Source organism: Solanum dulcamara, chromosome 5 (assembly GCF_947179165.1).
Source record: "Solanum dulcamara chromosome 5, daSolDulc1.2, whole genome shotgun sequence".
Lineage (NCBI taxonomy): Eukaryota > Viridiplantae > Streptophyta > Magnoliopsida > Solanales > Solanaceae > Solanum > Solanum dulcamara.
In genome coordinates, this window is record NC_077241.1 from 70,993,920 (window position 1) to 71,138,098 (window position 144,179).

Genomic DNA, 144,179 nt, shown 5'->3' on the forward strand with positions numbered 1-144,179 from the left:
CTGAAAGGACACACTCCTTTTAGAATATGGATAACCCAAATTTTCATAATTTCACATCCAATTAGGATTTGAAGAGAATAAATTTGTATCATTTTACTAGAGTTCTACCAAAAAGTAATTACAATTACTTTAGAAGAAGGACTCTCTCACCATCACTATTTGTCTATAAATAGACTATCTCTTTCTATTTATTTTCATCATTGGTATTGACAGTTTTGATACTCCTTTTTACATATCCTCTTGAGTTCATCAACATATGAGGTACATTTTTTTAATACATATATATATATATATATATATATATATTTTATTATTATTATTTTTTCAAATGAAAATATTACTTCATATGCAATAAACTTTTATTCTATTGGTCCAAGTCAAAGACTTTACACCGTCTGAGACAAAGACTTTACATAATTTGTGGCAAGGAAAAGGCAATCCATAGTCCGAGCTAAAGACTTTACACCGTTTAAGGCAAAGACTTTACATGATTTGTAGCAAAGACTTTACACCGTCTGAGTCAGAGACATTCCATAGTCCAAGCTAAAGACTTTACACCGTCTGAGGTAAAGACTTTACATGATTTGTGGCAAAGAAAAGGCATTCCATAGTCCGAACTAAAGACTTTACACCGTCTAAGGCAAAGACTTTACATGATTTGTGGCAAAGACTTTACACCGTCTGAGTCAAAAGCATTCCATAGTCCAAGCTAAAGACTTTACACCGTCTAAAGCAAAGACTTCACATGATTTGTGACAAAGAAAAGGCATTTCATGGTCCGAGCTAAAGACTTTACACCGTCTAAGGCAAAGACTTTACATGATTTGTGGCAAAGACTTTACACTGTCTGAGTCAGAGGCATTCCATAGTCCGAGCTAAAGACTTTACACCATCTAAGGCAAAGACTTTACATGATTTGTGGCAAAGACTTTACACCATCTGAGTCAGAGACACTCCATAGTCAAAGCTAAAGACTTTACATGATTTATGGCAAAGACTTTACACCATCTGAGTCAGAGGCATTTCATAGTCCGAGCTAAAGACTTTACACCATCTGAGGCAAAGACTTTACATGATTTGTGGCAAAGAAAAGACATTCCATAGTCTGAGCTAAAGACTTTACACCGTCTAAGGCAAAGACTTTACATGATTTGTGGCAAAGACTTTACACCGTCTGAGTCAGAGGCATTACATAGTTCAAGCTAAAGACTTTACACCGTCTAAGGCAAAGACTTTACATGATTTGTGGCAAAGACTTTACACCGTCTGAGTCAGAGGCATTCCATAGTCCAAGCTAAAGACTTTACACCGTCTGAGGCAAAGACTTTACATGATTTGTGGCAAAGAAAAGGCATTCCATAGTCCGAGCTAAAGACTTTACACTGTCTAAGGCAAAGACTTTACATGATTTGTGGCAAAGACTTTACACCGTCTGAGTCAGACATAGGTTTTGCTCAAAGAATATAATAGTTCATTATTGAGATTCATTACCATGATTATTGAATTACCAATTTAAGCGCTAACACTTTTTTTTTTACAGATTGAATCATGGTTTACCTTAGAGACTTGACTTCCTCTTCTTCAGAGTTGCGATACATTTTGTGTTTCGATAGTACAAGAGATATATCATTGTATGAGAGCACCAAATCCAGGAGAGGTTCAATTTATCAGAAACCAAACTTCTTAATATATCCAAAATTTATAGTTTAAGTCTGGCAAGATAGTTCTAAGCAAACTTCAAAAATGAATTTCACATACAGAAAAGCTGATAGATTCACATTCGCATGAAGAAAATATTCGTATCTTAGCGTAGAGAATCCAAAAAACTATAACATGTACAATAATCACAGCTAATAGCTTTATGGATTTGTACGAATATTTTTTTGAAGTCAATTCAAATTCTGTCTTGATTGGCCCTCTTTAATTCACATGTCATATATGACAATATACAAGAACATTGTGATGCTCAAATAACAGTGTGCTCCATTTCTTTTGAACTTATGAGACTAAAATTTAGGATGTAACTCATGAATTATGGTGGAGAGGGTCAAGAGAGACTATGAGTTCTTTGGATACTCATGCGACTGAACTCAGAATGTAATTCTAAGCGCCTACGTACCTCAGTGAAGAGGATCAAGTCATAACGTAGTTCTGAGAGAATGATGTTTTTTTTTGGTCCTCACTTTTGCCTAGGCCGCCTCTTTCGAGATTTTCAACCTAGCGGACATTTTTTTTATGGGGTGCCTGCACAGTTTATACTCTTGCGGGCCAGGAGTAACATGCAGTTTATACTCGTACCTTAAGGAGTGAGTTTCTTTTCTTCAAGGATAGTATCTCTTTATGAACTTTTCGTTAATGGGGCCAATGCGCAATCCTTCTGAGTCAACCAGTTTGTAAGAGCCACTTGAGTATACTTCTTGTACCACATATGGTCCATCCCATTTAGCGGAGAACTTGCTTCCAGACCGACGAGAAATAATAATGGGCCTTCTTACAACAAGAACTTGATCACCCACTTGGAAGTATCTAAGACGAACCTTCTTATTAAAAGATCGAGCTAGACAAGCTTGATAACATTGCAGACTTTGTTGGGCCTCTAGTCTTTTTTCATCAAGAGCCTCCAATTCTTCAAGGCGCAACCGAGCATTTTCTTCATCAGTGAGCCCTTCTTGAATGGCAAGGCGCAATGACGGGATTTAACGTTCAAGTGGAAGAACTGCTTCAACTCCATAAACAATAGAGTATGGAGTCGCTTGTGTTGGCGTGCGATACGTAGTCCTATATGCCCAAAAAGCCTCTTCCATTTTTTCATGTCAATCTCTCTTAGACTTGGAAACAACTTTTTTCAACAAGTTGCAGAGTGTCTGTTAAATGCTTCAGCGAGACCATTAGCAGTCACATAATACATAGAGGAATTGTGTTGCATGAAGCCAAAAAGATCACATATCTTCGTCATTAACTTGTTATCAAATGGCTTGCCATTATCTGTCAATATGTATCGAGGAATACCAAAACGGTAGATAATATTAACTCGAATGAAGTTGGCGACATTCTCTTTCTTTACTTCTCTAAGAGAAACAGCTTCTGCCCATTTTGAGAAGTAGTCAGTTGCAGCCAGGATGTACAGATGTCCACCAGAGGACTTAGGCAATGGTCCAACAACATCCAAACCCCAAGCTTCAAATGGCCATGAGGCAATAGTTGGGTGCAATACTTCTGGGGGTTGATGTATAAAATTCGCATGGAATTGGCAAGCTTTACATCTTCGGACGTAATCCAAGCAATCTTTCGCCATGATTTGCCAGTAATATCCCATCTTTTTTATGTGAAAATGAAGTTTTGGTCCAGACTGATGCGCTCCACATACTCCAGAATGCGCTTCTTGCATAGCTTGAATAGATTCATCTGCCCCCAAACATCGTAACAGAACTCCATCGAACGACCGCCTGTAAAGTGTATTTTTATAATAAAAATAACGAGGGGCTCGTCGTTGTATTTCTGTTTTTCTTCGAAGGTTTTCTGGCAATATTCCATAACACAAATAATCTATTATTGGTTGTCGCCAATCGTCAATTTTAGCTTCCGAAGTGGCGATAACTTGTCGAAATTCTTTTTCATGCTTATTTGGAGGCGGAGTTATCCATCTTTGGCAAACCACAACTTGTATTTCATCAGGAGATACCAATGCAGAAGCTAAAGCTGCCAATGCATCAGCCTTTTTATTTTCCTTTCTTGGGACATGTTGAATAGTCACCTCTCCAAGCCACCCTATCATCTTTTGAGCGTAATTACAGTATGGGATTAACTCAGGCTTCTTTACTTCATAATTACCCAAGACTTGATTGATCACCAACTTGGAATTCCTAAAAACTTGTAGTTGCAATTGTTTCATATCAATGGTCATCTCAAGCCCAAGTAAGAGTGCTTGATATTCAGCAACATTATTGGAGCAGTTTTGTGTTAGAGTGAAGGAGTATGGCAAAACTTCTCCATGGGAAGTGACAAATACCACTCTAGCACCGGCCCCTTCACGATGTGCAGCACCATCAAAATACATCTTCCAAGGTGGCTGAATTTCCACTAGCATTGCGTCTTCATCAGGTAATTCATCAGATAACTCCCAATCATTCGGAATTGGATGATTGGCCAAGAAAGCTGCTAGCACTTGTCCTTTTACTGCCTTCTAAGATATATACACAATCTCAAATTGTTGAAACTGGAGGTACCACCTTGCTAGCCTATCACTTAAGACAGGCTTGGACATGACAAACTTGATATGATTCGCTTTAGAGACAAGTTGTACAATATGGGCCTGGAAGTAATGCTTCATCTTCTGAATTGAGAACATGAGTGCCAGACATAACTTCTCAATAGGTGAATACTTGATCTCGTTTTGTGTCATCATCCTACTCAAGTAATATAGGGCATTTTCTTTCCCTTCATCATTTTCTTGTGCGAAAAGTGCTCCTACTGACCTTTCTTGTGCTGCAATGTATAAAATCAATGGTTTTCCAAGTATAGGAGCTACAAGTACTGGAGGTTTCATCAGATAAGACTTTATGTTCTCAAAAGCATTGGTACAAGCTTGGTCCCATTCAAAAGGAACATCTTTCTTCATAAGGCGACTAAATGGTTGACATCTCCCAGCCAGATTTGAGATAAACCTCCTAAGATATGCTAATTTTCCTTGTAAGCTTTTCAACTCATGAATATTTTTTAGCTCAGGCATCTTCAAAATAGCATCTATCTTATCTTGATCAATCTCGATTCCTCGATGTCGAACAATAAAACTGAGAAACTTTTCCGAAGTAACTCCAAAGGCACATTTTAAAGGATTCATTATGAGTTGGTATCTTCGAAGCTGTTCAAACACCACTCTCAAATCTTTTAAGTGGTCATCACTCTTCTTTGATTTTACTACTAAGTCATCGATATAACACTCAACATTTTTATGAAGCATGTCATCAAAAATATTCTGCATGGCTCGTTGATAAGTGGCTCCAGCATTTTTTAAACCAAAAGGCATCACTTTGTAGCAATATATACCTTTAGGAGAGCGAAATGCAGTAAGTTCTTTATCCTTTGGTGCCATGCGAATTTGATTGTATCCAGATGAACCATCCATGAAGAACATTGCCTCGTATCCAGTTGTAGCATCAATCATAAGCTCAGGGATTAGAAGAGGAAATTCATCCTTAGGGCATGCATTATTAAGGTCTCTAAAGTCAACACAAACTCGTATTTGGCCATTCTTCTTTCTTACAGGTACAATGCTTGAAATCCATGTAGGATATTTGACTTCACGAATAAAACCTGCTTCAATGAGCTTGTTAACCTCAGTTTCGATCAAAGGAACCAATTCAGGTCTAAAGTAACGTTGCGCTTGTTTAACAAGACGAGTACCTCATTTTACAGCAAGATGATGAACTGCAACTTTAGGGTCTAACCCTGGCATCTCTTTGTAACTCCAAGCAAATACATCTCTAAATTCCATAAGCAGCTCAATATATTTCTTCTCTTCATCGTCATCCAGCGAAACACTCACATATATAGGCCTTATATCATCATCAACTCCAATATTTACTTCCTTCAATGTATCAACAATATTCTTTATCCCTTCTTCGAGTTTAGGTGGCGCATCGTCAGCATCCTCATCTTCTTGAGGATCACCATCATTAAAAGATATGTGATGGCATGCATGAATATCAATAAACCCATCATCAATTTTTGCATATAGTGGAGTACTTTCTTCGTCACAAATTGTGATGTGATTTGATGATCCCACACTTTCTTCATCTTCATCTCGCTTCCTAGTATAAACTATGGTATGAGTTTTTGCTCTCAGAACATCTCCACATGAAACTACAAGTTTTGTTTCTCGCCTCATTCTAGAAGGGATCAAACTGGGCCAATTCTTGGGTGAATTATGCTCCCGGGCATATACCCGTTCTTCCACTGTTCTATAATCTCCTTGGTGCTTGTATTTCTTCTTCATTGGTCCCAATCGATCAAATACTGAAATTTTTGGAGTTGATTCTATTAGTCGATCAGATGCAGAAATCTTAGGAGTCATGCCACTAAGTCGATCAAACACAGAAGGCTTTTTGTTGAACATCATCGATTCTTCCACATGGGTAATATAGTTGATGCTCATCCTTTTTATAGAGATTCGGATTGGTGACGGTTGTTTGTAACCCAGGCCTTCGCGCGATTGCTTGACATCATACCCTTTCTCTATCATCATCCTTTGAGTTGGATTTAGGCCATGATTTTCCCTTTCAATAACTTCATTTGGAAGCTTCCCTACTTTAGAAGCTTCATTGGGATTGTATCCTACTTTCACCAACAACTTATATGCATTCGGGTCAAAACCCTCATTTTTACAATTTTTAGGGAGTGATTCATATGAATCATGATTCGATGGTCTGACAAATTCTTGTATCATTTTTGAAGGTGATTTGATCGCATCAATTTGCTTGATAGGGAATGTCAACTTACTACTCTGCAACTCAGAGGGTGGGATCTTGACTTTGTTTGTCTTTGGGACATAGTGAGAAACAGGAATCATTCTCTTACTTGAAGATGCCTCACTTATCTTAGGTACTTTACTCATATCTGAAAGCGTTTTATCCTTTTCAATCATGACCCTCGCATTAGCAGGTGCTACATCAACCCTTTTTGTGATATCAGCAGGTATCACGTTATCAACTTTAACTTCTTTTGAAACATAATTCTTTAAGTAGAATTTTGCATCAACAAAGTGCACTTCCGTCTCGATGAAAGGTCCATTATCAACAACTACCTTCTTTTGAACCCCATCTTCAAAGTATTTGAAACATTGATGGTAGGTGGACGGTACTACTTTGTTCTTATGTATCCATGGTCTTCCTAACAAGATGTTATACGAGGTCTTTGAGTCAATAACATGCATCCATGCACTCGAACGCATATCCCCCATCGTTATATCTAATTTGACGGCACCAATGGCTCTCTGCCCCCCTTGGTTAAAACCTTCAATCATCAGACGACTTTCAGACAGTTCATTTATCGGTATTCCAAGTTCTTTCACAGTACGAATAGGGAGAATATTGACCCCAGATCCATCATCCACCATGATCCTATTTACTTTATGTCCACGCACAAAACCTACTATATATAAAGGATGATTATGCAACACTTCACCCAATAAAAGATCATCATTAGTGAATGTAAACTTCGCATCACAAGTGTCCACTTCTTCAGAGTGAGGCTTTATAGGGCCTTCATGTAATGGAGGTAATGATGGTGATGAGCTTTCTGCCATCGTCTCTTCTCTATCAATGTTACAACACGAGGCCTTGGTGTCACGATGAGAAATCTTTTCACGAAACCAACTTGGCAAGAATTCCTCTAATGTCACCGGAGGACGTTGCTTTTGATAGTAATTTCCCTCGACTCTTGACTTCTTCACATTCTTCTTTACCCTTTGAGTTTTAGGGGTAGGTGGATGGCACCACTTTGCTCTCATCTTCGCTCTAGTCACTTGCTTATTTGGTTCTCTTTGCAAGCTCATTTTACGATGTCTTCGTCGTATCACTAAAATCCATCTTTCATCATCAGTATAAGCACCGGAAGATTGGTTTTCCTCTAGAGGTTTATCTTCCCATATTACTTCATTCATCAAAGGAATAAGCGATGATACGTTAACATCTATTGGTTTGAAGTCACCAAATTTAATCATCTTTGATGGTGATGTGGCTAGGTCATCACCACTATCATGTATTTCGACAAAGTTGCAAAGAACTATGGGGTCGAGTGAACCAAAAGTGACAGAGACTTGATTTGAACTCTCCTTCTCATCTTCAAGCAATATCTTTCCTTCACGGGCCAAGTCCATAATCTTTTCCTTAAAGATAAAACACTTTTCAATAGGATGGCCCATCAAACGGTGATAATTGCAGTAATTTGGATCATTAGTCCTCCCAGCCTCATCTGGACGCTTTATTTCAGGTAGCTCAAAGAGTTTTAACGCCAAAAGCTCTTCGAAAATTGCTGGAACATCTGAGTCCAAGAAAGGATACTCTTTTGCCTGCATTTCCTTCAAAGTCAGCTTTCTACCAGCGTTATTCTGAAAAGTTGTGGTCTTCACCCTTTGATTCTTGCTTAGATTTGTAGCCACTTTTAAAGGTACGGCATTAACACTCATCGACTCCTTGTTTCCAAACTTAGATGCCGATTTTCCCCCTTTCTTTACCTCCATTTTGTCTTTTCCCTTGCGAGGCCCATAAATAATTGGTCCTTCAATCCCGCTTGCAGACATGATCAACTCCATATCATGAGCACGTGTGGCTAGTTCCTCAAATGATTTGGGTTTAATACCCTGTAGGATACAACGAAGTCCCCAATACATTCCTTGAATACACATTTCTATTTCGGAAGTTTCACTAAGCCTATCCTTATAATTGAGGCTTGCATTTCTCCATCGGTTGATGAACTCAATGACGGGTTCATCTTCCCATTGACGTGTATTTGTGAGTTCAACCATGCTCACAGTACATCTTGTGCTATAGAAGCGATTAAGAAATTCATGCTCAAGTTGTTCCCAACTAACAATAGAGCCTGCCTCGAGATCTGTATACCAGTCAAAGGCATTTCCTTGTAAGGAGAGCACAAATTGCTTGACCAGATAATCTCCATATGTTCCAGCGTTATTGCAGGTTTCAACAAAATGGGCAATGTGTTGTTTTGGATTTCCCTTTCCATCAAATTATTGCAATTTTGGAGGTTGATAACCTGCAGGCATCTTCAAAACATCGATTCTTGAAGTGTATGGCTTTGCATACGTGAATGATGACTTTGAAGACACGTCATACTTATCTTTGATAGTTCCCATAATGAAGTCCTTCAGTTGATGAATGGGAATTCCTCCTTCAGCAGATACTTGCAGCTTATCACCCACATTTATTTGCTTTGTAACTGAATCTCCCTTTTCTTGTATCATCGGACGTTTTCCAGGTGCATGACTTGAGTCTCCCTCCATAACATTCTCAACTCTGTCCGTCAACTTGACAATTCGATTATCCTGATCTTGCACATATTTTGTTAGACCTTCAATTGCCTTCGTCAAACTCACCAGTTGTTCTTCAACAGTTGAGGTGTTAGTCATCATCGCTTGGATGGCCGTTATGGATGATGGAGCAAAGCATGGATTTTCCCTCAAACTAAAATCTGTCTGAAATAAGTTACGTGGAGTGACTGAGGCATATCTAGTGATCAAGACATCATCTTCATCTTGAATAGTGCAATTCCTCGTGTTAAAATGACTAAGTCGAGCCAACGTCTTTTCAACAATATCAGCTATATTCTCTCCTTCTTCCAATTCATTCGGAAAGAATCTTGCCCCTTTGAAGATGGAAGACCAAAAATAGGAACTGATGCGGACGGCACTTGAAGTGTTTGTTGTCCTAGCAAGTTTGCTCTGTTCCTAGTGATGGGTCCCAAACTTCCCATAGTAGCATCCAATATGTTCTCCACCTCAGAGGAAAACTTGAAATCAGTAGCCTTAGCAATAATAGTCCTGGAGTCAAACTTCTTAGATGTCATTTAAGTGTTCTTGAAGTTTGATGATCGATGTGAAGAGATGAGAGGTAGAGATGGTCCCACTGGGCGTGCCAAAATTTGTAAACAACAAATTTTCGAGCTGAGAAAAATAAATAATCAAGACCGGAAAATTGGAGTAACAAAGTGTAATATTTGATTTCAAAATGTAATGCGGTTACAATCTCTATAATAATCCTCTGATTCTTCAAATAATATGAAACACGTTGAACTTGAATTTGAATTTGATTTAGAGTCAAAGGCTTGAATAGCTTGATCTTGAATCTTCGTCTTCGAATTTGGATTTGAATTATTTGTCACGAACACTTGTATGGTTATGACGAACGATAAATATGAACAAGTAACTTGATCTCGAACTTTTTGATATTTATCTTCGTTCTTGATCTTGAACTTGAGCTTGAATTTGATTGCTTGAACTTTGTAGCTTTGTAGAGAATTTGCGGCATTTGATCCACGAGCTCTCTTCTTGCTTCTTGTTCTTCAAAAAACCTCCCTCTCAGAATAATGAGGACCCATATTTATAGTTGTAGGGAGTGGTATGATGGTGTGATTTGATTGGTTGGTTTGAACTGACCAATCAGATTTCTTTGTTGAAGAGTTTTAATTTGATTGGTCAGAACATGTCACACAGACACGTGGCATTATTCTAGTGACTCATTTAATTTGACTTAGATTGCCACATAACTTTGACATGTGGCATGATTTTAGTGGCTTATTTAATTTGACTTGGATTGCCACCTAATTTTGACATGTGGCATAATTTTAGTGGTTTATTTAATTTGACTTGGATTGCCACCTAATTTTTACATGTGGCATGATTTTAGTGGTTTATTTAATTTGACTTGAATTGACACTTAACTTTGACACGTGGCATGAAAATGGGCCTCTAGGATGAGATGATATTGAGTTTAACAAAGTGGAGTCATCTTTATAGCCCAAATCAATGGATTTAGGTTTTTAATTAAATCCACATTTATTGGGCTTAAATAATTGACCCAATTTTAATATAAATTGAACCATTCTACAAATTTATATTTAATAAATTGTAAATGATTACTTTCGGTTTTGAAAATGAGTTTGAAAATCTTTCGAGCAGGTTTTCTACAATCCAAGCGGTGCTTGAAGATGCTCAGAAGCAGCAACTCAAGGACCAGGCAATTAAAAACTGGTTACAGAAACTCAATGCTGCTGCGTATAAAGTTGACGACATATTGGATGAATGTAAATATGAGGCAGCAAGACTCAAGCAGTATCGGCTAGGACGTCGTCATCCAAAGGCTATCGCTTTCCGTCACAAGATTGGGAAAAGGATGAAAGAGATGATGGAGAAACTAGATGCAATTGCTAAGGAAAGAAGGGATTTTCATTTGCAAGAAAAGATTATAGAGGGACAAACTGCTACACGGGAAACAGGTTGCTATCTTAAATAAGTTTTACACAAATTAGTATTAAAACAATTTAATTAGTTTATATCATATTCTTTTTTTGACGATTATCAAATTCATGAATATTTTTGGGCAGAGGGGAAGTTCCAAAGATTTTCTCTAATCTAAATGTTTGTCTCAAGTCTAAACAGAGGTGGATCCAAATTCAGATTCTTAATTCTACCACTTCCATCTAATTTATTGGGCTCAGAAAAATCCATAAATTACTCATAGGATACAAAAGAAGCCTGAGTTGTTTTATACTGTACTTAACTTGAATGTCGTTTTCTCAAAGCATTTTTCACTTTGAAAATAATTGTAGAAAAAATGGAGAAAACTTCAAATATATATTTTCTGAATCATGTTCTTCAACTCTCCCATTCTCATGTCTGCTGCTCATCAAGCTTAGCCTTGTCTCTTTATAGTGCAAAAATCTTCTCTGTTTTTCGCTGATTCCTACCGAGCTTGAGTATAACAATATTCTCGTGTGGACATTGCTTGGAACAGGTTTTGTTTTAACTGAATCACAAGTTTATGGAAGGGACAAAGAGGAAGATGAGATAGTGAAAATCCTGATAAACAATATTAGTGATGCCCAAGAACTTTCAGTCCTCCCAATACTTGGAATGGGGGAGCTAGGAAAGACGACTCTTGCCCAAATGGTCTTCAATGATCAGAGAGTAACTGAGCATTTCCATCCCAAAATATGGATTTGTGTCTCGGAAGATTTTGATGTGAAGAAGTTGATAAAGGCAATTGTAGAATCTATTGAAGGAAGGCCACTACTTGGTGACATGGACTTGGCTCCATTTCAAAAGAAGCTTCAGGATTTGTTGAATGGAAAAAGATACTTTCTTGTTCTGGATGATGTTTGGAATGAAGAACCAGATAAGTGGGCTAATTTAAGAGAAGTCTTGAAGGTTGGAGCAAGTGGTGCTTCTGTTCTAACCACTACTCGTCTTGAAAAGGTTGGATCAATTATGGGAACTTTGCAATCATATGAATTGTCAAATCTGTCTCAAGAAGATTGTTGGTTGTTGTTCATGCAACGTGCATTTGGGCACCAAGAAGAAATAAATCTCACAAATGGTTTTTTTCTAGAAAAACTGTTCTTAAGAGCTAAAAGGCGACCCAGGGCACTTTTCCATCGATTTTCCACGAATTCTCGTGCTAAAGGTAAGATAATTACTCCCATAATTCGTATTTCGATTCCTAGAACCTATAATCATGGTTGGTAATCATTGGGGGGGGGGGGATTTTGACCTGAAATGAATGGTGGAAAAAACCCTAGTTAGACATTAGAATCATGGGTTTGGCCAAGGGATGTAATGTTGTTATAATTCAAGTGAGTTAGTCCATTTTATTGATCCTTTGCATTATGTGTGACTGTTTTTAGATCAAGAACAAGCCGAATGAACTCGGAAAGGAAAAGCTCCAGCATTTAGGGTTTCGAAAGTTTGGTTTCGAGGTAGGTGATGGTTTTGTCCTCCCATATATGTTATATGTGCTTGAAAATTGCTTCACTGTATGCATATATGTATATGATTAGGGAAAGATGAAATGAACCATGCAAAATGACTATGTATTGTTTCTAGCTTGCAATGAACTTGTTCTTGCTAGAAAGTATTGTTGAACTATTCGCTGTAATTGTGATTGGCTGTGTATGGTTAAATCGGGTGTCACGTTCCGACACATAATTGGATCGGGTGTCACGTTTTGAGACAACCTTAGATCGAATGTCACGTTTTGACACACTAATAGGTGTTTGTAGGTTCCATGAGAAAACCCTTCCTTGAAATTGCATGATAATTGGGACTGTTAATCTTTGTGAATGCTTATGTATTGGATATGAAATAATAAGAGGTAAGATACTCTTAATTTTATTAGTTTACTGTGTTGTAGTTACTTGTTCATGTCTCACTTACTGGCTAGCCGCGTGATTCTACTAGTACACCCTTGTTTTTGTGTACTGATATTGCACTTGTTCTGTCTTTGTTAAGTATAGGGCATCTTTCGGCAGCTGTTGAGAGACCTTGCATAGAAGATCCTTGATCTGTTCGAGTTCAAGGGTGAGTCAGTTCTTTCAGGCTACTATGAGCTATTCTATATCTTGGTCCTTCATTCAGGACTTAGACTTTCAAACACTTATTGATGATTTTGGGGTTGCATCCCCCGTTCTTTAGACTTGTTATTTCATTAGAGTTTTGGTAAAATAACTTTCAAGTCCTAGGTGTTGATTTCTGCATAATTGGGTTGATTGACTAGATTTTCTGAGTTTATGGGAACTCAGTCTTATTTCATCATTTAAAACTTGTTTCCACAACTTTAATTTGCTCATCTCTTGTTGTTAGTTGGGCTGTAATAGTGGTTCTCCCACCGGAAGGTTAGTGTGGATACCAATCACAGTGTGTTAGGATCGTGACGATAAAATTCTGAAAAATTCAAGTTAAAGTTAAATTTCAAAATTTTAAAGAATTTATATTAATTACTCACAGAAAATCTAAAACAATTCTAATTTATATTCATGGTCAAACATATTATAATTTTCAAATATAATTTTCCACTTTGAAAACAAAGTTATTTTATTAAAATCTTACAATAAAATATGATCAAAAAAATCAATTGATGCTGCGTAAAATGGAAAGGAGGAAGTAATACATTTTCTTAATTAGTTAAAATGAATCAGTTAGAATATATATATAGTTAATATGGTTGGATTAAAAGCATACTCTCTGTTTTCCTCCATTTCATATTAATTGATCATTATATTAAAAATAATTGTATCATATTAGTTGTTAATTTTACTAAATCAATAAAACATTAATTAAATTTTTCAATATTACCCTTATAATTAATTTTTTTTAAATGTTCACATTTATTTATAAAATTCCCAAAAAATTTATTAAGAAGTTTATTAGTAAAAGTATCTTTTATGTATGATTTTTTAAGTATAGTAATTTTGATGTTAAAACAGTTTATTTTATCCATTAGCAATGAATTTTGATGTATTAAATGTATTTGTATTTATAAATTAAAAAGTGATCAACTAATTTTGAACTAAATAAATATATATCTGTCAGGAGTAAAAAACTAAGACAGCGTTAAAATATTAAATTAATATAGAGTCAATAATACGTCCATAATTGCCGTCACCTCTGTCTTGTCTAATGTGACCCCATCTCAACTTTCTCCGATCCCCACTTTCTTTATCACTTGACACTTTTCTACCTCGTTTTTCTTGCATCCCAAACAACAATAAGATAAACTAATCTTTATTTGGCATTCACAAAAACAAACTACTATTACTACTATAACAAAGGTGCGTTACATTTACCTGTAAATACCCTTTTCTGTTCTTTTCTTGGTTTTAGCATTACCCTTTTTTTGTAGGATGTTTACTTATTTGGGGCTGCCTTTGAATAATAAATTATAGATCTGAAATTGGGTTCTGAAAATCTTGTTAACTATGACCATGGAAATGTGGAGTTTTTTAATTTCTTTGTTTTCAAGTTGTTGTTTAGTGACTTAGTTAAATAGTGTTTGGGGCGGAGCCTGTAAGAATACAGAGGTTCATCTAGATATATGGAAACTTATTTCAAGATGCATGATTTGGCTACATCTATGTTTTCAGCAAGTGCATCAAGCAGCAGTGTCCCCCAAATAAATGTAAAAGATGATGAAGATATGATGCTCATTGTAAAAGATTATAAAGATATGATGTCCATTGGTTTCTCCAAAGTGGTGTCTTCTTACTCTCCTTCGCTCTTTAAAAGATTTGTCTCGTTAAGAGTGCTTAATCTAAGTAACTCAGAATTTAAACAGTTATCGTCTTCCATTGGAGATCTAGTACATTTAAGATACCTGGACCTGTCTGGCAATAAAATTTGTAGTCTTCCAAAGAGGTTGTGCAAGCTTCAAAATCTGCAGACTCTTGATCTATATAATTATCAGTCGCTTTCTTGCTTGCCAAAACAAACAAGTAAGCTTGGTAGTCTCCAAAATCTTGTACTTGATCACTGTCCATTGACTTCTATGCCACCGAGAATAGGATTGTTGACATGCCTTAAGACACTAAGTTACTTTCTTGTGGGCGAGAGGAAAGGTTATCAACTTGGTGAACTACGAAACTTAAACCTCCGTGGTGCAATTTCAATCATCCGCCTTGAAAGAGTGAAGAACAATACGGAGGCAAAAGAAGCCAATTTATCTGCAAAAGCAAAGCTGCACTCTTTAAGCATGAGTTGGGAAGGACCACACAGAAATGAATCAGAAGTTAAAGTGCTTGAAGCCCTCAAACCACATCCCAATCTGAAATATTTAGAAATCATTGGCTTCAGTGGATTCTGTCTCCCAGACTGGATGAATCACTCAGTTTTGATAAATGTTGTCTCTATTCTAATAAACAGTTGCGAAAACTGCTCGCGCTTACCACCCTTTGGTGAGCTGCCTTGTCTAGAAAGTCTAGAGTTACAAGACGGGTCTGTGGAGGTGGAGTATGTTGAGGATTATGTTATTCATTCTGGATTCCCTCCAAAAGGAAGGTTTCCATCCCTGAGAAAACTTCATATTGGTGGCTTTTGTAATCTGAAAGGATTGCTGAGAACGGAAGAAGAAGAGCAATTCCCCATGCTTGACGAGATGAAGATTTCGGATTGCCCTATGTTTGTTTTTCCAACCCTTTCTTCTGTCAAGAAATTAGAAATTTGGGGGGAGGCAGATGCAAGAGGTTTGAACTCCATATCTAATCTTAGCACTCTTACATCCCTCAAGATTTTCAGTAACCACAAAGTGACTTCACTGCTAGAAGAGATGTTCAAAAGCCTTGAAAATCTCAAATACTTGAGTGTCTCTTACTTAGAGAATCTCAAAGAGCTGCCTACCAGCCTGGCTAGCCTCAATGATTTGAAAAGTCTGAATATTCGTTATTGTTATGCACTAGAGAGTCTCCCCGAGGAAGGACTGGAAGGTTTAACTTCACTCACTGAGTTATTTGTTGAACACTGTAACATGCTAAACTTTTTACCCCAGGCATTGCAGCACCTAACAGCCCTCACAAGTTTAAGAGTTATTGGTTGTCCAGAAGTGGCAAAGCGGTGTGAGAGGGGAATTGGAGAAGACTGGCACAAAATTGCTCACATACCAAATGTGTATATTGGTTAGTCTTGATCTGGTTTTTTTTTGCTTTCTGAGGTTCTTTGTTTATGAGTTTCCAACAAAGGTTATGCTCCTGCCATTGGATGTAGTTTTGTAATTTCTTTTGGAAACAAATCAACTATTAAGATCTATTATGTGAAATCCATTCTCTCTGTACTTGTTGCTTGATGTTTTATTCGATATGCATTAGTTCAATATTTTACACTGCTACAGAGAGTCTAACAGGGTAGCGAATATCCTCGCTAATATTGGCTCTAGCAGAGACAAGGTTAAATTGTATCAAACTTTACATGAATTGCCCAATCAAGCCATAGGATTGAGCCTTATGGATAAACAGTACCAATTTGTGAACTTCAGGGTAAGGCAAATAAAAAACAATTCCATTTCTGAGGAAAATGAATAGACAGAACTATTATTTTTATTTCTGAGGGAAATGGATAGATAGCGCTATTATTTTTATTTGTTACTTTCAGTGTTGATAATGGTCGATGTTGGTTGGTTTTGATGTTTTGACAAACTTAGGGAACAGGTAAGGGACCTGATTCCTTTGAGGACATTTGATTGATAATGACAACAGACAAATAGTATAAAACAAATCATGCCAAGTCTGCAGGTCTGTGTGTGCACGATCGAGTCCCTGAGGGACAGTTGTCTACCCAATAGAATTCGTCCAACACAATGTATGTCATTTATATATACATTCTTTACAACATTTCTCACTTGGCTTTTTGGAATCATTGAAAAGAAAATTGCAATGAAGCTCATAATCTCAAAAATCTGAAATTTGCTCTTGAAAAAGACCAAAAACCTGATAGAGTTATCAATCACTTTGTTCTTATTTTAGAGTAGTAATTTCTTGGTCTTAATCTTGTAAGGTCTTTTCCTAATCTATAAAGGAAATTAGATCATTTCACTATTTTGGTTTTGTTCATCTTGTCTAAATAACTAGAGTTAGTTATGGAGAATACATTGAAGTCTAAGTCAGCTAGGAGTCTAGTGATTTAGCAAGCAATAGAGTTATTGCTTCAAATCTGAGTGTAGCAAAGTTGTTACACAGGAGAGGGAAAGGATTGTGAGTGCAATTCCTAAATTGCAAGAGCTTGTAATCTAAATCTTTGGCTCAATTATTTAGTAAAGTTTTGAGCTGAAATCCTGTAGGACATGTCATGATTTTTCTCACTTGAGCAAGGAGTTTTCACGTAAAATCTTGTATCTGATTTTACATTTCTGTTATTTAGTTTTCTGCACTAATTTCTAATAAAGGACCTGATCCCAACTGTTTGGTGAAAGCGTACATTCTAACAAGTGTGCTATCAAGCTACATGGAGAGGAATTCTCTCACTCATCTTTGATTACTCGTGGAATATTATAAATTTCCTGAGCAGTAAAGATATGGACATGTCAACCTAAGTTTTTTGACGAGGTTAGGTTTTATTTCCCCTACTTGAATGTATTAGTTAAGTTTTTTGAGGAGGTTAAGTTTTATTTCCCCTTCTTGAATGTATTCAGTTTTTGGATATTAATTTACAAAGTAGGGGTTAGCCAAACCCACCGCCACTACAAGAGGGCATTAAATTAAAAATAATAATAATAAGGAAAAAGTCTCAAATATGTCATTAAACTTGAGAAAAAGACTCATTTATATCATCGGTTAAAAGTTTGGCTCATATATGTTATTATCGTTTGAGAAAAGATTCATTTATGCCATTATTTTTTAATTCCGATTTTGCAAAACCAATCAAACAACTTTTAACACTTTTCAATTGGAGTTTTGAATTAAATGTACTCTTTTTGTTCCTTTTTTTCAAGAACACCAAGAACACGTGAAGAATACCAACAATTCCAAAAATTCAACTTTTTAAATTTTTAACGAAATCACCTCAAATTTCAATAGTAGCATCCCTTCTAGCTAGATATTAAAACTCAATATCTTTTGAGCTCGGATTCAACCTAACCCAACAAGATACACTTAAAATTTCTTCAAAGTTTCAAAACTTTGACCTCTTTAAATGCTAGAATTTTCGTCACAACTCCAAATTACTTAAACTTTGAACATGGACATAGTGTTTTCTGAATCTATGCTCTAAATTTCGAGTAATTTGGAGCTATGGCAAAACTTCTGTCATTAAAGGAGTTAAAGTTTTGAAATTTTAAGTGTGCCTTCTTGGGTTAAGTTGAATTCGAGATCAAAAGATATTAGATTATGATATTTAGCTCTGAGGGATGCTACTATTGAAATTTGAGATGATTTTGTGAAAAATTGAAGAAGTTGAAAATTTGGAGTTTTTAGTGTTTTTCATGTGGTATTGAAGAAGAAGAAGAAGCAAAAAGAGTAAATTTGATTCAAAACTCTAATAGAAAAGTGTTAAAAATTGTTTGAGTGGTTTTGAAAAATCGGAGTTAAAAAATAATGGCATATATGAGTCTTTTTTCAAACGACAATGGCATAGACGAGTCAAACTTTTAATGAATGGTATAAATGAGTTATTTCTCAAAGTTCGATGATATATTTGAGCTTTTCCCATGATATTAATAAAGTGAAAACAAATTTGCAAGTAAAATTATAAAGGGATTCCTTTCCAATCAAAGATGCAAAGAGCTTTTCCAAATTTGCCTTGTAATATTCTTCCTTTCTGAGGCTTAACCCATTTGCACACCAGGTATAGATCCCATATCTATTTGCAAAGCAAGAAGCTGCGTAGAGTAGTTGCTTATTGATAAGGATAAAATAGAAATAAATAAATAAATCTATATTGATTTGCTAAAATTGATAAGTAAAAGGAATGGAGTGGTGATCTCACAAACCAAATAAATAGCAATTCAAAACTCTATATATAAAAGATAATTTTTTTAACAAACATATTCAAATACATATATGCTAGCTACCACTTTCCATGAATATGCATACCAATTTCCAAGCTAAACCATTTATTAAAGGTTTAAGTTATACATGCCATTTAACTATATGTTAAAATTGATTAGTTAAGATGCCTAAATAAAATATGGGACAATTTTAAGTGATCATCGATGACTTAAATTTTTATTAAAAACATACCTAACTTATCCTGTTTTTAAAATTTTATATCTAGATTATCACGTGTGCTAATTTTCTATCGAAAAAATTATTAAATATTTATCAAAACACATTTCAACGTCTTTTTACTGTATAGCCCAATCAGCCCAATGTTTATTCTACGTACTTTGTCTCAAAATCATATATTCATTATTTACCCATTGAACTTGTGCTACAATTCCAACCGCTAGCATGCTTTCCATTTTAAAACAAAAAAAAAAACTAACAGATATTGAATTAAAAAACAAGTTTGATTCTCAAAAATCAAATAATTATGGAGTACATACTTGAGAAAACTGTGCCTTGTGGATCTGTTGTGTGTAAGGAAAAGTCAAATTAGGGCAACTAGAGACCAATAATTGAGATTCCATATGTGAAATTTCCATGAAATAATTGGATTTGTAATTATTACAAGTCCCACAATTTCAAAATTACAGATTCATTGTTTACATTTCCCACACTAGCTAGACTCCCTCCACATATCTAATATTCTTAATAGTGAATTCAACGTATGGCTGAAGCTTTCATTCAAGTTGTGCTAGACAATCTCACTTCTTTCCTTAAAGGGGAACTTGTATTGCTTTTCGGTTTTGAAAATGAGTTCCAAAGGCTTTCAAGCATCTTCTCCACAATCCAAGCCGTCCTTGAAGATGCTCAGGAGAAGCAACTCAAGGACAAGCCACTAGAAAATTGGTTGCACAAACTCAATGCTGCTACATATGAAGTGGATGACATCTTGGATGAATATAAAACTAAGGCCACACGATTCTTGCAGTCTGAATATGGTCGTTATCATCCGAAAGCTATCCCGTTCCGTCATAAGGTCGGGAAAAGGATGGACCAAGTGATGAAAAAACTAGATGCAATTGCTGAGGAAAGAAAGAAGTTTCATTTGCAAGAAAAGATTATAGAGAGACAAGCTGCTAGACGAGAAACAGGTGCTCATCTTAAATTAGTATCACAACAACTTTGTTTATATTCATTTTATTGGCAATTATCAAATTCGAAAAAGAGTCAAGTATACTCATGTTTTATGGGAAATAGTTTAAATATATTATATTTTTTTTGACAGCGGTAACTGTTTTTGTATCTATCATAAAACAAAACAGTGCATAGGTTCCACTGAAACAATATTAACAGGAGTATTCTATGTACTGTCCTGTGACTATAGAGAATCTAAAACATCAATGATAGAGAAAATAGCATTGAGTACAACTGCTTACACCAAAAACATAGCATCTAAGGTTCCTCTCCTTCCAAATTTTCCACTAGACACTAGCTGGGCCAATTCTCCATCTGATCCTATACATTGCATGTGTACCTGCTTCCCAGCTCAGGAGAGCCTATGTCCTATCCCAGGCTTAAACTATTTCCGATGGCACATGGGTATATTTGATCCTTTTCCATATCAAATTCATGTGTATTTTTGGGGTGAGGGGAAGTTTAAAAGATTTTCAACCTGCACCTCAGCTCATCCATACCTCTTTATTGTGCAAAAATATTCACTATTTTCTGCTGACTCCTAATAAGCTTGAATGTAATAATATTCTCATGTGGACATTGTTTGTACCAGGTTCTATATTAACTGAACAACAAGTTTATGGAAGGGGCAAAGAAGAAGATGAGGTAGTGAAAATCCTGATAAACAATGTTAGTGATACCCAAGAACTTTCCGTCCTCCCAATACTTGGTATGGGGGGACTAGGAAAGACAACACTTGCCCAAATGGTCTTCAATAATCAGAGAGTGACAGAGCATTTCAAGCTAAAGATATGGGTTTGTGTCTCAGATGATTTTGATGAGAAGAGGTTGATTAAGGCAATTGTAGAATCTATTGAAGGAAAGGCCCTGGGTGACATGGACTTGGCTCCACTTCAAAAGAAACTTCAGAAGTTGTTGAACGGCAAAAGATACTTGCTTGTCTTAGATGATGTTTGGAATGAAGATCAAGAGAAGTGGGCTAATTTAAGAGCAGTATTGAAGGTTGGAGCAAGTGGTGCTTCTGTTCTAACCACTACTCGTCTTGAAAAGGTTGGATCAATTATGGGAACTTTGCAATCATATGAATTGTCAAATCTGTCTCAAGAAGATTGTTGGTGGTTGTTCATGCAACGTGCATTTGGGCACCAAACGGAAACAAATCCTGAACTTATGGCAATTGGAAAGGAGATTGTGAAGAAATGTGGGGGTGTGCCTCTAGCAGCCAAGACTCTTGGAGGTCTTTTACGCTTCAAGAGGGAAGAAAGTGAATGGAAACATGTGAGAGATAGTGAGATTTGGAATTTACCTCAAGATGAAAATTCTGTTTTGCCTTCTCTGAAGCTGAGTTATCATCATCTTCCACTTGATTTGAGACAATGTTTTGCATATTGCGCGGTATTTCCAAAGGACACCGAAATGGAAAAGGGATATCTCATCACTCTCTGGATGGCACACGGTTTTCTTTTATCAAAAGGAAACATGGAGCTAGAGGATGTGGGTAATGAAGTATGGAAAGAATTATACTTGAGGTCTTTCTTCCAAGAGATTGAAGTTAAATCTGGTAAAACTTATTTCAAGATACATGATCTCATCCATGATTTGGCTACATCTCTGTTTTCAGCAAGCGCATCAAGCAGCAATATCCGCGAAATAAATGTAAAAGATTACTCACATAAAATGTCCATTGGTTTCGCTGAATGGGTGCCTTCTTACTCTCCTTCACTCTTGAAAAAGTTTGTCTCTTTAAGAGTGCTTAATTTAAATCACTCAAACCTTGAGCAGTTACCATCTTCCATTGGAGATCTTATACATTTAAGATACTTGAACCTGTCTGGCATTTTTATGCGTAGTCTTCCAAAGCAATTATGCAAGCTTCAAAATCTGCAGACTCTTGATCTACGTAATTGCCAGTCACTTTCTTGTTTGCCAAAACAAACAAGTAAACTTGGTAGTCTCCGAAATCTTTTAATTGTTCATTGTTATCAATTGACTTGTATGCCACCAAGGATTGGATCCTTGACATGCCTTAAGACTCTAGATCGCTTTGTTGTGGGAAGGAGGAAAGGTTCTCAACTTGGTGAACTACGAAATCTGAATCTTTATGGCTCAATTTCAATCAAACACCTTGAGAGAGTGAAGAATGATATGGATGCAAAAGAAGCCAATTTATCTGCCAAAGCAAATCTGCACTCTTTAAGCTTGAGTTGGGATGAACCACATAGATATAATGAAGCCCTCAAACCACGTAGATATGAATCAGAAGAAGTTAAAGTGCTTCAAGCCCTCAAACCACACCCCAATATTCTGAAATTTTTAGAGATCAGTGGCTTCATAGGATTCCGTCTCCCAGACTGGATTAATCACTCAGTTTTGGAAAATGTCGTATCTATTACAATTGATGGTTGCAAAAACTGCTCGTGCTTACCAGCCTTTGGTGAGCTGCCTTGTCTAGAAAGTCTAACTTTATACGAGGGGTCTATGGAGGTGGAGTATATTGAAGAGGATGATGTTTATTCTGGAAGAATAAGGTTTCCATCTCTGAGAAAACTTTCTATAGCCGATTTTTTAAATCTGAAAGGATTGGTGAAAAAGGAAGGAGAAGAGCAGTTCCCTATGCTTGAAGAGATGAGTATTTCCTGGTGCCCTATGTTTGTTTTTCCGACCCATTCTTCTGTCAAGAAATTGAATGTTTGGGGGGATGCAACAGGTTTGAGCTCCATATCTAATCTTAGCACTCTTACGAAACTCTGCATTAGGAATAACTTGGACGCTTCACTCCCAGAAGAGATGTTCAAAAGCCTTACAAATCTCGAATACTTGGAAATCTCTAATATCCCGAATATCAAAGAGCTTCCAGCCAGCCTGGCTAGTCTCAATGCTTTGAAGTATCTGGAAATTCAACATTGTGAGTCATTAGAGAGTCTCCCCGAGGAAGGGGTGAAAGGTTTAACTTCACTCACGACGTTGACTATTAATAACTGTAAGATGCTAAAATGTTTACCCGACGGATTGCAGCACCTAACAGCCCTCACAAGTTTAACAATTAGGGAATGTCCAGAAGTGGAAAAGCGGTGTGAGAAGGGAATAGGAGAAGACTGGCACAAAATTGCTCACATTCCTAATCTGTATATAGAGTGAGTTTCTCTGCTTGTGTCTCTCATTGGATGTAATTTTCTCATTTTCTTTTGGAAACATCTCAACGATTTCTAAGATCCTTTTGTATTATAAGTACTTGTTAATGCTGTAATTATTGGCTAACAGTTGTTGATTACTACTTTCTGGATCATGGAAAAGACATCAAATAGAACTATTCATGTTGTTTATATATTTTTTCTAGGGGGGCTCAATTTGATTGATGTTATCTAAATTAAGGAACAACCATCAAACAACACTAATATATCACTTTTTCTTAATGTGGATTTTATTTTATTTTTAGTATTTATCACATTGAAAGAAAAATTAGGGTGAGTAATTTGGCTCAACCCAAATTATTTATTCAAATTAGACTCAATCCAAACTATTTATTCTTAATTGACACATGACCCAAATTATTTACCCGAGGAATTGCTGCACCTAACAGGCCCTCACAAGTTTAAAAGTTTGGAGATGTCCAGAAGTGGAAAAGCGGTGTGAGAAGGGAATACGAGAAACTGGCATAAAATTGCTCACATTCCTAATCTGAATATTGTTAACTGTTTATCTGCAAGTGTGATTTCCAATTCAAGTCCTTCATGCCATTGGATGTAATTTTCTAATTTTCTTTCGGAAACAAATCAACTATTTCTAAGATCCATTTGTATTATACTTGTTAATGTTGTAATTATGGAAAGATTATCTAAATACAACTTTTTTTATCATATTCTCTAAAAATTTCTATCATTCGAAAAAATTACAAAAATTCTTACTCTTTCGTATTCTATGACGTGATGTATGAGGACATCAAATCCATCACTTTATGCGATGTATTATTCGGATACATCATTTATGTGATGTATCAGGACGTTGGATACATCACTTTAAGCGATGAATCGATCGGATATATCACTTTACGTGATGTATTAGGACGTACGTGATGCATTCGAATTCCACCGAATTTCGGGTGATTTTTAAAAAAAGTAGGGATAGAGTGTGATTGGAAAGAATCACTATGGGATTTAAGTAAAATTTACTGTAATTATTGGCTAATAATTGTTCATTATCACCTTCTGAATGAATTCTGTGGCAGTTGGTATGAATCTTTAGGGATTTGATGATGCAAATGAGAACTAAATTTGGTGTTGCTAGCTTCAGCTTCGAGAACAATTTGATGAAATAAATGCTATAAGGCAAAAACATGGTGAGAAGTAAAACTTGGAAAAAAAATGTTGTTATTATATATCTTGAAGCAGCATGAATTATACAGGTGTGCAAAAGCTACCATTTATAGGTTACAAATATAAAGCATCAGGCAATAGAAAGGCTCCACTCAAGCCCTAAAATACTAAGTTGTCCACGTGAAAATGCCGTTAGTGGTGCCAGCAATATACCTCTATCGTGCTCAGGCTCCTCATACAATAATATTTGTCTTATACATCTGACCCTCTTTGCTCCATGAGCAAAACTTCAAGTTTAACATTTTTTTATTTGTAACCTTGAACGTTTGCCTATGAACTAGCAGGGCTCAAAAGTTCAAGACCACTCATTTTAAGGTCATTATAATTATAGTGTAAGCCTTTGGCTTTGGTTCTCCAGTGGTCATTTCCTTTGGAGTTTCAAGATTCCTTGTGTATGCATTAGCAGTAGATTTTACTTCCATTGCTATTAAATAGAATCTGTAGTAAAAAAAAAAAAAACATAGGTACACAGATTTGCCACTCCAGATAAGTTTTTCTTGAATTTCTCTGGTACAAAATGAAACTTCAATATGTACAACTTGGAAACCCTTTCTATGCTTAATGTCTCAGTTTTTTCCACTTCGGGATACAAAAATGGAGTAACAATGGCAATTGTGCACGATTCTAAATGGCAAAAAAATAATGCCAATATAACTATGGTAATTATGTACAGATATAACTAACTATAAAACTTAAATCGTACACCCAAGTACAGTGGCATATGAGCAGAGCCTTCCGTATCATCAAGAAAGTAAATTTTGACTGATTCTGGCAGTTTATGGAGTACTATAAGCTTTGGTCAATTTGAACTGATCACACAGCATGTAACTGATTTCGAAAATTCAGTTTTATTCTATCAGCATCACCAACTTCTTTCTTCCCAGAAGAACTAGCAGCTGCTTGTTCCTTCAATGCTTCCTTCTCCAGTTTCTTCCTTTCAGCATCAGCTGCTTGTTCGTTCTCATCACGTGATTTTTTAAACATCTTCATGAACACCACCAGAATCTGTGTCACTGCATCCAGAAAGTAAGGAAATGAAGACCGGCAAAGTTTGTCACAAAAATCAAAACAAGATTTAAAGAAATGCCCGGTTAAAGAGTTGGTGAGGAAAAATCTGTTGAAGCAATTTTCACATCGGTTAAAAAAGATCCTCCGGAAAAATGCAATTCGAGAAATCCAGCCAATGGCAATATGCACTCAACAACAGCTACAAAGGCCATAAATGGTGCATCCCATAATCTTCACATTAAAGACAGACAACTAAAAAGATTGTATCACTGATTATCGCTACTGGAATAGCTATATTACCAAGAGTGATGTAAAACAGCCAAGCGACTCTAGTTTTTTCTTTTCCAGAAATCTTACCAGATGACTGATAGGTGATAATACAGCAAGAAAAATTATAACATATATATCTCTAACCTTGCTCAAAGGGGCATCGAGCTGGATCCTCGCCAAAATACAAGGATAGGGAGTCTGCACTCCTTCCCTGCAGATTTCCAAGATAGAAACAATCAGCAAACTTGGCATGGCTTTAACTTCCAGGATGATTTAAAATATGACATAATGAATGCAAGATAACTCACCACTTCAATATAAAGAGTAGTGAGAGACTTGACTTCAGCCTCAGCAGTATCAAGGAAATTCTTTAACACCTGAGAAGGATGTACAAGTCATTAACCGCATATTTCAATGTTCAACAAAATTAGGTGTACACCAAATCGAGGACATCACAATCAAGTTTGACTGCATCACCAGTCAGACTCCACTCTAAAACCATGCCCAATACAAACCAAATGGGGGTCTTCCCGGCACAAGCCTTTTTCACATGATTTTTAGAACAACACAAATGTCATCCATTGGGGACACATATCACTCTTCTAAATCAGCGGTACCTGCTTCCTTACTTTGTCTTCTCAAACTATCCAGAATAAAGCTTTTTAATAGTAAATAGGGATCCTTGTATAATGAAGGAAACCTGGGGAAAGAGGAATCCACACAATGCCATTCATTTCATTTTTGGCGTAAGAAAATCTAGAGAATTTGATAATACACTTAGACATTGCAATTTATGATCTTTTCAACGTATAAACAAAACTTAGGATCACTTTTGGTCAAATAGACTGAATCATGTGCAATACCAGAATCCGCTTTCTACAAAATACATCAGCATATGACCTTCAAAATTTAAACTTTAAAGCTAAAAAGAAACATAAACTTGGAAGTACATGCAATAACGTATTGGGTAAGTAGGAATAATTCACATGTTACTATACTCTTTTCTCACCTTCTGAAAGCCTGAAGATATTATACCATCACTGTCGGACGCAGTAAGTTCTTGTTCAACTTTCTCAAGACCTTTACTCACTGCTTGCATTTCTTCAGCCAAAGACTTCAGTTGGATCTAACCATATAATATGACGTAAACAAACATTTCACTTCACCTTTATACTAGTAGTACTCCAAATGAAGACCATAATAAATAGCAAGGGTACCTTAGAAGCAGCTTCCAAGTGAACAAGATCCTTGTCAAAATCAAGCAACTCTGGCATTTTCTCAGCAAGGAGCTGACAAAAAAACAGATTTACATATTTGGCATCACATTGGAAAGTGCACACATATATATGTAGAAGAGTTAAGACACAAGAGAACTCCAGGCTGGCTAAAGGCAGGGCAACCCCAGCTTTGCTCTCCGTTATAGAATCCACATCCCCAATCCCAAAATTCTTATGCTTGATTCCCTATTGCAACTGTTAAAAACCATCTCCTATTTCCACCTGTGTGGCAAGTGATCTATCAGTCTATATCATCTTTTGAAATCTCTCTCACCTTTGTCATTAAAGAGGGAAAAACTCAGATGATACAAGCTACAGAAGAGACATGAAAATAGAGTAACCTCTCTCTTGCCGCTTTCATAGTTATAACCACTTCAGCAGAGCAATATTTATCCAGACTTGCAATCTACATCATCCACCCAGCACCCCCACTCTCTCCAACCCTGTCCTCGTCAGTTCTCTGCTTTCACCATTGTTTATGCTGTAATTTAATCTCATCACTGGTGTGTGTCTAAAGTTGTTTCTAACTTGATATTTTCATCATTGATAACTAAATTCCGAAATCTCCCCCCGGTCAAGACTTCACTTTGTTGCTGTGAATTTTCAGCATCTATTTTCCTTCTTTTTTTAATTTTCTCACTTTTTCCAGCAGGGCTAGCAAAGCAAATGCACTATCTCTCTCCAAATTCCATGAGAAACATCAAACATTAATAAGAGAGTTAGGAGTAGCTTGTATTTATATCTTCAAACTACTTGTTTTTGCTATTTGATTATTTGTACATGAACAAATTAGTAACAAATTTAAGCTGTCATCAATTGTCTGCAAAACACCAAAAATATAACTGTTAAGTGGTTGTAACTTGGAAATGATGTAGAACTGGTATGCATGGTAAAGCGCCCGTTTCTAAGAGCTCTCAAACTGGCAATATGATGCTGTTTCAAATTCTTATTCGAATATTTCCTTTTCTTCCTAATTTTTTCAGCATGTCAAAACAATGGCCACTACTATTATTATGCCTTAATCACAGAATAATTGAAGTCAGCTATATGAATCCTCACATGCATAGCACAACATTTCATTTGGACCCATTTCATACTAATAACCACATCATTTGGCTTTCCAAACAAATTAGTGGTTCTTTTAGTACTAAAGGTTCTCTGCATTTTTTGGATAAAGTAGTAAAATTTTATTGATAGTTGAGCAAAACAATGGCATACACGTAGTATACTGAAAGTAGAAAATATATACAAAAACATATAGTTCTCTACAAACGACACTCAACCTTCTATAATACAGGAACCTCATGGGTGCACCAAAAAGCAATAAGGGGCAAGAGGCTATTCCTTAACTGTACAAAATTACACTCTACTCTTTCAAAAGCTCTCCTACTAATTCTCACTCTCCACAAAACCCATAGTGCAAGTGGAGCATACCTTCCACACCTTGTGTCTCCTCCTTCATCTTCCGCCATTTCAGTTGAACAACATTACTTATACAGTGAGGGGCATCACTCAAAATGTACCAAACGAACACCACATTTCCCACCATATCCGAGAAGTTGTCACACAATCTAGAAGACGATTTGCGTCTTCACCCGATCCCTTACACATAAAACACCAGCCAACATAAGTAATTCTCCTCTTCATTATATTATCATCCATCAAGATCACCCCTCTTGTTGCTAACCAAGTGAAAAAACACACCTTTCTCAGTACCTTAGGAATCCAAATCGAAAAATATGGAAGGCTATCTCCTCATTGATCAAAAATTTGTACAAATAAGGACTTTCGCAAATTTATCCTTAGGCGGCCAAAATGAGACTTAGATAGCAATCAAACTTTAACAAAGACACGGACCAGACTATACAGTCTAACTAAAAAGAATCTGGGCTTGCTTTTTCAATTCAAATTTGTGAGCGAGGATTCCTCTATCTCTTCTCTAAAACAAAGATTTGAAGTGGTTTATAATTTACGAAGTATTAGGTAATATCTCCAGCATTCTTGTACAAGCCTGTGCAGATGAAATAACATGAATATTTCCTGCAGTCAATCTATTTGCACCAGCTGACCAGTGGAAGCGAGAATTTTAAGATATAAACATCATATAACCTTCCCTTTAGCCTATTCCCACTTGAGTGTACTTCACAGCTGATAGGCCCGTAAATACTTGACACCCCGAAATAATGAACAGGGACGGATTTGGAATTACAAATTTAAGAAAATGAACCTTAGGCACTCTAATATAAGAGAAGAAGGGAGAAGTAGAACGAAACAAAGAACAATGCAACTGAAAAATATTGAAAATAAATTGAACAATATAAGATGGATTAGTTTGCAGATTTTATTTTTAAAAGCTGACTTTCCTCGCCTTGAGTTCTCTTATTGCAATTCGGTCTCCTTAATAATGAATAAACCCTTCTCTCAAAGATCTGCTACACCGACTTCTTCTTGTTTGAGTGGTCAACAGAAGCACCTATACACACTTGGACTTTCCTTTGGGTGATTTAATAGGTTCTTTTTGTGTATTTTATTTCCAATTGTTTCATTTGGCAAGATACTCTAAGATTGAAATTTTTAATTTCTATTAGATAGTCTTGTATGCCTAATTTCATGTTTGATCTTCTATTTCATTTTAGAGTATTGGAGTTAATATTGGACCTAAAATTATCCCCAATGATAGACGCTAGGTTTAGTTTCCCATGGGTGTGGCTCGACACAAGCAAGCCTCTACACTTAGACAAAGTATGAATCAAGAAGTTTTAAAGTGTTAATGGCATGTGTGGCATTTAGACATGCTTAACCTCTTTTGCTGGAGTAATCTCTCCTTTGTAAATAATATGGATCAAGCAACCCATCAATAGTTCTAGTAATTCCCAAACTACTAAGTGTACTACCAAGCATTCTAAAGCCTCGCGCATGTTCCTTGATTTTGTGTAGAACCATGCCATACTTATGTTGTGAGCCTTGTTTGTGCACTATGGTTCCCACTTGTGCTTCACCATGCCTCGTGCATGCTACATCATCGGACCATCCTCTCGTGCTAACACTATCATCCATACCAGCCATGCCTCCATGCAACGGTTCCCAATTTCTTTTCCGTTATTATTAAACTAAAATAACGAATCGTTTGACCTTGAAAGCGCTCGCCTCCTCTCTGTTAGCCTCGTCCATGGCTTTGTCGGGCATCATGCCACACTTATGTTTGTGAACCTTGCTTGTACACTATGGCTCCCACTAGTGCTGCTTCACCACGCCTCATGCATGCTTCATCTTCGTAGCATCCCCTTGTGCCAAAACTACCACACCTACCAGTCATGCCTTACATAACGATTACCCAATTTCCTAACTTTCTTATTAAAACATAAACAAAAAATCATTTGACTTTGAGTGTTGAAACCTTCAAACTGCTCGCCTCCTCTAAATCAGCCGTTCATGGTTACCTTATGGCCCTTGTATCATGAGTGAAACTGTGGTAGTTATAGATGGGTTAAGACATAGACCTCAAATTAACTTGGCACTTTTTCAACCCAATCTTGAGCTACTCGCCAATCATCATTGAGCCAAACTAATCTAATTCAACTTATGCTTAAGTCACCTTTGATTCTTCTCAATTTGGAGCTAATTGATCAATACTAGTATATACAGGTAAAAACAGAAAGGCATCATAATGCAGTAGTTCTACCTTGCACAGATAATGCATCAAGGTCATTTTGTTGTTTCTAGCACGAGTGTCGGAAAGCTTAAGAAGACTGTCCAACTTGAACCCTACAGCAGATCCTGCAATGTAATTATGAAAACAAAGATGTTAGTCACAGTGCCTCCATCCAAGAACTGATTGTTTTCTCATAGAGATTTAGATCTTAGAAAATTGTACCTCGTGCTGTACCCTGATTCAGTGCATTTCCCAATGTTAGAATGGTCTGCATTATCTGACGTAATTTGGCAGATTCTTTCACCTGCTCAACCAGGAAATGCAGTTAGAATCTAGTTAAATCAGAATGTGCCCAATCAAACTTCATAAGGTATTAAAAATACCTCTCTAGTAGCATCATTAATTATACTCAGATTACTTCTCAAGTCATTCACCTGAACAATTCAACATATTATAGTCAACGAAAAATGAATGGCAGAATGCATAGACATTAGCTCACTAACAAGTACAAGAGCAAATACCTGATTAGAAAAAGTGATAGTAAATGAAAACACTCGTAACTTGGACTCAACTCGTGGGACCTTCATCAGCTCCAGGAAAAACTGAAACAGGTATTACTAATCCGGTTAATTACTCATAACTTAGAGGATAGAGAAATTTGTACACTTCCCCACATATATGGTCAAATTGGAGAAGACCTGCTCACACTTTCCAAGCATTCCCTTGTCCCCATTATAGTTCTGGAAAATAGAACATAACCAGTAAGATCAAATTTTCAAATCAAAAAATTACAATTAAATATCAAATGGCAAGAATAGACTGTCAAGAAACTAGCACAACTAAGTTTACAAAGAGGGGGGAAAATCAAGCAGAAACAAGTATGGATCTACATACACAAAAGACTGATATATGCCTATTTTTATACACATCCACACCCACCAGGAAAGGGAGTCATCAGAAATAGGTATCTGTGTAATTAGATATTGAAACAGACATATGAGCATGCACGCACGGCATAGATACAAGTACATACTGTATAAGCATGAAACGGCCAAATGGGTCATTGAAGTATGGTCATCAATCTGCACAGCTACTTACAACGAATGGCACATCATCAAAATTATAGGCTACTTCTGTTCCGATGACTCACTTAACTAGCATTCAAACGTTAAATGCAATTGCAAAATGTAAAGGTTGACTCTTGTTACCAAATACTACTGGCAAAAAACTTCAATATGGAGTATTTTCCCTTAAAAAGAAGAGTTAAATGAAGAATCGAAGCAAATTTCAGAAGATACCTCTAATATTACTTATGAACTCAAAATAAATGACTAGACTAGACACATATTAAAAAAAATATTATCATAGTTAAAACTTTGCCATGGTATGCAAGCACTGTAGAATGAGAAAGGGATCATACCCTCAATGTCTCCATTTCTTCTTTTGTCGGGCAAAATTTTATCAGATTTTCAACCTGATCAATGTCCAAAGCTGATGAATCCAAAGCCAAAATAGCATTCTGTAAGACATGCAGACAAATATAATTTGTAAGAAATCCAGGGTAAATTTTCCTCCAGTAAAAAGAAATTTTATTTATATTTGCATAATATTGGCATGAGATGAGTTCAAATTGATGAACATGAACATGGCCGCAAGTACTCATATAGAGGACCCCAACTTGTTTGGAACTAAGGCGCAATTCTTGTTGTAATATTAGTAAAAACAAATCCATGGCAAATATTTCATTCATTTCAATGTTCCTCCATTAAAACTCAAAATAAAGAAAAAAAGAACTTCCAAAGAAACCATGCATGAGGCTCCTAAAGAAATGCTCACCACACATACTGAACACACACATGAATCAGCATATTGATACTGTGCATTATGAAAATATGATTTTGACCACAAAGCCAAAGGATAGAATATTTTATACAATTTGTATCGTCATTCTTTTGAATTTCAGCAGAAAAATATCCATAGAGTTTAACAGTTAATTTTGATCTCTTCAAGTTTTCAACTCAATAAATTTATCATTTATCAAAAATATAAAAGAATAAAAATATCTTTTGGATTAATAGTTCTACAGCTAGCTCTTTTTACAATAACTTCTATTTCCATACAAAGCTCATTTTCTCCTTGTATCAAAATAAAGGTCTCTTTATTCATTTCATTGAACTCCGGCTAAAAAAAAAATCAATAACGCTAGTGTCCGGTCCTACTTGTGCACGTATCTTGACTAATTTATAGGGTACCTGACACCTCCTACCAACATAGGTACAGGGAACTATACCTTCCATAAAGCAATCAGATGAGGAAAACCACCTAGTCTTTGTTTTGGTCTCTACTAGAAAAACCACTTGACCACACTCTAAAGTGCTCATTAAACTCCACCAATACTAGAAATGCATAACTAACTCGAAACTGAATTACGAGTAGAATTGTAATAGGTTAACAGCTATCATATAATAGTCAAACTACCAAACTCCTCTGAGTATGACCTAAACGTAATGTGTAGTTAACCGATATATTCGTTCTTCATTCCGTTGTTGAGAAAAAGTATAGATAGTTAATCCATATATTGTACTTTTATCAAGCAGAAATGAAGATATTTCAATTTAGAGTTCAATACATACTATAATCTTTTTGATCAAGTATAAAGATTATAGTATGTAGAGTTCAATACATACAACAATCTTTTCCTTTTTTTGTTGAGAATTGACTTTTAGTCAAACCCATGAAGCTAATTCAATAATTTTGCATATCTATTTGATTCATCAGATACTTCAATAGTTTTAGCAAATGTACAAAGGGAAAAAAAGAACTAAATTGTAATCTTTTGGAAAATAAAGTCATATAACAAATACATTCAATTGTCTATGTCATTTGTTACTTGATTTTCAATTGATAAACACGTTGTGAGTCATTAATTTTATTGGATGTTTAGTTTGTGTTACTTTTTAAATTATAAGCAGCTCAATTTCTAAAATCTCTGATTGTCCTAAAGCCCAAGTAAAGATCAGATAATCTAATAGTTTCTTCTGATAAACAATAAAAGGCTATTATAAAAAGACCCGCCTGTTGGCTAGGATACATGAACTAGTGAAATAGATAAAAGTATTGAAGCTGATAGTAGAAACAAGAAGACACAAAAAGAACTCACAAGCATATCAGGCAGGGGAATCTTGATTTTTGTAAGCATGATTTCGCAATTGTATGCCCTGCGCAAATCAATCTGGAAAAAACATATATTAAGAAATAATATCCCGATCTTTTAACAGTTGGACCAAAATGTAACACTTCCAGTCTTTCGGTATAAATAATGGGAGTTCTGTAAAATAAACCTCCAATACCTCAGGAAGAAAAAGAAGCCAACACCTATAGACTGTTCACCAACCATTCCATAGTGATCTCATATTATATAGTGAAAGCTTTGAAAACTAGAAGTTTCTTTCTATAGAAGTGTTCTATCTCTTCCCAATTTAGCACTAACGGATGAATTAAGAAGCAAGTGAACTGCAATTCATTCATGGTCAATGGCCATCCCCATGGGATGCAGTGCCCATCATGAGCACAGCCTCCGCAACCCTTTCATTCTAATTCATCTAGACATGTATCGCAGTCTAACAAAATTACTCTGTTACATGAGTTTACATCTCAAAGTATTTAAGAATTTTTCAAAGGCAACCGTTATTTTTTTATATAATTGACCCCATCCGATAAACCCTCTGCCTAGGAGGCTCAAGAGTGGTTTTCCCCCTTTATCCCTTGGTTAATTGAATCCCAACCTTATCATTGGAGATGAAGGACCTTACCCTAGGATATCCCTCTAATCAAAGATAACTAACTTAACTTCCATGAAAAAGAAATGGTGTTACCTACGGGATGGAGAAAGTAGGACTTTTCCACCCAAAGTTAATTAAATCATCCACATCCGGGTTGAAAAACCACAAGTTCTTCTCTTTATGGGCATGCTTGTTTCGAAACTTCACCTATGTTAAACCCATTTAAGCCTTTCTGTCCACTTCTTTTCTTCCACCTTGTTAGCCACAAGTTACCACTAAAAGCCCTCTTTTAAACATATCCAATATTAATTGTTTAATTAACCTAGTGAAGGAAAGAGATACATACTCATCCTACAACACTCACTTTACTACATGAAAGACTTGCTTGATAATGCCTATCTGGAGAATGAGTCCATGAGATGTCCCTAACCTTCCAATTTGGCCTCTAACTGAGGACTTGAGCATAACTCCAATAGTAACTTCACTTACTATTCATTTCTTAAGGAGAGAAAAAGATATATACTAATATACATGAAGAAGGTCATAGAAAGTCCAAATTGGAGGTAACACAGCTGCCAAGGAAACAAGAAGCAAGGGAACTTGTGAATTTAGTCCAATACTAGGTGTGTTGAAAGTGAAGGTCACGGGGCAGTCCAATAGTCTCTGGATCAGATTTACTACTGACCAATAGTCTCTGGATCAGATTTACTACTGATATTGACTTACGAAAGTATTAGTTGGCTTACTCATTTGAAATATGCAGATGACACCTTGATATTCTGTGATACTGATGAAGGGCAACTCAAAATCCTCAAATTGATTTTGGTTCTGTTTGAAGGTATTTCTGGTTTACATGTCAACCGGAGGAAGAACTACTTGTACCCTGTGAATTAATTACCATACATGGAAGCGTTGAAATCAATTCTAAGTGGTGAGGTTGGTACTCTATCAGCCACTTATCTAGGAATGCCTTAATCTGTTGAAATCTGGAATGATGTAGTGGAGGAGAGTGAAAAGAAACTGGCAAGGTGGAAATCCCAATATCTATCACTAGGTGGCAGACTGACTTTGATTAACTCTGTGCTTGATGCACTCCCAACTTATATGATATCTCTGTATGCAATTCCAAAAGGGATCATCAATAGGTTAGTTAGCATCAGGAGGAATTTTCTTTGGCAAGGAAATAAGGAGAGAAAAGGCTACCATCTAGTCAAGTGAAAATCAGTACACAAAGCAAAAAAAATGTGTGTGTGGGGGGGGGGGGGGAGGGATCAAGAACTTCAAATTACAAAACAAGGCTCTGAGAATGAAGTGGTTGTGAAAGTATTCCAATGATCATCAGACTTATGGAGCAAAGTAATCGAAGTAAAATATGAGAGTGACAGTTGGATGACCAAAGAGGGTACTACACCTTATGGTGTGAGCTTATGGAGATCTACCAGAGTGTTATGGAATGAGTTCAAACCAAACACAAAGATCAAAGTGGTAAATGGTGGAAGAACTGATTTTTGGAAGGATAAATAGCATGACGCAGGCATCATGGAACTTCTTTTCCCAGATATTCACAATCTAGTGCTCCACAACCACAGAACAATTGCATACTTATGATCTCCTCAAGGTTGGAATATTACTTTCAGAAGGCATTTGAATGATTGAGAAATTCAAAGGGTGACTGATTTTTACAGTACAATTGAGAACTTTGGAGGTTTGGAGACTGGACAAAACTTCCTAATTTGGAGGTGTACTAAAGAAGGTGCTTACAAAGTAGGAACTGCATACAGAAGATTAAACCAACCCAGTCAAATGCCAAGGAATTGGCCTAGGAAGAATATCTGGAAAGCTAAGACACCTCTCAAGATTGCTTGTTTGTGCGGTTGTTGGCTAGAGAAGCAGTTCTTACACAAGATAATTTAATGAAGAGAGGAATTCAGCTAGGCCCCGGATGCTTCTTTTATGGTGAAGCTGTTGAGACAATTAACCATCTCTTCCCGCACTGCAAGGTTATAAATCAGCTTTGGAGACTATTCCTGAATCTCAAGAACATCTCATGGACTATGCCCAGGAGAGTCGCAGAAGCTCTCCTGAGCTGGGAAGAAACAGGTACACAGGCAAAGGATAGGATTAGATAGAGAATTGTCCCAGCTAGTATCTGGTGGACAATGCCCAGGAGAGTCGCAGAAGCTCTCCTGAGCTGGGAAGAAACAGGTACACAGGCAAAGGATAGGATTAGATAGAGAATTGTCCCAGCTAGTATCTGGTGGACAATTTGGAAGGAGAGGAACCTTAGATGCTATGAATGTATAGTAAAAAGTATGGAGAAAGTCAAATTGAATTGTATTTTGACCTTATGTTTTTTGTGTAACCAGTTGTATTCCCATGATACTGTCTCTATCATTGATGTTTTAGATTATCTATAGTCACAGGACAGTAGATCATAGAATACTCTTGTAAATATGGTTTCAGTGCAACCTATGCACTGTTTCGGTTTATAATAGATTCAGAAACTGCAACCATTGTCAAAAAAAAGTACAGTCCCACCAAGTACTCTGGTCAAGAATATCTTGGTCATTTGGAACTACCTGTAATTTAGTCCATTTCTCATTTCAAAAAATTTATGTGGTCCAAGCCTCCAAGGTGTGTGTTTACTTGCAAAACCCCCTGAGTTACGATCATTAAAGTAATCACCTTATATGTACTAACCATGGAAGACAATTCACACTTTAAACTGTCTTTTGACCCTATAAATGTGCAAATTCCAGGTCAGGTAAGGTTGTGTACACACCACCCTCCCCAGACACCACTTATGGGATTACACTAGGTATGTTGTTGTTGTTGTTGTAAATGTGCAAATTCAACATTATCCGCATATGCTCATCGATTCCAAATGATTTGCCGCAATGTCAAGTATTTTATTTGGGCACGGAGAGAAAGCATAATTGTGTGGTATTTGAAGACAGATTACATTGGCACAAGTCTGAGAACTCTAGTGCCATGTATAAATGTAACTTCTACACTCAATTACAAATTAGTGAAGTGCAGCAAGCCTCACTAGGAACCACTGTGCCTATTTGGCTAAGAGGGAAAGTAAGGAGTATCAGTAGGAGAAGTACTAGCTAACAAGATAAGATTCAGTTTCCTAGTCCCAGACATGGAAGAAAGAGGAAGGCGAAGAAAGTGAGTGACCTAGATTATAGAGTCCTCCATGGTATAGAAGGAGTTGAAGGTTTGATTTGAGCCTAAAAGATCAAAATGTCCATACATGTTGCTACAAGCCAAAGTGTTGCCAACACACAAAGCACTCTAAAGTGAGATTGAGTGGCAGAAGAAGGGAATTCAGACAAATGAATTATTATCTTCAATAAAAGACAAGGTAGTGAGCAACATAAACAAAGGAAACAGGCATTTTCATCTTATGAGTCCATTATGTGTCTTGCTCAGAAATTTAAGAAAAATTAAATAAAATTGTTTAACAGCAAATCATCGGCAAAATAACAGTTGCAGAGACTGGAAACAAGATACGGCATATATAACTTGCCAATTGCACTTTTTCTGGTTTGTTGATTTTGGAACCACGTCGGCCTCCACCTTTGCTAGTTCCATCAGTAGCTGAAGCCACGGAAAACAAATTTTCAAGCTCCGTGATATCAATTTCAGGTGCTCTGTCATGTACATTAATAAAATCTGATCAGAACTACCCATAACAGACAGATAAAGAACAAAATTGCAGTACCCAACACAAACTAGGTTAAGCTCAAAGTGCTCAGAACTAGTATATCTGCATTCTATTAAGCATTAGAAGTTGAGAACCATAAGAATGATAGTGCTTATGACGACCTGTAGAGGAGTTTCATGAGACACAAGAAATAGGAAAAAATTTAGCTCTAAATATTAACTTGAAATGACACAGAATGTTATAATTGTAATTTTTCATCCCCCAAAATAAAATATTCATACCTGGAAGTATTTTCCTTGTTTGGCGTATCAGCCCATAAACTCCCTTGCATAGCTCGTGTAACTTTCGACCAATGTAAGGGCTTCAATGAAGCTTTTTTAGGAGGAATTGAAGTACCTCCTGCACCTCGCCCTTTCCCTAGAGCAGTTGCGCCTACAGAGGCTCTTACACGCCCAGTAGATGGAGGTGGTGGCACTGGCACATTAAGGCCCTTTCCACCAGGCGGGGGAGGTGGAGCGGGTGTCAAACCCCGCCTAGGAGGTGGTGGAGCAGTAGGAGCCTTTGGTGCTGGTGGAGGTGCTGGTGGAGTGGAACCTTGCCTAGGAACTCCCATAGGGGGTGGAGGAGGTGCAGGTGGCCTTTTAGAATTGCTTGACGGTGGAGGTGGTGGCAGTGGCGGTGCCAACGGAGTTGGCCTATTTGATGTAGAGGATGGAGGTTGAGGTGGAGGTGGAGGCGGTGCCGGTGGAGGTGCCAACAGAGTTGGCCTATTTGACGTAGAGGATGAAGATAGAGGCGGTGGTGGTGGCGGTGGAGGTGCCAACGGAGTTGGCCTATTTGAAGTAGAGGATGGAGGTGGAGGTGGAGGTGGTGCGGGGGGTGGAGGGCCTTTGAAAAGGGCAGAAGGGGTAGGCGGGGGAGGTGGGGGAGGCAGAGGAGTTACACAAGGCAAGGGTGAACACTTAGATGACATGGAAGGTGGAGGAGACGAAGAGATAAAAGGAGGGGGAGGTGGAGGAAGGGGAGCTGATAAATTACAGTTAGATGGCCCCCGAGGAGGAGGAGGTGGTGGTGGTGGTGGAGGTGGAGGCAATGCACTTCTAGAAGTAGAAAATGTAGGGACAGGAGGTGGATGTGGAGGAGCAGAAGTGCATAAAAAGCTCTTATTAGGAAGTGGTGGAGGTGGTGGAGGTGGCTTAGGAGTTGATAAAATACTTTTAAAAGGAGATGATGGAGGTGGTGGAGGTGGCGGAGGTCCTCTAGAAAAGCTATCGGGGGAAGTTGAAGAAGTAGGTTGTCTTGGCGGTGACTGTTCTCTATTACTACCAATTGAAGGCGGTGGTGGTGGTGGCGGTGGTGGTGGTAGAGGTGATCTATTAGAACTTGAAAGTATTGAAAGTGGAGGAGTACGTGGGACAGAAGAAGGGCCACCAATTATAGGAGGAGGAGGTGGAGGAGGTAATGACACCTCCTTGCTAGGAGAACCAAACAGAGAGGGTGGTGAAGGGGGAGATGGAGCTGATGATTGAGGGACTTTTATACTAGAAATCACAGGGGCAGGTGACGGAGGTGGTGAAGGTAGCGGAGAAGAAGAGGAAGTCCTTGTATCGCAAACTCGAACTCCCTTTGAATGTTCAGGAGCAATGGCAGTATCCAATTGACTGTTATTTTCAGAAAGAGACTGAACAGGACCAATATCTAACATTGAAAGCTTCATTTGACCCTCAGAAATCTTTGGATCAGAAGTTCCATCAGAAGCTGAATCCTGTTCATCTAAAAAATTGACATCTGTTGTATTAGCATAAGTAAGACTACTAGCTTTCTCTGAGTCCAGAAAGTCCAAACTGTCAGCAATGCTCGATGCATTATTTTCTTCTTCAGAATCAAATGGGGACGAATAGCCACTCATCCTACTTTGCAAAATTGACAAATCTTTCATATCATTCAGCACTGATAGCTGTTTAAACAACCACAACGCAGCATCATCACCAGTATCAACCCAATCAGCACCACTAAAAAGGTCTTGTACCCTTGAAAAAGCTTCAATAGGAAGTCCACCAGTCTCCTCACCATTTAGAGCTGCAGTGGGAGCTTTTAGAGGAGATATGCTCTCAACATCACCAAATAAAACCTGCAAAGCAGGAAATATAAATTAGAGGAGAAATATGATGAACACAGGTGATCCAATTAAACAACACTAATCAGACAGTTTGTAAGAAAGTATTCACCTCAGCTCGAAAGCCTTTCGGATAGCGTGCCTTTGAATCCCATAGAATATCCAGGTTATCGCAGTTTAACATCAAAATGTTGGACCGAATAAACGCTGTGTTAAACATAATACGGAACATCATGACTTCCCTTTCAGGATCCAGGTCTAAGTGGACACACTCCAAAACTACATCTCCTTGCACCAAACACTGAATATCGATCTTGATGACATCACTGTCCTTCTGCAAAAAGATAACAATCATGTTGCCACACAGAAGAATTGAAGAAGACAATAAACAAGATGCAGTGATAGCAATTTTTCACCTGGCGATAATGTCGAAGGCTTCTACCTTTCTTCGGCATGGAGTACAACATATGAGCTGATAATCCATCCTTGCTGAGAAGGTTCCTTCCAAAAATGCGCAAAATTGGCCTACACCCTTTTTGATTGTCGAATCTTGGAATGGCACGAAGAATGAGGCAATCCAAAGAAAGAGCTTGTTCAGGAGGAGGCCACTCGGGAGATATATTTCTTCTTGATATATATTGCAGGTAACGAAGCTGAGAAGGGAATGGGTTCAAAGGTGACAATAATTGCGATAAACCTTTAGGTGCCTCACGATAAACCATCTCAAGAGTTTTTCTCTCTCCACTTTGTAACTTTCTGAAAATCAAGAAACTAGCCAAAATGAAGGCTAGCAGGGGCCAACCACCTCTCTCACAGTGTAACAAAATTACATTATTGTGATTTCGAAGAGAAAGCCAACTCTCACAGATACATAGAAAATGATGTATCAAAGACAATGGCAGTACAGGACAGCCTTCATATTGCCTTGGGTAATCCATTACAGTTACATCATACTCGCATAAAATCTCCGCAAACTGGCTCCTTTTCTCGCCTTCTCTGAAATTGAAAGCAAGAAAGGAGGAATCTGGAAATTCTTCATGCAGTTCATTTATAATTTCGTGCAAGTAAAGCTGATAAATTCCCTCAGGCAGTACTTCAGTCGAAAAACAAGAATCAAAAACTGCAAATATTCAACACAAGATAATAAGATGTTGAGAAAAATACAATGCACTTTCAATGTTCAATAAAAAATATATTATAAAGTCAAAGCTGGTTCCTTTACCATATACTCTATCATCAAGTTCCAGCAACCCATCTGGGGGCCTTCTATAGAAAAATCTACTTAACAGCGACATAATACTTAGCCAATATATCACCTAAATTTACCTGTCATCAAAGAAATTTTGTTCAATCATTGGATAGGAGGGAAAGACAAGTAGTCAAATTATTCCTCGTCTAGAAATAGGGCGGAGGGAAACCTAACGATTGTACCAATCGAGTTTGAACCCATTTTCATTCATATAATATCCCAAGATCAAAAGGGTCAAAGAATCAGCTCATACAAATTCAAGAAAATGTGAAATTCAGAAGAAGAACTCAAAACTAGTCTCAAATTCAGAATACCCACAAAGCTAAAAAGGGATTAAACTATATTTCTGGAGAAAAAATTGGAACCAAACACCAAATAAACAGCAAGAACACTGAAAGATAACACACAAAACTCACATAAATGTATATATTTAGAAGAAGACCCAGAAAAGGAAATCTTTGAACTGAAGCAAACCGACAGAAGCCGTTGATGAAGGATTCGAGATGTGAGGTGAAGAACCGACAGTGTTGCAAGTAAAGTTTTCACCTGCGCTTTCCGATTTTAGTATGAATTTTTTTCTGATATCGGATTTGAACTCTTTGGAGTTCAAAATTTTGAGAATGGAAAAAAAGGGGGCTGATCTTTTTTATTTTAACATATGGTCGTTGTCAATTTTTGAAATTACAGAACCAACCCAATATTTTTATGGATAACTTTTACTTATGCTTTTTTAAAAATTGCCTTAAATGCAAGTTACATGATTTGGGGATTTTTCATAAATATTTTATTTAGCTTTATGATTTAGTAATAAGTTTTCCGTACACTTTTAGACCACATTTATGAAACTATATATGTGTATGTTGTTGTTATTGCCCTGGTGGCATGTAACCAATATTTTAATCTGATAATTGTAGGAGTGTGTATCTGTTCGGTTCGGTTTTAAGTATTATCTATTCGATTTATCTATTTTTGATTTTTAAATACGCTAAACCAATAACCAAACTAATAAGATATTTGTTATCGATTTTTGCTTTATCAGTTTTTTGTCATTAACGGTTCGATTTTTGGTTTAATCAATAAGAAAATTATTTCAAAATAAACATACGACTTCTCCAACAATTTGACGCGATATAGGCATACATCGAAACAAGCAAATCGGACGTTCTTGTTGTGAATACTCACAATTCACAACTCTAATCATCGCTTAACCCTTGATGTTGTCGTTGCAAATCGTAGCCGCCGCCATTCTTAGTTCTTTAGATTTTGACATTATGAACCTAAAATAATACTAAAGTCTAAAGGGTAAATACAGTATGAACTATGAATACAATGCCCTTTTTAATAAATCTTTGAAAAAGTATTGAAAACGCTCATGAACTTGGCATAAATTATTAGTTCAATTTCCGAACTATTGACAACCTTAATAACACCCATGTACTTGACTAATCAAACTTAGATACACCCCCGATCTGCCGCATGACATAGCAAGTGGTCTCAAACTCTTGTAGGAGCATGTGACTTTTAATAAAAAGTCAAGAGAAGTGTTGAAAGCAATCCTAAACTTGACAAGAGTTTAAAGGTGTATTTTACTCATGTTGCAAGACGAGGGTGTATTTAAGTTCAATTAGCCAAATAAAAGGATGTTTTGAGATTGTTAATAATTCGAGGATGAAACTAATAATTCACACCAAATTTAGAGGTATTTTCAGTACTTCTCTCTGAATCTTTTGTTGGTTCAAATTTTATACAAATATTACCAAAAAGCATTTGTTTTCTAGTAGTAACTATTGATTTAAGCAAAAAAAAAAAAAAAAAAAAAGGGGGGGGGGGGGGACCATAATCACCCCATGCAACTCCAAATCCGATAAAATGAATTCTGAAGCATATGTAAAAAGGAATTAATATGATTTAGTCAATCACTCTGATCATGTCCTTCAAGTTAGTGAAATTATGAAGCTTCGATTTCAAAGGTTTAAGCTTGTCGATTTCTTTTTGAAAATTGAAGTCGGAAGCTCATATATCAGATACACTCTAAAATACATATACATAGGAAGAAAGGCGGGTGAGAGAGAAGGAAAGCGAGCAAGAGACTGATACAGATACATGTGAATTACACTAAAAACATATATTTGTCGTGGGATCGAAATCTGACACGAATGATAATTTTGAAAATTCGCAAAAAAATAGGTAAGCAGACCCTAAATTAGTGAAATTTATGTTGTTTACCCTAAATAATAATGTAAACTAATTTCCGGGTGAAATTTTTACTATGCTAATCGCAAGTGAGAGGCAGATAAGATAGTTATAAATCATTTATAATATAACTTTTTGTTTGGTCAAAAATAGTTAATGACATTCTATGGCTAAACTCTGTTTCCCTTCGTATTATACCAATTTTTCAGGCTTAGTTGATGGACCAATGTGAGTGGCCTTATTGGGCTACTAGCTCAGTTAAATTTAGGGCCCAATGACCCATATCCTATCAGGAACAACAAGTATTGTTGGTAACTTGAAAAATTAGAGAGAATTGTGGGAAGTAAAAATTTTAAGAGTCACATAGTCCAAGGAGCTAATTACTATTTGTCCCTATCCTTTTTAATATTACATAAATCCCTTCAAAAAAAGTCCATCCGCATACATAATGTGGTACCCGGATACATTAGTTTGGATACATTAATTTGGATACATTAATTAACAAATCAGTTGGGCTAAAAAAGGAATTATGTATCCGGATACATCCTGTGGTATACAGATACATTAATTCGGATACATTAATTAACAAATCAGTTGAGCTAAAAAAGAAGAAGAGAGTAGCAATTATCCAGATACATTAATTCGGAAAAATAGTCCATCCGTATACATTATGTGGTATCCGGATACATTATTTCGAATACATTAATTAACATATTAGTTGAGCTAAACAAGGAAAAGAGAGTAGCAATTATGTATCCCGGAAAATGGGTTTTGGGTGTAAAAGAAGGAATTTTTGAAATATTTTAAAATGGTAGAAAATATTTGAAGATATGGTAAATAAAATAGTGTATATAGGTAATTTTTCTCTAGAATGTCATTCAACCATTTTTGGCCAACAAAAAATATAAATGATGAAGAATATTAAAAATATAAACTAGAAAAAAATAATATTTTTTCTCAATGAGTATGATTGAAAACACAGAGACGAGGCAATATACAAATATTGAAAAAGATTGGATCCGTTATTTGAATTTGGTTTGGCGTCAAAATTCGTAGATGAATCATCAAGTTGAAAAAAATTGTTGTGACATATGTTTCTTACATACTAGAGGCAGATAATATAAACTTTGATCAATATTTTAAGATGTATTTTTTTCATTATATTGATATAAGATAAATTGCGATTTATAGTAATTTTCATATAATTTTTGAATATTAAGTTTAAAATCATCTAATCAGATTTAGTTTTAAAAGCCGTTCAAATTAACTCTCAAAAAATAAAAAATGACAACTATTTTGAAACCAGTAGAGTATTTATTATTGTGCTATCTCACCTGTTTGGGGATATACTTTTAGAAATTATGCAAACAATCTTATCGTTACTCATTGAGTGACATACGTAATTATAAGAAGATTTTTTTAATTGTAATTATAAGAAGATTAATATTGAAATTATGAGAAAAAAGATAGTTGGAAGGAGAATAGAAAGTTATAATACCAAGGATCGTTATTTGGATAAGATAACAAGCAAATGCAACTTCAATTTCAATTTTCCATTTATTAGGGTACAATAAATTACATTAAAGAATTTCATTTTAAAAGTAAAAATGCTTCTATAAATTAGTCTCAAAATTCGAATATGAAATTTCAAGATTAATAACACATGCAACAATAAAACAAAACAAAATCAACGAGGATACATCTCCCAATAATTAAATTGGTGGTCAATAAATTGTAGCATAGTTGTGAATTGTAGTTGGCAATAATAAATATGCATGTGTGGTCTGTATCGACTAGTCAATGGAACATTTATGAATATGTCTGCACCAAAATAACATGGATCAATGTTCTCTACTTGCACCAAAGATTTTGTGGATGATAAACACTTTGAGAAAAATTATAAAATTATAAATTCATTGAATTAAGTGGATTGTACATTTAATTTATTCATGAATTACTATATTTATGTACGTGTATTTTTTAGGTGATATGAATTTTTTTGTGATAATAATGTATCTACTAATTTGGCATTCACATGGTGATCTTTGGAGTGATTTCTCAACCTATAAATAGAGAAATCATTCACAATTGTAAGAGACACTTGAATAAAAGAAAAGTTCTCTCCTTCTTGCCTTCTTCTCTTTATACTTATATTGTTGAGCTTAATTTTACAACACGTTATCAACACGAGATTCTAGTCAATTGAGATTGAGTTTTAGTTTTTCTTCAACTCATGTTCTGGTTGATCTCGTTATGAGAATCGAGAAGAAAAAAATAATAATTAAAAAAAATAATTATTGCAATCAAGAATATTTTAGGCATAAAATCAGGTATGTATTTTTCAAGAATCTTTTTCTGATTTAGAAATGAGTTTCAATCGATACTCGAAAAAACAATAGCGTTCGGTCACTAACATTAACCAGGAACCAAAGGCATATACTCCTACTGGTTGAATATTTTCTGCTCCACAAAATTTCTTAAATGGAAGAAGGTATAAAGTATTGGTAGCATGAGTTTGAGTATTATTTTTATTACGCTAATCTTGAGGGTAAGTTTTATATTTTTCTTATTTCACTTACTTATATTGCTGAAGGCATTATTTCATAGAATTGATTATATTTTATAAATTCTGTTTAAATATTTTGAAAGACTTAAAGGATGAGTAATGTTGTACTTCGATCGATTATACCATTGGTTGAAGGTAAGATGGCGGATTCAAGTCATATTGCACCTAAAGGGTAAGACATCAAGTTAAAGTATGGATGCACCATAATGAAAAATATTTGAGGGTAAGATGGTAGATTCAAGTTCTCTCGCACCAAGAGGGTAAAACATCAATTTGAATTTTGATGCACCATGATGATAAGATATTGGGTATGAGTCCAATAGAATTGTGGCATAACACGCCTTATATGGATAAGACATTAAATTTGAGTCTCAATGCACCATAGTATTGATAAAATAATGACTAAGGTAAAAATAATATATTCTTAATGAAAAGTCATGAAATTCATCCAATTGAATTTACTCCATTTCCTGAAGTGAATGTGGTAGCAATACATATAAGTTTGAAATTTGCCCAATTAATTTGCTTCATTCTATCGTATGATTGTGGTAGCAATGAATAATAAGTTTGAAAAAAGACAAGTGATTGAATGTATGAATAAGGGCGTGGAGGGACAAAATTATAATAGTCATCATCGTGGTGATAATTATAAAAGGAAAAACAATATGGGTTCTCCAAATAGTCCTTCAAAATGTGAAGGTAATTTTTATCATCATAATGGTATGAAAGGTAATTGGACCCGTAGTTGTTGTGCGGCCTAATAATTTGATAAATTTATAAATCTCCATCAAAAGCAAGGAAGATAAAGTGGTGATACACTTGACCTTTCAGAACATTTTTTTAAATGCATGATAATGAGCTTATAATGCAAATTTATGAAGCATATACATATGATTAGCTCATTTCCTAAAGAGAATGTGACTTGTGATACACATCATAAATGCTCGGTCATTCTGAAAGTAAATGAGTCAAGATGTGATAAAAATATTGTGGGTTGGATATATGTCACAACTCACCTTTACAACAGGTTTGAGAGAAAGAAATAAAAATATTATGGGTTGGATATATACAATAACTCACCTTTACAGGAGGTTTGAGAGAAATAAATAAATTTTATTTTGACATAAATGATCGTTGGTTATGTACCTATGATACGACAAAGTAAAGCAAGAAACATGTCATGTTTGTAATGATTTTGACCATGATAATAATAATATAATTTTCTCCTTAAAAAAAATATTCACCATTCATATGGTGTCATGAGATAGTACACGAAATTAATTGTGAACTTTAAAAGAGCTATTTTACTATTGGAGGAATATATTGGGGTTGTAGTAAGTTTAAAAGAAGTATTTTAAGTTTTAGAGGAACTGGAAATAAAAAAAATTATTATAATTGAGACTATAAATTATGAGAATATTTAATATTTTTAGATTATTACAACCGAAGCGGGTTATAAATAATTATGTAAAAGGTTAATCGCTTTTTCCTCTTGTTTGTTGTATACAAACATGGACATGATGATGGAATCACATGCAAAAGTAAATTAGAAGTTTACTAAAATAAAGATCAGTTGGCATGACCATTTCGGTTCAAATGTGATGTAAAAGTAATTGAGAATTCACGTGCCTATATGATAAAGAAATAAAAGATTATTCAAGAATTCTCTTGTATTGCTTGTTCTCATAATAAAATGATCATTGTACCATTTAAGGTTGTGATTGTATTTTCTGAGATTTTAGAACTTATAAAAGGGTGATTATGGACACGTTTACCTACCATGTGGATCGTTTGCAACTATATGATAGTTACATTTATGAAATGGTCATATGTGCTTTGTTGTCAATTTATAAATTGATTTTTGTAAGACTGTTTGCTCGAATTATTAAATTACAAACACAGTCCAAACTATGAAAGTATGTTGATAATGCTGGTTGTTTTAGTAGCAATTGTATGCCTCCAATTATAGTTAAACCACAGGTATGAGAATAAAACTATCAATTAAGATTTGGTATGAGATGAGTTTATTTAACATGTAGCAATATATGTACGCATCAAGACAATGATGTTTTCCCATCATAAATTGGTTAAGGGCTAGGAACCAAATAATTTCTATCTAAAGGTTAAATGTGTGATATTTGATTTAATTGTTCCACCTCGCACAAAGATGAATCCCCAAATGAGGTTGAGGTGAATGTTAGATTTTCTAATATTAGGGGGAGAGATGATTGACAGCTGAAAATTATGAGTGAGATGAATTATCTAGATCTTCATTTAAAAAAATGTGAACTTGAAAATCAAGAGATAATTTATTTGCATAATGTTGCAAATTAATTGCCAGATGAATTTACTGACCCTATGTTATAATTCAACTACAAATGCTCCAATGAAAAGTCCTTGAACAACAGAGTCTATGGTAGCATGTAGCGTGATAGACCAATCGATTATAACTATAAAATTCCTTGACAAAGGAGAGGAGAAAATGATCAAGATGATTAAAATAACGAGGCAAGTGCTTCAAAGGAGCACGACGACATAATACTTCATAAAATTTTGGCAAAAGTTCAGATATCTGAAATGATGTGAAAATGAAGAGATCTCGATAAGTTATGTCATATTAGAATTGAGTCAAATGACCATCGACGGTATTTTTGATATCAAGTAGCGCTTAATGCTATAGATGGTGACGAGAATCTTGAATTCAAATTTGTCATATAGTCTGGACAGATAAATTATTGACAAATAAAATGGACTATTTAAGTATATTTTATTTCACTTAGAAAGGAGATGTTTTTTGAACTTATCTTTCATAGATCAACATATAATGTCAATGAGGATACAAATGAATCATTATGCGAAAGTATAACTGTAGGATATAAAGTATGGCTTGTGCCTCGGGGCATAAAGAATTTTTCACAGAAATCCTAACATTATTAAATGGAGATATATTCTCCAGTGGTGTGGTGGATGTAATGAGACTTGTTTAAGTCTGACAATAGATGAAATACTTGAATATGTGTAATGGATGATTGTCATATCTAGCTAGACGGTGAATGTTTTATGAAAATACTTGAAGCATTTAAAGTGTTTGATGCATATAAAAGTTCAAAAGAAACTTGTTCATAAAAGCTTCAAAAATTCTTATATGGATTGAAACAATTAGGGAAGAAAGGGTACAAAAATAACCCTATTTATCCTTGCATTTTTATAAGAAGGTCGGATCTAAATTTGTTAGGATAGTTGTGTATATTGATGATTTGACCATCACTGACACTCTTAAAGATCTTTCAAAAGTTGTTGAGTGTTTGAAAAGGGAATTTGAAATGAAAGACTTTGGTAAGACAAAATTTGTCTTGGCCAACATCCATATAAAAATTTTGAAGTGATTTTACGTGGATAAATCACATTTATTGAGTACCCCAATAATTGTGAGATCGCTTGACATAAATAAAAATGCATTTCAAAATAAGGATGAAGAGTTTCTTGGTGATGAAACTCCATATATTAGTCCATTGGGGCACTGATGAACTTTGCTATACATGATCAAATATTTTATAGTGAGTTTATTGGCAAGATTCAGCTCCTCCTCAATAAAAAGATATTGAAATGGCATCAAGGACATATCTTCGGAGAATCATGGACATAAGTTTATTTTATTCCAATGAATCCAAGGCAAAAATGATTGGTTAAGCAGATATAGGATATTTATCTAATCTGCGATAAGTTCGATCATAAATAAGTTATTTGTTTACATGTGAAGGCACAATAATATCTTAGCGTTCAATGAAGCAAAACACTTCTAGGCACTTCGTCAAATCAAACAGAACTAATAGTTATCTATGAAGCAAGTCGGGAGTGCGTTTGGTTGAGATCAATCACTGTTAGGATCCTGATCCGTTGTGATTGGCACCCACACTAACCCTCCGCTAGGAGAACCACTATTAGAGCCCAAACTAACAACAATCGCAAGAGAGTAAGCAATTTAAGGTACGACACAGATCAAATATAAGAAAAGGGGTGTTGAGTCCCCAAAAACTCAGCCAATTCAACTAAACATGCGAAAATACCCCCAGAATCTAAAAATCGGTATACCAAAACTCTAAGAAACAACAAGTCTAAAAGAAGGGGATGCAATCCCAAAAGTCATAAATTAAATCAGTGTATGAAGGTTTAGGTCCTGAATGAAGGACCAAGATATAAAAGAGCTCATGGTAGCCTGAAAGAACTGGTTCACCCTTTGAACTTTGATAGACCAACAATCTTCTAAGCGAGGTCTCTCAACAACTGGCAGAAGATTCTTTCTACTCAACAAATATGAGCAAGTGCAGTATCAGCACACAAAGACAACGGTGTACTAGTAGGATCACGCGACTAGACAGTATGTGAGACATGAGCAACTAATTACAGCACAGTAAACATATATATAAAGAACATCTTATTACTTATCATCTCATAACTAATGTTTAAACATACTCACAGATTAACAGTCCCAATTACCCTACAATTTTAATAAAGGGTCCTTTCATGGGACATACAAATACCTGTTAGTATGTCAAAATGTGACACACTGTCCAAGGTTATGTCGGAATGTGACACCCAATTCAACGTGACACCCGATCCAGTTGTGTGTCAGAATGTGACACTCGATCCAAGCATACATAATCAACTACAAATACAATGAATAATTCAATAGTCATATCTATCAAGAATAGTTCATTACAAGCCATAGACATTAAATAGTCAATTTGCCTGGTTCATTACATGTCTCTCTAATCATATACATACATGCACACGGTGTAGCAATTAGCAAGAACATATAATTTCTACGAGAATACAAAAAACCATCACCTACCTCGAAACTAAGCGTTTAACAACTCTAAACTACTGGAGCTCTCCCTTTACGGATTCGTTCTCTTGTTTTTGGTTTAAAAACAATCACATACACACAAATGATCAATATAATAACCTAATTCATATGAACTATAACATAATTTCTCACTTAGGCTTAACCCATGATCCTAACCCCCATCTAGGACTACTTTTCACCATAGTTTCAGACCAAAACCCTCCCCCAATGATCACCAACCATAATTCTAGGTTCTAAGAATTGAAAAATGAATTAAGGGAGTGATTTACTTACCTTTAGCACAAAATATGGTGAAAATTTGTAAGAAATTACCCTAGGTCGCTTCTGGTCTCTTAAGAATGAAGTGGGGATGACTAAAATAATTTTGAGACTTTTTATCGTCTTTTGTCGCGACTGTCCCGCCATAACGGGACCATCCCACTCTGGCGGCCCTGCCTTGGCGGGATTAATCCGGCTTTGACGGGACATGCAGAGACAGAGAGTTCGTAAAGAGTCTCTAAGTCTCCCATATCACAACGTACCCTAATCCCATGGTATCTTACCATATACCCTTCACGTCAAGTTCAATTCCGAGAGTTTTATTCATCCGAATAGATTCCGTAAAGTCCCCAAACCCCATGTTGTGGGATTTCACTGGGTTGTTGTTGTTGTTGTTGTTGTTGAATAGATTCCGTAAAGTATTATAGGCTCCGTATCATCTTAGCTATCAAATAAATCGATCAAACTATAAGTTCAAACCCTCATCCATTTTGGGATCTCCCTAGACCTCACCTGACTCAAAATTCGTCCAAATCTGGTGTAGGTTCAAAATATTTCCAAGTCACTATTCAAAGTTTTCTGTTCCGGATTCCTTCCCCATTGGCTTATCCATAACGATGGGGACAGATCGTTACAATGATTCATCATATTCAAAAAATGTGTGGCTTTCTTTTGAAAAAAGAATATACCGACCACAATATACTAATATAATGATACATGTATAGCTTAATTGAAGGGAGGATATATCAAAGGAGATCGGACAAAGCATATTTCACTAAAGTATTTTCCCACACATGATCTTCAACAAAATGGTGAGATAGAAGTTCAACAGATCCGTTCAAGTGATAGTTTTACTGATTTATTCACTAAGGCATCGCCAACATCAACATTTAAGAAGTTGAGATATAAAATTAAAATGTGTCGTCTCCGAGATATCAAGTGAAGCTTTTACCAAAGGGAGTGTAATACGTGTTGTACTCTTTTTCTTAATCATGATTTTGTCCTAGTTGAGTTTTGCTGATAAGGTTTTTAATGAGGCAACACTTAAAACTTATTATGAGATGTGTACTCTTTTTTCTTTATTAGGCTTTTACCCACTTAATTTTTCCTACTAAGGTTTTAACGAAACACATTATCTATGGACATCCAAGGGGGAGTGTTATAAATCCATTGAACTAAGTGGATTGTCCATTTAGTTTATTCATGAACTATTGCATTCATGTATGTGTATTTCCTAGGTGATATGAACCTTTTTTCTGATAACAATGTATCTACTAATTTGGCATTCACATGGTGATCTTTGGAGTGATTTATCAAATTACAAATAGAGAGATCATTCACCATTGTAAGAGACACTTGAATAAAAGAAAAGTTTTGTCCTTCATCTACATTTCTTGCCTTCTTTTCTTTATACTTATATTGTTCTAAGCTTAATTTTACAACACCTTCAACGATATGAAGTTTAAATTTTGTTTCTGAACCTTGCAAAATTATATAAATTTTATTTTTCTCAATAAACTTCCAACATCTTTCCAAAGCAATCATTACCATAACAATTGATTCTAGACCATCATTCTCAAAAACACCACATGAAAATAATTCATTCCATCAGTTCACCGCAATAACGACACTCACTGTAAAAACACACAAAAACCACCTAATTCAAATGATCTTTCTCACCTTAAATTTTATAATTTTTTTATCACCATTTTACCTCTATTATAAGACTACTGATCCTCGATTACTATAATTCTACATTGATTCATGTACTATTGTTGCAAATAGTTTATAAGGTAAATTTTGTGTACCTAAGTTTGTTTTAACATAAGGAGGTTGATGAGGGAGTTTGAAATCAATTTTGATGATTTGAGAAGGATTGGCGATGGAATTCCAACAGATATGAAAATCTAATTTGGTAGTACAACTATGCATTGTTTTAATTTTTTTGGAGATGATTTTACACTTAATGGTGGTTAATTTAATCTTGAGGAATAGAAACAACATCGTTGAAGGGTTTTGTGTGTTTCTAACGCCAGAACAATGACCTCTTCTTCAAAGTTTAGGTTCCTTTTGAACTTGCAAAAATCTCACACTTTAATTTTAAGGGATAAAATATGTATTAAGCCTAATGAGACTTAAAATACACAAATGATAGGTACCCCTCAGAAATTGATTCTCCTTTATCACGAGTCTAGAGCCAACATGGTAAAAAAAAAAATTGCCAAAATTTCAAAAGGACAATCTATTTGAAGATGAAACCAAAAAGGCAAAAACGCATACCACCATGCGACTTGTCCCTTTTCAATTAACAGTGTTAGTCAACAGTTAAGGGGTAAGTCGCAGACTGCCAAAAGACTTACCTTTAAGTTGTGGGCCCTGCTGCCTCTTCCCACCCCCACTCCCACCCCACTCTATTGCCCAACCCCCAACCCAAAACATTTTTTTATAAATTAGCTTTTACATTTTCTTTATAAATTTTATGAATTAATAGTTTTTCTACTATTTATACGTTGATTACTCCTCAACAACTCCAAACCGCACTTATTTTCGGAGCCCGTGGAGCCCCGACTAAATTCGAATCGCGCACTGCAAGGTTCATTCGGGGGTGGCGCTCCCAACAGAATTTTTTTCATTCTCAAGGCTCTAACCTGAGATCTTTAATTTAGGGTGAAGCAGTCCCACCACTGCACCACAACCATGTTGGTTATTTACCTAAAATTAATTCCCCGTCCTAATAATTAAACTTTCTTTTTAGTTACTCTTATAAATTCTAAATAAAATAAAGTTTAAATTTCAACTAGACATTTGATACTTTGAACCATTATGTTTAACACCTTTGACCTTTGTAAGGAAGTAATCTAGTATGTCTACTTTACAATTTGAATAGAGGAAAATGAATTTTATAAAGATCTCTTGCAACTTTTCAAATATAAAATTCTTATGAAAAATAAATCTTTCAAACTTTCTAACTTAATATACTCATGTAGTTTCGAATAATTGTTCTATTAGTATGGATTGTTTCAAGAAGTAGGATTATTTTCTTGAATCAAAGTATTTAATAATGCCTCTAATAACATTTACTTATCATGTCTGTAAGAAATAATTATACTTAAAAACATGTCATTTTAGAAAAATAAAGAAGTACTATAGTTAAAGAAGTTACAGACTTAGAAGTTGTTGCTACATTGTCACTGTTACTAATTATTACAGATAGGTTGTTAAAATATGCTAACTTAATATAAATAGTCCTTAAAACCAATTTAGTAGAAGTCACTCCTTATTGATTTGTAATAATTAAGTAGGCAAATATTGAAAGTTTAGTCCTAATTATACATGATTAAATAAAATTTAGACTTATATTTAGGAGAAATCAATTCATTTCTTTAATCATTGTGGTACATTGTACAAATAAAAGTTTAGGACATGAAAAAAAAAGGACTAAACGTCTATACATTAATGATAGAGATCATCGTCTGCCTCGACGCGGTTGTTGTTGTTTATGTATATCTATACCACACATGATTGGTACATGTGACCTTGTAGTTCTTTGCGGATTGTTAATATCCTGCAAAATTCATTATTATTTTTTTTAATAATTTAAAAATGTTAATATTGAAGCTTTGTAAATTAATTTATAAAAAATGTAAAAATTAATTTATAAAAAATGTTTTGGATTTGGAGTGAGGTTGGAAATAGAGTGTGGGGAGGGGGTGGAAAGATGTGGGTAGCATGACAGCCTGTAACTTGTAAATCGCATGACAACATGCGATTTATCTTAATAATTGACTAACACCATTTACTGAAAAAGGCTAAGGCACATAGCTAAAAAAGAGAAAGTCACATGGTAACATGCGTTTTTAATCTTTTGATTTCATCCTCAAATTGATTGTTCTTTTAAAATTTTTCCCTTTATCACACATGAAGTTGTCAGAGGCCAATATTGTCATTATATGTCCAAAATAAATGAGTACGATTTTTTTTGTTAAGAAGAAACAAAAACAATGAGATTACAGATTTTGGCAATTTATACCTTTTCGAATTGAAATGATTACACACCTTTTTCACTTTGTCAGTTTATTTTCTTTTTCTGACGAACATTTTCTTTTTGGATTTAGAATAATTAAAATAAAAAAATGTTTATTTTGTTTAGAATTTTTGAATTTCAAAATTCAGATAAGTTTATTTTTGATAGTAAATTTTTCATATATATTTTAAATATTTTAAATTATCAATTATTATGATTTATATTATTTTTTACATAATTTACAAATATATAAATTTTATTTCAAAAAATTTGAAAATTCCATTTATAAATTCTCGATCAAAAATGAGAATGCATAAATGTGCAACTTTTCCTTGTTTAATGTTTGGACAATCCTGCCCTCACCATTAACAAATGGACATACTAGCCTACTCAACTAATAAAATTATTACAAAAATAAAATAAATATGTATATATGAAAGCGAAAAAAAGAGAGCCTAGAATTGCTTTCATGTCTGCTTAATTTACTTATACCAATTGTTTAATAATCTGGATTAATCACTAACAATTTCATTTTTGAACCTCAATTTATACCTATTAAAATCGCAAAATGTCATTTAGTTATTATTTAACTCCCACTCATAAGTATAGATGAGTAAGTAAATAATGATAAAAATTTCTCTCTCATAAGTATTATTTACCAACCTCTTCAATCCTAATTTCTTTAGGTACATTCATTTCTTTTTCGTATTTTTGACGATTTCACTTTCTATATTCTAATTTAGGTACCGTTTGGCTCTAAATAATTTCGGAAAAAATTGAAAAAAAATATGGAAATTAGTGTTGGGCAATATAACTTGTCATTACTTGACAAATATATTTGGCAAACATCTCAAGTTTTCAAGTTCTAAAAAAAACTAGTATTTGAGCCAAGTTCTAATATTTGAAATTTTAAATAATTAAAAATTACCTAAAATTTTTATATTTTATAAAAAAGTCACCCATCATTATTTATTTCAACTAATATTTAACTACATCCTCCGAAAAAGTTTGAGTTATAATTTGAGTGACAAGATTGAGAAAAATGAACAATTTATTTTTAAAGGATTATAATTTCAACTGAATCAGTGACAAGTTTGAATATGCGATTAATGTATTATTCTTGCTCATATTATTATTTTGTTGTCGTTGATTATTATCAATTATGTTATAATGTTACTTTTTAACTGAACATGTTCACAAAATAATAATACAAACATACGGGTAGTTTTAATTTTTTTAAAAACTTTGAGATATAAATCATATCTTTTGAAATAATCAAATATTATTAAAATAATTTATGGTCAAACACACTTATATTATTTATAAAGATATTTTTTAAAACTTTAATTGAGAAAGCATCTAAAATTGATGTGTCAGTAAAGAGAAATGGGAAAAAATTGCATGAATATGGAGTAGAATTATATCTAATGAACAGGGAACAAAGAAATGATGCCATGCAGAAAAGGATGGATGATAGAAAATGGAAAAGGTGTGGAAATATTGCACAATTCCCAATGAAATTATATTAAATGTAGTATGTCATAACTATATAGTATAGGCTTTCCCAAACTATAGATAGAGTTTTCCCTGCCCAATAGGCTAGACTTCTTGTTTTGCCCCAAATTCTAAAGTAAAACAAAAAATATATATCTATCTTTTTGCAGTATTTAGTCCCTTTCACTCTTGGTAGCAAATTTTATATAATTTGTATTATATTTGATAGTCTTTGTTTTGTTAGGAATAAAATTCAATAAATTCATTACGATATTTGATCAATAATTTAGAATTATATTTAATTGATACATGTATAAGTTATAAGAGAACATATATAATATTATTTTATGCAAACGACATTTAATCAATAATTTAGAATTATATCTAATTGATACATGTATAAGTTATAAAAAAATACAAAGTAGAAAATAAAATAACATATATGAATAACTAAACTCTTCATTACATTATTAATAGTTGCATAACTTTAACCAACAACCAAATGACCCATGATTATTTAGTAATGAAAAGTTAAGTAGGTGTTCAAACATAAATTGAGTGATATTTGAAAAAAATTAATACTCCTACTTGAATTTTAAGAAGATAATATATTTTTTTTAAAAAAGTTATATTTCGATATATATTTCACTTTTAAGAAAGTTGATTATTTAGTATTGAAAAGTTAAGTAGGTATTCAAACATAAATTGAGTGATATTTGAAAAAATTAATACTCCTACTTGAATTTTAAGAAGGTAATATTTAAAAATAAAAGTTATATTTCGATCTATATTTCACTTTTTAAAAAGTTGAAGTTTTGCGAGTGTTCTTTTTAAATAGAAATTATCTTTAAATTTTTATCACTATCTACAAAAATTAATTAAAAACCATTGCAATGCATAATAACAATAATAACATATCTAATATAATTTTATAAGTGGAGTCGGAAAAGGGCGAGGTGTACATAAATTTTACTCTTATCTTTGTAGGATAGAAAAGTTATTTTCGATAGACCCCCGACTTAAAAAAATATTTTTTAGGACAATTTAAAATAAATAAAGCAGTAAAAAGCTATGATAAAAATATTGAAGAAAGGAAAAGTACTGTCGATAAAATAGTAAAGATAACCAAAGTAAAAATGAAATAACAACGGTGATAAAATCAAAGAATAAGATAATGCGAACATAATAATATTAGTAATAATAATATTAAGGAAACAAATAGGTGCTCCAAACTAAAACTTTGATCTACCGCTATTGCTAAGAAGAGAGACAACGCTCGACTACCTACTAATTGTTTATACTAATGCTAGGCCTTCATGTTCTCTTATCTAGAGTCATGTTTTCAATGATTCAATTTTTTCTCGGTCTACCTCTACCTCTCCTCAATCTCATCACTCTTAACCTCTCACACCTCTTCATCACTATGGTATCTATGATCATCCTCTTTGCATTCCTGCATCATTTGAGTCTCGCTTTCGCATTTTGTCTGCCGCTGAAGATACTCCCAACTTGTCAATATATCTTCGTTCCTAATCTTGTCACTTTTAATATGCTCACATATCTATCTAACCATCATCATTTTTGCTAGCTTCATCTTCTGAATGTGCGAGTTCTTAACTAGCCAATATTTCACCTCATATAACATAGTTGGACTAACAATCACTTCATAGAACTCACCTTTATGTATCAATGACACCTTCTTATCACATTTGATCCATCATGCACAATACGATGTGTGACATCCTTGTGATCCTCCCATTTACTTCAATTATATATAGACCCACGATACTTGAAGCTCCCCTCTTGGGGATAACCCGTGTATCAATACTCACTTTCTATCTGCCTTATGTGAGCGAAATTGAACTTGCATTTCACGGACTTTGTTTTAGTCCTCCTCAACCCGAAGCCTCTAGACTCTAGGATTTGTCTCCAAATCTCTAAGTTATCATTAACTCCACAACGTGTTTCATCGATAAAATACTGTGTCATCTATAAATAAAATACACCATAGTACATCCTCTTGAATATGTGTGTCAAATCATTGATTACCAAGATAAATAAAAGGGAAAAAACTCAAATATACCATCCAATTTTGAGAAAAGGTTTATCTATGTTATCCGCTAAAAGTTTAGCTTATTTATGTCATTTCCGTCTGAGAAAAGACTCATCCATGTCATTATTTGTAAACTAAAAAAACATTCTGTTTTGCAAAACTATTGTGTATACTTGGTCAATTATGATTTGGTCACGTCATTAACTAAATTATTATTTAAAATGAAAAAGGTTCAAATATGCCATTGAGCTTTAAAAAAAGTCTCATCTATGTCATCCATTAAAATTTTGGCTCATCTATGCCATTTTAGTTAACATATAATGGCATGGATGAGTCATTTTTCAAACGAAAATGACATAAATAAGCCAAACTTTTAACGAATGACATAAATGAGTCTTTTCTCAAAATTCGATGACATATTTAAATTTTTTTCCTAAATAAAAATGGGTTGAGAACTGATTCCTGATGAAGCCCATCTCGACTTAGAATCTTGATTCCATTGAACCACATGTAAGTCACATCATCTCCATAAAAATCATTTCAAAGCACAATCCTTAAAATTTTCAATGCTTTTTCAGTTGGATCTTAAACTCATAACACTATATTTTAAATTGTGATTTCATACAATACGACTTAGAGTCGTTTATATAACTCATTCTAATATAAAATTAGGCATAAGGTAATATAATATTTGATTAATAATTTAAAATCATACCATATTAAATTATATCAGAACTTTATATTATCATATATATTAATCTTTTCATTATTAATCACCATAATAGATAAAAGGTTAATCAAATCAAACTGCCCCTATATATTAAGAGTTGTTTGGTTGAAATTCCATCAGTTAAAGATCTGAAAAAGGCCTTACATAAAAGTGGTCCTCTGCACAGTCTGTTGATTCTGATTCCAAATTGTTTATACCTAAAACAAACATGATCTAATATTTAATTGAAATCTCTTTACTTCAATCAAGATCCATTTTGTAGTCAAAATGTATACTCCTTTGGTGAAAGTTTGGATATAAGAATTATGGAGCACACAAAAAATGGTCCCCTACATTTAGGATTGGTTCAAGGTAGTCCATTAAATATAATTTTGAACAATTTTGGCTTTATTTAAGAAATTTTATTGGTTAGATTGGACGAAAATGGGGAAAAGAAAAAAATTTAATAGGAGTTTACACTATTGGAGCTACAATAGTGGCAATGTCTACTATTTTAGTTTATATTTTATGAAGGTTGGTGTATTTTTTTGTTAACGAAAAAGTGTAAGAAAAATATTCTTAAAGTATGCAAAATTCATAACATTTGCCCTACATTAATAATCCGGTTCAATTACGTTCATGTCGTTATTTAATTGAACAAAAATATCCTTATTTCACATTAAACTTAACGAAAAGACTAATAAAAACATATTTATACCTAAACACATACATAGTTGATCCAATTTAGTTCATGATTGCAATTTGCAATAACTTGTGAAGTTGCGTCTATGAATCAATTTGGTTAAATTATAGTGAATTATTTCATCAATTTAAGGCATAACATAGAAATATTATGAGTCATTTTAAGCGACTTAACATGCCATTTTATACGATAAACACAATGTCACAAACAAGAAGTTTTTGAAGTATATTCTGATTTTCTACTCTAGAGACGGTGTACATTTTGGAATATTTATGTAAATTTTTATCTCATCGACCAACTAAAAGTTGAATAGTCAATCAACTGGGCCACTGAAATTACTAACGAAGCTTGGGAACAAACTACTCAACTTTCTTTAAAGGTTCTTGAAGAAGTTCTAACTACGGTTGCATATCGATCAGTTCGGTTCAATTTTGAAGTTTATCGGTTTGACTTATCGAATTCATTATAGAACCATTAAGATATTGAATTATCGGTTATCGATTATTGATCATTATAAGTTCGGTTATTCGTTTAACCGTTAAGATTTTCCACAAAAAAAAACTATTGAAAATCACTTAGAAGCAAGCTGACAAACCAAATAAACCATGCATATGAGTTGATAAATTGTATCTTGCTCAAAAGCAAATGTAAAACATGGTATAATAACCAAGAGTGTGAGACAACAAGAAATAAAAGTATGAATACTAAACCCTAACTAAAGGAATTTATATATCGAATAGTAATAAATATAAATTATTAAATTACTATCGAGTTATCGGTTAATCCGTTAAGAAAATTTTTTAAACCGTTAAAAACTGATAACCCGATAATTAAAAAAAATTACAATTATTATCGAAACCACTAAATCAACAACTCATTATCAATAAATCAATAAAAAAAATTTGATTTAATTTATCGATTTCGATTTCATTTCAAAAGTACGCTACTTCTAACATCCATTTTCCTCTTTTCACTTCAATCCCAAAAAAATTTCTTACAAATTTGCAAAAAAACAAGGAAAAGGACTCATTAGCAAAAGATACCACAAGATAAAGGTCACATGGGGTGGAGCTCAGGTCTAAAGGGACTTTTTGAGAAGAAATCTCAAAAAAAAAAAAAAAAACAGAAAAGGTGACCCCAAAAAGCTTCCCCACACACTGAAGACAACTTTCCAGTAATGGCGGCACATGGAGAAGAAGAACAACACCATGAGCAAGAACAAGAACAAGAAAACCCCATTTCCTCTTTCTCCTTAAAACCCAACAATAAACACTTGGAGAAGATTTTCTCCTCATATTTGGGTCTCAGTTTCGCTATCTTTCTTGGGTCTTTACCAAGAAATGCAGTTTCTTTGGTTGGAAGACTTCAGAACCGCAACAAGGAGCTAACTTTTCAGCTCATTGACACAGAGGAGCAGCTAAAACAGTTACTTTTTCGTAGAAAAGAGGATTCAAAGGCAAATGCAAGAGTTGTGGAAATCTTTGCAAGTCATAGACATGCCTGGCAGCAAGAAGAGAAGAGACTGTTACATCAGATCGATGAGTGTGATGAAGAAATTGCAGAGTTAAGAGGGAGAGCTGAGCAGTTTGAGAAAGTGGAAAGTGAGTTAAGGGCTAATATTGAGGACCTGAAAAGGGAGATCAGTGAAAGAGATGAAATGTTGAACTTTATGAGTAGAAGGGGTTGTGAGATGGAAAATAGTACAAGTGGGGATGGTGATTGTGGTGGGAGTGATGGTGTTGGGGATTGCTATGCTGAAATGGGTTTGAGGTTTGGGAAAGTTGGGATATCAGAAGGGATGGATTTGGGGGTAGGGATGGAAGAGTGTTACTTGGCTAATGGGATCCAAAATGCTGAACAAATGAGTGGTGTTTATGGACAGAGTAATGGGTTCAACTCAGAATACTTGAATTCTGCTTCTAAGTTTTGGGCTGAAAAAGCTAGTCCTTGGCAGGTATGATCCATTCATTCTTTCTTTTTGGGGACTTTTTTGTTCTTTATACTTGTTGTTATTTGGGGTTTTAGTGAGTGTTGTCATAATGTGGTACAAAAAAAAACAGTCTTTGCCAGGATCTTCATATGTAGGAAGAACTTGGACTAAAGTTTGTCTCCTTTATGTTTGTCTTATATTTGGTTTTCCATGGTGGAACTTAGGAAAAACATGCTTCTTTTATTTAACCATGGGATTGTACTTTAAGTACTACCTGATATACTTTCTTCTTTTATTGTTTATCTGTTTGTTCATCTTGGGGCTATGGAAGTTGATTATTGTATATGCTATCTGATGAACCAAATGAGCCAGAGCAATTGAGGATGAACAAAATTAAGCCAAATAATAAATTTGGCTGAAGTAATATTGCCCAATGTTGCAGTAAGATAGAGTTCTTGGTGAAGTACAGACCTTCATGACCTTTGTTCACATACCTGAAAATTTCCCAGGAATATCCAGTTCTAATAGTTTCTGATAAAGCTGAAATGAACGTGTTAATCCAGGAGTAATTCAGGGCCAAATTCAAATTGAATTGTATAATGATTACATTCTGAGATGCTTATTAATGAAATCTGTAGTTTAGTGTGTACTCAGTTACCTTCTACTTGTCTTGTGCTTTGTCTTTATTGTTGAGACTCCTGTCTCCGTTATCCAAAATTTTGAATGGTTTGATCTTCTTGGTGGCTACTGAAAGTTCAAACTACCCAGGATATGGTTCTGTTTACTGAAAGATAATACTCACCTCAACTGTTCATTTTTACCCTATACTGGTGTGTTGGACCACTGCTTGAAAACCAGGTCATCGTTTCATACTTTTCTTCTTTTCACCTTTTTCGTCCTATTAGAAGTTTGCAATTCTTGCTTCAAGAATGGTCCCCTTTGGTTGAATACTTTGCATGAAGGTTGGTGTCCTGGTTATGAAGGAAGCTCAAAAAAACGTATTTGGATTAACTCTAGAAATCCGTTTAAAATGGACCGTTTTGTTGGCATAGAACACTGAACCTCCACCAAGTAATGACATCCAACTATATATCACCTTTGGTTGGGAAGTCCAATGATGATCTGGTTAAATTGGATCCTTATATCAGCAAAGGATGGGCTGTTATCAGTCAACATCTAGTCGATCTGTTATATTTCTGTTTAAGATTCACCAACCTCAATGGAAAGATGTCCCTTCCCTTTCTTGTTGCAAGCTGTATCTTGTCCTTGTCTGTGTCTGTATCTTATATTTCCAATTACAATGTTATCTTTGATAATGCTTTATATATTATAAAATTAAGCAAGTTCCTCCATGAAACTTGAGCTCCCTAAAGCCGCCTCTAAACCAGGCACTTATCTTTTCCATTCAAAAGGATCACTGAAACATTTTCCCTATACTTGGTGGATGTGTCAAGTTCGGACTAGGAAGAGATCACACATTCAATTTGTGGCTGTGTTTTTTATAGACAATGAAATGGTTTGATAGATTTGGATTTTCTGTCATTTTTCTCGTTATTATAAAAAAAACATAAAATTGGATTTCCTTAACCTTGGTACAGACATCCTTTTCATTTATTTGGATCCAGAGGTAATTGGAGCATCTCACTATGTCATCTTCAACTTAAATAGAAAGCATAAAGAAAACAAATGAGAACCTGAAAAATAAACCTAACTGTTAGTTGATCTATGACTTTTGAGCTGGTAAGGGATAAAGTCAGATTTTCGAGTGTTAGAGCACAAAGAGAAATAAAAGCCAAGTTCAAATGCTTGGATTCTAGTTTCACGCTTGGATGGTAGGAGGAGACATGAGGTTCTTTTGACTCTTATTCAGCTTCTTCTTTTTATGTGAGGTGCCATACCTATCGTAGTAAATACCAGCTTGGTAGTTATGATGCAAATATCTTTGGTTCTTATGAAAATGTATTTTCTTTAATGCAGGATATGCAGTATGATTCTGGCGATTCACTTCACCATTTAAAGCATTTTGTAGCAAGGTAAACATTCTGTGATTAGAGAAATGCTTAGATGTGTGCATTTTGACGTTGTAGCAACTAACTAGGGTGATCCCTTTCGCTTTCTCAGAAGGGAGGCCCCTTGGAAGATAGATGGTGAATCAACAGGAGTCTCCTCCAAACTAAAGTTACTTGAGCAGGAGCTACTGAATTTAGAAAAAATTGGGAAGACTGATTTATCTAAGGTACCATCATCAACGCGGAAGCAAGTGAAGAGATACCAAGCTCTCGCTGGCAAGATCGATGATCTATGCAGAAGAATGGTAATTCCTGCAAGCTTATTGATTAAAATATTAGTACATGGATTTCAAAGCTTGTTGCATGCATGCTTAGGTTTCTCTAAGAATGGACAAAATGTTGTATTTCTCCAAAGAAATCGAGATCAAGAAATATGTACAACTCATCTTTTTTTGTGTGAAATGGATTACCTCATGCATCTATAAGGCTAGGTAATGACTACTTTATCTATTGAACTCGTTCGGAGAAGGTAATAAACTAGTCTTGATTACATCTGCTGACATAAATATTTAGATATTGGGTATACTCTTCGCTTGCATGTTATAATTAGTTTTTTACCATAACATAAACATACTGCTGATAATGATCTCCCTCCTCTTAGCAGCAGGCCAGTGATCCATGTGAACCCAACCTGAGTCCTGAGTTCCGGACACAAAGGCAGACAGAGTTTTTGCTTGAAGCATTTCGACTTCAGCAGCGTGCATCTGAAACTGCACAGAAGCTGATGGTACTACAAACTGACAGCGGAAAAAGTTATTACGGGGATGAATTTGAAGGTCAAGCCCAACTAGCCACTAAACGATCCTTTGACTCCATCCGGAACAACTTAAAAGAAATCCAACGGAATTTAGAGATATGGCTTGCCAGAATTATTGGGGATCTCGAGGGAATCCTTTCCCGAGATGGTGCTTCTCGTGTAAGGGATTATTACATATCTAGATATCCTTTTGTTCAATAGTTATGTGTTAACATGCTCAGTAAAATCTTATGATTAAAAGTATAGTCTCTTTTGATGAGTTTGTCCTCCCATGCTATTGAAAATGATGTATAGCTCCTTTCTGTTATGTTAACAAGATATATCAAGATGGGCAATGACTTCTTTCCAACTGAATGAACAATATGAGGTTGATGAGCCCATTATGCACATAAATTTGCTTCACAGAAGCAAATTATTTAATGCTAACTAGTACTAAGGGTATAAAGATTTTTGACAGAATTATTGCTGGATGTCACTATTACTGATCTGGATGCTTGTCACTTACTAGTTTACTTGGTCCTGGTATTTCTGCATTAAAATTTTGAAAGGATGGTATGGTCCTAAGCAACTGGATAAATGTCTACTCAAATCTGGTAAATATATATTTGTGGACCAGGCTTTACTGCCTGTTTGATTAGATATCAGGCTTTAAGGCCTGTTTGAAATTTTGTTTGAATATGTTATATGTGATTTTGATTTTTAAGTTGTATTTTTTCTGATAAACATGAAAATCTCTTAATTTGTGAAAATTATTAAAAATTTTCCGACTTATACATGAACTGTGATGAGCAAATCATAGTTCATAAATAAGGTATCGGAATATCTTAAGATGCCAAATTAATAAATCACATATTTTTTATGTTTTATTTATAAACAAATATTTGTGATTATGTGTTATTACAAACTTACAAATAATTTTACAAAGAATAGCTGGTGCAATAAATCAATAATAATAGTAATTACTATTCTTTGATAAAATTTTCCGCTTATGTTACAAAGAATTTCTTTATGTCGAGCATGAATTTTATTTTATTTTACAAAATTGAAAATTATGTATAAAACATAAATTTATGGGTCAAGTTTTTATTTTTTTAAAAATGAAATCACAATTAATTCCAAATCTACCTTTTGGAGCATTCATGAAGTTGAAATTTTAAGAAGATTTCATAATCAAATGTTGTTGAAATCAAAACCTCAGGCTCCCAAATTCTATGACCGAATGTCTTATCAACTTTGAATGAATTTGAATTTTTCTTCCTTAGCATAGGAATTCCTTAAGAGTTATCCAAAGACAGCGTTGTCTCACAAATGAAATTTGAGCGGGGTGAGTTGTATGCAAATTATCTTTTACTTTGTGGGTAAAGAAGTTATTTTCGATGGACCCTCGGCTTTAAAAAACTTTTCTTTCTTTATATAGAAATTTCTTGGAATTATCGACAACAATAATAACAATATACCTAATCTAGTCCATAAAATGAGATCTGATAAGTATGAGATTTACGCAAATCTTACCTTCTCTGCCTAGTCTTGGTAGACAAATTACTCATGCCAGACACCATTATTATAAAACAAATAGAAAAAAAAAGTAGATAAAGTTAAAACTCAAGAGGTGATGGATATGAGTTCAAGACTTATAATAAGTTAATCAAACATAGCTTATAAGTACTTTTTGACTTATATATGTATTGTTAACATTTGTTTACGAGACAAATGTCATGAGTTAATCATTCTTAACTTACGATTTTTATCGCTTATAAACATTTTTAATTTGACTAAACCTTTAACAATTTATTCTCAATACTTTTGTAATCTCTGAGATATTCTTCTTAAAATATAACTTTTAATTTTTCTTTTACCTCTATATTTTTCTAATAGCTTTAAGAATATCTTTGTCATTTTAAGAGAAAAACCGCTAATCAACACATTTTTACCACACATACTTAACTATTTAATACCAATTTCAAAAACACGTAACTACTTACTTATAAAATTAGATTCAGCACCTAAAAATGCTTTTTCAACACCTAAGAGGGCTCTAAACAAGTAGCATTAATGGATTAGCCTCATCTATCAAACAAAGGGTTCATAGATAGCTCCTCTGAAAATCAAGCAATGCAAATCATGTTTTAACCAAGTAGTTGTCAATCACTCAATATAAAGAAACAAAATTCAAACTTTTTTTTGGATTTATTATTGATAGAAAAGGTTCAAACATACTTATAGCAGTAATCTTTTTTCCCAGCCAGGAAAAGTATACACCTGCTGTAACACTAAGAATCAGACAAGCAATTGGGAAATATGATTACATAGTCCAATTAAAATTTAACATAGATGGCAGAGCCTTATGCTGAAGCAGCACTTTCTTCCAGCAACTGTTTCACCTTGGTGATGTAGTCGTTCATAGCTTCATCAGTGGATTTTCCTGCCATAGATGCACACAGTGCAGTTAGTTGTGTTTCTCATACAACCAAGAAAAGGGAAGTCAATCTAAACGCTGTTAGATCACATACCTTCAACAGCCTTCCATGCATCCCACTTTGCTCTGTCCCTCATGTTGAACATGCCAGGACGGCCTGCCCATAAAATAAGAATGGACGTAAGAACAAATTGTAGCTAGTTTGAGGCAACAAGTACATATGCATAAGACATTTCAAGCATAATACTCACTTGTGTTGACATTGCCAACAGTGGCTTGTTTGAAAAGCCCGTAAAGAATAAGCTTGTTCTCATTGGAGGTACTCTCGGGCAATGTCTTAGCTTTCTCAGCGTGCTCTTCAAATTCTTCCTGAAACCCAAATACTTCAGTAAAAAGATGTGGTAGCAGTAAATGCAAACTTAAACTTCCAGGTATACTTTCCTAGTGATAACATAAGGATGCGACACTAACTTAATAGTGGAGATGAACAGAGTTTGTGGATCAGCCATTGACAGGGAAACTAAAGTTGTGGAAATCTATGATACAAATTGAGTGTGCCTTCATGAGGTTAATGAAAAGTTTGCAATTCAGGATATCTAATACAAATGTTAGACAAGAAAAGCACGATAATACATTCCTCAACATTGTAAAAGATTCTGCTGGCCAACATTTTGCTTTCATCATGTTAAGAAGAGCAAATTTTAGAGACACTTATGTGTTGTCATAAGGTTCTTCTACATAGCCCTGACTTGTGAGATTATTTTTGAGGAATTCCAGGTGGAGCTGTACGGATCACTTTTTCCTTTTCCTCTTCTACAAATGCTACTATATAAACATCACAGTGAAGCACAAAACATCCCCAGATCCCTGTCTGTTACCCTATGATTCAACCATAATCCAGCTCTAAAAATTCATGCTTTCACCACCGAATTTTTGGCTAGTGTACCTCTCAGTAGCCTATATACTTAGGCGACTGGCCAACGAACAATTCTTCTAGTCACTTAACAATAATCAGACTAAATTACAGCCACTAGGTTATGAACAGCAGAGAGAATTCAAAGCCAGGCTGAATACAAAGTGGGCATTTCTTTCAATTTCTTCCATTTCCCAATAAAAGAAACATGGAAGGGCGATGATAGGTTTTTGACCAGGGAATGTAACTAGTCCTAGACTAGGCAATGAGGGATAGGTAAGAGAAAAAAGTTGTTGCTATCTCATCTTCAATTTTTGTTAGACTATTTACACAGAAGTTGGTCAATGTAGCATCATATAAATTTGAGAAGCAGCGATTTGTTCACCACTATCATTTTGATGGCCCTAACTGCACATAAACTAATAGTCATTCTGATTCTAATGTCTCATTCCCTGGATTTAGTCATCGACTTAAGCTTCAAAGGATACACCATATTTATAACCAATAATATCAACAATCTCAAAAAACGAACTCCCATAAGATGAAATCTTCAAAACATTGTTGAAATGGTAGACTACTTCTGAGCCAGAAACAATACATCTTTGAATAATATATGCCTTTTAATAAGGCCAAAACTGTCATGTACAAATTCCTATTGACGAGTGATCAAAGTACGACTCATCTGCCATTGCATCCGAATTTTTAAAATCTAATTCGGTGCTTAAATCGCCATCATTACCATAAATCTAGGCCAAAAACGCACAGCACAAATTACTAATAACGATAGATGAAAGCATTGCTCATCTGCTAATGAATCGAATTAGTAATTTCAATCTACCCCGGCGCTTAAACCGTGATCATAAGCATAAATATTTTAAGAAGGCCACAAATGTACTGCATCCGAACCACAGTATGAACTGCTAGACAAGAACTCTTAAACAACAATTACGCCAAAACAGATCAGATCAACCCAATCACCAAGTCTTCACACTATGTAATAACCAAACAATCCTTCCATTTGGGTCTCTAAATCTGCATTCACGTAACACAGAATCCACAAAAGCCACTCGAAGAAAGATCAAAACCAGGTACTTATAATACAACACAACCGACAAAGAAAACTAACAGATCCGTAAAACCAATTAAACAATACTAATATAACACAAAACCCAGAATTAAAACCGAAAATTAATCACAGAAAAATCATTTCCACCGTCAAAAGTGATCCACTTCAACCAAAATCAATATATCCTGGAAGGAAAAAAAGAAGAAAAAAACAGAAATCTAAAGGGTTTTTAGACAATTTACCTTCAAACCCATGTTGAAAATCTGATCTACTTAGCTTGGTAACAACGCGAGAAAACTGGAGAAGAAGAGCTATGTGATTGTGGTGTGGATTGAAGAAGAAGGGTAGCTCTGTTTCTATATAGTGGAGTATTAGCATAGAAAATAACGTAAATATTCGATTATGATAATAATCTAAACAAGTTGGCGTGTAAAGCTGAAGTTGGATTACTTACTTATGGTAGTGGGCCCAAAAATATGGTGTACACTGTGGACCTATATGCCATGTGAGGTCCATAACATTTTTAAATTTTGGGCTTTCTACGTAAATCTACCAAATGGATGCATGTATATATAAGTTACTCTCGATATTTTGAATTTTTTGATATATTATTCGCTTAAAATTATTTATGTTTGGTGCAGGTTGAATTCTAAAATTTGAGTTTGAAAATTCTTCAATGACGGATTTCAATTGATATCCGCTCAAATTTTAGCAACGAGCTCTTCTCGGCTTCTTGATTTTGTAAATATATTATTCAATAAAAACTATTCACATCTACAATATTGTTAAATTTTAAAATTTGAATTTCAAAACTCTTCTAAGGCAAGATTAATTAATCTGCAATCTCAATCTCAATCTCTTCTCCACCTTCCATTGTCTCTATTCGAATGCATCCAAAATTCGAAGTTGTCAAAGTCTAAACTACCCAAAATAAAGGGGGAAGCAAGAAAAATAAAAGGATTTTAAAGCTTCGATTCAGTGCAGAAATTATGACCAAATGGTCAGTTCTTTAATTAAGGGAAAATTAAGCTCATGCCCCATAAAAGTAAAATAATCACAGCTAAATATTCCTTTATAATTCATACCGGGCAAAGCATGAAATTTGCGAACAAGATATCGTCGCAATATCATATACTTACATGATATTAATGAGGTTGTTTCAGTTCTTAATAATACCACCATAGTATATCTATATATTATCATGGTACCATTAATGTCTACTTCAATCCTCCTGCTACATCTCCACAAAATCATCACATATTGGCATGGTATCATTAATAATCATTTCATATAATCATTAAGGATCGTTTCATACAAATGTTGAATGATATATATAATGTGATGGTATCATACAGGTTTTCTAAGTAATTCGATATTACATGAATGATACTACCACAGTATATTCATATATTATCATGATATTGAAAATCCTTAATGAGACACTTTTAAAATCCTCAATGATACCATAACAATATATTGATACCTTATCGGTATCATATATGAGTGAGCTTTCTTTTTAAGAAATAAAAATAAAACAATTAGGAGAAAATGATTAAAATCATAATCTTATTTATTAAACTAATTAAAAAATAAATTCTTTGTGATACTCCGTCAGTATATTGATACCACATCGGTATCATATAGGACTGAACTTAATCCTCTGTGATACTTCATTGATATATGATACCCTATCAGTATCATGTAAGGTGGACGCTAACGTCAGCATGACGTGCGAATTTAAAAATAATTAAAGGAGGTACAGGGGTAATTAGTTTGGCCGAGTGGGTACTGAAAGAAATTATTTTAGGATGGAGTATGTGGTGATAAATAGTTTGTTTAAAAGGTCTATTTTGTGTAGTTTTTCCTTTAATTAACCCTTAATTGTTTATGGGTTTCTCATATGCCTAATCTTATACTTATTTGTTAATATATCGGGGAATTTATTCATTAACACATTCCAATTATGATTTATTTCAATTTAGGATCTAAACGTATGATAAAATGTTCTTATTAAATATTTAAGGTTCAAAATTCAAAAATAAATAAATTACATCTATTCTGAATTACACACATCAACCTTAACTGAGCAGTTTTGAGGAACAACTTTGCTTGACATACTTATTCATATCGGATGTTTATATTAAGTCGATATAATCAATATTATGTGCTTGAATACAGAAATTTTACCTATTCATTGATCTAATAACATATATTTTTATTTATTAATCTTGACAATAATAAGTTAGGAGCATTAATTTGATGCAAATAAAATATCACGATGCAGCGGTAAGGAAACCAACATGCACCACTGGCATATTTTACTAATAATGTGCCCTAAATATTGAAAGCTTTCTTGTTCTTGTTGCCACTTATATCAATTAGAGAACATGATGCTTTATAAGATAGCAAATCACAATTCAAAAAGACCTGACACTTCCACTAAGCTAGATGTCAAAGCATGCACAACAGAGAAATAGGTTTAAGCTAATCAAAAGATTTGCATAATTTCACAAACAAAACAAAATCCTTCAACAAAATGAAAAACATAAGTTCCTCAAAATGATTGTATGATAAACTTTTCACCACAACGTCTACCAGAAAATTGATAATGCTTAACAGACTACAGGTCGATTCTTAATTGCTTATTTCTTCTCTTCCTTTTCTGCTTCAGCTGCCCTCTTCAACCTGACTCCCACATGTCGAGCATTTGTGCGCTCAATACGCAGCTTGCCATAGGCCTTGAATGACTTCATCTCATCCGTGACCTTCACAAAGTCAACAGCAGGCTGCTCCCTAGTAATGGGCAGGTATGGACCCTGGACCTGGGTAGCAGTAGCAAGTTCCTCTGCACTAGAATCACCAGCCTGGAAGAGAGGAGTTCAATGTGAATTTAATGCATGAAGAATTTAGATACCATAACAGGAACCCAGGCTAGCACAGAAAAGAACGACAATTTTTGAATTTACCTTGACTTTCTTAGCACGCCTTGGGAAGATAACTAGCTTAGCCTTGTAAGTCTTAAGCCTCTGGACATTGGTTTGGAGACCTTCCAAGGATCTGTTCCTACGGCGATGATCAACAGCAATGCCTATGGTTGGTGCTAGTTTTTTGGGAATACCAGCTGCCTGAAAACCAAAGCTAATCATCAATGACAAGATCAAAAGTACATGCGCTCTAAATTAATAGGCAATTTAAAACAAAAGAATCTGAAAAGTATGGAACTTGACCCAGGTAGCATTAACAGAAGAATTTCCTTTTTTACACAATGGAATGGTTTTGGTTGATTGTGCTGTTACTAGGAGCAAGTTATATAGCAAATGACATACAAGTAACTAGAATTGTACCTTCAGTTCTTCAAGAGAAAATCCCCTGCCAGCACGGACTTTCATGTTGTATTTAAGTGTTTGTCCATGAACAATAGGTCGAAGTGATCCAGCAGTTGGCCTAGGGAAGATCTTCACAGCCTTCTGCTGCCTAGCTGTTGACAACATAATAAAAGAGAGGTAAAAAATTTTAGTATTGTTCAACCAAATTTGAATTTCAAAATGAAAATAATCATGCCAGCAATTCAGTAAGCACAGGTAGCTTACCAGCACGTCTCCTTGTTTTCCTAGCAGGCTGGTTGAACCATGTCCTTACATAGTTCTGCCAATGCTTCTTGAAATGCCCATTGGGAATAACATTGTTGTGCTTCATGACTTACCTGCATTTGCAATGAAATAACATATGTCAAGCAAGCATCCATCACAATGCTAGCTGCTTTCATGAGCAAAATAGAATACAACTATTCAATTTCCAGTATTTAGTTTCCTAGACATCGATTTTGTTATTTTCAAAGAAAATTCAACTTCAATCAAAAACTTTAAGATAAGCAGAAAAGCAAACCAAGGAAACTATTTTTAAAAAATCAAAATACACAATAGTAAAAATATTCAAACCTATGTTCTTTATATACACTAAATACTATCCATCTAGCATTGCAAATCTCTTAAAAGTCTCTCTAGCAAGTTTAGGTAAGTCACATATAGTTGAGCTTTAAAACATTACTTTGCATTTTCTTCATGAAATAATCAGGTTCACTTTGGAAATAGTTAATTTTTACCAAGAATTGAGTATTAATATCCAGAAACACAATCATCCAGCTGCTATAAATAGTTAAACATACAAAAAATAATATGAAGGCCATATTTATACCAATTTCAGGTCATACAGAGAGAGATTTGACAAGGCTTCCTGAGAGTAAACAAAATCTGAAATCCAATGCAAATTCCCTTCAACAATTGAACCAACACTACCCTACTCGCACTGATTTGAACAAGTATCCTACATTGCAAGCTTATCAAGGTATAGCAATATGCGAATCTAGTACATCATAACGCATAAACACACAAAAAGTTCCAAAAATTATCAGTTAAGTCGTAGGTATATCAACCTAAACACACATTTTCAAATCAAATATATTTGCATATACAAATTCAATTACACGTAGCTTACACAATCAACTGAGAAAAAGCACTAACATAAACAAGATGGAAAGTGAAAGATTATTAATTGGGTAATTTCTAGGTGAAAGACTGTAACATACCTGGGAGTTTGGGGGGCTAGGGTTCTGCAGGTAATGGAAGAACAAGTCACAGCAAATTGCTTTGTACTTCGCTTTTATAGGGCAGAACGAAAACCCTAGATTTTAAAAGGCCTAATAATGGATTTCCCAATGGGCTGTTGATTGGGCCGGTGCAGTTATTTTTTCTTTTTTTTCAGTGGCCTGTTCACTCTATGGGCCACAAAGTGTATCCCAGTCTTTAGAAAATGTAAATTGGCCCAGTCCACTTTATTGGACGAGGACTAGCCCATAAGACCCCTTCAATTGAGTGCACAAATATACAATTCTTAGGATCCTTATTACTCTTTATAGTGGTACTTTGAAAAAATTACGTAACATAGCAAGACTCTGTAACTTTTATAGGATATATACATATATTTATATATGTATTTGTGTATCTTAAACCCCTTGCCGACACTATTGTCCCCAATCTCACTTCTCAAAGGCGCAGGTTGCTCTCTCGTTGAGGCTGCATTCATTTATTCATATTCAATTTGACACGTGGAAAAATTCGTTGTTGCTAGAGTTTGTTGGCGTTTTAATTGGCCGCTAAAAATCAACGTTGCTTAGCTGAATTTTGTAGGAGTTATGTTGTGCACATACATTCGAAAACATAATCTATTGGCGGAACCCATCGGTGGCCCCCTAAAGTTGGCATCAACTTTCACTTAGATACCTCAACTAGGCTTTGTTCATTTTAGACACCTCAAGTAAGACCCCGATGTGTCATTTTGACACTTTGTGCTAACTTGGCATATTACGAGTGTTGCACCCATTTTAAGCGCGTGAAGAGCGTATTTTTCTTAAAAAATATTATTATTTTTTTGTTGTTCTTCTTCTTCTTCATTTTTAGCTACCATTATAATATATTTCTGCCATCATAGCTCTACCTACCCCTCCTTTTTATACCCATTTTCATCAGCACCATATCTGTCATTTCTCCGATTTCAACACCATAAAATTCCAATGAAGTTAGAACATATTTAGCGTGCTTCTCGTAGATACATTTTGAGAAGAAATTTCTTTAAACTCATCCAAGTGCCGCCGCCATCATCAATACTTCCACCACTTCAATAATCATTTTCTTCACCTATTTTAGATCTGAAAACTATCAACATTATTTTCGTTTTTTTTTTCATTTTAAAATTCAATATCGTCATCATTACTACCTTGCTCGTCTAAAATAATGGTGAATACCACCACTCTTCTTCCTGCCTCCCTTTCTCATCCCAGAAACACATAAAGTTATGCCACAAAATGTTTTGTTCTATAAAATAAATAAAATTTTATTTATAACAAAAAAAAAAGATGCCGAAGTTTGAAGAATGGCAGACATTGCTAGCCAAGGTTGGGGTGGGTGGGGTTGGAGAAGACGACGGAGGGGTGGGTGGTATTGGAGAGACCAATGATAGAGAGTGGGGGTTAATAGAAGTTGTTAATTTTTCTTTTTTAAAAAAATTATTATTTGGATTTAAAAAATGTCACGTGTCATCAAATTATTGGTCATTTTTTTCTATTCAAAAGTCATTATTTAATAATTATTTTTGATATATATATATATATATATATGCCACGTGTTTTTATTTAATTCGCTGTTTTTGACACGTCATTGGCGAGTGCATTACACACACTTAATATATTTTGGTGATTGTCAAAAAAGTGTCAAAATGACACATCAGGGACTTACTTGAGGTGTCTAAAATGAACAAAGCCTAGTTAAGGTGTCTAAGTGAAAGTTGGTGCCAATTTTAGGGGGTCACCGATGGATTCCGCCTAATATATTAGATCCAATTAGTGACACATACAATTGATCTGGTGTCTTTACATACATCAAACTTCTGCTTTGAAAACACATATATATACACATATAATTGGACACATATATACTTATTCCGATCATGCAATAGAACAGATAAATCAAAAAAATAATTTTTTATTCAAGAATAAAATCATCAAATCTTAAGTAGCATTAAAAAAATTGTATCCATTTTTTCTAATATTATCCAAGTCTCTTTTTTTTGTACACTTACGCTTGGCAGCATCCATGATTTCTCCCAAAAGTAAGTAGGAGTGTTGTTCCTTTCAAACTTTTCCGTCTCTCTCTCTCATATATATATATATATCCCCGTCCTACCTTGGTAGGAGTAAGATCTGCGTACATTTTATCCTCCTCAGATCCCACGTTGTGGGATTTCACTGAATTGTTATTGTTGTATATATATAACACCATTTGATCTTTTATGTTCTGACTTAATTTACCTCGATGGCTAAGCCACCATACTCTTAAAGTCTATACATGATGACCTTACCTCACCAATCTAGGTATATTTAACAGTCATCTCAAAATACTTCAGGACCTACAAATAATACCGACAAAAATCAAGGAAAGCAACCTTATTGGATATTAGTGGATATGGCATTTGAATTTTAATGATTTGTATTTTTATTTTCTGCCAAAACATTTTCAATCAGTTAACTGTTTTATGTATAATTATTGAGGATAGATGGCTTAAATTGCATCAAATATTTCATTATACGTAGAGGACCCATGATGGAAAATATTCGATCACATACGTTTTCTTAACGGTACTATACGTTAATCAACATGGATTGTGACCAGAGGTCTACGGTTTGAACTCTTGAAATGGAAAAAATTATGTTGGGAGCGTCACTACTGAATGGGTCCTGCAGTGCACGATTCAAATTTAGTCGGGGCTTCGCGAGTTTCGATTACCGAGTGAAAAAACAAAAAAAAAAAAGAAAGAAAGGGTACTATAGGTTAGATTTGTGATGTGACTAGTTATATTGACTAATTTGATTTGTTGCTTTAGTCTAAAATTAGCTTAAATGTGAACATAATCAAAGGAGCTGTCGTTGCATGGACCAATTCAAATTGAATTCTCCCATCCAATGACATTAATCCTTAATTAGGAAAACTACAAATACTTAATAAAGTAGAGACCAAAGTCATAAAAACGATTAACATCTGAGAAAAGCAAATTCATTAGGGTAGAATAGTGATTTGCATGAAGTAAACGAGATTTGACATGAGATCGTAGTAAGATATTTATATATAGGGTTGTCAAATTGGGGATGAGGGTATCGTTTTTCCATCATGTCTTTGAAAAGTAATTACTATCATAGAGTCTCAAATATCACCGATCCATGCAATATACAAGGTTTTTTTTATGTGGTATTTAAATTTTTTATTACAATAATTATTAAGTGTACGAACAAAGTTTTATAATAATGTACAAAAAAAAAGATGTATATAAGATGCAATTGATACTCTTAATAATGTGAGACATTTTAGAAAATATTCTTCGAATTTGGCTTATAACGAACAATATCACACCATATTAAAATTATCTTTCTAATAATTTAGTTCAAACTGAAAAACCAAACAAAACTGATCAAATAAACCGATTTTTTATTTGGTTTGGTTTTACATTTTTTTAAAATCGATAATATTTGGTTTGATTTTGATTTTGTTCAAAAAAATTAAAGAAATAAACGAATCGAACTGACAAATTATATACATATTTTTTATAATTATATATACATAATATATTATTTTTTATGAACACTTTTTAATGCAAACAATACAGCATACTAATTTAAAATAGCAAGGTATAATAAGTCTTTTATTTGTACAACCATATCATTAGCTTATGCATTATTCAGTAAGTTTATATTGTTTAATACATTGGATTAAATAACAATATAAGCAGAAAGTTAAACATAATTAAAGTTTTGATATAAGAATTATAAGATCCAAAATGGTACGGAGACATTTTTTTTTTGAATGAATTGTTTTTTTCTTTTCTTTTGAATGAATTGTTTCTTTTATTTTTGTGTATAGTTAATAATCAAATAACCGAACCAAATCAAATCGAAACCGAACAACCAAACCAATGGATGTATATTTATTAATTGATTTGGTTTAGTTTTGATTTTGATCAATAACCGACCCAAACTAACCCGTAAACACCCTTATTTACATGACATAAAAAGAACAAAAGTAAAGGAGAAATGTTGTCGATACTCGATCGGCGATTATCCTAAATCGTATCAACTTATCATATTTTAATTATTTAATAAGGTAATAATATAAATAAATCACCGTAATTAAGTAATAAAAGTTTATATATAAATACACATAATAATTTAGTATAAATACCAAGCACAAACAAATTATTTGTATCAAAATATTTGAGACATGCTCTTCTTCTTCTTTTTTTTTTAAACAAGAAGGTGAATTCGTAACTGCTATCCTTTGGTGCATTATGGGTGAACTCCGCTCTAGCACTGTAACAACCCACAAATTATATAAAATATATAAATCGCACTAGACAAGTTCCATGCAACAAGCTCGACAACAAAACGCATGTAGATAATATCAAATCTCAGACTCTCTATTTGAAAGATTTCCTGCTCAATCAACTCGGCTACCAATATTTAACAAAGGACCTTTAAATTAAGCTCACATTACTTGAATTGCTATATAGATCTCCAAATCTTCTTTCTTCTTATTCTTCTTATGTTGTCTTCTAACTTTTGGACAAAATTATACTCATAGCTTTTTTACCCAAAGGAGTTTGGCTTTATAGACTATGGAATGCGTGGGCTCTTTTTAAAGGCATTAAAATATGGTCAAGCGTGCAATGTATGAAATAATAACTAACTCTAAAGTGAACGTCTTTGTCCGACTCCAATTCTTTCATGTTAGAATGGACTTTATCCGGGGCGAATTCAATTAATCAGGATTTCAATATAAATTCTAGACATTATGTGGGGAAAAAAAACTTATTTTTTAAAAATAAAAAAATAACTGAAATTTAGGAAATGTCCAACTAGTGGTTACTAGTTTAGAAAACTTTTACGAACCCTAACCTGTTAATTATTGGATGATCTATTTTGAGAAATAAAAAAATATGGTTAAAGATAATTTAACATTACTTTTCTCTATAAATGAACCCTTCTTTGTAGTTAGTTTAACTTGTCATAATATTCCTCTTATTTATAGACTTTGAAGAATCGTTACGCTTCTTAATTACTGCCACTAAAAGCGTAGTTCAAAGTCAAGGGCGGTTCAACTAATTTGATGGACTAAAATTAGAATATATTAAAAGTCCATTAAACTCTTTTCATAAGTTTAAATTCGATTAATTGGTCTACATATCGATATAATAATGAAACACAAAAGAAACTCACATGTCTTTAATCTACTGATAAGAGCACAGCACATAATGTGTGAACTTGGTGCATGTGATCACGATATTAATTTAATATATATTTAAATTTCACTTATCCAATTAATTTAAATTTACATTAAATAACTTTATCAAGAAGAGTATGTAAGTCACTCCATATCAAAAAGAGAGTTGCTTAATCATACGCTTAAACTAATTATTATTTTTTTGGAATCAAGTGATAGAGAGATTTTATTTATTCCACTACGACTTTAGTGATGCATGAGTTTTTATTTAGAAGACAATTTGGTGATAGTCAGTGGTAAAGTCAGAAATTTTATAAAGGGTATTCAAGATTTAATAGACATGTATGAAAAATAATTTTTGATTGATATATTCCGTATAATTTTTTATATATATAATATAATTTTTCGACGAAGGATGTTCGATTGGCTACCTAGATTATGTGTGGCTATGCCTGTGGTGATGGCAATAGAGGACACTCTTCAATAGGAAATTATATTGTGTAAATATAATATATTATATTTTTAATTTTCTTGATATCTTAATGTGTTTACTTATTTATACTTTGATTCCTTTAGTTGCACTTTTAGCTCTGCCACTTGGTGATGGTATTTACGTTCTTTATTTAATTAGTATCACATGAAATTGTCTCAAATTATAAAAATACACCCAAATTGGAAACATATGAGAAGTGTACAAGGAAATAGAGCCAAAGTGGTGAAATTTGAGAGATCTTTGATGAGCTAAGGAAAGGTGATCGTGTGACATGTTTATTAGGTATATATAAAAGTTGGATTATGAATTTATTTTTCTTTAGTGGGTAAATAGGATAATGTCATCGATGAGATTTATTTAGCAAGAAAATGTTCACTTATAATATTATATATCATCATGATAATTTTAATAAAGTAACACAAAATAATTTGTAAGTGTCACGGGAGATTCAAAAGGTAAAAAGATAATAATCTAACTTTGGTTGGTGAAGTGCTAATTTGCTTGAATTCTTTCAAAGAGGAAAGGAGGGGAACAAAAATCACACACACAAAAAAAAAAGAGTGAAAGGAGTGCAAGAAACCATGCTAACTTTTGCCAACATCTGTTAGGGTGCCTATGGGTGTTAATTAAATGGACGGATTGAATTAAATTTGAATGAATTAATTTGAGTTGAATAAAATAAATGAACAAGTTATTAATTCGTATCTAAAAATTACTTGAACTGAATGGGTAAACTGAAAATGGCTAAAAACTGAATCAGAATTCAATTACTCGTCCAATTTTAATCAAGTTTTAAATTAATCTTCTGTTTATTTTCTTATAATTTATTTAAGTGTCTAATAGAATATATTTTTGTTATATTAAAGTTATATATAACATATCAAATAAATGTATTTTTAAAAATATTTGGACAAAAAAAAATTCAGGATCAATTTAAATTGTATACCAACCTAGTTTTTAAATGAGATGAATCAAGTGGGTTAAATGGTTGAGTTGATAAAATAAACAAATCATTAACTCATCCAAACCTATGCAGGTTGGACAAACAATGAATTTATGAACTGATTTTACCATCACTTCATTTAATTTTGGGAAAATGATCAAAAATGTTCTTAAATTATTTGAAATAAATAAAAATGTCATTCATTTATATTTTGGTCCAAAAATGTCCTTATCGTCAATACTTTGATCTAGAAATGCTCTTATTGTTATTTAATGAGTCAAAAATATTATTTTTCAAATAAATATATTATTTATTTTCTTTTTGAAAATACATTTTTTTCTAATTATATTTCTTTTATTAGCAAATGTTTATTCTACTTCAATTAGAAAAAAATTAAAAAATTAAAAGTATTTCTTATTTTAGTATAATTATCTTTTATCGTTATTTGAATAAAAATTAATGGTGGATTTATTATGATCTTATATATATGACATATATTATCCATTAAAACTTAGAGTATATGAAATTATTCTTTTTTAATTGATAAAATGAGATTACGAAGAATAAAATAATTTTCTACATTTTTATTACTTAAAGTGGTTTAAAAGTAATGTTTTTATAAGGAATAAGGATTTTTTAAAAAAATAAAAAAATTTATTCAGAAAAGGGTATTTTTGACCTATTTTGTAACAATAGGGGCATTTTTAACCCATTAAATAATAATAAGGACATTTCTGGACCAAAGTATTGACAGCAAGAACATTTTTGAACCAAACTATATATTTATGTAATATATATATATATATATATATATATATATATATATATATATATATAATTCGAAAAGTGCTATGATGAATTAAAAATCTAAACTTTATGAACGAAAACATGATTTGGGTAGTTAATTGCAGTTTTGTGATTTGATGTTTGTCATTCTATTCTCCTCTTTTAATTGATCTATCTAATTATATTATATATTCAAATTATCATTGCATGGAAATATAATTATATATATACACTCTCCAATCATCCCACCTTACACCCACAACTGGGGGCACAAATAGACAAGCATTCAGCTTGCTTACATGATGGGATTGGCTCAATTTCAGTTCACATATAAATTATTATATTCTAATATCTTATAAAATATACAAAAGAGATATTACATAAATTATTGCATTTTGAGTACCCTACATCAATAATTATCTTATAATATTTAAGTTATATATATATAACTTGTTAGATTTACTTATTATCATGAATTAACTTAAATTGGATAGTTCTTGTTTGGATGATTATGATATGTTGTTTCATAATGTATAATAGTATTATATTATATTTTATTATTTTGATTAATATAACGTTTAAATAGATTGTATTTTTTTTATCGTTAATTACTTAATATCACGCATCAAAAATTTTAAGAATACACCTACAAAGAAAAAAAGTACAAAATAGAGCTATTATATAAAATGCAAGATAAAAGTTTAAATAGGATTATTAGATACACAATACGTAAAGAAAAAAATGAGGGGCGAAATAAAGTAATGACGCAATCACATCAAATCAATTTTTACATAAATAAAACTTTTCATCATTACATAACGATGAATTTAACGATACAATACAATAAAATTTAAGTACAATCAAAATAAAAAATATTATATTTAAACTAATAACATAATATAAACAATAATTAACAACCATCCAAACAAGTTGAAAAATATGTATTTTGACTTAACACTCAGTTTAAAAAATTAAATAAGATTTTTAAATTTTGTAATATAAAATTAAAGATATGTTAAATATATCAAAATATTCTTTAATTTTATAATTTTAAACATATTATGTGGAAAAATAAAATTAAAAAATTACTAAAAATAAAAATACTCATTCTTTTTAAAATAAACTATATAAAAAAATACCACAAACAAATTCAAACGACGAAAGTTTTATACACTAATGATGATGTACAAAAACTTAAACTCCTTTTTATCTTATAAGAACAATGTCTACCTTTGACTTTGTACACTTGTTTTCTAACTTCTCTCTCTCACTTCATTCATGTACTTAGCCACAAATAACACTTCCCCTCTAAACACCCCCCACCCCGTCAACTCTATTCACAAGTCTTAATTTTCTTGATGAAGTAAATCAAAGAGAAACTATATACCACAAAATCCATTTTGTTGATTTAAATCTCTGATTAATCTACAAATTAAATGGTGCCAACAAAAACAACAACATCATCAGAAACTCTTCAAAATTCAGTAGCAGACAAGAAAACTTCTCAGCAGAATGGTGATAATAGCAATCAGGTAATTTAATTACAATATTAAACTTTTTTTTCTTTTTGTGTACGTTCCATCGGTTTATTCATTTGTTTAATTAGTTTATGAGCATGGCGGCTTAATTAAAAGGAGTAAAACAGTGATTTTTTCTGATTAACTCTAGATAGCTAGCTGTGTTTATTAATTAATTAATTAATGGCCGCGGGAATCATCCTAATTAAATAAGTAATCAAGTAGTAATGAGGATGACGTTTTCTTAAGAAAAAACTATGAATTAATCTCAAACTATGGGCACTACTTGATGTAGGCGAAATAATCAAATGAAAAAAGATAAAATTATATTATTTACTTATCATCTGAGAAAATCATATGCTAGAATTTTTTAAAAAGTTTTTCCATTCATTTCATGTTAAACACAACTAATACTTGTTTAATACTTATGCATTTCCTTCATTTTTTAATTTTAATTTTATGAAATAGACATGTTTAAAGCAATAAAACAGTGAAATATGTCGGCCGGTAATTCTCATTTTTTTTTTCCCGGTATATTACTAGCATGCTTGCTGAAACTTCCAAAATCTTCATTATTATTTTTTATCAAAAGTGCATTTAAAGAAAAAAAACATCATCTGCAAGCTATTCAAAAACATTAAATTTATATAGTTTAATTAAATATCACAATTCTCTAAAATAAATATTTTTGACTTTTCAAAACTTTCGCCGTAAATTAATACACTTTTTCCTTGTACTATCAAACAAGTTTCGTGTCATATTTAATTTAAAAGACAATTAACTGGTTTGGAGTGCATTTTCCTTTTGCATTGTCTAAAAAGTGTTACTTAAGACTTAATAAGAGCTCAGACATGTAATTATAAAACAGTAAGATATGTTCAAATATTTTCGTACATTAATTCATGGGGTTTTCTTTATCGTAATTTATATGACTAAGTTATAATTTTAAGAGCTAAATAATAATAAAAAAGTATCATGCTTTATTCGTATAGCTTTTAAATATTTTTAATTATTAATTTCTATAATTTATAATATTTTTTATATAATTTCTAAATATATAACTTACTTTTTAAAAATATTATTAAAAAATAAAATAATAATGTGTGACTTTCAAAATTTAAATTTATTATGAGACGAAAAATATATAATCTTTCAACAAATTGGTTGGGGTGGGGGGACGGAGATTAATGCATGTGGGGTTTGTATGTTGGGTAATGAAGAAAAAAAACACTGCACGCCTAGAATGAGTGCAGTGTATCTGAAAATTATAAAAACTAGTATTTAATATTTTTAAGTGAAAAAGTAAATGGAGACATAAAATATTATTGCCACATGGTTGACTTGGCTTGCTTTGTTAATAATGATGATTATATTCAATCTAAACTTTGAGCGTGTACTTTCTACAGCAATACTCATAATTTATCATAATAATAATAATATTAATTTTATTAATTTATGCAACCTTGATTATTCACTAGGTACTTGTTACTTTGGTGTAGTACTATCTTAGAAATACATTTTTTATCCATTGTGAATCAATGAAAAATGAGTATTATAAAATATAATTTTTTCACTGAATCAACTTATTAAAAAAATGCATAATGAAAAATAGATTTTTACTGAAATATCGGAGAGTTTTTTTTTATTGTATGAAAACACTTTCTACCTTTTTTTTCCTATTGATTCAATTAAAATATTTATGAAAATAATCATTGAATAATTTTTCATTGAAAAGATTTAATAATAAAATAGTGATTTTTTTTAGTAATGAGAGTGACAACCTATGTCTTATAAGATGGAGAGAATATTATCATCATGTTACCATAAAGTAATTATTGTCTTGTAATCAGTAACTTAAAAACACTAGGACTTTCACTTTTCATAAAAAAATAAAAGAAAGTCAACCTATTCCTGAAATTGCTATCCGGGAGTAGGTTTTGGAATTTATTCAGAGTTGCCACTCCTCAATCTTCGAAATCTAGTCCGAGGAACCGTTATTGGGAGTGGACAGAGAGCTGCCAAAGAGCCTTTGAAGAGAAATGTGAGTTCTTCAATATCTCGGCTGCTCGAGGAATAAACTGCCTTGGAGCCTTCCTAAACGATGCCATCTACTTCAGGAATAGGTCGCTTAGGGTGTTGATTTGACATCTTTAGCCATGGTGTTCATATCCTCCCTAAGGAGACTGAAATATTTGCTTGGTTGTTAACCAACAGACTCAAGAAAGAAAGCAACAGGTCTTTTTTCGACTGAAAGTTGCTATGAGCCCCTCTCCAGCCACACTAAGTCCAGAATAAGCATTCTAAGCTAAATCACGAGGTCCGAATGAACTTGAATACCAGACCATTCTTATCTTATGCTCTTATGCTGAAGCAAGCGACTGTCTCAGATAGTATTTGAGAAGACTGACTTCGAATGGTAAAACACTGAAAAGGGTTTGGGGATGAGAACAAAGTCATAGAGAAGGTAATAGCCAAAATAGGCTCGATTCGGGATGTCGGAACATCAATCAGATCGGAAATCGCATCCTCAAGTGACTTCGGAATAGGTTCAAGAGCTTCGACGAGGCTCTGCCCTTCCCCTAGAATCCACTCTGGGTCGGCGTGAACTCATTCTCAAGCACTTGCAGCGATTGCTGGGCAAGCGGGGGAATCGAATCAACCCGAAATGGGCTTACGAGAATAGAAGCGAATCGCTTTTGGCCTGTCTTTTTTTCAATGAGTTTGCTTTAAAAGTCAGACTTGGAATAGATTATTTATCTGGCCAGTGTAGGCTTGCTCCGCACAGGTTACATTTTGGCGTTATATTGATATTCTTTTCAATTCATTTGGAAATTTCTTCAATCTGGGGTACCACAATTGTTATATTATAAAGGACAGCCCGGTGCACTAAAGCTCCAACTATGCGCAGGGTTCGGGGAAGGGTCCGACCACAAGGGTCTATTGTAAGCAGCCTTATCTTGCATTTCTGTCAGAGATTGTTTTCAAGGCTTGAACCCGTGACCTATATGATCTTTAAATGTTTTAAAATACTTTAGTATTTTATCTATATTTGTGACAATATTATCCGGAAAGAAATCTCGCAAAAATAATTTATTTAAATTTTCAATAATTATTATAAAAAATATGATTAAACACAGCTGCAACTTCAACCTTCAAAAGTTTAATTAAAGTAACTCTTTTTTTATGGTCAAACATCCACTAAAGAAGTGGATATACTCTGAAAACAAAAAACAAAGTTCCCGGTTCAGGTTCCCTTAGTTGGGGGGCAATTGATCTAAGCCTATGGGCCTATAATGGCCCAATTATTTGGATTGATTAAAGTCTCCCTAAAATAAATCCGATCCAATCTTTTAGTGGCCAGCAAGGCCACATGCCATGTCTGTTTACGTTTATTCCTCCATCTCAATTTATGTGAGTATTTGATAGGATATGGAATTTAAAATAAAAGAAAGCTAGCATTTAGTTATAAATTTAGTTGAATTTCGATAGAATATATGAATTTTTGAAGTTTGTTGAAAAATAATTTTTAAAAATTGAAGTAGCCTAGTGATTAATGAAGTTGTTGAAAACTATAAAGTTTTAGGTTCAATTTTTAGCGGAGACAAAAAAAAAGTAAGTCTTCTCATCTGTCCTATAAGTCTTCTCATCTGTCCTAGATTCGATGGATAAAATTACCTGTTATTAATGGGAGGTGGTACGTGATTTTTCATATATTTGGAAACAGTTGGGTATGAAGTAAGAACCCTCATAGTAACTTCTATGATTTATAGTTCTTCTATACATAATTATTACTTTTCAGATGATGCCCATCTAGTTTAGACTTTCAACCGATTTATATAAGCAATAAAAAAAAAACTATATAGTTTAGACGCATTATATATATAATAAATATAATTTATTAAAAAAAGAAAGATCTTCTTAATTCAAATAATATTGGATTTTCTAACTTAAGGAGATTCACATGGATCACCCATATCCTCGTACTATTTCAGCCTTTCATATATACATCTTCCAGAAAATGACCTTTTAAAAATTATTTTTTCGTCTCAAATTATATGATATTATTGAAAAAAAAATATTTATGATCTAAAATAAATATTAGATATTTTTGTAATTATAAATTATATAATTAAGGATAAAATGAGAATTTTCTTAATTATAAAAATAAAAGTTTTTTTAGAATAAATTTTGAAATAATTGTGTCTAGGGGTGTGTATCGATCGGTTTGGTTTATTGATTTTCAATTTTTAAATACGTTAAACCGATAAAAATCCAATAAGATATCTGTCATCAATTTTTGGTTTATCATTTTTTGGTCTTTAATGATTTAGTTTCGGTTTAACCAATAAAAAAATATTTTCAAAACAAATATACGACTTCTCCAACAATTTGATGCGATATAGGCATACAACAAAACAAGTAAATCAGACGTTTTTGTTGTGAATACTCACAATTCACAACCCTACCCATGCTTAACCCTTGCCGATGTAGTTACAAAACGTAGCCTCCACCGTTCTAAGTTCTTTAAATTTTGACATTGTGAAACTAAAGTAATACTAACGCCTAAAGGGTAAATATAGTATAAACTGTGAATTATGTAGGGTACTAATAATCTGATATAGTGATTATATTAATATCTTTTGTTTGATACTTTGATATTTATGTATTAATAAAAATTAAAATAGTAAATTATTATAATTTTAATGGCTATCGATTTAATCAATAACCCAATATTAAAAAAACCAATACCAAATTGATAATCTAATATTTTTTTTATAAACCATTAAATAATTATTAACCCAATATAAATCAATAATTTTTTTATTCAATTTATTGATCGGTTGGACACCTAGCAAAAATAGTACTTTATTTGGTCCACAATATTAGGCCCCATCAACATCTTGCACATTTATTTCACTATTATATATGTGTGGCTAGAAGCACCATGGACGATGTGTGTGCTTTCTAGTCATTTATATTTCATTAACGGAAAAGGGTTTAAAATATCTTTGAATTATTGAAAATGGTATAAAAATGTCTATTATTCATCTATTGGGCCTAAAATACCTTTGACATCCATCTTTAGATTCAAAAATGATCTTTTCTTTAATAGAAAAGGACACGAGAGATATTTTTGTACCATTTTCAATAGTTCGAGAGCAGTTTAGGCTCTTTTTCCATTTTATTACAGGTCCATTTTTTGATTATTCCTCCTTCTTTATTGGAGGAGGAAGGGCCTCTTTTCCCATCATTCCGGCCTATCAATAATAGGAATTTTATCGATACTGAAGATAATTTGCTTATCAGTCTGCTTATCTTTTTTTATTAATCCAGCCTCTTCCTTATAGAAATTCCTGTTTAGGGGGAATTCAAGTAAAAATCTAGTAGATGAGCTACTTTATTCCTCAGCAAAGTGTTCTCTCTTTTTTCGCTAGATTTCATTCGATTTGTTGTGGATTGAATGATGGATTTTTTGCTTTCACCAGGAAAACTTCTCATTAGGAATTGATAGGACTATTCTCTTTACCAAATATATGCGGATCCAATAATGATCTTATATATAAGAAGAATAAAAGATCTTTTTTTATCAATCCCTTTGCTCTCTCATTCTTCAAGAATAAGGTAATTTGGTTATTTTGATATTACATTATTAAATTTTTTAATAATTTATATATTTAAAAATTATGTAAAAAATATTATAAATCATAGTAATAATTATAATTAACAAGTTAGAATATCTAAAAAATATTAAAAATTTAATTGACTCTCAAAATTCTATCTATATCACATAAATTAAAATAAAGAGATTAACATATATTATGTGAAAATTACTTAAAACTATTATAAATCTGAATAATTTACAATTTAAATATCTAAAAAACAATAAAAAATTCGATTACACTTAAAACTCCATGTGTACCACATAAATTAGTGTGGTAATACCTTTACTTACTATGTTTATTTTTATTCATTATGTATGAATTTTATGCCCTTTTAAAAAAAAATGGACATAAATATTTTATTATTATATCTATAATAATTAATATTTTTAATTTTAAATTTAAAAAATTATTTGAGTAAATATATAAAAAAATATTTAAATTAGATCTTTGACTTTGGGAATCGTACCATTAGGGGCATTGAAATGTTAAATCTGTTGTGTGCCACGCAACAGAAACTTTCTTGCACTCCCTCCCTCACCACCATCTTTAATCCCTCACTGAACTGTCAATTCTCAGGAACAAAAATAGGGTTGATCTATCAAAATCTCTGGGTACTACATTTCTGCTTGAGAAATCTTGCGCTTTGCAATATTTTTTGAGGGCTATAAATGGTTGAACTTCACAAATTGATTTACCTTTCTTCGTGGTCATTATTCTCTTTACCCTATTTCTATCTTCTTTTTTTTTTAAAAATAGTTCTTTTATTATACATTTTGACTGAGATCTGATGCATGACAATTGGTTGAAGGGCAGAAAGTTTTATTTTCAGGGATTGTTCAAGATTGAGTTTTTGATATAAAAAATCGACGACCCATTATTTAATTTTGTCATGATCGATTGTTTTGTTATTGTTTTTGTAATTTAACTGCTTTCTTGTACAACCCCATGTTATCAATTGTTAAAAAAATTGTTTCTTTTTGATGAAGATGTTTACTGTAAAATGCAGAAATTGAGGGTTTCAGCTCAAAGAGAAGCTGCAATTCCTATGGGAGATTACAATGGTGCTGAGTACATAGGGATTAACGAGGTTCCATCTCCTAGAGCAAATAATTCCAAGAAAGTTTCACTCTTGCCACTAATATTCCTCATTTTCTATGAGGTTTCTGGTGGACCTTTTGGTGTTGAGGACACTGTGCAAGCAGCTGGTCCTCTTTTTGCTCTTCTTGGATTCTTGATTTTCCCATTAATATGGAGTGTCCCTGAGGCACTAATTACTGCTGAAATGGGCACTATGTTCCCGGAGAATGGTGGTTATGTTGTGTGGGTTTCATCTGCTTTAGGTCCATATTGGGGGTTTCAACAAGGTTGGATGAAATGGCTTAGTGGAGTCATTGACAATGCACTTTACCCTGTTATGTTCCTAGATTACCTTAAATCAGCTATCCCTGCATTAAGTGGTGGGCTTCCTAGGATTATAGCTGTTTTAGCACTTACTATGGTTCTCACTTATATGAACTATAGAGGTTTAACGATTGTTGGATGGGTAGCTGTCTCGCTTGGTATATTGTCCATGCTACCTTTCGTGGTTATGGGGCTCATTTCTATTCCCAAAATTAGGCCTGGGAGATGGTTGGTAGCAGATGTACATAGTATTGATTGGAACTTGTATCTGAATACTCTTTTTTGGAATCTGAACTATTGGGATTCGATAAGTACTCTTGCTGGAGAAGTACGTAACCCGAAAAAGACTCTGCCTAAGGCTTTGTTTTATGCTGTGATTTTAGTTGTGCTGTCTTATCTTTTCCCTTTGATGATTGGTACTGGAGCTGTTCCCCTCGAGCGTGAATTGTGGACTGATGGCTATTTCTCAGACGTTGCGAAGATACTTGGTGGAGTTTGGCTGAGATGTTGGGTTCAAGGGGCTGCTGCAGTATCTAACATGGGGATGTTTGTAGCTGAAATGAGCAGTGACTCTTTTCAGTTACTTGGTATGGCTGAGAGGGGAATGCTCCCTGAGTTCTTCGCAAAGAGATCTCGCCATGGAACTCCACTACTTGGGATTCTCTTCTCGGCTTCTGGTGTGATTTTACTTTCATGGTTGAGCTTTCAGGAGATAGTAGCAGCAGAAAATTTCTTGTATTGTTTCGGAATGATCTTGGAATTTATAGCATTTGTATGGTTGAGGATTAAGTATCCGAATGCACCACGCCCATTCAGGATACCCGGGGGAACAATTGGAGCCGTTTTGTTGTGTATGCCTCCAGCCATTCTTATCGGTGTTGTATTGGCCTTCTCTACAATCAAAGTTATGCTTGTAAGCCTCGCTGCTGTTGCAATCGGGTTGGTGTTGCAACCATGCATTAAGCTTATCGAGAGGAAGAGATGGCTGAAGTTCTCAACTAGTTCAGATCTTCCTGATATCGCATCACAAGGTCCATTAATTCGTTGATTCTCTATTGAGTTTTGACGATATGAAGTTTAACTGTTTCACTTGCATAACAGCTATGACAACTGTGTTCAGTGCAGAGTTATCGTGGGAGTCCACGGAAAACAGGCAATGCCAACAGAATTGGTGGTTGCGGTTTGTACTGTCCTTTTCTCTTTAAGGATCTTATGGTAGGTTCTAATCTCGTACACAGTGTTTGCCATGTTTTTCTCCATACGTGCTAAGTAGCTACAGTTTCCAGAGTAACTCCAGCATAAGTGGTTCGTCAACTGTTAGTTGATCTGTTTATCTTAAAGGATGTTACGGTAATTTCTAATCTTGTAGTTGTATTTGCCCTGCTCTTGAGATTTTTAAAGTTAAGTAGCTACCGATGATAGTTTAGGGAATTGTGTTAGTACCAGATGGTGATTGTTTTTTCCTGGATTGATCATGTTACTTATGTGTAATGCAGTGTGCTAGTAAGACTAATAACTGTAGAGGTGTAAATGAACACATATGTTCATAATTGAAACCCAATTCAGCTCATGTAAGTTTGAACTCAGGCTATTTCATTTACTGTGTTTTGTGTATGCTTGGTATGCAACGTCTATTCAATATCTTGACGAATTGGATTAGGTTTCACAAGAGCAATATGCATTGTCAACAGATGAAGGATAACAATTTAATGACTTACTGCAATATGCATCGTTAACAGAACAGTGTGTCATAAAATAATTTGCATAGGCAAAAGTGCAGCACTGAAATAAAGTCCCTTGCCGTTAAAGGATGAAGAGGAAGCCTGGTACAATAATCACCAAGCTAACTGCACCCAGGGCAAATGCCAGAAATTGTGATTTACATGTCATCATCGTCATCGCATGTCTCCGATCAAACTTGTACCTTTAACAAGTCAGCCTCACAAGATCATAAATGGTCGTACAAAACACCAGACTAGGAATGGGAATGAATCTACTTTTAATATATAGTGAGCTGGTGGTATGTTGTTGTTGTAAATAGTTGGCTTGTTAATCTTGTAAGTAGAATTTATTCAGATGCCCTGCAAATGCTATACCCTCCACCATCGCTCTAAGCAGCCAAGCTCATCATTCCTCCTATGAGTGTGATCCTCGGCGTATTATTTTTTTCTTTTCTTTAATTTCATTTCATGATGGAGTATCAGAAAATTGATTCAACTAAGCTAGTTGAAGAACCACATCAATATTGTTTTAGCAAATTAAACTGCCAATAAGGACTCATGTACATAACTCATCATCACCCCTACTCCTTTCTCTCTGTTGGGATTTAGACTTTGGTTTGATTAAAAAGAAACCAAACCAATTACATCATCATGTTATTGAGAGGAATCATAACCTTTTCCTTATCTACGTAGATTTGACAATGCCATAAGCTAAACGGGCGGTCCATGACTTGACATCGATAAAATGCTACCTTCAATTCTCTGTATGTTCGATAGAACCAAAGATTCCCCCCACTGATCGGAATACAGCCTTGAAAATCGAAGTATTGATAGGAATACTGGGGGTTCGAATCCCTGGCATATCCACCAGCAGCGCCTTTGGCATGATAGGCAGGCATCACATCTTGATCCGTTCCTTTGTCGTTGGGGAAAAAAAAGAAAGAGATATTTTTGAGAAAAGAAATTCTTCCTTTGGCTATATAAAATCAAATCAAACCAAATAGAATGCATCTTTTCCCACACAAAATACAAAATTCGAATACCAGGAGACATGGACAAATTATTTAGATCCGAAAAAGTTATTGGGTTCTAGATAAATTATTTATATTTGTCTCTGTACAAAGCTATGTGAGAGATTATACCAGGAGACATGGACAATTATTCAACCTAATGCAATCGCGGAGCTAGCATGCCGATTATGGGTTCAGCACAACAAGTAGCTTTGGTACAAAGACAAATATAAATAGTTTATTTAGAACTCAATAACTTTTTCTTTTTAGAATAAAACCCTCCAGTGACTTTAGATGTTGAGTCATTAGGATTTTGGGGTTCAAATTCATAACTCTAGTGTGGGAAAGCGTTTTAATGGTTCCTTCCTTACCATTGAACCATTAGTTTTTTGTTAGGGGTTCACAAGTTAATACACACACGCATATATATATATATATATATTTAATTTTCAAATACAAATACAGAGTCCAAAAAAAAGCTACTGAATTCGTGAACCTCCACTTAGCTCTGCTTGAGCACGTAGATACTTGCAAACTTACCTAAACTTAATGATTAGACAAACAAATCATCGCTAAATAACTTTAATATAGACGAATAGAGAACTCAAGCAAACATCGTGAACATGTCTAAAAAACATATGAACTTTTCAAAAAATCTCTACATCAATAAAAAAAAAACATGGTCATAAAAATAAAAAATTGACACACATTTTGTTTATTTTATTGTTTTAAATACCAAACAAAACCCTACGGTAAGTGACAAAAACGACTCTTTGGTTTTCAGGCTCCAAGGAAATTCAGGACTTTTGGACATTATTTTAAATGGAATCGATTTGTTTGAAGTTAGAAATTTTATTTGGACATTTAATTTAGATTTTTAAAGATATTTTTCTTTCTATAAACATAAAAATTCTACAATTATAAAAATTACAATTCTTATATAATGTTACTAAATGAGCAAATTATAATTCATAAATAAGTATAATTTTTGTAATGTGATTGTTAGACCAATTATGTTATATGAGATGAGCGTTAGCCAGCTAAAAAATTATACGTTGAGAAAACGAAAGTAGCGAAAATGAGGATATTGAGATGAATATGTGGCATACTAGGAGAGATAAGATTAGTATCAATGAAGATATTCGGGACATGGTGGGAGTGGCTTCCGTGGTAGATAAGTTGACGGAGGCGAGTCTCAAATGGTTCGAACATGTAAAGAAAAGAATGTGCAGATATCTTGGTGAGTAGGTGTGAGAGATTGACTAAATTGCGTCAAGAGAGGTAGAGGTAGGCTGAAGAAATATAGAGGAAATGTGATTAGGAAAAATATGACACGCATGCAACTTACCAAAGACATGAATATGAGGGTATGAAGGGCAAGAATTAGGATACAAGGTTAGTAGATATTTCAGCGTTGTTTAGTTTTCTATGCTATTATGTTATTCTTCGATTTTATTACCTGTTTTTTCATTTGCTTTGATTACGTCTTGTTTGTCGTTTTGCTATTGTTCTTTTCCTTTATCTTTAATTAGCATGATTTCTTCATTACTGTATTTTCTTTCCATACTTGAGTTTAATATGTTTTATTTGCGCCGAAGGTTTATTGAAAATAAACCTCTCTAGCTTCATAAGATAGAGATAGAATTACATACACACCACCCTCTCTATACCTCAACTGTGAAATTATACTAAATTTTTTGTTGTTTTTTTTTTTTGTATAATACATATTCCGAAGGGGAGCCTTGGAGTAACTGGTAAAGTTGCTGCCATGTGACCAGGAGGTCACGGGTTCAAGCCTTGGAAACAGCCTCTGGCAGAAATGCAAGGCAAGGCTGCGTACAATAGATCCTTGTGGTCAGGCCCTTCCCCGGACCCCGCGCATAGCGGGAGCTTTAGTGCACCGGGCTGCCCCTTTTGTATAATACATATTCCCACTATTGTTTTTGGTGAACAATTATTCATGTTAATTAGGGGGTCAGTTATTTCTAAAAAGCCGATTGAATCAAACTGTATCAAATTGATCTTTATTTTTTTTTTTAAAAAAATAAAATCCAAGGTTTTAATATATATATTTATAACTGTACCAAATATTTAGGGTGAATTTTTTTATTTTATTAGAACTACCAAAATTTCTCGAACCGATATACATATATTATATGTTAAATTTAAAATAGCAAGTATTAAAAGATTTGTCTCTGGTGCTTGAGCATTGGGGTAACTTTTCTTAAAAGAGGGTACAATATCAAATCCAAAATCTACTGATGCTGCTACAACAAGTATTCAACACTTGAGTTGGATAGCTTTCACAAGAGTAGTATGCATTGCCAACAGATGAAGAGTAAAAGCAGCTTGTATCATATCTTGCTAGTTTCATGAAATAATGTACAAAGGCAAGGTGCAGCAACTGAAATAAGTACTATAGTTTAAGTGTGAAAGAGGCCTTGTTCAATAATCAGTAATCACCAAGCCAACTACACCCAGGGAAGATGTGGAAGCCTCACAAGATCATATCCAGTACTTCCTGCACAATATAAAGTAGTGTTTAAGGTTTTGTTCAGTGCATAAATTAGAAAGGTACACTACTCACTCTCCAGTAGGTAAAACCAAGATTAGTACGCATAAAACCTGTATCCATGACATCCTCTCCATCCACTTGATTCTTTATCGACAGCTTATAATCTGCATAAACTCTTAGGTGTGTCATCTAAGCGGATTCCAACTTCATCTGCAGGGTATCCATTGAGATGCAGCTCTAACTTCCTAGACAGCATTATATTAGTCTGTCCTTAAATTGTCTGCTTTCAGAATATATACAAATGAAAGAGTGAACAATATATATACCACTTGCAATCTTGAAGAGTGAAACTTGTTGAACGAACTGAGTTCTTTGAACGCGAAACATTAGAGATTCTCCAAGTGCAAATAGCATTAATAAGATATTTTGGGCTGGGGTAGAAGTTCTCCTGCACCACTACATTTGATAACAAAAACCTCAGCACCAAATACACATTTGTCACCAACAAGGTATCCGTTTATAGGATCATTGAACACAGAGAATGGGAGTAATTGGGAAAACCCCCATTCAGTTTTGATTGCATGATAGCGTCTTGGCTTCTCGTTGACATCTGAAAATTGAAAATTATGAAATCAAAATTAAAACTTGTTTGTTTAGAACTGAAAAGACGAAACATATAACATACCTTGAATTGTCAAGTACTTGTCACGTGTCTGATCAAACACGAGGAACTTGAAACTCACATTAACCTCCCAACCAAGAGGTAAAGCCTTCGTGTTTGTGATGGCCAAGTAGAGAGATACGTATCCCTTTCCACCTCTTTCTTCATCGCCATTTGGATAGAGACACAGTTTCCTTCAAGAATATGAAACCACATTTAAAGAAATCAAACACATTTACACCCGAAAGATAAAACGGAAATCTGAAGTTGGATTGGTACTTCACCATTTGTGACCACTGGCTTCAAAAATCTCAGACTCATAACTTTTTTCTTCCGGCTTTCTCAAGCAGTTGAACAAGGAATGAGAATGAATCTACTTTTAATGTATAGTGAGCTGGTGGGATATCTCTCAGTGTTCTCCCTATATCTGTAAAAACATCGTGGAAAAGCTCTTAGTTTGATTCAAAGATAACTTCTCTGTCACACACAAGTACTAGAAGTTCTCTGAACTTAAAGATCTATCAAATATGTAAGCGCGAATCAGTAAGTAATCAAAGGTTTTATATATGCTTGTACTAAGTCTAGTGCGACAAGACATAATTACAGATTGTGCAAATCCTCTAGGGTATCTAAAATTGCATAGACATCCTGCATCAAAATAGATCACAAAATTCTAAAGTATACAACAAAAACATGTAAGTTGATTGAACTTCCTCTGTATATGTACTTGCTCCTTTTCTTTAGGCTTATTTTTGAAATTTATAATTTTTTGCAAAAATTGTAAGGATATTTTAGTAAGTCTACTACCAAAAAAAAAATGATCAACTTCTTCTTAAGAGTTATCCAAATATTAACTGTTTATTTACGAAATAAGTTCCAGCAGGGGCTTAAAAGCTTTTACAATTAGCTAATCCAAAGAGGCTCTAAATCATGATCCCTAAGTAACTTTCATTATAGACGAATACAAAATTAGGTGTGGCAAAATAAACTCAACCCGCTCAATTCAACCCAATCCGTTTAAGTTTGGGTTGGTTATTGACCCGTCCATTCATTAGCTCAACCCATTTCAACTCAACTCATTTCAACCCATAAAAATATGAAAAAATTACTTAACTACACGCCTTATATATCAATATTTACTATTATTCCCTACCATTTATAAAAATATCAAAAATCCCTCTTTTATTCTTTCTCTCTCCAACTATCCGATACATCTCATTACTCCTTCACAACTATCCTAATTTTTTGCCTAATTTCAAGTCATCAGGGAAGCGGTTTCATTTTTTCAATTTCAGTCCATCTTCTTCTCAAATTCGAACTTCTAAAAAAGGTAATACAATTTCTCCATTCGCATTCAACTTCAATTTCATCTTTTCTTCACTATAATTTTTTCTTCGATTTTATTTTTAAAACTTTCTTAGTTTTCATCGACATTACTTGAAACATATGGATTTCGATCCATCTTTTAGTATTGGTCTTACTCAGTTAAACCAACATCAAGGAGTACTCGTTTCTCCTGGCTCTGATTCATCTTGGGGAGGTTACAATGAGATTAGATCCAAACATCGTAACGATTCCGTAGTTATGAATAAATTACGTGCTAAATTAAAGTCCAAATCTCCAGTGCAACAAGCACCCCAAGAAGCAGAGAAAAAAATTAAAGATGTTACAACACGCCCTAATCTTCCAAAGGTATGAGTTATTCAAGCGACTAGAGAATAAAATCGATTCAAATCATATCGATCTCTTGAAAGGCATTGATAATATAGTGCACCACATGACTGGCACATCATCTCCAATTCAAAAAGATGATTTTGTTCAACTATTTCATGTGGTGGAAGAAAAACAAGCAACTATTATATTGGAGGAGCACAATGATACAAATAAATTTGATTCCCCCATAGCTCATGACCAATCTCATGGCCAGGAAGATATTCAGGTGCATACATCATGTAGTTCTTGATAATCCTGTTTTTCTATTTTGATATACTTTTAAACTACTTGATACATTTCATGTTCATATGTCACATCTTTAATTTTCATTTTAATTGTCATCAGATTATTAATTTTCATTTTAATTGTCATTCTTATAAGTAATTGTTATTATAATTCTAGAAAGCGGAACCATTCAAGACGATACAGGAAATGGATGATGTATCAGAACATCACATGATATCAGATGCTGCAGAATTTACTGAACAATATATTGCTAATGATACATTAAAGGTAATTTATCAGAACCAAATTTATGACCAATCTGTTGCTACATAGCTCTTGTATCTGCTATATCAGTAATGATCTATAGATCTTGATACATTTTATAGTCGTATATTAGATCATTAATTTTTATTTTAATAGTAATTTTTTATAAGTAATTGTTATATTTTTTAGAAAGCAGAACCATCCAAGATGATACAAGAAATTGATGATGTATCAGAACATCATATGGAATCAGATGCTGCAGAATTCCATGGAGAGCAGGTTGCTATTGATACGTTAAAGATAATGTATCAAAGCCAATTTATGATCAATATGATACATCTATGATAAGCTATAGCTCTTGATACATTTCATGGTCATGTATTAGATCCTTCATTTTTTATTTCAATAGTCATTTTCATAACTAAATTTCGAAATCAAAAGAATATTAGGGAATCTTATTGAACTTTATTAGATACATAATATTATGATGTATCATGAGTAAAAAACTCAAAAAACTGAATGAACCTGATATAACCTGAAATGTACAGAGTGTTGCTTAACTATTGAGATACAGTGTTTTGTAATGTATCAAGGTTCAAATTTCCACTCACTTTCTATAAAATAAATTTATAACTATATGTATTAGATAATTATTAAAAAATTATACTCAATGTATCAAACTCAATATATATATATATATATATATATCTAGACACTATGTATCTGTATCTGTTTTATATCATAATTTTAAAGTGCTATCAGATTTGTTAATGAAACATAACATTTCTATATATCATTAACATTTCAGAACTCATTTAATACCATATACATAGCAAAATAACTTCAAATGCCCATATCTTTTTACTGTCAGATTTTTTAACTTTGAAATTGAATCCATTATCAAGTTTATATTTGGCCATTACATCAACTAGTATTTCTTTGTCCTTATGCAATTGTTTTTCCTTCACTTCCACACCAATTGTATCAGTTATGTAATTCATCACATCCAATTCCAATATATAACAGATTGCAGCATTCTCAGATTCATCTAAACTAAGAACTTGTGTATCATTCGTGTTTGCTTCGATACAAACAATTGCACCAGATGTAGCATTGAATGATAATATCTCACAACTCTTTCTATCTGATGTTGTTATGCACAGGTGATACATTACGAATCCAGGCTCGTACTTCTTAAACTCTATGTAAAGCTTAACATCCATATCATTACGAATAATCATTGGCGATGAGTTACCTTGCACGATGTATCGTATTTTAACGTTTTTCAATGATTCATCTATGCTCAATTCAGCAACAATTGTTGATTTTAGATTCATGAACTATATATTGTCGCCACTACGATTCTATCACTTATGTACCGTTCATAACTCACCTCAAATTGCCAAACTCCAGAATGTCTTAATAAAATCGAGATATTCATCTCGAATAGTTTGATGGATTTCAAAATTTGGATTGAAGTTTGATAGAACTCTATGCTCTGCTCGATGGATTTTTGAATTTTTTGAATTCCTCAAACTATTACGGTTTGTTTGGGTTAATTCCCTTCTTTAACTACGTGATTTATTGAAAGAAAGAAACTTAATCTGATTTAAGTTACCTTTCCATAAAAAAACTCAACAGCATTAAATATTATGTATCAATTTGTGATGTATCAGGCACAATACTTATGTATCCGAAAATTTGCCAAAAACAGGGAATTCGGGTAATTTAAGAAACAGAAGGGATAAGTTGTAATTGACTTTTTCACTATGGGATTTAAGTAAAATTTACCAAATATGGGTTGATATATAACCCAAATTGGCTCATGAGAAATTTTGTTAAAATATTTTATCTTTTTCAATTTGATATGTTATATATAGCCATAATAAAGAAAGCATAATTTTATTAAGTGCTAAATAGTTTAAAAGAACAAATAAAACAATTAATCTTAGTAAAAATTGAATTGAGTTGAATTTTGACCCGTTATATAATCCATTACCTAACCTATTTTGACCCAACCTGTTGTGATCCAAACTAATTTGGTTTGGGTTGGGTTGGGTCTTAACCCAATGATTGTCTTAATCCATTATGACCCATCCAAACTTGAACCAACTCGCCCAATTGCCGCCCTGACAAAACTCAAGCAAGCATGATGAACATTATTTACAACTTTTTATGGCTCAAAAAAAATATGAACTTCATGAAAATCTCTATAAAAGAAAAAAAAAACCAACACACAAACAGAAACAGAAACAAATTTACCAATGTGTTGTGGGTAGTTGTCCTGTCCTATGTTCATTAATGCAGATTTCAGTGCTTCCATATTTGTTGCCTCTACTTAGTATATAATTCTTCTTTTTTGGTGGTTTGCTTTATAGGGCGGGCAAAGAAGACTCTTTTAATATAGTAAGGACGAAGGACAACAAGAACTCTTACTTTTCGGAAACTCCATCATAAATAGAGTTACTGTTTTTGTAGGAAATCAAAATTTGGCGTCTGACAAAATATGTAATTATTGAAACTATCAATGCGTTAAGCGTACTTTATGAAAGTTGCTCTTGTTTCTGCAAGGAAAAGGGTCTAGGCAGGTACACTTCCGGTTAGGGGTGTAGTCGGTTTGATTTGGTTTGGTTTATCATTAAAAAAAAACAAATCAATTATGTCGGTTTATTAAACTTATAAACCAAATCAAACCAATCTATTCATGTAACTGTCACCTGTAATCCGCGCAGGTGTGTCCGCACCCCCTGAGTGGACGAGAAAGAAAGGATTTCTCGATTTTTTTCGGTTTCGATTTTAGTCGGTTCTTTCGATTTTCCCAATTTTTTGGTTTTTTGGATTTTTTTGTAATTAAACCGTGTTTGAAAAATAGATCATTGTTCCCTTGACCGTGTGATTTAATGTCAGACTTGAAGTTCTCAATTGAAGATTGTTCTCTTGATTGTGTGATTATATTGCATAATGACATCTCTAAGATACTTGAATAAATAAAATCGAAAAAAATAAGATGTACAATGTCATCTTCAAGACACTGTCTAAGGAAAACATATCAAAAACTCACGAAAAGACAAAATATGTCAATTTTTTATCATATTACAAGCCCAAATATAAAATAATATATGTAAACATTAAAAGTAATAAACTAATTCAAAAAATACTTACAAAGCATATTATAATTAATATTTTTGTATATAAAAAAAGTTATATATGTATTATATCGATTTAGTTTGAATTCAATTTGAATTTTTTCTATTAAATACCAAACCATACCAAAAACAATCGATTTATTTTTTTTCATCGCAAAACCAACCAAACCAAACCAAATCACAAATCAGTTTTTTTTGGGGTTTGACTGGACAATTTGGCTTGTACACCCCTACTTCCAATTCCAACTACAAATATGACAAATACTGATAATACAGCTTTTTGACACAAACAACAGTTTCCGCCATACTATTTCAGAGTGTCGACAAAAAAAATCTCACACCAATTGTACAAAACAAGGCCGTATTTGCTACGTATCTGATACTGTCAATAGTACATTAGATGCTCTCTCTAAATTGATAAGAAGAAATTCACTAGACAGCTGAAAGCCACCAAAAACTAGCAGGGACTGTTTATTAAACTGTTAAAAGGATTTCATCCCCTGTAACACATATAAGACTAAGGACTCATCGCATTCCAAATAACAGGACACATTGATCAACAGATTAGCAATTAGATGCGACGTTTCTTTGTGAGGCGGCATCCATTATGAGGTTTTCGTGTTGTGTCTTCAATGAATACCACAGGATTCTTATCTCCACGAGAATGAGTGTAGCCCTCTCTGAAGCTTAGAATTGCTTGCTTCTTTTTCTTAAAGTAAGTAAAGCCATTTACTTTCACGACCACTGACCCCAAGCCCCGGTCTCTGGCTTCACGGCCAACATGTTCTGCAGTTGATTCAGCAGCGTATCTTGCAACTTTCACTCCTTTTCCTGTTAGCTTACCTGCACTAGCTCCAAACTTTTTATTCCCTTTCGAATCTGTCACAGTTACAAAGGCGTTGTTGCGAAGAACCTTTATATGGACAATATCAGCATCCTGCTCGATGTGATACCTAGAAAGTGGAGCACCACTTGGGAAATACCTTGTATGGTCCTCCGTACGTCCTCTAACAAAGTCCATTGGCCTAGAATTGTTTCCCATCTCAGCTTCCTTTGAGCTTCCAGAATGTAAGAAACACTTCCTACCAACATTACATGGTGTACAAACATTCATTCCCAAGATTGAGTGCTGATTACTGTATATTTTGCTTTCAGTCTTCCCTTGAATACCTGCAACAAAATGATCCTTTGAGCAAAAGTTCAAAAGGCTTATCTTAAGACCAGAATAAGACACAAGGGCATGTGTATTCCAGAAGCTCGGAAGAAAAGTACAAGAGATTCCTGGATCTCTGAAATGCTGAATTAGATAGACATCGTAACAGATTCTAACAAATGTACTTAATAATAGATCACATGTTCTACCATTGATAACAACCAATTGTAAGAAAAAAGGAATTGAAATAGACAATCAGAACCTATATATAATTAACAAGATAAGAGTTAAAATTAGAATAGAGGAAGGATAGATTTTACGAAAGAATCAAGCCCATTTCCCTTTCAGTAACTCAAGAGGTTGATAATAAAGAGGCTAATTATATCTCTGCACCATCTCTTTAGAAGTCGCTCGGAGTAACTTTTTTTTTTTGAAACTGCTCAGAGTAATTAACTATAAGGTCTCACAATACAACGTATAGTGAACTATTTTCTTTCACCCACTCTAGGAACAGTAACAGAATATCTTTAATAAAAACCTTAGCCTATCAAGAAATGGAACAGTAGCATTATCATCCAGCCGGGAAGAGAAAACAAATACAGCAAAAAGCCAGATAGCTAATTTCAACAAGTTCCCATTATGGAAAGATTTGAAATGTGGGATACCAAAAAGAGAATTATGATTATGCAGTGCTTAGAGAGAAAGAGAGTATTATTCTTAATTTTTATTTCTCGCTACCTATTAAAGCGGTAACACAAATAAAAGTAATCAAGGTAGGTAAGTGCTAGGGTCTTTTTATGTCTTCACCTGCTCCTAATGTGATATGGGATGACTTTTCAATTTGGTTTTGTCTCTTCCTTGCAAGATTTCTGTTACTTTATAACAAGTATATTCACAAAATGAGAAGAAAACAGAAAAAAATATTAGTCTTCCTTCCTTTCCATCATAAATAGGTTATCTTCCACCTTCATTCCCATAAATTGTTTTGTCTTTAGTTGAAATTTTCCATTTACTTGGAAATTGGAATCAAATTTTATCCATAAAATGCTAGATAATTCATAAATCCGCAAGTAAGGAAAACCTCCAAGTACCATCTTCCATTTGATAGTCCACTATTCAACATTATACGCATGCTCCCTTTATGCTATCTTTTGGACCTCCTCAGTCTGAAACAACTTAATAAATTCTTTGTTTACTAGAGAGAAATATGAATAGTTTATCTAAATCGTGCAATTAAGGATGGGGAAGCTTTCACTCTTCAAGTGAAATCCAGTTAACTAGCAAGTAGATAATGCATCCTTCATCTTGAATATCAAGCAAAAGATTTAATCATTGCATCGGACAAAAATTGAATAAAAATAAATAATTGTAATAAGATTGAGAGTGCAATTGTAAGGCAAACAGATACTTGCAACCATGGAAATATTTTTTTTAGGACAATAGGCTTTAAAATGTGCTCAAAACTAAATTCACACACTTCCCATAAAAATGGCAACTAGGTATGACACGATACACAATTTGACGAAGAGAATTGCACAGCATTTAACAAGAGGAAAATAAGCAGTACCCACCAAAATTTGGAAGTGTTGAAAAGGTCCTGAAAGCTTGAGGATGATCAGAAGAACGTAATTTGAAAGCATTGGCAGCCCATAAGACACTCCGAATGAGTTTCATCTTGCCTGTAACAATACAAATCACTTCAACTTATCACCTATTTTGACAAAAAAAAGAATGAACAATCAGAAAAAACTTTCTTACAAAAACCCAATTCTATCATACTTCCTTCCCATCTTTTTCTCAGTAACTGATATCATTTCTCTATCATCAATTAATTTCACTGTTAAATGATTAAATGATAACTGTGCCATTCCTATATACAAATGGAAAGAACATCAAACTGTAATGAAGAATCGGGAAGTTCATATGTAATAATATCCTAGAAGTATATAAATCCAAAGAGACCATTCTTGTAACTACTTTACTGCAATAGTACCCTATGCATCAGAAAAGAATTCAACTAAATATTCTACGGGAAATTAACTTAATAGCCGCCCGCCTCATTGTATGTGTAACTTCATCGCCAGCCCAACTAACAATCATGACTCTGCAAGAGTCATATTTCAGGCATGGGCATCAAGCAACACTAGCATAGTAACATGATCACAGCCCAAAAAACTCTTCTAGTGGATTTACAGTCCTACAATGGTATCTTTTATGTACAAAATACAAATTGTAGTCTAAGAATCATATGTGTAATTATCATTATTTTCAGATACTCAAACTTGCTCCTTTCAAGCCCAAGGAACAAAAATACACAGAGGAACATGTTCTAGTCTAGCTAGGTGAATTAAGCAGTCAGAGACTTACAAATTAAATGAAATTTCCACAGCCTCAAAATACACCTTTTTATCTCAAAGTACAACTTAAAGATCCATGAAATAAATTCAAAAAACTACACAAAGAATCAATCCAGATCTGATTTTTATTCAAGATTCATTCAAAAAGTACGAAATAAATGGTGAGACACTCTTCTATTTGGATATTCAAAGCAGAAACAAACCCAAATGAAAATAGAAAAGGAGCAAAAATGTGTTGATATTACACTAAAATCAAAAAATGGATGAAGAAAGAACTTACACTGAAATCACAGATACGGCTATGGAGAAGAGAGAAGAAAAGGAAAAAAGGAACTAGCTTAGCTTAGGGCTTTTGTAAATGAGGGTATTCTTGGAAATACAGAAAATTATAACTACTGTCAAACAAAAACAACTTTTAAGTCAAAATTTATAAATTGGGGTTCCCCAATCACCTTTTAATTTTGTCAATTAATAAAAAGCGAACTAAAATAATCATATATTATTATAAAACTAACCTAAAACAGTAGCAATATGAAGTAAGAAATGAGAGAAGAGCTATTTTATTTCTTTCGTATATTTTTCAAGTTATTAAATGTACACAATATGAGTTTTTATGTTCACAAAGACATACAAAAGTTTGTCATAACATAATATTAACCATGAAAACTATATTAGGTTAAAGGTGTGAGGGTTATATCAATAATGGTGTGTAGATTGGTGAAGCATTAACTATCATTATTAAGGAGAAAAATGATTGGAATAACTTCTTAGGAGTTATAGACTCTACCATAATTATATTATTTTATAATACATATATTATATATATTTTCGAAATTATACAAAAAGAGTATAAGAACTTATGAGTTATGACGTCCAACGAACTTATTTAGGTGTCAATTTTATTACTACTAACAAGTATGAATATTTTGTATATGCATCTTTAAAAACTCCTAAACATAAGATAAGATGAAATATGTAGTAGATCAATTTGCCATAAATGATTATTTTGTTATGATTTTCTGCAATGTATACAAGTTCCTCTTTTTTTCTTAAATAAATTGAGTTGTGATTGTTTGTTGTTTTTTTAATCTCTACAATACTACTCGGAATAGTCCCATAAATTAGGTCAATAGGGAGTTTATTTGAACATACAAAATGTAAAATTTGACGGGGTGGGGAATTAAAAATATTCAAAAAAATATAGAATTGTATTTGGGACTTCATACAATTTGAAAAAATATTCAAGTTGAATCTCCAAAAATTGTAACAATTTTATGTCCAAACATGATTCATGAAAAGAATTTCAGAAACATACAGTATTGTTTTGATAAATACAATAATTAGATAGATTGTACCATTTCTCATCGTTACATAATGTCACACATCAATAAACACATCAGTAATGTAAAAGAAACACGTATAAGAAAAATATGATACGAGGTAGAACTACTATAAAAAGGTAGAATAAAAGATAAAATATAATTATTAAATAATAAAGTAAATACAAAATGAGGGGAGGGTACTCAAAAATTAGCTCCACAAAAGTAGTCAAAATAAAACTAATAACCGATAATGGAAAAAAAATAATCTTGATTGTATAAACAATCTTCTCCTTCAGACTTAAGACATTGCATTGTTCTCAATATAATAAGGAAAAGCAAGGCCCCCCCCCCCCCCCAAAAAAAAAAAAAAACACCTGTTCCTTCTACTAGAAACAACAATAAAAACTTTAATTGTTTGACACATTGGCCTCAAGCACATTTCCAATCCTTTGCATTCTGTCATGTAAATCCACTTCTTTTCTATCAATTCTAAACGATCTAACAGCAACTCATGGCTCACTGTTGTTTCCCTCTCTTCGGCAAGAGTACATATTACATATTCACTTATATCATGTCAACCAAAAGAAAACGTAGCAAATCTTTGACCTTAAGTATAACGGTTGCTGCAATCGGATATTGACTGTTATCATCAGAACGGTCAGCGTCAAGAAAGTTCCCAGAAAGTGCTACCTGCCAAAGGAGAGAGAGAGAGTAGCGTCAGATTTTCGCCCATCACAATACAAATAAGAACATAATTAATGAAATCAACCACGGATTAGGGCTCCCAGAGAATCATCCCTCAGTGAAGCACCTCATCAAGTGTCATGGCCTCATCCACATGTTCTCAAGGTTAAAGTGCATACAGTACATGCGTTTTTTATTTTATTTTTTCGCTCCATTCATCTTGTATATCCAACATAATCAAATTTTGGTAAAACAATGTTCACAATGAACATTGACGTCATTACTATAAAATGTTAGTAATTGTTGCCTTCATGTATGCTGCAATCTTTTCCTCTAGCAATATATATATTAATGGATACTTATTCATGTATAACGCAACGTCAAAAGTAGCTTGTGTTTGAAATGTACCTTTTCACCAAGTTTGAATGGAGGAAGACCCTTATAAGGGCATGTACTGCAACAGAAAGCATCACCAAGACCACACTGCAGACATCAAAGACATGTCCACAAAAAAATACATCAGAATTATGAAAAGGTGGTTAATTTATCTAGTGAGAACACACTAGCATAGGCATGTGGAGATTGGTGATGAAGTTAGATGGACTACTACAAATAATGAAAATATGAATGATGATGAGGATGAGGGTGAATGTAACACCCCAAAATATTCGACCACCCTTGTACGACCCGTAGAAGTAGTTTCGTAAACCCAAACTTCAGAGACCCCTGGTTTTCAGTCAGCTTCCACGAGTGGCTTCTATGGCCCGTAGAAGTTTCTACTGACCGTAGATGGCCCCCGTAGGTGACCTCGTTGTTGACACCCAATTTTGACCGACTCATAATTACTTTTCGGATTGTTATCTTAATAGACAATTATTTTTTAAAAAAATTTATTTTCTTATTAAATAAATAAATTTATATTTAGTTTTACACATCAATTGTATATTTTGACATTCGTAATTTATAATATTTTTGCTATTTATTAATATTATTACCATTATCTTTATTATTTAATTATTTTTTTAATAATAAGCTCAATACGTTCAAATAGTTTACGTGTATATTTAGTATATATTACATATATGTGTATTTTCTTTATATAAAAAAAATATTACTTAACTGAGTTTATTTTATAATTTACTTATTCATATTAATATATACGTATTACATATCTATTTTAATACGTCTTATGTACATATGTATATAAAAGGGTTATTATTTAAGGTTATTATATATTTTTACTTGTTTAGGTTAATATATATATTACACATCTATTTTTAGTACGTATTATATAAATGTGGGCATTATATATATATATTGTATGTACGCGCATATTTACTTTATATTATATAATATTATTACTTGATAAAATTTATGGTTTTACTTATTCAACATATATTTGGTAATTAATTAGATGACAATTTATTTGACAATTAATTATAATTATAGCCCTAATCAAATTCAATATAATCTATTTTTAATCTCAATTTCAATCTCATCCGTTTGTTTGATTGATCAAACGGCTCCCATTCATTCTTATTTTTTTCACACCCCTAAACCCCAAACTAATCTTATTCTTCCTCTTCCAAAAGAGGAAAGACTCACTCTCAACCTAACCCTCTCTCTCTCCACTCTTCATCTTGTCCAAAGAGAAGAGAAGACAACAACGCCGCCACACCTCAAGCCGCCACATCTCACGCTCTCTACACCCTCACCACCACCGCAACACCACCAAACGACTCCATTCTCGCCGCTGCAACCAGCAGCCATGTCAAACAACCGCCAGCAACATCGACAGCCAGCACGAGCAGCAACATCAGCAGCCCCACCGGCAGCAGCTCTTCAACCTGCAGCAACGACAGCAACTGGAAGCAGCATCAACAGCTGCAACGGCGGACAACAACCTCCAGCAGCAGCGACCTCCAGCTCCAACCAGCGGCGGCAACAACCAACGACCAAGCTCTGCAAATCAGCTACCAACTACGAGCTCGAGCAATCAGCCGCGAACTAAGGCGAACAACAGCTCCAAACGGAACAGTCGTGACACTGGAGCGCTCGTCTTCGAAGAGCATCGATGCTCCAACCGAACGCCGACCAGCATCTCCGGCCAGTGACGATGATTAAGAACGCCGCTACTTGACTGACAAAATGAGAGATCAAAGACGGATCTTCTTGGTATGGTCCCGTTTGACCCTTAATTATTATGTATTTTGTTCCTTTATGAATAGATCTGAAAGTTCATTCTAATTTTATGATTATTGTGTACATGTTGGGCTGATTATATTTTGTGTTCGATATTCTCAATAAGTTTCTTGCTCGGAAGATTTAGATCTTCTCATATTAGACTTCATTTACAGATTTTTATTTTCATAACAAATGTTGGGCTTATTGATTACTTTGTCTATTATTCTTATTCTCTTGCTTGATCCATATTGTTCACGTGTTACTTCATCACTTTTAGTTTTTTATTTTTGCTTCAAATAATTTGTTAAATTCGAGATTCAAAGATGTTTGTTCGTTCTTAATCGATTAAGATTACCGAGCATATTATGTTGTGGTTATGTCCATATTCATGTTCTTGTGTTTAAATCACCTACATATATAACTATGGAGATTTTACAGTAATTGCTATTATGCTCAAATGTTTGGCTTGATTTTGGGTGTAACTCCAAGATTCCGTGTTCATCTTGGCACCTTTTCTTTAAGTCGGTTGTTTAAACTTTTCATTTCTTTTAACTTAGTTTGGAGATTTGCAATATGCATAAATTTGCTTATGATCTTCTGTTATAGCTTATGACCAATCTTGCAAAAGCTATTAATTTTGTTTTCTGGCTTGTTTGTTCACTGATTCATGTATGAGATAAATCGTTGTTATTTTAAGATAATTTGTTGATTTTGGAAAAATTCGAACATGTCTACGTTAATTATCCATGTATGGCCATATATTTTGATTAATTGTTGGGTTTGTTATTATAAAAGTTTCATTAGTATTATCTTCTCTTAACAAATCTTGGTCTTATTAAGAATATGTGTATTTAGCTTAATTATGACATAAGTTGATAAGTAATAATTTCTTTACCACTATTGATAGTGGGTCCCCCTGGCCATAACTTTTGACTTTTGATACATCCTTTTTGAATAAAATTTGGATCAAATCTAGAAAAGCAGAGGTGGTTTGATTTGCTTTTGACAAAATTTTGAAAATCTTGTCATTTTCTTTGAAATGGTTTATGATTTATTTGGTTTGAATTTAAAATCTGGCCAGTTGTATTGATTGACTTCATTGCCCTTCACCCATGAGTTATCAGTATAAGACATACACAAGAACAGAAAAAAATCACAAGAACAAACACAGAAGAGAAGAAAAGAAGAAACCTTAATTTCACTTTCTCTTTTAATACCTCATATGCATTAGAACACAGGAAAGCTTTTAACAAAATACTTATTGCTTTTAAGTTCTTTCTTTTGCCTCTTTGCTACTTCGACTTGTTTGGATCTCGGATATTGCTATCGCTTTCCGTTGGCATATTAATAAAACTCATATTAACCGGTTAGTACTTCTTTTTCTTATTTTTATTGTATAGTCTTTACTTTAGGTTTTTACATATTATATCTTGTTAAAATAAATATATGAAGTATCTAGGTTAGTCCCCACCTTCCTTTATATATTGGTTTATTATTTTGAATTGTGTTCTTGCTTTGTTTGTTTGCTTTGTTGTAGTAAAATTATATAATCATGATATACCTATATATATTTGTATATTACTTGTGTTTTTTTTATGATTTAGCAGGGTTTGAACTTCAAACTTCAAGATATGAAGAGTTGCGAACGAAAGTTTAAGATGTCGTTTATTTCATTTAGCATGTTAATTTATATAAAAATCATGTTTAGGATTTAATAAGTATTTAATAGGCTACTTTAATAGATACAATACCTATAGGTTTGTTAATAAATATTTTTAGAACATTATGTCTTACAGAAAATATGCCTATAGCATGTTAATTGAATCATATGTCATGGTTTACGCTTAATATTTTCAGCATATTAATTGAAACTACATCTACATGACTCGTTTAATATTTTTAGCATGTTAATTTATATAGAAATCATGTTTAGAATTTAATAGGTTACTTTAACAGATACAATGCCTATAGGTTTGTTAATAAATATTTTTAGAACATTATGTCATACAGAAAATATGCCTATAGGATTTAATAATATTGCAAGCGTATAAAAATCATGCTTATAAGATTTTCATCTTAATAAACATACATAAATCATGTCCATAGAACTTAATGAATATTTTATATGAATTAAATTATGCTTATAAGACTATAAATGTTTTCATCATGTTGATGCATAAAGAAGCTATATCTATAGGATTTAATAAATGTTCCAATGCAAACTTTATTTAGAAGCCATGGTTATAGGATTTTATAATTTTAATTTATTATGCCTATGATATTATTAATTACTATTTTCAACATGTTAATCACCTAGATATCATGTTTATAGGATTTAATATTATTTTAAGCATATAAAAATAATACCGGTAAGAATATTTTGATCTTATTAGGTTCATGGGACCTAACAATATTTTCAGCATATTTCATCATATAACAATCATGTTCATAGGTATAATAATTCTAACATGCCAATTAAATAGATATCATGTCTGTAGGCCTTCATAAATATTTTTCATAATATTATTTGTAGAAGTCATGCCCATAGGGTTCTAATAAATATTTATCATGTTATTCTATTTTTGAAATCATGTCTATATTTTAATAAATCTTCAGCATATCAACATTTAGAAATCATATCTATAGTATTTTAATAAATTTTCAGCACACTCTTAACTATAACTAAAATCATGTTAATAGAATTTTATAAAATATTATTAGTTAATAAGTAAAATTATCAAGCACGCATTTCTTTTATTATAGTCGCCTTAATAATTAACATTGCCTTCATATGTCTAAATAATGAAATTTGTCGTCCATGTTATTCAAGTTTTTATATTTGCAATACCTACGTTTGATTGTATGCAAACACATAATTATCATGACCTTTACAACTTATCTGAAATTTTATTTGCTAACTGCTTGTCCTATCTATTTTGTTTGCCGATGTGTTTAATTAGGACACCTATATTTTCTTTGGTCTAAAGCCTACCCTAATAATATATTCAATGCCTCTTAGATATTAAGTTGGGTCGATAAGCACGCTTTAGGACGTTAGTTCTTTTAGATAGTTCTAGGATTATAATAACAAATAAACATAGGAGGGGTAGATGTAGTTAGGCCCTTCGAAAATGATAGAAGTTGACTCGAGCAAAAAAACGATAAAAACTTTATATATTTTGTCTTTCTATTAATAAGCCGGCGCTGATCCGAAGAAGATGAGAATGTAGATAATTTTATTTTCTGTCAACTTTTAAATATTTTTGTTTGTATATATTTGGGTTGTTTAATATTTTAAAACTTAATGATTTTTAGGCATCACTAATCTTATTAGAAGTTACACCAAAATTATATTTATGACATATTACATATCCATATATCTACACTTATCTATTATCTTATTTACTTCTTTATTTATTATCTTCTATATCGTGTCTACAAATAAAGTAATCAGTTCTAATACTCGACATGCATATTAGTTACCATAAATTTAGGTAAGCTTATTTATTCATATGATTTTAAACATACATCTGTATTTCAATACATCAAATTTTCATACGTTTCAAGTATATTATTTTTTTTTACCATATAAGTAAATATATTATTATTAAATTTTCTCCTTTCATATTATAGACGTATATATGACATACTTTGTATTTTCATCGTTTTCTCAAAATTAATAAAAACTCTTCTTGTTAATATTTTCAAAAGCGAACAAATAAATAAATATCCCTAATCATTTTTTTAAAACTAAATTTAAGGACTCTCTTCGGATAGACTCTTAGGATGCTTAACACCTTCCCCTCAAAGAATTAAAACTCTTACATAGAATCTCACCAGTTTCGCAGATCAAAACAAAGTTTACATTTTTTTAAAATGGTTTTTCTAATATTTTCCATAAAATTAGGTGGCGACTCTAAACATTTTCAAAATCAGAGGCATAGCCATTGTTATGTTGTGAACTATTTCGACCAATTTAAAAATGTGGTGCGACAGCTTGGCGCCTCTGCTGGAGAAACCTCATGTACTAAGCATTTTAGGTTTTAACCTTAGTAAAATTTAGTTTTAGAATTAAGGAATATTTATTTATTATTTATCTATTATCTGCTTTAATTATTTAATCGTGATTTGTTATATTACTCATTATTTGAAAGGACGCAAGCTAAATCCAAACTTGTGCACCTTGTTTTGTTTGAAAACACTACATGCTACTGCTGCTTTTCGTACACTGTCACTTACACTTTCTATCGAGTCTTTGACCATACACAATGCACACACTGGTTCACGCGGGGAGTGTCTCACACTCCCCCAAACCTTCTTTTGGATTCCTTAGTTTCAGAGTTGGCACAATAAGATTAGTGTGCCTTCTCGCAAACATTCAGTCCCATTCTTGAACATGTAGGAAAAATCTTACTCTAGATAGAAGGTCATGATACATATACCTTAGGCGAGACGATCCAAGGCATCGTCTTCGCAATTAGGAAAGCCACCCTTTGTCAAAGGTTGCACCCCTGACGACATATTTTATGTGGAAGTTGTTATGAATGATCCAAACAAAAACATATGACGGATTTGGAATAAACATACTTATCATACCCCTACCTTTCTTTCAGATGAATATCAACCAAAACCTCCCAAACATTCAAATGGTTGTTTCGGCCCCCCACATCATACAAAAGTGGTGGCAAAACATTCATAGGGCACACGGGGCTGAGATTAGAAGGCATTTAGGTGCATTGTTGTCGCTAATGGGAATTCGAGCCAACAAGATCCTCATTATGCTACTAATGGAGTTTTTGGATCCAAGCACAGTGACCTTTAAGTTTTTGGATTTTGAGATCACTCCAACACTAGAAGAGTTTAGTGATTTTTTGAAATTATCGATAAGAGGAAAAACACCGATATATCCATCAACCATAAGTACAGGAGATTTCCTTGGGCTGCATATCTTGCCATCACTAAGGAATGCAGAAAATGGAAAGGTAAAGTTGAATTATTTTTTCCAAAGATTTGATCGTCTCGAGAGCTTCGATAAACACCGAGACAAATTTGCATGCACTCGTAAGCAATGGATACATATACGACCATGGATATTTGTGATGGCCTTTTGGGGGGCTATGGTCTTCCCAATGAGGTTCCATTCAATAAATATCAATATTTTGTCGATAGTAATGGACCTTTTTGCGGTGCCGCATAACTATTCCTTAGTACATATGATTCGTGCCGAAGTATTTCAATCATTGTCAGCATGCACAAGGGGACATAACTTCTTTGGAGGCTGCAATTTGTTATTACAGATCTGGGCAATAGAGCACTTCTATTGCCGAGAACCACGAATGGACTACACTATAGACGCTCGTAACAAGATTCAGAGCCACAATGATCATCTCAGATTTTGGGACCCCGCCTATGGAAGAGGAAGAGTGGCGCTTGTTCTTGACCAACCTCACAAGAAATTTCGTCCACTAGAAGTATTATTGGACATGAGGTTAGGTTTTTATAAGGACGCGACACCTCTATTTCATTGAGTTGATCGGGCTAGGAGGTATTCAGCCATATGCTCCTCTTCGAGTCTTGCGACAATTTGGGGTTGTCCAAGACATACCGCTATGGGCAAATATGGCGTTACATGAGGATGATCTCATTTTGGTCCCAGCAGCACGGATAAGAAATTTGCAATTGAAATGGGATCACATGATTACAATAAACGCAGGAAATGAAAAATGGTGCACGCCAGAGTATTATGTGTGGCTTACCACTGTGAGCCATTTGGCTCGACCAAGTACAAAGGAGATTGGAGGTGTTACGGACAACCAGTGGGTTAATTGGGTTAGCAAGGAAATACTCCCTCACGTAGAACTCACAACACCAATGTACAATCAAATAATTCCAGGATCCATAGATCATTTGGTACAAATGATCGAAGAAGATCCAGAGGAAGACCTTGAAGAGGATCCAAAAGAGCCTGATAGCCTCGGGCTCGAATAAAGTATTTTGAGAGCTCACTCTCATCAAGTATTTTGAGAGCTCACTCTCATCCGGGCTCTTTTGGATCTTCACTTGGATCCTCTTCAGGGTCCTCCTCTGGATCTTCTTCGATCATTGGTATCAAATGATCTACAGATCCTGGAATTATTTGATTGTACATTGGTGTTGTGAGTTCTACGTGAGGCAGTATTTCCTTTCTAATCCACTGGTTGTCCGCAACACCTCCAATCCCCTTTGTACTTGGTCGAGCCAAATGGCTCACAGTGGTAAGCCACACATAATACTCTCGCGTGCACCATTTTTCATTTCCTGCGTTTATTGTAATCATATGATCCCATTTCAATTGCAAATTTCTTATCCGTGCTGCTGGGACCAAAATGAGATCATCCTCATGTAACGCCATATTTGCCCATAGCGGTATGTCTTGGACAGCTCCAAATTGTCGCAAGACTCGAAGAGGAGCATATGGCTGAATACCTCCTAGCCCGATCAACTCAATGAAATAGAGGTGTCGCGTCCTTATAAAAACCTAACCTCATGTCCAATAATACTTCTAGTGGACGAAATTTCTTGTGAGGTTGGTCAAGAACAAGCGCCACTCTTCCTCTTCCATAGGCGGGGTCCCAAAATCTGAGATGATCATTGTGGCTCTGAATCTTGTTACGAGCGTCTATAGTGTAGTCCATTCGTGGTTCTCGGCAATAGAAGTGCTCTATTGCCCAGATCTGTAATAACAAATTGCAGCCTCCAAAGAAGTTATGTCCCCTTGTGCATGCTGACAATGATTGAAATACTTCGGCACGAATCATATGTACTAAGGAATAGTTATGCGGCACCGCAAAAAGGTCCATTACTATCGACAAAATATTGATATTTATTGAATGGAACCTCATTGGGAAGACCATAGCCCCCCAAAAGGCCATCACAAATATCCATGGTCGTATATGTATCCATTGCTTACGAGTGCATGCAAATTTGTCTCGGTGTTTATCGAAGCTCTCGAGACGATCAAATCTTTGGAAAAAATAATTCAACTTTACCTTTCCATTTTCTGCATTCCTTAGTGATGGCAAGATATGCAGCCCAAGGAAATCTCCTGTACTTATGGTTGATGGATATATCGGTGTTTTTCCTCTTATCGATAATTTCAAAAAATCACTAAACTCTTCTAGTGTTGGAGTGATCTCAAAATCCAAAAACTTAAAGGTCACTGTGCTTGGATCCAAAAACTCCATTAGTAGCATAATGGGGATCTTGTTGGCTCGAATTCCCATGAGCGACAACAATACACCTAAATGCCTTCTAATCTCAGCCCCGTGTGCCCTATGAATGTTTTGCCACCACTTTTGTATGATGTGGGGGGCCGAAACAACCATCTGAATGTTTTGGAGGTTTTGGTTGATATTCATCTGAAAGAAAGGTAGGGGTATGATAAGTATGTTTATTCCAAATCCTTCATATGTTTTTGTTTGGATCATTCATAACAACTTCCACATAAAATATGTCGTCAGGGGTGCAACTTTTGACAAAGGGTGGCTTTCCTAATTGCGAAGACGATGCCTTGGATCGTCTCGCCTAAGGTATATGTATCATGACCTTCTATCTAGAGTAAGATTTTTCCTACATGTTCAAGAGTGGATTGAATGTTTGCGAGAAGGCACACTAATCTTATTGTGCCAACTTTGAAACTAAGGAATCCAAAAGAAGGTTTGGGGGAGTGTGAGACACTCCCCGCGTGAACCAGTGTGTGCATTGTGTATGGTCAAAGACTCGATAGAAAGTGTAAGTGACAGTGTACGAAAAGCAGTAGCATGTAGTGTTTTCAAACAAAACAAGGTGCACAAGTTTGGATTTAGCTTGCGTCTTTTCAAATAAAGAAAAGCAGTAGCATAGTCATTGTTATGTTGTGAACTATTTCGATCAGTTCGAAAATGGTGTGCGACACTCGTCAGTTTTTAATAAGGGTTAGTTTGATCTTTTCCCTCTCTTTCTAAGCCTAAACCCCGACAGTTTTACACCTAATTAAGTCCCTTGACAGTACCATTAGACCCTTTTCCTCTCATAATTACTCCCAAGACTTAGAGCAAGGATTCAAGAGGAGAAAAGCTTGAATTTTGAGCGTCTTCTTCAAGAATCTAGTTCTTTCAGGTATGTAAGGCTACTCATAGTGTTAGACTAAGTTTGTCCTCACGCCCTACATCTAAATTCAGTCAGTAAGAGTTTAACCTAGGGTTTAACTCAATCCTTTTCTTGAATTTGATGTCTTTATCATTCATTATTATTGAATTCGAATATCTATCGTTGAATGTATGATTTCTTATATGATTTTACTTCTTAATTGTTGTTCATGCTTATATTCACATTAACCCTAATTGAGTTGTTGAAGGTTTTACATTGCTATATACTATACATTGCTTTCAGTTAAAGTAAAAGTATTTCAAAGATATTAGTAAAAGAAGAGTTTTAAAGAAACTTGAGTGTCCCAAGTGAGTTAAAGTACTTTGCATTTATTATCGAGAAGGAGTTTTGAGGGAACTTGAATAGTTCCAAATGCATTACATGTATTTAGAAAAGCTTGAAATTTTTTTAAAAAAAGCATAATCAGTTTCAGAGAGCAGTTCAGTCAGATAAGTAAAGTTCATTGTGACTTCAGAGAAGTGTTTTGAGTATTTACTCACACTGTTATTATATGAGCATTATTGCATGTTTTGAGAGTAGTATTTAGCATCGATTTGGGTAAGAGTTCAGATAACTCAAATCCCATAAACTACGTAGCCAGCGTAGGATAGAATCGTGCGTTGGTTCGGGCGATTCCTCACCTCAGTCCCTAATAAGGACTTTTTAGATGAATCCATGAATTGAGTTGTGTCTCTTATCCTAACAAGATAAAGGACGGCTCTGACAACGTTAGCAGTACATTGTATCATCACAAGGCTCATACTGATAATTGTCGGTTAGAGAAACTCCTCAAGAAGAGAAAAGTATTATTTTTAAAGAGTTGCATATATTGTTTTATTTCAATTGTAAAGCTTTTATATTTCATTTTACTTGCATACTCTACCTCAGTCAAGTTATGTTCAGTATTCCTTTATGCATGAGTATTCAATTTAGTAATTGTTCTATTCAGCTATATTACATATTGTACCTTTCATATATTAACGTCTTTCGACGCTGCATCATTTATGATGCAGATACGGGTATTCGAGATCATCAACAGGCGCTTCGTTGAAATCACATCTTCATCAGCCCTTTTTGGTTAGACCTCCATGCTTTCGGAGGACTCCTTTTAGTTTTTGCTTTCAGTATTAATAGTTTTCTTTTTTAGAGGTAGTCGTGGGTCTTGTCTTGGCACATATTTATAGTTAGTAGAGGTTTCATGGAAAGTATAGTGTGTCTGGAGTAATTGGCAAAGTTGTTGTCATGTGATCAGGAGGTCACGGGTTCAAGCCTTGGAAACAGCCTCTGGCAGAAATGCAAGATAAGGCTGCGTACAATAGACCTTTGTGGTCAGGCCCTTCCCCGGACCCCGTGCATAGCGAGAGCCTTAGTGCACCGAGCTGCCCTTTATCATCTATATTATTGAGTACTTTTAGATAGTTGCATGAATTTGCTTAAAGTGTTTTAAATGCTCACTTTATTTAGCTTCCACATTTGAGTTCAGTCTTCCCCTTAATAGCCAGCTAGGTGAAGGGTTCGCTTGGGACCATCAATAGTTTTCGAGTGATGGCCATGCCTAAGATGTAGACTCGGGGCGTGATAGTGAACTCCTCTTTGATAACCGTTGATTCATTATAACAAATCTTATATCCTTTTTTCTTTTTTTTTATCTGAATGATTGTAAGGAAAGACTTGTAACGGTTTTCTTCTCATAGGTAATGGGATGAAGTAGATCTATATACATTTTCCACTTATTTCTTAGTTTTCTTGAATTTTCAACAAATTATTAGTAATTTTACCTTTTTGGTGACTTATCCTTTTTTAATATTTATTCCATTCCAATTATATTAATTTATAAAATCTTTAAAAAATGAAAGATACATGGGACTTACGCTCAATGTCTCAGGGCTTCCCGTGATATGTAAAACAATTCGCCTCGCGCCCGCATGGTTTAAAAAATTGAAAAAAAGTCATACTACATCAATTAAAGTAATTAAGCAAACCTAGTACTCATTAACTTGATTAGATAGTCTATCAAATGAAGATATAATAGATTGTTGTTGTTGCATTAGATCTTCACATTTCTTTTTTGCTTTATTATGAATACTATTTGGACCACCAACATGTTTCCCAAAGCTTGTCTTTTTTTTATCAAGTAAAGCTTATAATTTATTTCAACTCTAAAACCTTATACTCAAAAATATATCATCTCATCTTGATGAACATTATCAACAACAACAACAACCCAGTGAAATCCCACAACATTTGGGAGGGTAGAATGTATGCAGACCTTACTCCTACCAAGGTAGGACGGCTGTTTCCTGTCTCCTACCAACATTATCGTCTTTAATAAATAACAATTCAAGCAATATACTACATTGTTACTAGCACTATACTCCAACTAATCATGATAATCATCAAACCATGTTGGATTAAACTATGCATTACTCCATAAAAATTTATTTGAGGGAAGTTATGATTCCGAGGTCGAAAATGATCTTTCTAAAGGTACGATCTTCTAATTATATCACGATGGTTTGGATGATAGTCCAAGATTTGTGTTCTTCCACCCAGATCATCTTTAAAGAATCTAAATCAATTTCGTATCTTCGAGAAGAATATCAAATGGAACTTCTGATAGGTTGGCATTTTCTTCTAGGTTGGGTTGGTTATGAGAGGCCAAACTTGATTTTTTCAACTTAATAATAAAATAACAGTTTAGTTAGAAGAACCACCTCATAGAAAGAAACAGAAATGAAGTTCGCTGTAAAACACTTCACCTAATCAAGAATATGTATTCACTTTTAGAATAATAGTACTACTACAAAAGCTTTTCATTTACATAAAATTAAGAATCTGTATTCTGCTAACATAACTAAAAATAAAGGATACAATGACAATAATTAACGAGTCAACTAGGAAAGCCCAAAAAACTATATTATGTAGCTATATTGAATATGTATTCCTAGCTTGGTGCTCTTGAGTTGCATTCCAGTAGTCTAAAGAGGTTTTAAAGATGGATATCTCCGTTAGATCCAGAAAATTTAACCATCCTAATTTCCTTTATAGACAATAAGTTTGATTTAAACTGTTCTTTAGCCTGGAGCAAGTTTATTTATTCTAAAGATGCAAACATTTGATGATTGCATATCATACTTCTCTTCCTTCTCCCTTAATCCGAACATTCTCTTCAGTAATGATTGAAAAAAATGAAAGAGATAGAAGCTGGAAGCAGGTTACAAACTTACACCTACTTAACTGGCTTACATTATACAACTAAATATACTTCTGATTTACGGAGCAAGAGTACGAAAATAAAGTCGAGCTCACCGAATTGAGAAATTCGGAAAGGTTAACTAATATACGTAATACACTGATAGGTGAACATTTCTCCCTAGGTTATACATAACCCAACAACAACAACAAGAAAAACAACTATTGCTCAGTCCCAAACAAGCCGGTATCGGCTATATGAATCTACATTTTTTTATTTAAGCCATATCATCATCATAAATAAAACAGGAGTGACAAACAAAAATTGCTTCCTATCTTCTGAAAAAAATGGAGAGAGAAGGGAACTTACCGTGACTGCCATGACCAACGACCGGCGACGACAACAAATTGCAGAACTGAGCAGATATTGGAGAAGAAGTTCTACTCCTTCAGGCATTCAGCTTTCTCACGTTCTGAAATTAGGGATTTCTTAATCCTAATTCCCAAATAACGAATGCATCTAAGTGAAGAACAAAGAGCGACGCCGTTTTGACTTCGGAGTTGTTTGAAAATTAAAATTAAAAGTAAAAAGAAACAATGAAGTTGAAAAAGTAATGGCATAACTTAAACGAATATTTATTTTCTCTGATTTTAAATATGCACAAATAAATATTTAAATTTATATATAATTAAATAAATATACATATTTCGTTCTATGTGGCATTCTACCTGACAATTTTGTTTCATATTGTATTATGCCACATAGAACACACGTGTCTACTTGTTTTATTTCATACAAATTTAAGTATTTACTTATGCACACTCAAAATTAATAGAGATAGTTTTCAATCAAAATTGCATCAAAAAACATATTTATATATTATATCAAAAAGTAATATTATGTATAATTTGTAAACTATCCAAAAAAATAAAATAAAATTGCATAGTAAAATTTATCGACGAACATATATCATGTTTAACTTAAAATTCTGATCATTAACTAATGATATGAGTCTTCTGTCATGAATTCGCCTAAAATTGTATATATTTTACTTTGGAATGAAAAGTGATAACATTTAAATATTTTGTGCTATATACTTTAACTCGATGTTAATCTGCTGGATCAAATATTACAGTCTAATTCAATTCATTTTTCCATTCCATTGGTTGTATGGTTATCCCTTATCAGGTCTATATTTTTTTACACACAGTAGCTGGGAATTCGAAACCAAAATAAAATAAAATCATAGACTCATTTACATTGTCATGCAGGGTGTTTATTATCCGATTTGAATTGATTTTCTTTTAAAATATAAATATATTAATTTAGTTGATTATTTAAATATCAGAATTAAATCAAATCAAGTTTTCATCGTTTTGGTTTTTGTAGAATTTCTCAATTCTTATTAAATATATAATAATATATTTCTAAGCATATATTAGATTGACTATATTTTAACATAACACTGCCAAATTAATTATTATTAGGGAAAAGAAGAAAATATGTGCAATCAAGTTGTATGTGTAGCTTTCTTCGAAAAGTTGTACGCATGATCTAAACAAATTTCGTATTATTCGAATTATAGTGTAGAAGACAATGGAATACGAAGACCATCGTGTGAATAATCTTTGTTTATGCTTGAAGACTTAATTCGCGATCACGATCACGCTTCAAGAGATAAGTACCAATTTTATGTTTGATTGAAATTTGTGATTATTGTGTTGTCTATATTAAATGCAAGCATAATACTAATAACATTCAAACTCACTCTTCAATTATACTATTGTCGCAATATAATTAACCTAATTATGAATCGGATTTGAATATCACTAAGAACCATATAAAGGCGATTAAGAAAGTAAGGAATTACCACCGACCTTTATAATATTTTAATTTTAAAAAAGAATATTAAATAATGTGGAAATATAAACAAATATAGAAAGCAATTAAATGATCAATGCAACAAACAAGGATACAAAGGAAATTACTTTCAAGTAGTGATTTAATGTATTTCACAATTTTACAAATAAGAGCGAGTTTATGTTATTTGCCTTCAAATAACAATTCTATATTAGTTTTTCGAACGCTAACAAGACTCCTAATTAGTTATTTCTATCACAATTATCAGGGCTAATTCCCTCCGTAATACCCTCACAACATACATGTGACCGACAATAGTTGATTTTCTTGTCTTTTAAACTTTGCTCTAACACGGAGAGTTTTTATTATAGTCCAAAAATTCTTATTTGTAGAACAAACAAGATAAAACGATCTATAAATCAATATAATTTCGTAATCATCTGTAGTAGAATCATAACACAACAGGCAAGCATTAGGAGTTGTGGAGAAATTATTCAAATATGGACACACAAAAAGTTTGCGTTGTCTTATTGATGGATTCCACAAAACAAAATTAGGGTGTCAATGGGATGGTTCAGTCGGTTATTTTTAAAAAATTATATCATCTCTTTTTTTTTTTTGGATATTTTACAATTTATAACCAAAATTAGATTTTTTAAAACTATTCTAATCATATTGGTTTTTTTAGGTATCGATATAATTCAGTTAATTTTCAATTTTTTCTTGCTTATAAAGTACACTATTATTAAAATAGTTTTTTCGCAAGTATGTTCAAAGCACTTCAATTCTTCACCAAAAAGTCAAGAATGTAAAACCTTGTTGCCGTATTATTTGATCTTAAACACTTAATAGAAGTGCTTGCATAAATTTTGCCATATTATTTTATGAAGTATCTATTATAATATCTTTTAATTTTAAATCTAATAAATCAAAAGATAATTAAAAAGTAAAAACCCAATATCACCCGATCACCAGTCTAAGACCTAAATTATATTTATATTTGAAAAATGTTATAAAATATATTTATATATTAAATTTAACATCTTGTAAATATATAAATATATTTACATGCATGTAAGGTTATTCATTTTGCGTCGATTTTTTTTTAGCTTTTATATAAATTAAAAAGACAATCCCAATTATTCAAAATAGTTATACACTTACATAAAAATACACAATTTTATTTAAAAAATGAGATAAATCAATTCGATTAGATTCTATCAATTTGATCATATCGAATTTTTCATATTCTTTTCGCACCTTTATATCAATCCATCATGTGAGCATATGATATGAGAACTCTTCGGAGGGAGAAGTTGCTTTTCCATGACAATTTTGGGATTTTTCAATTCTATAAAGTTTATTTCGTTAACGTCGTGAGAATAAGCACATCTTCGTTTATGTAACAAGAACTTTAGGCGTCCCAAAGCTCTGGAATGATCCCAATGGTCTTAATTGAATTTATCGTCGAAGATTATAATATTCTACGTCATTAATAACCAACTCATTTTTTGATTAGTTCGCAAAAAACGTTTTCTGCTACACAAGCATTATTAGATGTGATTTATCTAATTTTGGTTATCAATTGGCACAAGACTTAATTGAAATGTTTTAGTAAAATATACGGACAACTTTAAATAATTATCGATAGATAAGTTCTCTAACACCACATTAACTTGATTAACTAATTATGTGTGAATTATAGAAGTTCATATTTAATGTATAATTTCAGAGTGTACATCGTGTGCCATTTCAATCCGTTTGGCTTGATTGAGCATACAAGCAAGAGTATTTAGCTATTGATCCATATGTAATATGGACAACAGAAGAATGTATATCTCATGGCCAAACCCAAATGGTAATAGCAGAGACTCTGCTCCCCAGGGCGATAGGATATGAGATCGCCCCTTTCGGATTAAGCAGAAGAAAATCAACTGCCACTCAACAAAAGGGGCTTGCTCTGTGATGATTTTTTCCATTTGGGTCATACAAGTACCACAGAAACTTGTCCCAATTCAATAAAAATCTCATCACATCCAAAGAATACAAAACCCAATATTTGATAATAAACTGATTCTGCAATAGGATATCAGCCACAACAGGATAGTCTTCACTTGTTAAAAGCAAGAAAAGACTTGAAAGACATGGTAGCTATACAAATATAGCTTATGTTTTACGTTAAGTACTATTGTTGAATTTATCTAAACAGCACTTGACTGTCCATAAGCACAAAACTATTCAAAATCCCAGAGACTGCAATAACTCAAAAATCCAAAAAAAGACTAACTTTTTTCATTTCTCAACCACAAATCTCAAAACAATAAACTAAAAATTAGCCCAAAACCCATAAGCTATCAGTCTTTCTTCAACTTAATACCCAAGACTACAAAAGAAATACACCCAAGAATTCCAGAAAAGATTAAGGGGTCATTTGGTACATGGTATGGGACAAGCAAGGATATCTCAAAGGCTGTGAAATGAGATTATTTTATGCTACCTTCTATGTGATATAGTAATCTCACCACTTTATTATGGTACAAATGGTGGAATAAAATAATTCCAAAATTAGCTACTAACTCAAATCAAACATGAAATAAAAGATAATAACAAATTTTATCTCGAGATTATTATTCTTATCCCAATTACCAAACAAAACCTATTACCATAAAGCAAAACCACCCAAAGAAACTATTTAAGCAAATAGGAAACTGGCTTCAGAATTGCAGAATAAACAGCAAGGCCTATGGGGCCATTCAGTCCCGAAAGATGGTGTTCTTTTAATATAGATTTCCTCACCAGCCAATATTAAACCACAAAAACAACATTTTATCACACGAAAAAGCAATGCAAATTAATAAACTTTTGGAATATGTTTCTCATGGACAATCCCAAGAGATAATAGCAGAGACCCTGATAAACAAGGCGATAGGATATGGAAACACACATGGGTCATACAAGCATAGCAAACAAACTCGCCCCATTTCAAAATTGAACCATCACGACTTCAAAAAATAAATAACAGAAACAAAGTGAGAAAATCAGAAAATTGTGAGATGAAATTAGTAGACAAGTACCATTGTAAATGGAACCCATCTGTGGATTCATCTCAGCGGTTGTCTGGCCGCCGCTGATTAAGGTCAGCATTTCCTCTTTGCACTATCGCTCAAGGCTCCGCTATTTCAATAAATTTTAGCATAAGCCTTTATGCGTGTGCAGTTATTCTCATGCTTAGAGCTATAAATGTTGCAGAAAAAATCTATGGAAGCACTGAGGACATTGGGAAGCCATTGATGGAAATGTTACAGAAAAAAACTATGGAAGTACTGAGGACATAAGGAAGCCATTGATAGAAAAAAAAATTGATTGGGGAATGGAAAACCCTAGAATGATAAATGCGGATAAGGAAGAGAGAAGATTTAAATAGAGTTTTTGTTTCTAGTGATATCTAATGGGCCAAATTGTTGGATAATTTGAGATTTGGGCTGATAATGGTTAGATTGGGGAGATTTGCAGGCCCAAATGCACATATAACCGATTTGAGAAAAAACTATTTAAGGTAATAGCCAAAATTCTATGGGTTTAAATTTTAGTCTTGTGATACAATGTGATTAGATTGACTTTGTTGTATCAAATATAGTGTTGTCGGTAAGGAATTCTTATATTTAGAAGATGTCAATTTCAACAAAGATAAGAATATTGAGATAGATGTATGGACATAAAGAAGCGATAAGCTCAAAGTTGAATTCGAACCAAGAGGTCTAATTCTCTATCAAAACTACTATTAAATTAGTTATGTAAAAGAAAAATCTATACATAACTAATGCAATATTTGATTTGCAATATTAATTAATTTTATATAAAAATATACTTTATTCGTTTTAACTTATTGTCCTATTTTGATTTGATACAAATTTTAAGAAAGTAAATAGATGTTTTTTCCCCAGATATTTCATTTTAATAAAATAGGCTAATGAGTCTTTAATTTAAAAAGTACTTGCAGTTTTAAATTAAACATATGTCAAACGTACCAATTTTTTTAATAGACATTTGGACATGCGATTTCATGCAATTTCAAATTCTCCAAAAAAACATGATTTGGAAATTTCAAATCATGATTTGAGATTTTTTAAATACAAAAATTCACCCACAAGTTTATATTTTGTAAAATAACCCCACATTTACATATAATAACCATTATTTCATATGTAAAAAAAATTATTGTTCATATAATTATTTTTTAAACTATTTATATCTCATATAACGATTATTCTCACTAACATATAATTTATTATTACTTCAAATAAGTTCTTACTTTATCATTTATATTCACCAAATACATTTATTTTGATCAAATTTATTTACCAACCAAATTGACCAAGAAATGGCTCAACGTAACAATGTTGGCTTGTCTTCTCGGTTATATAATCGGAAAATGCAAGTTCAACGTGAGAAGATTATACGTACTACGTGGGAGGATTATATTAAAGACTAGTACACTATAACTTATGTTCAATTTTTTTTATTGAAATAAAGTTTGATCAATATATTTTTTTTTTAGAATAGTTTTGTGATAGTGTATTATGCGATTTTATAAACTTTGGCTTATTTGATAAGCTTGTATAAAGAATTGGATAATTTTAATAGTTTTACAACTTATGAGGTTTTTATATTTATGAGAAAACATACAACATAAAAAATTCAAATTGCATGTCCAAACAAAACTTCAATTTTATCTCATGATTTCATATTCATGGTCAAACGACTCTTAATCTTATGATTTTAAATAAATATTTTTTTAAATCAAACTAAAAATAAAGTAAGACAAACATAGTAAGACAAATATATTGAAATAGACAGAGTATTACTTATGATGAATAAAATGTGGAATATGGATACAATTACAGTATACTAATAAAAATATCCACAATAATCAGAAGAAGAATAACAGGGAGAAGAGCTGACTTCTTATTTCTCTCGAAGGATATTCAAGGATTGAGATATTCTTTACAATGAAAAAAAACTCTTTATTTACACGAAAAAATTGTTTTAGTCCTAATTATGATTTGTAATTTTTCTCCGAAGAAATTTATATAATAGATATTAAGTATAAAACAAATATGTTTATAACACACAAATCTTTATTAATAAATTAAGTTTTGTTATGAACGGGGGTATAGTGGATGTCCATTTATTGGACCCACTAGACAAGTTGTAGTAGACAAGTTGTCCACAACTTATATTTTATTTTGTCTATAAAAGAGCACATCTTAAATGAAAAATGATGCATGTACGTTTTCACTTATCTACTCCTCTTTCTTTCTCTTATTATCCTTTTCTTCTTTTTTTACTAAGTTAATTTGTTTTGTAACACGTTATCAGCATGAGCTTCCATCACTTTGAACTATTTTTAGGAAGGTAACAAAAAATGGTAAGAATTTTAATTTCTTAGAATGTCTAATATCTCAAAAACTTGAATTTATTGCTTGATATTTCTGAAAAAGACTACTCATCATGGACACTAGATGCCGAAATACATCTAGAATTGATGAGTCTGGCAGACACCATCAAAAATGACAATACGGCATCTAGTCAAGACCGTGTCAAAGCCATGATATTTTTCCACCACCATCTTGACGAGGGATTAAAATTGCAGTACCTTACATTAAAAGACCCCCTTAAATCGTGGAAGAATCTAAAAGAAAGATATGACCACTTGAAGTTAGTCATCTTTCCACAAGCACGTCATAATTGGCTAAATTTGAGATTAATGGATTTTAAAAATATAACTGAATATAATTCTGCCTTGTTTAGAATTATAGTTCAGTTAAATTTATGCGGAGAAGAAATCACTGAGCAAGATAAACTTGAAAAAACATACTTCACATTTACATCCGCGAATATGCTCCTGCAGCAGCAATATCGCGAAAAGAGTTTTAAGAATTATTTTGAATTACTTTTTCACCTTCTGATTGCTGAACTTCACAATGAACTATTGATGAAAAATTATGATAGTCGGCCCGTTGGTTCTTTGCCACTTTCTGAAGTGAATCAGACAAATTATAACCAACAAAAAAAGATCATGGCCCTAGTCATGGTCATGGTCATGGTCAAAGAAGAAATTATAATCATGATGCTCGGCTGACACCGAAAAATGATCAGCATTATAAAAAAAGAGTGGAAAGCCAGAAGTTTTACCTAAGAAAAATTCAGAAAGTATGTGTCATAGATGTGGAGGTATGGGGCACTGGTCACGAATATGTCAGTCATCAAAACACTTGGTTCACCTATATTAGGCATCCTCGAAGAGGGCAGAAAATAATTTAGAGACAAACTTTATCTTTAAAGATAATATTGAGCCTATGCAGTTGGATGTAACTGATTTCTTTAATTTTCTAGAAGACAATATGAATATTGATAAGCCTAATAATTTTTAAATAATTTTTTTTATTTGTCTGTACTAAATGATATGTTTGTATTTTTCGTATCCATGTAAATAAATAAAATTTGTATAATGGACCATGTTTTAATTATAATATTTACTTTATTTCTTTTTGAAGAAAAAATATGAATATGCCTCAAATTTTATTTGGATCAATGATCAATCACGAGAATATTTGTGTGATTGATAGTAAAACAACTCATGCTATTTTTAAAGACGATAAATATTTTGCAACTTGCTTAGAAGAAAAGCAAATATTACTACAATTTCTGATAATTCAAAGATGATAGAAGGCTCTGAAAGAACTACTATATTTCTACCTAAGAGGACAAAAATTGTTATAGAAGATGCACTATTCTCTTTTAAATCCCAAGAAACTTGTTAAGTTTTAAAGATATCCACAGGAATGGATATCATGTCGAGACACTAAATGAAATAAATACTGAATATCTTGGTATAACCAAGAGTGTCTCAGGCCAGAAATATATTTTGGAAAAATTCATAACTTTGTCGTCTGGCCTATATTATGCAAAAATTAATGCAATTGAAGCACGTTTGATCGTAAAGCAGTAATTTACTAATCTAAATACATTTGTGCTATGCCATGATCGAATCGGTCATCCTGAATCAATAATGATGAGACGAATCTTTGAAAACTCAACTGGATAGGGGTGGGCATAAAATACCAAAAACTGAATTACCGAACCGAACCGGCTATTTCGATATTTCGATATTCGGTATTCGGTAATTCAATTCGATATTCGATACCAAAATTTAACATTTCGGTATTCGGTATTTATAAGTATACCATTCGGTATTCGGTAAATACCGAATACCAAAATTAAATCTGTTGTGCCGCCTAACCTAAAAGACTCCTTTTAAACATAAAGGGCTATATGCCCATTGCTAAAATTTAATTCCAGCCCAATAATGTCTTTAACTTATCTAACCCTAACACACTAACACTTTAACTTAAGTTAAGACCTCATCACTTTCTGAGTTCTGCACTTCAGCTTCACGCCTTCACCTTTATCGACCACCGCTTCACGCCGCCTTCACCTTCACCGCTTCACTTGAAGGTAAGTTCTCTTTGGTCTTTGCTTTTTCTCTTCCTCTTCCTCTTCTAGTCTTCCTTCTTCTCTTCTCCTCTTTTTTAATAGTCTTACCGAATGAATGATTGTTGCGAATTCTTGAAACTTTCTATTTTGAGTTCAATTCATTAAGAAGTTCCTAGATGCAGAATGCTCTTGACTCAAATGGATATTTGGTTGTTAAAAGGGTTGAGATCTAATTTTGGCGCACTCATCTTATGAAACTTGAACTTGGTATGTTTCTCAGTTTTTGTATTTTATTTTTATATTTTTTTACTTAGTTTAATTGTTGACACATTTTAAATTCTTTTTAGCTATGGATGATATTGACTGCATTATTCAAGCTGAAAAATAGTGAAAGCAGATTTTGGATCAGTTATGGATATTATGAAGTGCTATTTGTTGAACAAAAAATCCAAGCTCTGATGTATTGATGTGTTCTCAATTCAAATTGTTATTTGCTGGTTCCTTTATAACAAAAACAATTGTTAAACATGTCTGCGTCTAAATTGCTCTGCTTCTACTTTTTCAGATTTTCAATTGTCCTCTGCTTGTGAATTTTATCAACATCTGCTCTGCTTCTTGTACACCAGATATGGAAACAACTTTTTCCTTGTTGCAATGTGGTGAAAGTATTCCTAGAAGTAATGAGATCAATGGTAAAGAAGATGGCCTACATGCTAAGTTGAGTGCGATCCTTCAAAATCAAAGAAATGTTCAGTACTACTGCCAAGCCCCCCCCGGGCAAGTATTCTAGATAGCCTTGCTTTCATTAATCTATATGGACATCCTACATTATCATTCTAGTGAGAGCTTCAGGACTTTTGCTGTTAGATTGGAAGATTCATTGGTTCCTTTCTTGCCATATGTATTATACTTCTGCTGCTAGTGTCGTTTGTTCTGAAAAGTTGCCTGAATTTGACAAATGTGTAAGCTCTATTTCTCTGCTCGCTCTTGGTCTGTTTAGCATTTTCTTTATTTTTTGAACTTCATTGACGACTAGGCCACGCCCTTGGGTGCAATTTACCCCCTTTACTGATAGGATTCTGAGTATTCTTTGTCTCATTTAAACACTTCTTCTACTTGCAGGCATATGAGAAGAAGACCACTCCAAAATGGCGTTATGATCTTGGTCGGAAGAGACATTTTGAATAAGTTAGTTGAGTTTGGAAGAGATTGTCATTTGTCTGCTTTTACCAAGGTTGCTCTCAATTGCAAGGTGAAAATTGATGCATCTAATATAGCATTATGATCTAAATTATAGATAAAAGTTATGTAGAATAGAATCGTGCGTTGGTTCGGGCGATTCCTCACCTCAGTCCCTAATAAGGACTTTTTAGATGAATCCATGAATTGACTTGTGTCTCTTATCCTAACAAGATAAAGGACGGCTCTGGCGACGTTAGCAGTACATTGTATCATCACAAGGCTCATACTGATAATTGTCGATTAGAGAAACTCCTCAAGAAGAGAAAAGTGTTATTTTTAAAGAGTTGCATATATTGCGTTATTTCAATTGTAAAGCTTTTATATTTCATTTTATTTGCATGCTCTACCTCAGTCAAGTTATGTTCAGTATTCCTTTATGCATGAGTATTCAATTTAGTAATTGTTCTATTCAGCTATATTACATATTGTTGCATCTCAATTGTCTTTGTTTTCTAGCATCTCAATTGTCTTTGTTTTCTAGCATTTTGTTTTCTATTTATCTTGTTTTATTTTTATTAAAGATAAGGTAATACGGAGAACCTAATTAAGGAGATAAGATATTGCATGAAATCTCAGTACAAAAATACTAAAAAGAGAGTTCTGTAAGGCTACCTGTTAATACACATACTATTTTGTTCTGTTTTTCTATAATTTTTTAAGGATTGCAGTGAGTACAGTTGATCCTTCATGTTGAGTTAATCATACAAGTGCTTGTGAAATATTTTCTGAAATTGTGTATACTGACCAGGAGACAAAGATACAGTGATGCTCTAATCAGTTTCAAGATCAGGTTGTGGTGTGTGACTCTTCCCTCTGTCAGCTCCTAAAGGATACAGTAATACTCTAAACAATTTCTGGCTTTCTGCAATGTCGGAATTTTCATCACTGGGGTTATATGCGTCGTTGAAGTTGGGAGATTTGAATAAGCCATAATGTATATATTTTTTACAATTAGTTTGAGACTCAGTTGTATACTTGTATTCGATCTATTGTTTAGTTTGTTATTAAAAATCTTCACATCTCTTATTATTGCTATTGTGAATATGATTTACTATCATATTCTATGTGGACTTTGACTTCAATATGGTATTACTGAATACCATATCGAACTGAAATTTGATTTATCGATTACCAAATTACCGAACTGAAGTTTAAAAGTTCGGTATTTGGTATATACTTTGAATTACCCATTACACAATTACCGAACTTGAATTTTGAAAATATCGAACCGAATATCAAACGCCCAGCCCTACAACTGAACATCCATTAAAGAACCAGAAGATTCTTACGAGTGATGAATTTTCATGTGTTGCTTGTTATTAAGGCAAATTAATTGCTAGACTATCGACCCTGAAGATTGACATCGAATCTCCTGGCTTTTTAGAGCGCATACATGGAGATATATGTGGACCTATTCATCCACCTAGTGGATTGTTTAGATATTTTATGGTCCTAATAGATGCATCGTCTAGATGGTCTCATGTGCGCCATTTATCATCTCACAACCTGGCGTTTGCGAAGTTGTTAGCATAAATAATAAGATTAAGGGAGCCATTCCCAGATTATCCAATTAAGGCCATTCGCCCTGATAATGCTGGAGAATTTACATCCCAAGCTTTTAATGATTATTGCTTATCAATTGGAAAATTGAACATCCTGTTGCTTATGTTCAGACTCAAAATGACCTTGCAGAGTCATTTATTAAGCACCTAAAATTGATAGCAAGACCTTTACTAATGAAAACAAACTGTCAATTATTGTTTGGGATCATGCTATCTTACATGTATGTAATGACCTTGAGGGTGATTTTCGTAAATTTGTACAAAACACGCGTGAACAGTAACACGCGTGAACAGTAACTTTTTGGACAGAAAATGCCCCTTTCTTCCCATTTCAATATTTTTTTCAACATTTGTTTGAGTTCTTGAACTCCTTGAGGTGATTTGAGAAGAGATTTTCAAGGCAAAGTGTTGGGTAAGTGATTTTTGACCTAAAACCTTCCTTTTTCATTAAGTTTTTGACGATTTTAACTCTTAAATTTTAGTTTCAAACCCCAAAAAACCTTGTTTCTTTCCTAATCCGAATTTAAGAAAAATTGTGATTTCCAACTCGTTTTGAGCTCTATTTTTATGGGTTTTTCAACCATGAGTTCCTTATTATCAATAGAATGGGATTGTTCAATAAATTTACAGATTTGACCCTTTTCGAAAATAGTTAATTTTTAGACCATTTTACCCCCGGTTCCAAAACCTATCAATATGGGTGTCATTGGACTCCTTGTGACGTGTATGTTTCATTGTTGATAGTGGATTGTTATTCCGGGCGCTGAATTCGAGATTTGCTTGTCCGGTGGAGGTATTTGAGTGCGGTTTCGGCAATTGAGGTAGGTTTGGCTATCTTTCTTTGAGATTGAGATGGGGTAATTAGTCATTCATATGTTATAGACTTTGGGATGGGGTTGTAGTATAAGTTGAGAATGTTATATATATTGTGATGTCTGTGTGAAAGCTTATTTATTAATGTGTTACCGTGACGGGGTTTATTTGTATTACATAGCCCGTGTGGGGGCCTTATTTGCTTTGAGAGCATGTGAATTATGATTTGCCTAAGAGAGAGGCTTGAGTATATTATTTGACTTGTGATGCCACCTGAGAGATTGAGTTGGGGTTTTTGAGCATACTTGGGTATTGAAATATTGTTGAGAAAGGGGTGAATATTTAAATGAAAGTGTGTTCTTTCCGTTACTATTTATTGAGGGTGAATATCATGTGTAGGTTAAGTTTTCCGGCAGGATAGTGAATGCATTGTGATCCCTTGACCACGATGAGGTGGCAAGGATAATGAGATTGAGGTATATGGTCTGCGAGACCCCCATGGGTCCTGCTTGGTAGCACAGCTCGGCAGGTGTATACGACAGGCTGTGCGACAGTCTTGATTCCACCGTACCACCACATCATTGCATCATCATATTGCATTGCATTGCATTGACATTTGTGCTGCTTGAATTATTTGATTAATTGTGATTATGAGTTGTTATTATACTTTATTCGTGCCACTATATATATAAACTGGCGGCACCGATGCCGAAGTGGGACTTTTCTATATGCAGGTGGAAGCGTTCCTTAGTTTATTTCATAGGTTTGATTAATTCCTTATACTCAGTCAGCTAAAACCTACTGAGTACATGTGAATTGTACTCACCCCTACTTCTGTGTCCCTTTTTGATGCAGATACTAGTCGGGGTACCCCACGTGGCAGTTAATATTCTAGCAGATTGTGTAATTCTCAGATTAGTGGTGAGGTCCCAGAATTTGGATCGTCACTAGTCTATCTTTATTTTTCAGTCTTTTGTATCATTCAGAGACTTATGTTGTATCTTCAGATTCGAACCTTGTATTAGATGCTCTTTATACTTATGACACCAGGTTTTGGGATAATTTTTTCATTGTTTTTTTTTCTTTTTATTTAAATCGTGGAATCACTTTCCCCTTTGGGAGTCTTGTATGAATTTTATTTTTAGGGTTACACATCAGATTGGGTTTTGAGATGTGTATCATCATGATCTCAGTTTTTGGGTCATGACAATTGGTATCAGAGCCCTAGGTTCACCGGTCTCATAAGTTAAAGAGTAGGGTGTCTAGTAGAGTCTTGCGGATCGGTACGTAGACGTCCGTATTTATCTTCGAGAGGCTACAAGATACTTAATAGGAAAATCTCTTTCTTTTTACTCCCTTCGTGCGATTTATTCATATCAAGTGTTGTATACCTCTGATCTATTCCTTCTGCGCAGATGGTGAGGACTAGAGCCACAATTACTGAGGGTGAGGATGCACCTGCTACTCGAGCCCCACTACGCGGGCGAGGTAGAGGACGTGGTGGAGTCAGGGGACGAGGCCGAGCAAGGGGAGCGGCACCTGCTCGTGGACGAGCTAGAGAGCTATCACCTGAGCCCATGTATGAGCATGAGGATGACTTAGAGCAAAAGACTGAGGAGCAGAGGCCATCCCAGCCTCCTGTGGTTCCCGATAGTACTCCGATGCTTCAGGAGCTATTGGTTCGATTATTGGCTAGACTGGATGGTGCTCTTACCTCTGGTATTATTTCAGGTACTATAGGTTCTCCTATCACAGTTGGTGCTACACCGCCAGTTCAGGGGCCTAGTGTAGGATTTCAGACTCCTGGTTCATCTTCAATGCCTTCTATTGCACCTCCGAGATTTGCAGCTCCGCCAGTTTCTGCTAATGCTGCCATGTCGGTAGCTGAGCAGAAGAGTTTCGAGAGGTTCGTTCGATTGGCACCTCCAAGGTTTGATGGTAAAGCCGGAGAAAAAGCCTATGACTTTTTGACTGAGTGTCAAGATAGGTTGTTCAACCTAGGCATTTTAGAGGCACATGGAGTTGCTTACACTTCATATCAATTTGCGGGAGTGGCCAAAGAATGGTGGAGGTCAGTTCTGGCTCGTAGACCTATTGGTTCTCCTATGATGAGTTAGGAACAATTTACTGAGGTGTTCCTTGAGAGATTTGTGCCTTATAGCCTTCGTGATCAGCGTAGGGATGAGTTTGACAGACTAGAGCAGGGCTCCCTATCTGTATCTGAGTACGAGACTCGCTTCCATGAGTTATCTTGTTATGCTATGTCGAGTATTCCCACCGAGTTCGAGTGGATTCGCAAACTAGTGAAGGGATTCATCGGTTATCTCTAGGAGGCTACAGCCTCTCTTGTACTGTCTGGGGGTACGTTTCAGAGTATTATTGATCATGCCAGGATGATAGAGAGTATTCGACGTGCTAGACAGGGCGGGGCCAAGAGGTTCCGTCGGCAGGGCCAGTTCAGCAATCATTCCTCCCAGGGTAGAGAATATTCGGGTTCAGGAACCCATGGTTATCAGGGCAGACCAGTCCAGGCAGCTATTCAGGGTTCTTCGAGCTCCGGAGGTCGTTTTAACACTTCTAGTTATTCCCCACGGAGTTCAGGTCCTCGAGGTTGTTATGTGTGTGATGAGTTTGGACATAAGGCCCAAGATTGCCCCAAACGTGCTCCTTCTAATGGATGGCCTGGGGCACTAGTTGTTCGTTCTATAGATGCTCCAACTGTTCGAGGTTCTTCGCAGAATACTAGAGGTGGCACCCATGGTGCTAGGGGTAGAGTACGAGGTGGTGCTCGTGGTGGTTCGCAGGCTAAGGGTGATCGTCAGTTATGCTATGCTATACCGGGTAGATATGAGGCAGAAGCCTCTGATGCAGTTATTACAGGTATTGTTCCAGTTTGCCATCGTTCTGCTTCAGTATTATTTGACCCAGGGTCTACCTATTCTTATGTGTCGACTTATTTTGATGTGGGTATTGATTATGTGAGTGAGTCCCTTATTGTGCCTATTACTATTTCTACCCCAATAGGTGAATCTTTAGTAGTGGATCGGGTATACAAGGGATGTTTGGTGATATTTTCGGGTAAAGAGACCCGTACAGACTTGATTTTATTAGACATGCTTGATTTTGATGTGATACTGGGTATGGACTGGTTATCTCCTTATCATGCTATATTAGATTGTTATGCAAAGACCGTGACCTTAGCTTATCCCGGTTTACCTAGCTTAGTATGGAAGGGTAATCCGAGTTCGTATCCTAAGGGGGTGATATCTTATATTTGTGCTCGTCGCTTGATGGATAAGGGTTGTTTATCTTATTTGGCTCATGTACGTGATCTCACCATGGAGTCATCTCATATAGAGACTACGAGGGTGGTGAGAGAGTTTATGGATGTATTTCCTACAGACTTGCCGGGAGTTCCTCCTGACCGTGATATCGATTTTGTGATTGATTTGGAGCATGACACTAAACCCATCTCTATTTCTCCTTATCGAATGGCTCCGACAGAATTGAAAGAGTTGAAAGAACAATTGGAAGATTTATTGAAGAAAGGGTTTATTAGACCTAGTGTATCACCGTGGGGTGCACCGGTTTTATTTGTGAAGAAGAAAGATGGTACTATGAGGATGTGTATTGACTATCGACAGTTGAACAAAGTCACTATCAAGAACAAGTATCCTCTCCCTCGCATTGATGATTTATTTGACCAGCTTCAAGGTGCATCGGTGTTCTCAAAGATTGATTTGAGGTCGGGTTACCATCAGTTGAGAGTTCAGGAATCTGATATCCCAAAGACTGCATTCAGGACTCGTTATGGGCATTATGAGTTTGTGGTTATGTCCTTCGGGTTGACTAATGCCCCGGCTGCTTTTATGGAGTTGATGAACCGGGTATTTCGACCTTATTTGGACTCGTTTGTGATCGTGTTTATTGATGACATCTTGGTTTATTCCAAGAATGAGGCGGATCATGTTAGGCACCTGAGGACAGTCCTTCAGAGATTGAGAGAGGAGAAGTTGTATGCAAAATTCTCCAAATGTGAGTTTTGGCTTGAGTCCGTGACATTCTTGGGTCATATAGTGACCAAGGATGGTATTATGGTTGATCCAACCAAAGTTGCAGCGGTTCGTGATTGGGTTAGGCCTACTTCGGTTACTGAGATTTGGAGTTTTATTGGGTTGGCAGGCTACTATCGTCGGTTTGTTCAAGGATTCTCTTCTATTGCAGCCCCATTGACTAGGCTAACTCAAAAGACCGTGGCATTTCAGTAGACTGATGAGTGTGAGGCGAGTTTTCAAAAGCTCAAGGAATTATTGATTTCAGCACCTATACTAGCCTTACCCGAGGAGGGCGTGGCATTTATTGTGTTTGGTGATGCTTCGGGAGTCGGCTTGGGTGGTGTATTGATGCAAAAAGGTAGAGTTATAGCTTATGCTTCTCGATAGTTGAAGGTACATGAGAAGAACTATCCTACCCACGACTTCGAGTTAGCAGCGGTGGTGTTTGTTCTGAAGTTGTGGAGGCCTTATCTCTATGGAGTGCATTACGAGGTCTATACTGACCACCGTAGCCTTAAGTATATCTTTTCTCAGCCGAATCTGAACATGCGGCAGCGTAGGTGGTTAGAGTTACTGAAAGACTATGACATTACCATACTTTATCATCCGGGAAAAGCTAATGTGGTAGCGGATGCTCTAAGTCGCAAAGCATCTAGCATGGGTAGTTTGGCCTTTCTTAAAGCTGTGGAGAGGCCTTTGGCGTTGGAGGTTCAGTCATTGGCTAGACAGTTGGTCCGACTTGATATTTTTACACATCATGGTATTTTGGCCTTTGTGGAGGCTAGGTCTACTTTGATGGACCAGATTCTTACACACCAGTTTGAAGATGAAAAGTTGAGGGCCATTCGAGACAAAGTGTTGAGTGGTGAAGCAAAATCAGCCTCTCTTGATCTGGAAGGAGTTTTGAGGATTAATGGTCGCATTTGTGTGCCTAAGGTTAGTGAATGGGTACGTATGATATTAGAGGAGGCTCATTGTTCCAAGTATTCGATTCACCCGGGAGTGACAAAAATGTTTCATGACTTGAAACAACACTATTGGTGGTGTGGCATGAAGAGAGACATTATTGATTTTGTGGCTAAGTGTCTAAATTGCCAACAAGTGAAGTATGAGCATCAGAAACCGGGTGGTCCTATGCAAAGGATGCCCATTCCTGAGTGGAAATGGGAGCGTATCACTATGGACTTCGTGTCTGGATTACCCATGACATTGGGTAAGTATGACTCTGTCTGGGTGATTGTGGATCGATTGACCAAATCAGCCCATTTCCTTCCGGTAAAGACTAGCTATAATGCAGATCAGTTAGATAGGATCTATCTTTGTGAGATTGTTAGGCTGCATGGGGTGCCTATCTCTATTGTATCAGATCGGGGTTCAGTGTTCACCTCCCACTTTTGGAAGGCATTACAGCGTGGTTTGGGTACGCGGCTAGAGATGAGTTCAGCATTTCATCCCCAAACCGATGGTCAGTCTGAACGAACTATTCAGGTGTTGGAGGATATGCTTAGGGCCTGTGTGATTGATTTTGGTGCCCGATGGGACCAACACTTGCCCTTAGCAGAGTTTGCCTATAATAACAGTTATCACTCCAGCATTCAAATGGCACCATTTGAGGCATTGTATGGTCGTAGGTGTCGATCACCCATTGGATGGTTTGATTCTGTTGCGGTTGATGCATTGGATACTGACTTACTTAGGGATGCTGTGGAGCGGGTACGTTTGATTCAGGGTCGACTATTGACAGCTCAGAGTCGTCAGAAGAGTTATGCTGATAGGAGGGTTCGTCCCTTAGAGTTCATGGTGGGTGATTGCGTGTGGCTTAAAATATCGCCCATGAAGGGTGTGATGAGGTTCGGAAAGAAGGGCAAGCTTAGCCCAAGGTTTGTTGGCCCGTTTGAAATCCTGAGGAGAGTAGGTGGAGTGGCGTATAAGTTGGCCTTACCCCCTAAATTGTCAGCTGTCCATCCGGTGTTTCATGTTTCCATGCTTCGCAAGTACATACCGGATGAGTCTCATGTGATTTCTTATGATGCGGTAGAGTTGAGTCCGGATTTGACTTATGAGGAGGAGCCGACGGTTATTCTAGATAGGCGGCTTCGTAGACTCAGGACCAAGGAGGTCGCTTCGGTCAAGATGCAGTGGCAGCATCGACCTGCTGAGGAGGCGACTTGGGAGTTAGAGTCTGATATGCAGGCTCGATACCCTCAGCTTTTTGAGACCCCAGGTACTTTATTTTATCTTATGTTCGAGGACGAACATCCTTTTTAGTGGTGGATATTGTAATGACCTTGAGGGTGATTTTCGTAAATTTGTAAAAAACACGCGTGAACAGTAACACGCGTGAACAGTAACACGCGTGAACAGTAACTTTTTGGGCAGAAAATGCCCCTTTCTTCCCATTTCAATATTTTTTTCAACATTTGTTTGAGTTCTTGAACTCCTTGAGGTGATTTGAGAAGAGATTTTCGAGGCAAAGTGTTGGGTAAGTGATTTTTGACCTAAAACCTTCCTTTTTCATTAAGTTTTTGACGATTTTAACTCTTAAATTTTAGTTTCAAACCCCAAAAAACCTTGTTTCTTCCCTAATCCGAATTTAAGGAAAATTGTGATTTCCAACTCGTTTTGAGCTCTATTTTTATGGGTTTTTCAACCATGAGTTCCTTATTACCAATAGAATGGGATTGTTCAATAAATTTACAGATTTGACCCTTTTCGAAAATAGTTAATTTTTAGACCATTTTACCCCCGGTTCCAAAACCTATCAATATGGGTGTCATTGGACTCCTTGTGACGTGTATGTTTCATTGTTGATAGTGGATTGTCATTCCGGGCGCTGAATTTGAGATTTACTTGTCCGGTGGAGGTATTTGAGTGTGGTTTCGGCAATTGAGGTAGGTTTGGCTATCTTTCTTTGAGATTGAGATGGGGTAATTAGTCATTCATATGTTATAGACTTTGGGATGGGGTTGTAGTATAAGTTGAGAATGTTATATATATTGTGATGTCTGTGTGGAGGCTTATTTATTAATGTGTTGCCGTGACGGGGTTTATTTGTATTACATAGCCCGTGTGGGGGCCTTATTTGCTTTGAGAGCATGTGAATTATGATTTGCCTAAGAGAGAGGCTTGAGTATATTATTTGACTTGTGATGCCACCTGAGAGATTGAGTTGGGGTTTTTGAGCATACTTGGGTATTGAAATATTGTTGAGAAAGGGGTGAATATTTAAATGAAAGTGTGTTCTTTCCGTTACTATTTATTGAGGGTGAATATCATGTGTAGGTTAAGTTTTGAGAACTTTGAACCTTATACCACATGTGAGTTGATTATTACTTCCATGCATATGTGTTTTGATGCATTCATCCTTATTCATCATATCATGAAACATGGGAAGTTGAGAAATATGGAAATTCTTTTTGAGAAAGAAAATGAAACACCTTTAAACCTTTGTATCTTGAGTCCCTGATCGAGGCAGTTTTCCGACAGGGTAGTGGATGCATTGTGATCCCAACCTTTGTATCTTGAGTCCCTGACCGAGGCAGTTTTCCGGCAGGGTAGTGGATGCATTGTGATCCTAACCTTTGTATCTTGAGTCCCTGACCGAGGCAGTTTTCCGGCAGGATAGTGGATGCATTGTGATCCCTTGACCACGATGAGGTGGCAAGGATAATGAGATTGAGGTATATGGTCTGCGAGACCCCCATGGGTCCTGCTTGGTAGCACAGCTCGGCAGGTGTATACGACAGGCTGTGCGACAGTCTTGATTCCACCGTACCACCACATCATTGCATCATCATATTGCATTGCATTACATTGACATTTGTGCTGCTTGAATTATTTGATTAATTGTGATTATGAGTTGTTATTATACTTTATTCGTGCCACTATATATATAAACTGGCGGCACCGATGCCGAAGTGGGACTTTTCTATATACAGGTGGAAGCGTTCCTTAGTTTATTTCATAGGTTTGATTAATTCCTTATACTCAGTCAGCTAAAACCTACTGAGTACATGTGAATTGTACTCACCCCTACTTCTGTGTCCCTTTTTGATGCAGATACTAGTCGGGGTACCCCACGTGGCAGTTAATATTCTAGCGGATTGTGTAATTCTCAGATTAGTGGTGAGGTCCCAGAATTCGGATCGTCACTAGTCTATCTTTATTTTTCAGTCTTTTGTATCATTCAGAGACTTATGTTGTATCTTCAGATTCGAACCTTGTATTAGATGCTCTTTATACTTATGACACCAGGTTTTTGGATAATTTCTTCATTGTTTTTTTTCTTTTTATTTAAATCGTGGAATCACTTTCCCCCTTTGGGAGTCTTGTATGAATTTTATTTTTAGGGTTATACATCAGATTGGGTTTTGAGATGTGTGCCATCATGACCTCAGTTTTTGGGTCGTGACAATGTAGTAGTACTTGTACGTCTCAGACCGACACATTATAATAAATACCCTTCATCACAATTAGTATTTGGTCATGAACCAAATATAGCCCATCTAGAAATTTATTGTTATGTACTATATGTGCCTATAGTACCACCATAACGTACAAAAATGGGTTCTCAACGACGGTTGGGCATCTATGTTGGGTTTGACTCACCTTCCATAATTCGATACTTTGAACCGTTGATTGGCGTCTTATTCACTGCTCGATTTGCAGATTGTTAGTTTGATAAAATAACTTTTCCGCCATTAGGGGAAGAGAAAAAGGAACCCATAGGAGAAATGCGTGGAAAGTTTCATCACTATCTCATTTTGATCCACGAAACGGCACATGTGAGCAGGAGGTCCAAAAGATCATCCACTTACAAAAAATAGCAAATCAAATGCCAGATGCATTTATTTATTTGAAACGAATAACTAAATCACATATCCCTGTAGTGAATGTGCCTATTTGAATTAATGTCTCCAAAGGACCATTTATTAATATCATAGCTTCTGAATCCCAAACACGCTTGAAGCGTGGTAGACCATTGGGTTCAAAGGATAAAAATCATAGAAACAGAAGCGTGAGAATTAATAAAGATGATACTACACAAAAATCTCCTGAAAAAGGTCAAGATTTGAGTAATCCTGATATTCCTGAAGAAATCAGTGAACTCGAGACTCAAGTTAATGAAGAACTTTCAATAAGTTCTACCAGTGATAAGATAAATTTAGATCGATCGAAAATTATGGTGGATAATATTTTTGCATATAGTGTTGCAATAAATGTCACGCCCCGAGAGGGTACCCTAGGCGTGACCGGTACTCAGAAACCATTTCTGGCTTCCGAGAGAACCACTTGGTCTCATTTCTTATTTATTCATCAGCGGAAGACTTAAGAATACTAATGTGGGCTAGTCATAATCAAAGGAAAAATAGATAATTTTTATAAGAAGTAGTTTCTAAGGAGAACTACTCCGATTACATCATCAGACTCTGTCTATGAAGCCTCTAATACTCTTAGATGGTGCCAATGACATGTCCATGGCTACCTCAAAAGAAACATCACACTCAACAATAATAAAAGGATAAGGAGTTCCTTCGAATACAAGAAGGACTCACCAAATAGCTGAAAAGAAATGATCTTCAACGATGCGCCTGTTGAGGATCTATAACACTTGTATCTGCATCATAAAACGATGCAGGTCGAATGACGTCAGTACGTGGAATGTACGAGTATGTAAAATGGCAGGAAGGTAAGGACAGATATCAAGAAACTCTTCTCAATAAAACTCAGCTCAGAACTCAACATCATCTCAACATGAATATGTAATGCAAGTTTAAAATATAATAATAAAAATAATAGTAATAAGCAATGCTTACTCAGTTGGGAGTTTCTCTAACCGACAACCATCACTTATGAGCTAGCGATGATACAACGAAGCGATGTCGTTGCCACATCCATCCAATACCTTGCCAGGGTAAAGGACATCACCATCTTGGATCCACTCATCAAAGTCCTCTTTTTGGGACTTAAGAGGCATGGCCTCCATCCTACGCTGGCTACGTAGTTCTGGGGTTTGAGTCAATTAAACTCTTACCCAACTCGGTGCTCAATACTACTCCCAAAATATGTGCTCATATTAAACTCATCATCTAGTCTCATTGGACTTTAATTTAAATCATCAAACTCATCTCATTTCATGTTCATCAATCATTATACTTCCAAAAAACATTATTTACATCTCATCAAAATATCTTGCTCAAAATATCATTTGCTCAAATTCATTCAAACTCAACTCTTATGCTCTTTTAAAACTCAATAAAATACATATATAGTATTAATTCATATAACTTTCTTTTTATCAATGAAAATAATAAAAAGCCAACATCTTTACTCAAAACATATGTAAAAATATTCATGAACATCAAATCAATTAGGATTCATGGGAAAGTAGCCATGAACAATAATTCCAATAATATGAGAGATAATAATAATAATAATATTAATGCATAAATATATCAAACTCAATAGAAGAAGAATTAATTCATCTAGAATTCAAGATTTGAATAAAACTCAACTATAACTCAATTATAATAAATTTAAATATTGGGCGCATGGACGAACTCAA

General features: G+C 34.0%; 10 protein-coding genes and 2 non-coding genes across 20 annotated transcripts; 5 read left to right on the top strand and 7 right to left on the bottom strand.

Annotated features, from left to right (window-relative positions):
- The first annotated feature begins 10,646 nt into the window (after nt 1-10,646).
- LOC129889580 (disease resistance protein RGA2) lies at nt 10,647-13,110 on the top strand. The gene is made up of 4 exons (XM_055964949.1): nt 10,647-11,010; nt 11,529-12,197; nt 12,418-12,489; nt 13,027-13,110. Exons 1-3 carry the CDS (start codon nt 10,647-10,649, stop codon nt 12,435-12,437), a joined length of 1,053 nt encoding a protein of 350 aa, XP_055820924.1. The 3' UTR covers nt 12,438-12,489; nt 13,027-13,110.
- Nucleotides 13,022-16,276, top strand: LOC129889579 (putative disease resistance protein RGA3). Of its 3 annotated transcripts, none has more exons than XM_055964947.1 (2): nt 13,022-13,090; nt 14,653-16,276. In XM_055964947.1, exon 2 carries the CDS (start codon nt 14,706-14,708, stop codon nt 16,179-16,181), a length of 1,476 nt encoding a protein of 491 aa, XP_055820922.1. In that variant the 5' UTR covers nt 13,022-13,090; nt 14,653-14,705; the 3' UTR covers nt 16,182-16,276. The 3 variants fall into 3 exon arrangements, with proteins under 3 accessions (XP_055820922.1, XP_055820923.1, XP_055820921.1); XM_055964948.1 differs by lacking the exon at nt 13,022-13,090 and adding an exon at nt 14,103-14,340; XM_055964946.1 differs by lacking the exon at nt 13,022-13,090 and having other exon boundaries at nt 14,103-16,276.
- A 3,251-nt stretch (nt 16,277-19,527) lies between these two features.
- LOC129889583 (putative disease resistance protein RGA1) lies at nt 19,528-23,553 on the top strand. 2 transcript variants are annotated; one of them, XM_055964951.1, is made up of 2 exons: nt 19,528-20,186; nt 20,822-23,551. In XM_055964951.1, the coding sequence occupies exons 1-2, from the start codon at nt 19,760-19,762 to the stop codon at nt 23,365-23,367; spliced, it is 2,973 nt and encodes a 990-aa protein (XP_055820926.1). In that variant the 5' UTR covers nt 19,528-19,759; the 3' UTR covers nt 23,368-23,551. The 2 variants fall into 2 exon arrangements, with proteins under 2 accessions (XP_055820926.1, XP_055820927.1); XM_055964952.1 differs by lacking the exon at nt 19,528-20,186 and adding an exon at nt 20,331-20,634 and having other exon boundaries at nt 20,822-23,553.
- A 1,522-nt stretch (nt 23,554-25,075) lies between these two features.
- On the bottom strand, nt 25,076-42,251 carry LOC129889582 (formin-like protein 14). Its single transcript, XM_055964950.1, has 18 exons — nt 42,046-42,251; nt 41,603-41,706; nt 40,797-41,500; nt 40,493-40,714; nt 38,546-40,395; nt 38,127-38,250; nt 33,970-34,041; nt 32,230-32,328; nt 31,508-31,549; nt 31,331-31,411; nt 31,193-31,243; nt 31,032-31,113; nt 30,840-30,934; nt 27,098-27,169; nt 26,890-27,006; nt 26,189-26,257; nt 26,025-26,091; nt 25,076-25,615 (listed from the first exon to the last, which is right to left on the bottom strand). The coding sequence occupies exons 2-18, from the start codon at nt 41,673-41,675 to the stop codon at nt 25,416-25,418; spliced, it is 4,020 nt and encodes a 1,339-aa protein (XP_055820925.1). The 5' UTR covers nt 41,676-41,706; nt 42,046-42,251; the 3' UTR covers nt 25,076-25,415.
- Nucleotides 42,252-61,523: 19,272 nt separating this feature from the next.
- On the top strand, nt 61,524-65,632 carry LOC129889584 (uncharacterized). 2 transcript variants are annotated; one of them, XM_055964953.1, is made up of 4 exons: nt 61,524-62,450; nt 64,404-64,459; nt 64,548-64,740; nt 65,097-65,632. In XM_055964953.1, exons 1-4 carry the CDS (start codon nt 61,674-61,676, stop codon nt 65,451-65,453), a joined length of 1,383 nt encoding a protein of 460 aa, XP_055820928.1. In that variant the 5' UTR covers nt 61,524-61,673; the 3' UTR covers nt 65,454-65,632. The 2 variants fall into 2 exon arrangements, with proteins under 2 accessions (XP_055820928.1, XP_055820930.1); XM_055964955.1 differs by having other exon boundaries at nt 61,526-62,450; nt 65,100-65,632.
- A 1,775-nt stretch (nt 65,633-67,407) lies between these two features.
- LOC129889585 (acyl-CoA-binding protein) lies at nt 67,408-70,040 on the bottom strand. The gene is made up of 4 exons (XM_055964956.1): nt 69,890-70,040; nt 67,920-68,037; nt 67,763-67,825; nt 67,408-67,674 (listed from the first exon to the last, which is right to left on the bottom strand). The coding sequence occupies exons 1-4, from the start codon at nt 69,899-69,901 to the stop codon at nt 67,595-67,597; spliced, it is 273 nt and encodes a 90-aa protein (XP_055820931.1). The 5' UTR covers nt 69,902-70,040; the 3' UTR covers nt 67,408-67,594.
- Nucleotides 70,041-72,121: 2,081 nt separating this feature from the next.
- Nucleotides 72,122-74,337, bottom strand: LOC129889586 (60S ribosomal protein L13-1-like). The gene is made up of 5 exons (XM_055964957.1): nt 74,233-74,337; nt 73,238-73,350; nt 72,992-73,125; nt 72,614-72,772; nt 72,122-72,511 (listed from the first exon to the last, which is right to left on the bottom strand). The coding sequence occupies exons 2-5, from the start codon at nt 73,341-73,343 to the stop codon at nt 72,290-72,292; spliced, it is 621 nt and encodes a 206-aa protein (XP_055820932.1). The 5' UTR covers nt 73,344-73,350; nt 74,233-74,337; the 3' UTR covers nt 72,122-72,289.
- Nucleotides 74,338-82,929: 8,592 nt separating this feature from the next.
- LOC129889587 (probable polyamine transporter At1g31830) lies at nt 82,930-91,912 on the top strand. Of its 4 annotated transcripts, none has more exons than XM_055964959.1 (2): nt 82,930-83,222; nt 89,877-91,912. In XM_055964959.1, the coding sequence occupies exons 1-2, from the start codon at nt 83,127-83,129 to the stop codon at nt 91,317-91,319; spliced, it is 1,539 nt and encodes a 512-aa protein (XP_055820934.1). In that variant the 5' UTR covers nt 82,930-83,126; the 3' UTR covers nt 91,320-91,912. The 4 variants fall into 4 exon arrangements, with proteins under 4 accessions (XP_055820934.1, XP_055820936.1, XP_055820933.1 ...); XM_055964961.1 differs by lacking the exon at nt 82,930-83,222 and adding an exon at nt 88,812-88,829; XM_055964958.1 differs by lacking the exon at nt 82,930-83,222 and adding an exon at nt 89,336-89,481.
- Nucleotides 91,913-101,760: 9,848 nt separating this feature from the next.
- On the bottom strand, nt 101,761-105,419 carry LOC129889588 (probable ribosomal protein S11, mitochondrial). Of its 2 annotated transcripts, XM_055964962.1 has the most exons (4): nt 104,251-104,341; nt 103,771-103,845; nt 103,487-103,554; nt 101,761-102,696 (listed from the first exon to the last, which is right to left on the bottom strand). In XM_055964962.1, the coding sequence occupies exons 2-4, from the start codon at nt 103,809-103,811 to the stop codon at nt 102,098-102,100; spliced, it is 708 nt and encodes a 235-aa protein (XP_055820937.1). In that variant the 5' UTR covers nt 103,812-103,845; nt 104,251-104,341; the 3' UTR covers nt 101,761-102,097. The 2 variants fall into 2 exon arrangements, with proteins under 2 accessions (XP_055820937.1, XP_055820938.1); XM_055964963.1 differs by lacking the exons at nt 103,487-103,554; nt 103,771-103,845 and adding an exon at nt 105,317-105,419 and having other exon boundaries at nt 104,251-104,358.
- A 1,323-nt stretch (nt 105,420-106,742) lies between these two features.
- LOC129889590 (uncharacterized) lies at nt 106,743-121,196 on the bottom strand. The gene is made up of 3 exons (XM_055964964.1): nt 120,955-121,196; nt 107,451-107,525; nt 106,743-107,048 (listed from the first exon to the last, which is right to left on the bottom strand). Exons 1-3 carry the CDS (start codon nt 121,039-121,041, stop codon nt 106,923-106,925), a joined length of 288 nt encoding a protein of 95 aa, XP_055820939.1. The 5' UTR covers nt 121,042-121,196; the 3' UTR covers nt 106,743-106,922.
- Nucleotides 121,197-125,154: 3,958 nt separating this feature from the next.
- LOC129890891 (small nucleolar RNA SNORD96 family) lies at nt 125,155-125,247 on the bottom strand. Its single transcript, XR_008767079.1, has one exon. It is a non-coding gene; the product is annotated as a small nucleolar RNA SNORD96 family (small nucleolar RNA).
- A 242-nt stretch (nt 125,248-125,489) lies between these two features.
- LOC129890908 (small nucleolar RNA snoR143) lies at nt 125,490-125,661 on the bottom strand. The gene has a single exon (XR_008767092.1). It is a non-coding gene; the product is annotated as a small nucleolar RNA snoR143 (small nucleolar RNA).
- Between the last annotated feature and the right edge of the window lie 18,518 nt (nt 125,662-144,179).

Excerpts from the sequence above, each read along its gene's own strand:
- LOC129889580 (XM_055964949.1), top strand. The coding sequence starts at position 10,647 with ATGATTACTTTCGGTTTTGAAAATGAGTTTGAAAATCTTTCGAGCAGG. Across the intron at positions 11,011-11,528 it reads AACTGCTACACGGGAAACAG|GTTTTGTTTTAACTGAATCA; the intron begins GTTGCTATCTTA and ends TGCTTGGAACAG. Across the intron at positions 12,198-12,417 it reads CACGAATTCTCGTGCTAAAG|ATCAAGAACAAGCCGAATGA; the intron begins GTAAGATAATTA and ends GACTGTTTTTAG.
- LOC129889579 (XM_055964946.1), top strand. The coding sequence starts at position 14,604 with ATGGAAACTTATTTCAAGATGCATGATTTGGCTACATCTATGTTTTCA.
- LOC129889583 (XM_055964951.1), top strand. The coding sequence starts at position 19,760 with ATGGCTGAAGCTTTCATTCAAGTTGTGCTAGACAATCTCACTTCTTTC. Across the intron at positions 20,187-20,821 it reads AGCTGCTAGACGAGAAACAG|GTTCTATATTAACTGAACAA; the intron begins GTGCTCATCTTA and ends TGTTTGTACCAG.
- LOC129889582 (XM_055964950.1), bottom strand. The coding sequence starts at position 41,675 with ATGTCGCTGTTAAGTAGATTTTTCTATAGAAGGCCCCCAGATGGGTTG. Across the intron at positions 40,715-40,796 it reads GCCTTCGACATTATCGCCAG|AAGGACAGTGATGTCATCAA; the intron begins GTGAAAAATTGC and ends ATCTTTTTGCAG. Across the intron at positions 25,616-26,024 it reads TCGATGCCCCTTTGAGCAAG|TGACACAGATTCTGGTGGTG; the intron begins GTTAGAGATATA and ends TTCTGGATGCAG.
- LOC129889584 (XM_055964953.1), top strand. The coding sequence starts at position 61,674 with ATGGCGGCACATGGAGAAGAAGAACAACACCATGAGCAAGAACAAGAA. Across the intron at positions 64,460-64,547 it reads TTAAAGCATTTTGTAGCAAG|AAGGGAGGCCCCTTGGAAGA; the intron begins GTAAACATTCTG and ends TCGCTTTCTCAG. Across the intron at positions 64,741-65,096 it reads ATGATCTATGCAGAAGAATG|CAGCAGGCCAGTGATCCATG; the intron begins GTAATTCCTGCA and ends CCCTCCTCTTAG.
- LOC129889585 (XM_055964956.1), bottom strand. Across the intron at positions 67,826-67,919 it reads TGTTGGCAATGTCAACACAA|GCCGTCCTGGCATGTTCAAC; the intron begins GTGAGTATTATG and ends TTTTATGGGCAG. Across the intron at positions 67,675-67,762 it reads TGCATGGAAGGCTGTTGAAG|GAAAATCCACTGATGAAGCT; the intron begins GTATGTGATCTA and ends CATCTATGGCAG.
- LOC129889586 (XM_055964957.1), bottom strand. The coding sequence starts at position 73,343 with ATGAAGCACAACAATGTTATTCCCAATGGGCATTTCAAGAAGCATTGG. Across the intron at positions 73,126-73,237 it reads GAAAACAAGGAGACGTGCTG|CTAGGCAGCAGAAGGCTGTG; the intron begins GTAAGCTACCTG and ends TGTTGTCAACAG. Across the intron at positions 72,773-72,991 it reads TTTCTCTTGAAGAACTGAAG|GCAGCTGGTATTCCCAAAAA; the intron begins GTACAATTCTAG and ends TTTGGTTTTCAG.
- LOC129889587 (XM_055964958.1), top strand. The coding sequence starts at position 89,353 with ATGTTAAATCTGTTGTGTGCCACGCAACAGAAACTTTCTTGCACTCCC. Across the intron at positions 89,482-89,876 it reads TGATCTATCAAAATCTCTGG|AAATTGAGGGTTTCAGCTCA; the intron begins GTACTACATTTC and ends TGTAAAATGCAG.
- LOC129889588 (XM_055964962.1), bottom strand. The coding sequence starts at position 103,811 with ATGCGTATAATGTTGAATAGTGGACTATCAAATGGAAGATG. Across the intron at positions 103,555-103,770 it reads GGACTATCAAATGGAAGATG|TAACAGAAATCTTGCAAGGA; the intron begins GTACTTGGAGGT and ends CTTGTTATAAAG. Across the intron at positions 102,697-103,486 it reads CCATATCACATTAGGAGCAG|GTATTCAAGGGAAGACTGAA; the intron begins GTGAAGACATAA and ends ATTTTGTTGCAG.
- LOC129889590 (XM_055964964.1), bottom strand. The coding sequence starts at position 121,041 with ATGCCTGAAGGAGTAGAACTTCTTCTCCAATATCTGCTCAGTTCTGCA. Across the intron at positions 107,526-120,954 it reads CGTTGGTCATGGCAGTCACG|TGTGGTCTTGGTGATGCTTT; the intron begins GTAAGTTCCCTT and ends TGATGTCTGCAG. Across the intron at positions 107,049-107,450 it reads CATTCAAACTTGGTGAAAAG|GTAGCACTTTCTGGGAACTT; the intron begins GTACATTTCAAA and ends CTCCTTTGGCAG.